Source organism: Cnephaeus nilssonii (assembly GCF_951640355.1).
Source record: "Cnephaeus nilssonii genome assembly, chromosome: X".
In the NCBI taxonomy this organism is placed as follows: domain Eukaryota; kingdom Metazoa; phylum Chordata; class Mammalia; order Chiroptera; family Vespertilionidae; genus Cnephaeus; species Cnephaeus nilssonii.
Window position 1 is genome coordinate 12,069,999 of NC_137071.1, and position 118,758 is coordinate 12,188,756.

Sequence of the window (118,758 nt, forward strand, 5' to 3'; positions counted from 1 at the left end):
GCTGGCCACGCCCCCGGCATTGTCAGGAAGGAGGTCCAGAATGACGTTCAGAAGACATCTGGTCTATCCGGTCTAATTAGCATATTACCTTTTTATTAGTATAAATATTATATATACCATATTTTCTGGCGTATAAGATGACTTTTTAACCCAGGAAAATCTTCTCAAAAGTCGGGGGTCGTCTTATAGGGCGGGTATATCCCAAACTCTATATTTTAACTGGAAAAGTTGGGGGTCGTCTTATACGCCCAGTCGTCTTATATGCCGGAAAATACGGTATTTTAATTCATGCCTTCTTACAAATTACATAAATCAGGCAATAACCAAAATAAATAAACAAATTATATGGCCTGCTATAATGTGACAAATGCTATGGGAAATAATAGAGCTGGATGGTAAAAGAGATTAGGAATGTTGATGGGGGAGGGTGTTCCAATTGTAACTGGGAGGATTTGGGTAGGAGGTATCCTTTGAGCCTTGACTGGAAGGAGACGGACCAGATTATGTAAAACCTTGTAGGTTATTTTAAAGTCTTTGGCTTTTTTTCCCCTTCATTTTATTTTATTTTTTCCCATTCACCATTTATTCCTCCTATACCCTCTTCCACCTCCACCTCCCCCCCACCAAGTGTTTGGCCTTTGAGAAATTGGAACCATTGGAAGGTTTTGAAAAGAGAGGCAATATGATTAATACTCAGGCTGCTGTATAAATAATAGAATTCAGGCATAATGTAATGTACAAATGTACAACATGATGACTGTAGTTAACACTGCTGTATTGTATATTTGAAGGTTGCTAAGATAGTAGATCCCAGAAATTCTCATCACAAGGAATAAAAACCTTTTTTCCCCCTTGTATCTGTATGAGATGATAGATGTTAACTATACTTAACTGTGGTAATCATTTCACAGTATATGTAAGTCAAATTATGCTGTATACCTCAAACTTATACAGTGCTGTATGTCAATTACATCTCAATAAAACTAAAAGAAAAAAAACTAAAAGAAAAAACCCTGAAAAGATTACACAAAAAAATATAGGCTGTTAAAAAAAAAGAATGTAGGCAGACATGGGGAAGCAGGGTGCTATTCCATCAATGGAGTGGAATGGAGGCTACAGTGGAGACAGACGGGAGAAGTGACCAGACTCTGCAAATATTTTAAAGGAAGAGCCAACAGGATTTCCTGAATGTAGGGAGGAAGGAAAGAGAGGTGTCAAGGATGTCGCCCAGGTTTCTGGCCTGAGGACTGGAAGGATGGAATTGTCACTTCCTGTGATCTGGGAGACTTCCAGAGGAACAGGTTTGCAGCGGGGGGAGAGAGGGGAAAAGGAGAAGATACAAGGACTGGATCCTGGTCTAGTCATCCAGGAGAACATAGGGGACTGCTCTCGGAGACCAGAGTGCCATATGCTGTACCCTGGAGAGGCAGGGACTAAATATTCACCATCAATAAAAGATGCACTGCCGGGCTGGTGTGGCTCAGTGGTTGAGCGTTGACCTATGAACCAGGAGGTCACAGATTGATTCCTGGTCAGGGCACATGCCCGGCATAGCGGGCTCGATCCCCAGTGTGGGGCGTGCAGAAGACAGCCAATCAATGATTTTCTCTCATCGTTGATGTTTCTCTCTCCCCGTCTCCCTTCCTCTCTGAAATCAATAAAAATAAAAACATTATGAAGAACAATTTTTTTAAATTTGTGTTGAATTTATTGGGGTAACATTGGTTAATAAAATGATATAGGTTCAGGTGTACAATTCTATAATACATCATTTGTATATTGTATAGTGTGTTCACCACCCAAGGTCGAGTCTCCTTCCATCACCATTTATCCCTCTTTACTCTCTGCTACTTACCCCCACCCCCCTTTCCCTCTGGTAATCCCCATACTGTTATCTGTGTCTGTGAGGTGTTTTTTTGGTTTTGGTTTTGGTTTTTTTATTTTTGCTTAATCCCTTCACCTGTTTAACCCAGACCAACCCGTCCCCTCTGACAGCTGTCAGTCTGTTCTCTGTATCTATGAACAAATTTTTTAAAAGTTAATCATTTTTTGCCGAAACCAGTTTGGCTCAGTGGATAGAGCGTCGGCCTGCGGACTCAAGGGTCCCAGGTTAGATTCCGGTCAAGGGCATGTACCTTGGTTGTGGGCACATCCCCAGTAGGAGGTGTGCAGGAGGCAGCTGATCGATGATTCTCTCTCATCGATGTTTCTAACTCTCTATCCCTCTCTCTTCCTCTCTGTAAAAAATCAATAAAATATATTTGAAAAAAAAAGTTCATCATTTTTGTGTTCCTTATGAACCAATTGAAAATAATACTATGCAAAAAAAAAGAAAGAAAGAAAATAATACTATGCGCCCTGGCCGGTTTGGCTCAATGGATAGAGTGTCAGCCTGCAGACTGAAGGGTCCCAGGTTCTATTCCGGTCGGGGGCATGTGCCCGGGTTGCGGGCTCGATCTTCAGTAGGGGGCGTGCAGGAGGCAGCCGATCAATGATTCGCTCTCATTATTGATGTCTCTATCTCTCTCTCCCTCTCTGAAATCAATAAAACTATGTATTTTTTTAAAAAGAAAATAATACTATGCTTCTGAAGCCTCAATATGCAAGCCACATGTTCATGAGGTGTTGAGGAGACTTTCAAGGAGCTGAGTGTAAGTACAGGAAGGACTGGCAACACCAAAGGCAGGGAGTCATCCGGGAGAAGATAGAGGACTGCCAAGGAGACAGAAGGAGTAGCCTGTGAGATAGAGTAAAACAAAGAGTGTGGTATGCTATGCCAGATAGAAAAGTACACAAAGTTGTTCAACACCCATCATCATTCAAAGATGAAATTAATATCACTATTGTAATGAAATATATTTACTTTGAAACACGTTGTAGACAATGACCCCTTATAATAAATGGAAAGGTTGCCTGGCTGGCGTGGCTCAGTGGTTGAGCGTAGACCTATAAACCAGGGGGTCATGGTTCAATTCCCTGTCAGGGCACATGCCCAGGTTGCGGGCTCCATCCCCAGTGTGGGATGTGCAGGAGGCAGCAGATCAATGATTCTCTTATTAATGTTTCTATCCCTCCCTCTCCCTTCCTATCTGAAATCAATGAAAATATTTTTTAAAAGATAAATGAAGCCGAAACCGGTTTGGCTCAGTGGATAGAACGTCGGCCTGCGGACTGAAGGGTCCCAGGTTCGATTCCGGTCAAGGGCATGTACCTTGGTTTCGGGCACATCCCTGGTGGGGGGTGTACAGGAGGCAGCTGATTGATGTTTCTCTCTCATCAATGTTTCTAACTCTCTATCCCTCTCCCTTCCTCTCTGAAAAAAATCAATAAAATATATTTTAAAAATAAATAAATAAATGAAGATGCTAAACAGAACACTTTCTCACAGAGTTAATAATTTTTATGTTCTTTCTGAACCAGTACAAAGCAACACTATACTTTAGAAGCCTCAAGATACAAACCACATATTCATAAGTACTGCATTTCAGTAGATGTGCATGCAAACACACACATTCTAAGTGTGAGCCCCAGAGTTGAGGTGAGTGGGAGCAGTGAAGAGCTAATATATGGTGTTTGCACCATGAAGGAAGTGAGAAAAAAAAGTGATATTAATAGTGATATTGCTGAAACCGGTTTGGCTCAGTGGATAGAGCATCGGCCTGCGGACTCAAGGGTCCCAGGTTCGATTCCGGTCAAGGGCATGTACATTGGTTGCGGGCACATCCCCGGTAGGGGGTGTGCAAGAGGCAGCTGATCAATGTTTCTCTCTCATCGATGTTTCTGGCTCTCTATCCCTCTCTCTTCCTCTCTGTAAAAAATCAATAAAATATAGATTTTAAAAAAAATAGTGATATTAATTTCATCTTTTCAATAATTAGCGTTGCCAGAGCACAGCTTTAGGACTTGGGAGACTGTGGTTAAGGATAGAGGCGGGATTGAATATAGGGTCTGAAGTTATTTATTAGTTCTAAAACTAAGTTCTTCAAAAAACAGTGATCACATAGCTCTCAGGACAAAATGTCTTTGTCCTGACACAGGGCAGAGAGGGACTTCAGATAAGTCAGCTCTGGCAGGCTCAGCTTGGGGCGGGTAGCTTTAGTGGAAGCAGGGGAAGTGCATGCAAGTGAATAGCGGCGGGGGTGGAGGGGGGGGGGGTGCTTGCCTGGCTTCAAGGATGGCTGAACTTCACCCTGTCCAGAGACCTAGGAGAAAAGCAGCACTGTCATGGTGGGGGGTGTTGAAATGCTAAGCATAGGTGAGGCAGAATGGCCTTCATAACCAGAAGTCTCAATATTGTCAAGATGGTGATTCTCCTCAAATTGATCTATAGATTCAAAACAATCCCTAGAAATCCCTAACAGGCTTATATGTAGAAATTCACAGGCTGATCCTAAAATTTATATTGAAATGCAAAGGCTCTAGAAAAGCCAAAACAACTTTTAAAAAGAATATGGTAAAAAAAAAGAAAAAGAATATGGTTAAAAGGACTTACACTTGCCAACTTCAGAATGGACTATCTAAAACTACAGAAATCAAGACAGTGTGGTACTGGCGTAAGGATAGAAATAATAGATCAATGGAACAGAGAGCCCCGAAATAAACCCTTTTATGGTCAAATTATTTTCAAGAAAGTTCCAAGGCAATTCAAAAGGGAAACAATTATCTTTTCAGCAAATAGTGTTGAGACAATTGGATAACCACATGCAAAAAGATGGAGTTAAACTCCTACCTCATGCTACATAAAAATTAACTCAAAATAGATCATAGACCTAAATGTAAGAGCTAAAACTAGAAACATTTCCGAAGAAAACACAGGAGTAAATCTTTATGTTCTTAAATATGATACCAGAAGCATGATTTGTAGCCCTGGCTGGTGTGGCTCAGTTGGTTGAGCATTGTCCCATGCACTGAAAGGTTACTGGTTTGATTCCCAGTCAAAGCACATACCTCGGTTGTGGGTTTGATCTACAGTCGGGTGGTCCAATTGATGTTTCCCCTTCTTTTTCTCTTTCTTCCTTCCTCTCTCTCTCTCAAATCAATAATATATTTTTTTAAAGCACGATTCATAAAAGCAGAAATAACTTGGACTTCAAAGTTTAAAACCTTTGCTGTTTCTTCAAAGACACCATTAAGAAAATGAATAGCCCTAACCAGTTTGGCTCAGTGGATAGAGTGTCGGCCTGCTGACTGAAAGGTCCCAGGTTCCATTCTGGTCAAGGGCATGTACCTTGGTTGCGGGCACATCCCCAATAGGAGGTGTGCAGGAGGCAGCTGATTGATGTTTCTCTCTCATCAATGTTTCTAACTCTCTATCCTTCTCCCTTCCTCTCTGTAAAAAATCAATAAAATATAAAAAAAAAAAAAAAAAGAAAATGAATGGAGCCCTAACCGGTTTGGCTCAGTGAATAGAGTGTTAGCCTGGGGACTGAAAGGTCCCAGGTTCGATTCCGGTCAAGGGCATGTACCTTGGTTGTGGGCACATCCCCAGTAGGAGGTGTGCAGGAGGCAGCTGATTGATGTTTCTCTCTCATCAATGTTTCTAACTCTCTATCCCTCTCCCTTCCTCTCTGTAAAAAATCAATAAAATATATTTTGAAAAAAAAGAAAATGAATAGACAAGCTACAGACTGGGAGAAAACATTTACAAATCATGTATCTGATAAACACTAGTTTCCAGAATATTTAAAAACTCTTACTCAATAAGATAAACTGCCCAATTTAAAAATGGCTTTGAATAGATATTTTACCAAAGAAGACATATGAATGACTAATAAGTACATGAAAAGATGCTCAACATCATTACTCATTAGAGAAATGCAAATTATAACCACATCTACTAGCCCTAGCCGTTTTGGCTCAATGGATAGAGTGTTGGCCTGTGGATTGTAGGGTCCCGGGTTTGATTCCGGTCAAGGGCACATGCCCGGGTTGTGAATCTCAAGGCAGCCGATCCATGATTCTCTCTCATCATTGATGTTTCTATTTCTCTCTCTCTCTCTCTCCCTTCCTCTCTGAAATTAATAAAAATACATAAATGAAATAAATAAAAATATTTTTTAAATGGGTAAAGGATCTGAATAGACATTTATTTTTTTATATTTTTATTTATTTCAGAGAGGAAGGAAGAGGGAGAGAGAGATAGAAACATTAATGATGAGAGAGAATCATTGATTGGCTGCCTCCTGTACGCCCCCCACTGCGGATCGAGCCTGCAACCCGGGCATATGCCCTTGACCGGAATCAAACCTGGGACCCCTCAGTCTGCAGGCTGACGCTCTATCCACCGAGCCGAACCGGCTAGGGCTGAATAGACATTAAAAAAAAACAAACACATCTACTAGAATGTCTATAATAAAAAGAAGAAACAATATCAAGCTGTGATAGTGTGATATCAAGTTGGTGAGGATGTGGAGCAGTAGCAGCTCTCATACATTACTGGTGGGAATGTAAAATAATGCAGCCACTTTAGAAAAGTGTGGCTATTCCTCAAAATGTGAATGGATCAGCAAATGTGGTATGTCCATAAAATTCAACAATAAAGAGGAATGAACTACTACTGATAGATGCTACAATGTGGATGAACCTCAAAACCATTATGCTGAGAGAAACCAGAAACAAAATACCACATATTGTATGATTCCATTTATATAAAACTAGAGGCCTGGTGCATGAAATTTGTGCACGGGGGAGGACTGTGTGTCCCTCAGTCCAGTCTGCACCCTCTCCAATCTGGGACCCCTCAAGGGATTGGGATGAGGCCAAAATGGGCAGTCAGATATCCCTCTCACAATCCAGGACTGCTGGTTCCCAACCGCTCGCCTGTCTGCCTGCCTGATTGCCCCTAACCACTTCTGCCTGCCAGCCTGATCACCCCCTAACCACTCCCCTGCCAGCCTGATTACTCCCTAAACACTCCCCTGCCAGCCTGATTGACACCTAACTGCTCCCCTGCCAGCCCAATTGCCCCTAACTGCCCTCCTTTGCTGACTTGGTCACCCCTAACTGCCCTCCCTTGCCGGCCATCTTGTGGCGGCCATCTTGTGTCCACATGGGGGCAGTCATCTTGTGTGTTGGAGTGATAGTCAATTTGCATATTACCTCTTTATTATATGGGACTAGGGGCCCAGTGCACAAATTCGTGCACCTTGAAAGGAACTATGGGCCATGAGGCTTTGGTGGGCACAGGGGTGGGTCTCAGCCCATCTTCCATGCCCCCGCTCAGGCCCTCCCACCGCAGTCCCTGGTCCCCTCTCTGCTGACAGCCCTGCTCCCATCACTGCTGCTGCTCCCATGGGCTGACGGTGCCAAGCAATCGGGACTGGCGCTGGGCACTGGCAGTGGGTGTGATCAGCGGCTGCTGCCCCAATCACCCCTCAGGATCAGGGGGAGGTGGAGAAGCCCTGAGAGGCGATCAGGGCCAGCAGCCGCTGCTCGCACCAGCTGACGGCACCAAGCAATTGGGGCCGGCGCTGGGCGCTGGCAGTGGGTGCAAGCAGTGACTCTGATGCCGGCAGCAGGTGCAAGTGGGGCCGGAGCCGGCGCCAGCAGCAGGTGTGAGCTCCAGGTGGGACCACAGCATGTGGGAGAAAAGAATTTTCAGTAACCACTAGAGGCTTGCCCTGATGACAGCGATCAGTGCCCCACCTTGGTCTGGCACCCTCACTCACCTGCTCCACTATCCCGCCATGGCCAATACCCACCATGTTCTGCACTCTGCCACCTGCTGCCGACACCTGCCATGTTCCATGCGTGTCCCCTGGTGGTAAGCACACGTCATAGTGACCAGTTGTTCGGTTGTTCTGCCGTTCAGTCTATTTGCATATTAACTTTCTATTATATAGGATGTCCAGATAAGGCAAATCTATAGAGACAGAAAGACCATTAATGGTTTCCTGGGGCCAGAGGTAGAAATGGGGAGTGACTGCAAATGGATACTCAGGATCTCTTTGGGAGTGATGGAGATGTTCAAAATCTGGATTGTGGTGATAGTTGCACAACTCTGTAAATTTACTAAAAATCACTTAATTGTGTACTTAAAATGGGTGAATTATATGGTATACAAAATTTACCTCAATAAAGCCCATTTTCTAAAAAGAGCATGCTTGTTATTAATTGCCTATGAATTCTAGCTATGCTACTTACTAGCTGTGGAATCATGGGCATGTTATCTAATCTTTTTAGGAATCAAGTTTCCTCACCTGTCAAATGGTAATAATAGTATATATCTTTAAAAAATTGTATATATCTCATCAGATTGTTGTAAGGATTAAATAAAGTTAATTCTTAAGTCAGTGCATTATTTGTTAACTACTATTATTCTTATTAATGACATTATTTCCTGTAACATTTCTACTTCCAAAAGTTTCAGACAATGAAGCATATGTTTTATTATCAATGATATGTATATATATTATATATTATACATTATACATTATATATTGTATGTTATAGGTTATACATTATACAACATATAGCATACAATCATATTATATCCTAGGGGCCCAGTGCACGAATTCATGCACCTTGAAAGGAACTGTGGGCCATGAGGCTGCAGTGGGCACAGGGGCAGGTCTCAGCCCATCCTCCGCGCCCCTCCCCAGCCCCTCCTGCTGCAGCTGCTGGTCCCCTGTCTGCCAGCAGCCCTGCTCCCACTGCTGCCCGCCGCTGCTGCTCCCACATGCTGACGGCACAGAGCGAGCAGAGCCGGCACCATCAGCAGGTGTGAGTGGCGGCTCCAGCGCCATCAGCAGGTGCAAGTGGGGCCAGCACTGGCAGCAGGTGTGAGCACTGGGTGGGACCACGGCATGTGGGAGCAAAGAATTTTCAGTAACCACCAGAGGCTCACCCCGATGATGGTGACTGGCACCCTGCTCATCTGCTCCACCATCCTGCTGCGGCCAATGCCCGCCATGTTCCACATGCGTCCCCTGGTGGTCAGCACACGTCATAGTGAGTGGTTAGTCAGTTGTTCAGTTGTTCCGCCGTTCAGTCTATTTGCATATTAGGGTGTTTTATATATATATATATATATATATATATATATATATATATATATACATATACATATATATATATATTTTATATTATCTCTCTATATAATAGAGGAATATGCAAATTAGCCGGGATGCCATAAGGTCACAACTGAACAGCAGGAATCTGAGGCTGCATGGTGCCTAGCTGAGGCAAGGGACCTCAGGCCATACTCCCCACCCAGCGGGGCTTGACGGGGACCTCAGGCCACACCCCCTATCCCAGCGCTGGGCAGGGACACCTCAGGCCATACCCTCTGCCCAGTGGGGCTTGACGGGGGACCTCAGATTGTGCCCCCCACCCTGGCACCGGGCCAGGGGACCTGAGGCTGTGCCCCCAACATGGAGGGGCTTGACAGAGGTGGGGCCATCAGGGACTGGGTCTCACCCAATGGGGGTGGGGCTGGCCAGGTCTGGGTCTCCTGCGTTTTCAAAGCATGTGCGGGTGGTGGGCGGGGACTTAACTCTAGGTCCTGTGGCATGCCCCAGACCCTGACAGGAGGGAGATTTTCAGATAAGTTTTACTAATTTTCTTTCATCTCTGACACTTCTATTATAGAGAAAGGGCAAATAGCAATATTAAAATATTTCCTCTAATTAATTCCCTTTTAACGTGCATGAATTTTGTGCAACGGGCCACTAGTGAACTATATATTGTATATTATATACTATCTATACTAATAAAAGCCTAGGTGACCCTTGTGCGCGATGTCATCACAAGATGGCCACCACAAGATGGTTGTGTGCACAGTGGAGGCGGGGCCTAGCACCCGCTCTGTGTGGTGAGGCCTGGGGGTCCCGTGGCTCCACACGGCGTGGAGGAGGCCGGTCCCAGCATCTCTGCTGCCTCGCACGGAGGAGGTGGGTCCCAGTGGAGGAGGCGGGTAGCAACAGGCGAGGGCAGTTGTGGGCAATCGGGCCTGCAGGGTAGCAGTTAGGCATCGATCAGGCCAGCAGGGGAGCGGTTGGGGGAGATCGGGCCGGCAGGAGAGCAGTTTGGGGGGCGATCAGGCTGGCAGGCAGGTGAGCAGTTAGGAGCCAGTGGTCCCGGATTGTGAGAGGGCCTAAACTGGCAGTCACACATCCCCTGAGGGGTCCCAAATTGGAGAGGGTGCAGGCCGGGCTGAGGGACACCCCCCCCCCATGCATGAATTTCGTGCACCGGGCCACTAGTATATTATATATTACATTCTATATTGTATATTATATATTATATATACATACATATATATATTGTCCCCAAAAATGTATACAAACTTTTTTGATAGCTCAATTGATGTCTCTTCCTTTTCAAATTTAAGCATTGGAATTAATAATTATTCAAAGTGTGCACACATTTTTTGAGACACGCTATATATATATATTTCTTTTATTGATTTCAGAGAGGAAGGAAGAGGGAGAGAGAGATAGAAACATCAATGATGAGAGAGAATCATTGCTTCGCTGCCTCCTGCACGCCCCCCACTGGGGCTTGAGCCTGCAACACGGGCATGTGCCCTTGGCTAGAATCGAACCCAGGACCCTTCAGTCCACAGGCCAATGCTCTATCCACTGAGCCAAACTAGCCAGGGCTATATATTTTTTTCTTTTCTTTTTTCTTTTTAAGGGAGAGTGGGATGGGGAGAGATAGAAAGAGAAACATCAATGTGAAAGAGACACATCAATTGGTTGCCTCCCGCACACTCTCTACCAGGGCCAGGGAATCAAACCTCAGACCCTTCAGTCCACAGGCTGATGCTCTATCCACTGAGCAAAACCGGCTAGGGCTATTTTTTTATGTTGTTATTGATTTTTAGGGAGAGAGGGAGGGAGGGGGAGAAAGCAAGAAATATTGATCAGTTGCCTCCTGCATGTACCCCAACCAGGGATGGAACTCGAAACCTTGCTATGTGCCTTGATGGGGAATCGAACCAGCGACCTTTCAGCTCAACCAACTGAGCCACAGTGAACAAGGTGTGAATTTTGTATTTTTTTATTGATATAATTTACACACTGTAAGATTCACCCTTTAAAACGTATGTTCACTGTCCTAGCCGGTTTGCTTCAGTGGATAGAGCGTCACCCTGCGGACTGAAGGGTCCTAGGTTCCATTCCCGCCAAGCACACATGCCCAGGTTGGGGGCTTGATCCCCAATGTGGGGCGTGCAGGAGGCAGCAGATCAATGGTTCTCTCTCATCATTGATGTTTCTACCTCTCTCTCCCTTTCTCTCTAAAATGAATAAAAATTAAATTAAATTTTAAAATAAATAAAATGTACAGTTCACTGATTTTTTAGTATATTCACAAAGTAGTGTAACCATCACCACTAATTCCACATTGTTATCACCTGGGTTTTCTGAATTGGCGGTACAACTATTTACAATGTCAGATAAATTTTAAATTTATCAACTTGTAAGTTCCTAAATTTAGAATTAATTGCCTCCACCTAAATACAAAATATTGTACAGTTTCTGCCATCATTTAACCAATGAATGTATTTATTGAAATATATCTTCCCATTTTAGGTAAACCGTTGTACCTAAAACTTATAAAAACATACACATTATCATCTTTCTTAAGCATTAAATGAACACAGATAACCTAAATTCTTATTCATCTCTCCTTACATTTTTTCTGACTAGAAATGAATACATGTTCATGATAGAAAATTTGTAAAGCATAGAAATACATGGGGGAGGAACAAAACTTGCATTCTTTTTAACACTGGATGAAAAAGGGTTAAATCTCAACAACCTTTAAATTTTTAAATATCAATTTATTGGTAATATTGCCATTAAAGAAGTGGGTTTTCTTGGATCAGCTTTTTTAAAAAAAAAAAAAAAGCCTTTTGGGGAGGTCTTACTGACAACCCAGCTTCTATTCTATGCTAACTCCATTCTAGCGCCACTACGGACCACCTCCCTAGCTCCAGAAACGTCTGCGAGTAAGTTAGACTTTGCTTTTCCCATCCGCCGGCCGCGGAACCTCCGCGCGAGGGCGCCCTGCCCGCCGTCTGCCAGTGACGCGAGGCGACGTGAACGTGGCCAGCTCAGCGCACGGCCTCCTCCCGCCTATAGCTCCGTCACAGGTGGGCGGGACCCGAGCCGACTTCGCCTTATTACACTGCGGAAGTCAGTAAAAAAATACGTTCCCACAGTCTGTCCTCACATCCTACCTAAGGTTCCCAGGTCCTGAGAAACCCTTCCGGCCACCCCCACGGGAAACCGGAAATGGTTTCTCCAGAGCCAGCGCGCGCGCCGTTAGTTTCACCCGCGTAGCAGGGGGCCTTTTTCGGAGCTGCCCTCAGCTTTGCCTGCACAAATAACCAACACGTCCGCTACGAATAGCTCCCGAAATTTTGCCTCGTGTTTTCTAGTCATCCTGCCAGCAAGTACTGTATGAACCCAAGCAGAAAGAAGTCCAAGTAATGAGGCCCTGCTGCACCGGTCGTCCTCCTCTCCCCGGCCCGGGCCCTAGCCTGCTTTCCTTTCTTCGCTCCGCCCCTCCTCCCCCGCCCTGCGTTTCGTCTGGCGGTTGCCGCGGCGACTTCCTTCCTCTCCCGACAAGATGGCGGGGGGTGAGGCTGGCGTGACTCTCGGCCAGCCGCATCTTTCTCGTCAAGATCTCGCCACTTTGGTAAGGTTTCGATTTGGGAGGATGCGGAGTGAACTCGGGAGTGGGAAAGACAGGGCCTCCCGAGTGGCGTTGAGACCAGGCAGTGCCGGGCTGCAGGAGCGTGGTTAGCTCTGGAGCCGGAGGTCCTGAGCCGCGCTGCCGCCACCTGCATCTCGGCAAGTCCGTGAGCTGGGCTGGCGGGGCGGGCAGGGGGGGCGGGGGGTAAGATCCTGAGACATAAATGTCATTAAGTTTTTCACTTTTGAAAGTTTGTCTTCAGTGCTAACGTCAAGGTTGGGCTGCCTCGGGCCTCCCCATCTTCTCTAGAGAACAGAGGGGTATATTGTTAGGTAGCGATGAGAAGGACTTTTAAAACTTGCCAGTCATCCGAGTACAAGATTGCTTATAGAAGAGAGCTGTTCGCATAGTGGTGAACTGTAGGTAAAGTGTAAAGTCAAGGGAAAAAGTTGTGATTTGCTTTATGTATAGTGATTAAAAGTAAAAGTAAAATGTTTGATTGCAGGATGTTACCAAACTGACTCCACTTTCACACGAAGTCATCAGCAGACAAGCCACAATTAATATAGGTAAGATAAGAATAACTTCTTGGAGACCTGAGTTGCTCGATCTCCAGCAAGTGATTTTCTCTCCCTTTGGGAATTTCTGTCTCTTTGTGTGATTATCTGAATTATATAAGTTTGCAGATATTCAAATAGACGTTGAGCACTTGTGAGCAAAGCACCTCCTTGTTTTCTTTGGGAAGCACATGTTACCCATGCTTATCTTACAGACTAGGTGAGAAAAAAAAATACAGACATATGAGAAGTTTAATAGCATAAGGCAGTATGTACTCATGTAGCACTTTAAGAAATAAAAATGTGGCTGTACTTGTCACACAGGGTTATTGCAAGGGCAGAGTGTTTTTGAAAGTTTTATTTGATATATAGGCTATTATTATGTAGAGTATTTTTTTTTCCTTAATTGACACCTACAACTGTAGAGGAGAAGTTATGTCGACTGAGTGTAAATTTGGGCTATTTGAGAGTCTGGACAAACAGCACAGTAAAACCTAGTTAAAAAGTAAGGCTCTACCCATCAGGCTATTAAAGAGTTGTAAGATATATGCTATCCTTGACATTACTGGAATTAAACCTGGGTTTTCTTATTTTCATGGATTCCTTTTGGTTAGGCTCATCATACCTATTTATTTTACTCTGGGAATACTGGAAAATTTCTGAATATACACGATATGTATTTTTATTGCATTTTTATTTTTAAATTTTTATTTATTGATTTGAGAGAGAGAAACATCGATTTGTTGTTCCACTTATTTATGCATTCATTGGTGCTTCTTGTATGTACCCTGACCAAGATGGAACCCACAACCTTGGTGTATTACGATGATGCTCCAACCAACTGAGCTACCCAGCCAGGGCCTTGAGTGTCTATTTTAAATGAAGGCAATTTTTCCTGTGATTAAAAACATGAGGTGAATAATTTTTAGTATGCTAAGTATGGCTTTTTTTGTTGTTGTTAATCCTTACCCAAGGATATTTTTTCCATTGATGTTTTAGAGAGAGTGGAAGGGAGAGGGGGAGGCTCTCATCATTGATGTTTCTGTCTCCCTCTCCCTTCCTCTCTGAAATCAATAAAAATATATATTTTTAAAAAAGACTATGTAGGAGCAAAAATGGAAGCCACTGTTGGTTTTACATTGATATTTTATAATGAGTTATGGCTTTGTTTTTCTAGTCCATTGTTATTTGCAAAAAATATTTGGTGCAATTGAGTGCATGTGAATTAATTTTTTGAATTTTGTCTGTAGGTACAATTGGCCACGTAGCTCATGGGAAATCCACAGTTGTAAAAGCTATTTCTGGAGTTCACACTGTCAGGTTCAAAAATGAGCTAGAAAGAAATATTACAATCAAGCTTGGATATGCTAATGCTAAGGTGAGCCCTGTACTGTGGAACTAGACATCAACTTTAATTGGAATGTGCAGATAACAAATCCAAATCTTCTTTTCATTGAAACTTTTAGATTTATAAACTTGATGACCCAAGTTGTCCTCGGCCAGAATGTTACAGATCCTGTGGAAGTAGCACACCTGATGAGTTTCCTACAGACATTCCAGGGACCAAAGGAAACTTCAAATTAGTCAGGTGACCTCTTTGGTGCTAAAAACACTTTATACTTTATATTTTATTGTCTTGTGGTTGGAGCTCTTTGAAATATATTAACCGGGATATTAAACAGAGAGCCTAACCGCTGAATGGTTTTGTTATTTTAACATATTATGTTTTTAAGTAGTTGTTTCTATTCTTAGGGGAAGAACAAAGCCATTCTTTTTTTAAAAAACATTTGTATTGATTTTAAGAGAAGAAGGGAGAGATAGGAACATCAATGATGAGAGAGAATCATTGATCGGCTGCCTTCTGCATGCCCCACAACCCAGGCATGTGCCCTGACCAGGAATCGAACTGTGACTTCCTGGTTCATAGATCTACACTCGAGGCATACCAGCCGGGCAGAGAATTTATTCTTTTATCAAAAGCCGGGCCAATTCCAGCTTTTGAAAGTGCTAGAGAAATTTTTGGCAAATTATTTTTTCAGATGGCAATGTCCATTCTGTTAACACTGTTAGCTTTCAAATAGGTGACATTCCCTATATACATTTCATACTGTATTTATTTTCATTGGATTTGGGAATTTCTGTCTCCGGTTATTTCTAGTTATTACATAGCTAATTTCATTTGCTTTGTAATGATCTATAGTGATTTGACTCTAGCGAGTAGGTAATCTTATTTCCAAGGTCTAGAAACACCAAGTCCTGTAACCACTTGACTTTATAGCAGTAATAAATATTTATATTTTTTCCATATTCATATGTAGTATTTATATTCTGCATTAAAGTGGTTTAAATTTGTGAAATCTATAACTTGCATCTTGAAGCATTGATTGATCTTAGGACTGATTGTCATTTCTCCATTGGTAGACATGTTTCCTTTGTTGACTGTCCTGGCCACGATATTTTGATGGCTACTATGCTGAACGGTGCCGCAGTGATGGATGCAGCTCTTCTGTTAATAGGTAAGTAATATCAGAATTGGTTTGGACAAATCAATGTGGAGCAAATCCAAGATGAAATATTTAAAGGGGAACTAAGGCCTTTAAAGGCCATATCCATTACCTAAGGGTGACATGAATGGAAACTAATATAAAGTCAATAGTTCATTTTCCACACATTACATGATATAACTTATTATTTTTATTTTTAAAAGTATGCCAAGGTGGGTGTGAAGAGAGCAGAGCGCCTGAAGAATGGCTCCTCTGTGAATAACACATCCAACAGCAACTTGGGCTTATTCTTCACAGGTGGCTGGATACTATGACTTTCCTGTGACATTATGCCCTATACATGAGAAAATAAATAAAAATAAAAAAAAGTATGCCAAGGGATATAGTATAGGACACCTGAACATTACTGCATAAAGAGGATGACTGTTGGAGTACCCAACAAAACATGCCTATTTCTTTATAATACACTGTTGTTATCTTTACTATTAGTGTTCTTCCCTTTCTTTGTTAGGGAATAACCTCTATTAGTTGAAATTCATAGCCTGTATTAAGTGTCTTTTCCCTCGCCCTGACCGGTTTGGCTCAGTGGATAGAGCCTCGGCCTGCGGACTGAAGGGTCCGGGGTTTGATTCCAGTCAAGGGCATGTGCCTTGGTTGCGGGCGCATCCCCAGTGGGGGGTGTGCAAGAGGCAGCTGATTGATGTTTCTCTCTCATTGATGTTTCTAACTCTATCCCTCTCCCTTCCTCTCTGTAAAAAATCAGTAAAATATATTTTAAAAAAAAAAACTTAACAAAAAAAAAAGTGTCTTTTTCCCTCTTAATTACTCTCTGCCTCTCGGGAGCTTGACTAGGCCGGAACATTTCTAATACTAGATAGAGCTTTATGCCTAAGCAAAAGTTAAGGGCAGACCCTGAGATGCCAAACTTGTTGATTCCAAACTCCTTGCTTAGGACCAGCAGTGGGAGCCAAACATTCAAATGTTTCCTTTATCACATGCCAGCTAACAAAATATACATAACATAAAACTTACCATTTTAGCCATTTAAAGTGTACAATTTGGTGACATTAAGTACACTGACAATGTTGTACAAGCATCATCACTATCTAGATCCAGAACATCTCTATTACCCCAAAAGAAAGCCCTATGCCTATTAAACAGTCACTTTATTCTCCCCCAGTCCAGCTCCTGGCAACCACTAATCTGCTTTCTTTCTCATGAATTTGCCTCTTCTGACAAATATTTCTAGCTAATTCTCATGCATCTATTTTATTCTTTGTCATTTAGCTGGTAATGAGTCTTGCCCTCAGCCTCAGACTTCTGAGCACCTGGCTGCTATAGAAATCATGAAACTGAAGCATATTTTGATTTTACAAAATAAAATTGATTTGGTGAAAGAAAGCCAGGCTAAAGAACAATATGAACAGATTCTTGCATTTGTACAAGGTAAGAAGCCGTAATATCTAATACATCTATACATCACTTGGAGAGCTAGTTAATCCAGGTACCAGATGTTAGCTTAATAGATGATATAAAACAGGGTAAGCTTAGGGGTATTAAGCCTTATTTTTCTCTACCTACCACTGGTGAAATCGATGTTTCTGAATGAATAGACTAAAATATATTTTTGCTGGTTGAAAGTTAGAAGTGAAGTTGTATTCTGGAAACTACCAGTTTAATAAAAATCCTCAGTGAGCCCTAGCTGGTTTGGCTTAGTGGATAGAGCATCAGCCTGGGGATTGAAGAGTCCTGGGTTCAATTCCGGTCAAGGGCACATGCCAGGATTGTGGGCTCGACCCCCAGTATGGGGCATGGAGGAGGCAGCCGATCAATGATTCTCATCATTGATGTTTCTATCTCTTCCCTCTCCCTTCTTCTCTGAAATCAATAAAAATATATTTTAAAAAATAAATATAAAAATCCTCAGTGATAATAAAATGAACAAAGCACTTAAAAAATAGGTCTTAAACTATTCTTACTCAGTAGCTACTTGGAGAATTGGAACTGACGATCATTTATTTAAACTTCATCATCCCTTTCTCTACCAGCTAGTGTTCTTCATATTAGGGAAGACATGATACATCTTATTGTTGACATTCAATTCTCTCTCAGCCTTGTTTTTCTTGTTATAAAGGTTGACTTTGCACAGAACCCAGTTCTATCATAATGTAAAAGAATAAGTCATATTGATTAAAATTAATTCTGTTTGTTCCATTTCTTTGAACAGCCTGTTTGACATATAATTAATAAGGAGCAAATATTAATATGTGCAGTAGTCTTTGATTAGCAAAGAGTCTATAATTTTGACATTTATTGGAAAGCTAATTACATGTTACTAGAAATCTTTCAACTAGTAAAATGTTCTTTCCCAGGAGTGTTAGTATTTTATTCCTTTAAACAGTTTTATCATCTTAGTATATTAAATATATGTTAACATTTTTCTCTTAAAGGGAATAGTATCTATTTTCAGGAGTAAAAGTAAACAGAATACTGCCACCTTTCTAAACAAAATTATCACTTTCTACTGGTTGCTGGCACTTGTGTGGGAATGTGTAGGCATCTGTTTCTTAACAGTTTCCTGTAACATGTATAGAACAAATTTTGTAAAATTGAATTCTGATTTTTCTGAATTTTGTCATATAGGTACAGTAGCAGAAGGTGCTCCTATTATTCCAATTTCTGCTCAGCTGAAATACAATATTGAAGTTGTCTGTGAGTACATAGTAAAGAAAATCCCAGTACCGCCGAGAGATTTTACTTCAGAACCCCGACTTATTGGTAAGTGATAGGATTTGTCTTTAACTCTTAATTGGATCTTTTCTACATTGGTGATTCCACCTTAAGAGTATTTATTACTATTTCCTATTTCTGCAGAGGTAATAATAAATTAAAATCTCCATTGAAAAAATTTTTTTTAAATTGTTGAGTTTTGAGAGCATATTGGCAATGCTAGATTGCATTACTGGATCAGGGCCAGAGTCCTGAATGCAGAAGAAATGTAACCTTTTTGTATATATGTTACGTGATTGAGATGGAATAACACCGTATTCTCTATGGAATTATGTTGTAATAAAGAACAGAATATTAGAACTCTCACACAGATTATTTCATTGTACCATTAAGATTTTCATGTCCCTTTCACTTTTATTTAAGTTTAAAATATCAGTATTGCTATAATTTGATCATCAAAGCTTGTGATTTCTTTCTTTTATTGATTTCAGAGAGGAAGGGAGAGAGATATATCAATGATGAGAGAAAATCATCATTGCACGCCCCCTACTGGGGATCGAGCCCACAGTCCAGCCATGTGCCCTTGACCGAAATTGAACCCAGGACCCTTCAGTTTGCTGGTCTATGCTCTTATCTATTGAGCCAAACCAGCTAGGGCTAAGCTTGTGATTTTTACAGAGATGTAGGAGCCTTTTCAAAACACATTTGAGCCCTTTTGGGCCTTCACCCAGGGCCCACCTGTGTGTTGTGGGAAGTGTTCTCTTCCCTTGGGTGATTGTGATGCGTACCCATTGTTAAGAAACACTGCTCTCAGGACCTAAGTGCAGGTTATATAGTCCTAGAATTGTTTTATAGTTTTAAAACTCAATTTTTATTTCAGAAGTTGTATAGAGGTATATAAAGAAAAGAAAAAAGTCCGTAATCTCCCTGCCTCCCACTTCTAGCCCCTTAGCCCTGAAGTAACCAAAGTGAAACAGTTGGCATATATTATTCCCATACCTCTCTTTGCTCATATCATCATGTATTTAGTTTTAGTTTTTCTTTGTAGAAGTGGGATCATACTGTGTGTGTGATTTTAGTAACCAGTTTTTTTCCCCTTAATAGTGTCCTTCCAGATCAGTAGATTTGGTTCTACATTCTTTAATGGCTGCATGGCAATCCCTAGTATTGATGGACCATAAAACGCCTCCTGTCAGTGAACTTTTACGTTATTTCCACTTTTTCATAAGACTGCAATAAACTTAGTTGGAGTAATAATGTCAGATTTTGTCACAAACTCACCCCTATGGTGTAAATCTTATGTGTGTACTATTTTAGGAAAGTTAACTTAGAAAATATTTCATGTAAAATTAAAGTGTACAGACTCGGCTTTAATTTGTTTTCTTTTTAGTTATTAGGTCCTTTGATGTCAACAAACCTGGCTGTGAAGTTGATGACCTTAAAGGGGGTGTAGCTGGTGGTAGTATTCTCAAAGGGGTGTTAAAGGTAAGTTGGGTTTTGGTGGTTGTGTGTTTGTTTAATTGGGGTAAATTGGTTAATAACATTATTTAAATTTCAGGTATTTACAACTTTATAATACAACATCTGTATACTCCATTGTGTGCTCACCACCAAAAGTCTACTGGTTATGATTTTGCTTTGTTTGTTTTCCCCTGGTCTTTTTAGGTGTTTTTTTTTTCAATTACAGTTTACATTCAGTATTTTTTTTTTTTTACATTCAGTATTATTCTGTATTTGTTTCAGATGTACAGCAAAGTGGTTAGAAAATCATGTACTTCCCTGGTCTTAATCAGGAAAACAGTATATGGATATTTTAAATTGAAAAAAAATATTTTTTTCTAAAGACATGAAACTCTTTTTAAAAGAATTTATTGATTTGAGAGAGAGATCAATTTTTTCTACTTATTTATGTATTGGTTGCTTCTTGTATGTGTTCTTATTGGGGATCAAACCCGCAACCTTGGCATATTGGGACAACACTAACCAACTGTGCTACCCGTCCGTCCAGGACAAAAATGTTTTTCTTGGTGCCTAGTACTTGATATAGATGTCTTTTAGTACTCCACATTTTTTGTGGAGATAGGCTTATGTGGTAGCTGGTTAGAAACAGTTGGATGGTTCTGGTTTGGGAGATCTTTTTTACTTTTTTTTTGTTGTGATCTTTGAAATAGAAAAAGGATTGCCTTTTCAGTTTTGTGGTCTTTCTGTTAGGACTTTTTATGTGTAAATGGGAATTGTGTTGTCCCTAATTCTAAATGCAGTAATTCTAATTATTTATTTTTTTTACAGGTGGGACAGGAGATAGAAGTCAGACCTGGTATTGTTTCCAAAGATAGTGAAGGAAAACTCATGTGTAAACCAATCTTTTCCAAAATTGTATCACTGTTTGCGGAACATAATGATCTTCAGTACGCTGCTCCAGGGGGTCTCATTGGTAAGGATTTTCCTCTCATCCCTATGTTATTTTTGAGAGGCAGGAAGGGAGAGGGAGAGAGAGAGAAAAAAATATCAATGTGAGAGAGGGAAACATCGATTGGCTGCCTCCTGCATGCCCCCCATTGGGGATCGAGCCCACAACCTGGGCATGTGCCCCAACTGACTGAGAATTGAACTGAGGACTTTCAAGTATATGGGATGACACCCAACCAACTAAGCCACACCAGCCAGGACACATCCCTACGTTTTCATTTGTGGATATTCATGTCACTTTTCATGGGAAATGGTTACTCAAAAAGATATTTTATAGATACTCCTTTTTTTAATTCTCACCCCTTTTTTTAATTTCATATCTCAGGATATGTTCGTTAATTCTAGAGAGGAGGAAAGGGAGAGGGAGGGGGAGAGAGATAACTCATGTAGCCACCACCCAGCTTCAACAAATTACCAATACTCTCCCAATCTTGCTTCCTCTTTATATCTCTGTTCCTCTCCTACTCAAAAGATACACTGCTAAAACATTTTGAAGTGGATCCTAGGAATCATATGAAATCTTCAAGCTATCTTTTTGACCCGCCTAGGGGAGAAATGGCAGGCAGATATTCTTCACACTACCCATGAATTTTGTATCTTTTTAGCCTTCATTAAGGATAGATTCATTATTTATTTATTTATTATTTTAAAAAATATATATATTTTATTGATTTTTTTACAGAGAGGAAGGGAGAGAGATAGAGAGTTAGAAACATCGATGGGAGAGAAACATCGATCAGCTGCCTCCTGCACACCCCCTACTGGGGATGTGCCCTTGACCGGAATCGAACCTGGGACCTTTCAGTCCGCAGGCTGATGCTCTATCCACTGAGCCAAACCGGTTTCGGCAGGATAGATTCATTTTTTAGTTAGTCTATTATCTCTTTGTCTTTTGTTTAGAATTTAAGTAAAGAGAGTCTTTCTGATTTCAAATACACAACTAACCTGGGAGTTTACAATTCTATTTCTTCAGAAAAAAATGGTTTTTTTTTGTCAAACCTATGTGGCTGTTAGGTGACTATGAAAATCCAAGTATTAAAATGTATAGGTGTGTGCTGTACTTGTTTGAGTACGTTTTGGGATAAACAGCTTTGTAGGGAAAAAAGTTGGAACGTACATGTACACACACACACACACACACACACACACACACACACACACATACACATATACTCTAGAGGCCCAATGCATGAAATTCGTGCAAGGGCTCGGCCCTCGCAGACCCAACTTCGTCTGGAAGGTTGTTTGGCTGTTTGGTCTAATTAGCATATTAGCTTTTGATTATATAGGATATATCTTATTTCCTATCAGGAGTTGGAACCAAAATTGACCCCACTTTGTGCCGGGCTGACAGAATGGTGGGGCAGGTACTTGGTGCAGTTGGAGCTTTACCTGAGATCTTCACAGAATTGGAAATCTCCTATTTCCTGCTTAGACGCCTTCTAGGTGTACGCACTGAAGGAGACAAAAAAGCTGCAAAAGTAAGTGCTTTCCATAATTCCTGTTCAAAAAAGTGACAGTGATGTAAAGACCAGTTTTACAGTTAACATGGGATTTAAAAAAAAAAAAAAGTAAATTTGACTTCTTGAAAATGGAGAATTTTAATATAGCAGTTTGTTTAAAGTGAAACCAAACAAAACGGAAAAGTATGTCGTGACAATGATATAGTCCTGTTACCCATTTTCCTTATTTTCTTGTTAATCTTCACCTGAGGATATTTTTCCATCGATTTTTAGAGAGAGTGGAAGGGAGGGGGGGAGAGACAGAGAGAAGAAAACATCGGTGTGTCCTCCAGTGGATTCGTTGCCTCCCGCACGTGTCTCAACCAGGGCTAGAGATTGAGCCTGCAACTGAGGCATGTGCCCTTGACTGGAATCATAGGCTGACACTCTATCCACTGAGCCAAACCAGCCAGGGCATCCTTGACTGGAATCAAACCCGGGCCCACTCTCTATCCACTGAGCCAAACTGGCTAGGGCATCATTTGATTTTTTCTTTTTAAGTTTCAAGATTATGCTGGTAGAGATGGAAAGTTGCTAACATCTGTTGTTGGCAAGGATGTCAGAAAATAAGTTTTAGAACACATTTTCTTGATATTGGGGTTTATTTTTATTTTCCTAGGTGCAAAAGTTGTCTAAGAATGAAGTGCTCATGGTGAACATAGGATCCCTGTCAACTGGAGGAAGAGTTAGTGCAGTCAAGGCCGATTTGGGCAAAATTGTTTTGACTAATCCTGTGTGCACAGAAGTAGGAGAAAAAATTGCCCTTAGCCGAAGGGTTGAGAAACACTGGCGGTAAGTGTCTTAGCCTTTGTCACTATCTAATAAAGAAGACACAGTTAATTTTCTTAAATCCTTGGTGGTGCGCGCGCGCACACACACATACTCTTTCACGCACACTTTTCCTAGAATACAACAGTTATTGTGGCTTTAGCTCTAAACTGTATTTATTTGGATGACTTTGTAATCTGTATTTCCTGCCCTGATTTGTGATGGCCACATATCAAAAACCAATGAATTTAGTTCAGTATTTCCCTTGTCTTTGGCTTTTTAAAACTTTCATTTGGAAATAAATTCAGACTTAACAGGAAAATTACAAGAGTTGCACACACAACTGTATTCCCTTTTCCCAAATGCACAATTTACTTGTGTGTGTGCATATATATTTATATATATGAATAAACTTTTTTTCTGAACCATTTGAGGATTGGGTTGTTTATAACCATGCCCCTTGATCTCATAATACTTTGTATATTTCCTAAAAACAAAGATATTCTCTTATATAACCATGTAAAGTTTAAAATTAAAAAGAAAAAAAGTTTAACATTGATAAAATAATAAAATCTACAGTCCATATTCCAGTTTTATTGCTTGTCCCAATATTGTCCTCTTTGTCCTTTCAGTCTGTGTCATGCATTGCATTTAGTTTTCATGTCTTTTTGATCTCTAATCTGGAACTTCCTTAACCTTTCATTGTCTTAGCATTGACAGCTTTGAAGAATACAAGCTAATTACTTTATAGACTCTTCCTCAATTTGGGTTTATCTGATGTTTCCTAAGATTAGATTCAGGTTTTATATTCTTGGCTGGAATACTTATAGGTGGTGTGTCTCCTTAGAGAATCACTAAAATTGTTCAAAGAAATGAGAGCATCTGAATGATTCTTAACATTTTTTTTCTTAACATTTTTTAATATTTTTTTATTGAGTTCAGAGAGGAAAGGAAAGGGAGAGATAGAAACATCAATGATGAGAATCATTGATTGGCTGCCTCCTGCACGCCCCCTACTGGGGATTGAGCCCATAACCTAGGCATGTGTCCTGATTGGGAATCAAACCAGTAACCTCTTGATTCCTGGGTTGATGCTCAACCACTGAGCCACGCTGGCTGGGTGATTCTTACATTCTTTAGAATTGTGGTTTTAACCCATGTGGAGGTGGATTTTGTTCTAGAAGCTACAGTTGAGTTAGCAATCCAGCTTAGTCACTTAATAGAGCAGACATTGGAAGAGGGAGCAGAGGTCCCTCTGCTGTTGAGAGTAATCTGCCAATAATAGACTATGTAGTCCTTTAGTTTAATTTCCTTTACCATCTAAGGTAATGCTAAAGCCATTGTGATATGCTGAGGTGCTGTGAATGGAGAAAAGGATAGAGAATGGGATTTTAAAATAATATCAGAGTGAGGGGTTTTGTAACAGCATGGTTCCTTAGGTGGATGGGAAGGCTCTTGGCAGTTCTGAAGGAGTAGGTGTGTTTTGATAGAGTGAAGATGAGCATATTTATAGTAGCAATTTTTTTTTCTTCTGTCATTCATTCTGACTAGAGTCCATCTGTCTGGGTCTAAGAATCTAAGATGATAGTGTGAGCTTTATGGAGGAGCAGGTTTTGGAGACATTCTGATTGAGCAGATAGGCAGGTAAAACCAGTTATGTCAAATGAGTGTGTGGTAATAATGAAATAGCCCAAAACTCACAGTTTCTTTTATTTTCCTTTTGCAGTTTAATTGGTTGGGGTCAAATAAGAAGAGGAGTGACAATCAAGCCAACAGTAGATGATGACTGAAGAATTTGGATCAAATCAGATTTTCTATTACCAAATTAGCGATATATTTTCAAAGTAGTGCTGGGGAGTGAATTTCACCTTAGTAGCAATTATTCTCATTTTTTTGGTGATGCAAATGTAACCTCTCTAGTACTGAAATTAGGGTCTACAATAAATGTAAAAATTATTGGATTGATTCTCTTAGAAACTACTCATTCCCAAATAATGTCTAAATTACATATCACTGCTGGTTTGAAATGAAACTGCTACAATTAGGTTTTGCTGTAGCACATGTACCACCGAACCTATTTGAAATAAATTTTTTCTTCTTATTTTCATGATTCATCTTTGAGTAGCTTCGGGCTTGAAAGGATTATTACATCAGTAAAAACTTGGAGATACAAATTTTTGAAGACTAGCTTCCCTTTGCCTCATACTTTATGTTGCTTTATCTTCACAATTTTGAGTAAAAGAAATGAATAAGTTCAAATAAAATTATCCTTTAGAGCAAGCATGTCAAACTCAAAGGCTGACACGGGCCAAATAAACAAGGTTTAAGTTTATGTGGGCCGCAAAAAAACAAAAGCTTCAATTTTCAATACAAAGGGCTGAAATAAATGAGTCATCGTTAACATAAAATAATAGAACATTTTAATAAAAATTAATATTTTTTCTTGAACATTAACTTACCAGACACTGAATTAGGACGAATTAATAAGCGTAACACAGCTAAACCTATTTTTTTTAAAAAAATATTTTATTGATTTTTTACAGAGAGGAAGAGAGGGATAGAGAGTTAGAAACATCGATCAGCTGCCTCCTGCACACCCCCCCAATGGGGATGTGCCCGCAACCAAGGTACATGCCCTTGACCGGAATCGAACCTGGGACCCTTTAGTCTGCAGGCCGACGCTCTATCCACTCAGCCAAACTGGTTAGGGCTGTTGTTCTTTACTATTAGTAATCTTTGGAGCTTTCAAGAGAAAAGATGTTAGAAAGCAAGGGGTGTGGCCTTTGATTTTTTAAAAAATATATTTTATTGATTTTCTATAGAGAGGAAGAGAGAGGGATAGAGAGTCAGAAACATTGATGAGAGGGAAACATCAATCAGCTGCCTCCTGCACACCCCCCACCGGGGATGTGCCCGCAACCAAGGAATATGCCCTTGACCGGAATCGAACCTGGGACCCTTGAGTCCTCAGGCCGACGCTCTATCCACTGAGCCAAACCGGCCAGGGCATGCCCTTTGATTTTTAACTTACTCTCCATGTTCCTGTACTTTTCATGTGCTGTGCTTTTTAATTTTTACTTATTTTTTGTTTCATAAGATTCTGTTAGAGCAGTCGTTCTCAACTCTGACTGACATTAAAATAGCTGGAAAAACCTGAAAAAAATAAAGAAAGCTGGTTTGGCTCAATGGAGAGAGCATGGGCCTGTGGACTGAAGTCCCAGGTTCAGTTCCTGATCAAGGCACATGCCCGGGTTGCAGGCTCATCCCCAGTAGGGGGCATGCAGGAGGCAGCCAATCCATGATGCTCTCTTACCATTGAGGTTTCTATCTCTCCCTCTCCCTCTCTGAAATCAATAAAAATATGTACTTTTTAATAAAAGATAGATGCCCCACAGAGATTCTGATTTAATTGGCTTGGGGTGGAGCTGAGGCGTTGATGTTTTTTAAAAACTCCCCAGTGTTGAGAAACAAGTTTAGAGTTGAGAAGTAGGTGTATCAGATAACACAGAATCTTAATTGAGTTTTGGTAGTCTGATAATACTCTAGTTTGCTTTTCTTCAATTTGTGTTTTTTTAAAATATATATATATATTTTATTGATTTTTTACAGAGAGGGATAGAGAGCTAGAAACATCGATGAGAGAGAAACATCGATCAGCTGCCTCTTGCACACCTCCTACTGGGGATGTGCCCGCAACCAAGGTGCGTGCCCTTGACCGGAATCGAACCTGGGACCCTTGAGTCCACAGGCCGACACTCTATCCACTGAGCCAAACCGGTTTTAGCTTTAATTTGTGTTTAATGTGGGATTGGATGCCATAGTCATAATAGTATGCTCTTTTTGGCATTGAAGCTGGTGTGTCGTAGAAGTTTAGAATCTATGCCTATGAGTTATTTAAGTATAAGTTTTGAGGAACCATATTAATGTTACATACTTGGTTGACTTTGAAGGGTTATGTTATAGCGTCTGGAACACATTGAAATAAAACAAGGTTCTAATCCAAACATTAACTTTATATCTAATATATAAAGTGTTTTCTAAGTATTTACCAGAAATTCTGGAATGACATAAGATGCAGAGCTTTGCAAGAGTTGACTAATTTATTATTTTAAAAAATATTCTTACTACTTTTTAGAGAGAAAGGGAGAGAGGGAGAAACACTGATATGAGAGCAAAATATTGATTGGCTGCCTCTGCACACCCCATATCAGAGATCCTGCCCACAACTTGGGCATGTGCCCTGACCGGGAATCGAATCGGCAACCTTTAGGTGCACAGGATGATGCCCAACCAACTGCGCCACACTGGCCCGTGCAACTAATTTAATTAGTCTCATGTCAGAATTGAAACCAGAAGTCTCTTGCATGAATTTCAACAAATCTGCAAAGCACTGTGCTTAGTGTAAATGGGAATATACAAATAAAACAATGGGCCTTATTTCCATAGAACTTAAAGTCGGTACAGTAATTCTCAGCAAAAGACATACCTAGTTGAGAATCTGCTTGTAATGTGATGTTGCTGATGAAAGCTCATTGCATCTAAATTCTATTGGCTCTCGTCAGCAAGATCTTTTCAGAATCTGATCAGTTCTCACCACCCCCGCTGCTACCATCCTAGTCGGAGTCACCAGTGACAATAACCCTGTAACTCCTTCCTGCTTCCACACTTTCACCACTGCAGTCTGTTCTCAACATAAGCAGGTACCCTTTTTGCAAGCGAATGCTATGTACAACTCTGATAAATGATAAAGTTAGTCTCACAGAAGTGTGTGTGTGGGGGGAGGCATAAGGACAGTGAAGCTGTGACATCCAAATGACATCCAGGCTGACCTAGAAAGCTCTATCCCAGGGGTCCTCAAACTTTTTAAACGGGGGGCCAGTTCACTGGCCCTCAGACCGTTGGAGGGCCGGACTATAGTTTAAAAAAAAAACTATCAACAAATTCCTATGCACACTGCACATATCTTATTTTGAAGTAAAAAAACAAAACGGCAAAAACACCCGCATGTGGCCCGCGGGCCGTAGTTTGAGGACGCCTGCTCTATCCACTATTTCACTCTTTGTGTGTAACCTCCCAAGATGTGTGTGTTTACATTTGGCCTTTGCAGAGGAAAAAGAACTTTCCTTCTAATAAGAGTGCGCAAAAAGCTGTACTCATAAAATTGCTGAAATCCCATTTTTAGAAAAAAAAAATATGGTAAAGCTTCCAGTGAAATGGATACCTTTCTAGAAATGCATAAAAACATTTTTAAAATACCAAAAATGAAGCAGGCACCCTTAAAATATTGATAACAAGAAACTGAGACTGTTAAAAAAAGTAGCTTTGCAAAAATTTTCACATTCTGCCAAATTTTAAGGAATAGATAATTCTGATATTTAAATTGTTCCAGAAAATAGGAAATGAAGAGGGGGCTACAAAAGGAGACATCCTTCAGTGGTCGGCAAACTGCGGCTCGAGAGCCACATGCGGCTCTTTGGCCCCTTGAGTGTGGCTCTTCCACAAAATACCACAGCCTGGGAGAGTCTGTTTTGAAGAAGTGGCGTTAGAAGAAGTTGAAGTTTAAAAAATTTGGCTCTCAAAAGAAATGTCAATCGTTGTACTGTTGATATTTGGCTCTGTTGACTAATGAGTTGCCGACCACTGTCCTAACTCATTGTTCAAAATTATTCTATCCCTGCTGTCCAAACCTGGAAAGAATACTACCAAAAGCAACAAAACCATTAGAGACTTTATAAAGTTCTAAAATTCATACTAAAATATTAGTAAATTAAGTCCAGCAATATATTAAAAAATAATGCTTTCTTGTGTACACCTGAGTGTTTTTATCGGTTGGGGAAAAAAAAGTGTACCTTGAAGATGCATTTGGTACAATTCAAAAATTTAAAAACGTAGGTGATGTAGAGAAGAAAACTATTAACTTGTGTACTTAGAGAACTATCAGAATTACCATTTTTAATGATGAAAAAATTTTCATCTTGGTAAAAAGTTTCACTTGGATAGAAAGGGGGATTGTGGGGTTAATAAAATAACTAGGATGAAATTTGGAGGGTGGGAAGCAGTCATCAATTTCATTCCACCAGAATTCATGTTATTGTTTTGTTTCTGAATTCTCAAGTCTTGGTACAAGTCAAGAATGTCAGCTGCCGCTTCAATTCTACAACACGATTCTCTGGGGCTTAGCACATGAGATATAAATATTGGGAATGGAAGTGACAGAACATTATTTACTAGGTCTAAGGTTGTCTACCTAAAAAGACAACCCAGAAACTGAAAAACTTGAACTGCTAAGAGGATTCAGTAAGGTGACAGAGTTCAAGATAAACATGCCAAAATTATTAGTTTACTAAATATTTACTCATTTACAACACACAAATACACAAATCAGAAAATGCAATGGTTATAAACTATCCAGGTATAAATTTGGCAAGAATATGCAAGGTATATATGAATACAACCAACATTTGCTGGAAGACAAAAAAGGAGATATGAATAATAAGAAAATACGCAATATTCTTGGATGGGAATACTCAACATTGTACAGATGACTGCCATATTTTCCCATAAACTCAGTACAATCAATAAAAATATCAAGACTTTAAAGAACTTGTTCAGCTAAACATAAAGATTTGGAAAAGTAAATTCATGATAGTAAATGAACTTTGAAAAGGAATTATGATGGGAGAGTTGACATACCACATTTTAGAACATATAAAGCCACAATATAAGAAGCATGGTATTAATACAGAAATAGAGCAATCATTGGAACAAACTATAACCAGATCTAAAATTTTAATAATATATACTATAGGTAGCATTTTATGTCAGTGAGGAAAAAGATAGACTGTGTTTTATTTATTTATTTATTTTTAATATATTTTATTGATTTTTTACAGAAAGGAAGGGAAAGGGATAGAGAGTTAGGAACATCGATGAGAGAGAAACATCGATCAGCTGCCTCTTGCACACCCCCTACTGGGGATGTGCCCGCAACCAAGGTACATGCCCTTGACCGGAATCGAACCCGGGACCCTTGAGTCCACAGGCTGACGCTCTATCCACTGAGCCAAACCAGCTAGGGCAAGATAGACTGTGTTTTAGTCCAAATGGCTAGCTATTTGCCGATAGAGATATTTTTATTGAAAATCTTATATAAAATTTCATCGAGATAAAATTATGAACAAAGAATATATGAGATTATTTTAGCAATTTGGACGAGGAAGTCAAAACAAACCCAAAAGTTATAAAGGAAAAGTTGACAGATCCAATAAATAAAAGTTCAAAACTTATGGCCAAAGATATTGCAGATTTAAAAGATGATAGGTTGAGAAAAAATTCTTAAAACTTACATGATATATAAAAAATTAATATTCCCAGTATCAATCAGTAATATAAAAATAGAATAGAAGTGGGACAAAATACATATTGCATTGCTTTAGGTGGCTAAAAACTAGCAGGAAGAGAACTCGTATAGACTCATGAGCACACTGATTTGGTTTGGGCATATGTAGAAGTTAGTGACAGCGAAATGGTCCCACAGGCAGGAGCATATGCAGCATCTCATCTCCATGGAGTTTTCTTAGTGCCTCAGACTCCACAACAGGAAAGGACTGTTGTGACTTATAAGATAGTGTCTTTATTGGATCATGAAAATGAGTTTTGTGCTGAACCATTGTACTTTTATATCAGAGATCATATCATTGTTCAGGAAGAACTTAGACAAATATTCCTCTTACTATGCTTGCATTTAAGGGGACGTTTACAAACATTTGGCATCAGGGTAATAATCACACTGTATTCTGGAGGATAAGGCACCATTAGTGAATAATGTGTCTGACTTCAGCTTTTTGGCAACAGAGAAAATCCATCTCACAAATATGTATAGGCTATTTATAGAAGAAATACAAATATCCAATACACATTTGTGAAGTGCTCAGCCTATCTAGTAATAAGGAATGTGAAAACTAACAGTGTGATTCATTTTCACTCTTTAAAATTGGCAAAAATTAAAACGATTTATAGCAGTCAGTGTTGGTGAGGATATAGACGGGTACATTCTTTAAAGAAGACAGTTTGATTATAACAAGATTTAAAATATTTCACCCTTTAACCCAGAATCCCACATGGGGGAATGTATCATAAAGAAATATTTGCTCATCATGTTTATTTAACAATCAGCATTGTTTCTTTTTTTCTTTCTTTTTTTTTTTTTTTGGTTAATCCTTGCCAGAGGATATTTTTCAATTGACTTTTAGAGAGAGTGGAAGAGAGAGGGAAAGACAGAGAGAAACATCGATGTGAGCATGAGCCCTGACCAGGGCCCAGTGCCGGGGAGGTGCCCAGAATCGAACCCGGGACACTTTGGTCTGCAGGCCGACGCTCTATCCACTGAGCCAAACCAGCTAGGGCAGTTTGTCTCTTTTTATTGCTGAATAGTATTTCACTGTGAAGATATACCGAGTTTACCTATTCACCAATTGATGGACATTAGAATTGTTTCCACTTTTTTGGCTATTAAGAATAATGCTGCTATGAACATTAGCGTTCAAGTTTGTGTAGACATGTTTTCATTTTTCTTTGAGTAGATTCCTGGGAGTGGAATGTTAGGTTGTATGGTAAGTCTGTGTTCTACTTTTTAAGAAACTGCTAACCTGTTTTTCAAAGTGGCTGTACCATTTTACATCCCCTTCAGTAATGTATAAGAGTTCCAGTTTCTTCACATCCTTTCCAAAACTTGGTATTATTGTCTGTTTTCTTTTATTATACTAATTTTGGAGGATATGTAGTGGTATCTCCTTGTGGTTTTAATTTACATTTTCCTAATGTCTACTGATGAGCCCATCATAGTACCAAAATATCCCCCAAAATGGAGTTCAAGTTTGATCAAAACATAAAGCATTGACCCTTTGCAATGATAAAGGACAGGCAGAAGGAAAAGTCACCCTAAACCACGATCTGCTCGGGTCTCGCCTATGCGAATGGGAACAGGGAAGGAGAGAAATCTACATGCCTAGCTGAACTTGAGAACGCTGCTTGGGGCCCCGGGGCGATTTCTGTTTCCTGGCTTCCCCCCCACTTCCCAGACAGCTGCTCACAGAGCTTGGGCACGTATCATCCTATTCCGCCTGGTAGCCCGTGCCAGCCACTGGGGACTGAGCTCATACTTTCTGTGGAAAGATGCCACCTTGAATTTGCCAGGGTGGCCTCCAGGTCGGTTGCTGAGAATGGGCTCGTCCCACTCCAGCGGCCAGGGAAGTCCTGTGCCCTGTGGAAGCCCAGAGCCCACATAATCAGAGAGGACGGTGCCCTTGCTGATGTCACTGCCCTTCATGTTGACCACCAGAAAATGGTGCCATTCCCTACGTTTTGGGTCCTTTCTGCTGGGAGCATCCGGGGCTGTCAAGACCAAGGGGTACAGTTTACTTAGATCAAGGCCATCCCTTGCAAATACTAGTGGGTCGGTTCTCAGCCTGGGTGGGCGTCAGCACTTTGCCCAGCTCGTCTACCTCCACCCCGGCGTATGCGACCTGCAGCGGGTGCTGCGGAGTCTCATCCACCCCCTGCAGGCTCCAGGGCCGGGACCACTTCCCGAGGTCCGCCGGCACACGGGGCGGAGCAGGCGGACAGCCGGGAGAGCCGGAGCCGGAGCCGAGAGCCACGGGAGACCAGGCGCTGTAAAGTAAGATTTTTCAATCGGGTAATAGAAAATCCTCCAACTTTTCTGCTTTCGAAATTGTTTTTAACCATTCGAAATGCTTTGAATTTCCGTAGAAATGTTAGGCTCAGCTTGTCGATTTCTCTCCCCCCCCCCCCACCAAAAGGGCCTGCTGGAATTTGGATAGGGATCGCGTTCAATTTATAGATCCAGGCGGCGGCCTGGGCCCGGGCGCGGCGGTGGCGGAGCCGGAGCGGGAGCCGGAGCCGGAGCCACATCTAAGATGGCAGCGGCGGCGGCGGCGGGGCGGGCGTTGTGGGGGGTGGCGGGCCGGGGCGTCTCGGGGCCCTGCGCGGCCGATTCGGGGCTCCCTGGCGCCCACCTTCTCGCCATCGGCGACGCGATCGGCGGGATCAGGGGCGCGCGGAGCCGCAGGCGATGCGCTCTGGCCCCGCCGAGGCAGGCATCGCCCTCTACAGCCGTGAAGATGTGTGTGTGTGTGTGTGTGTGTGTGTGTGTGTGTGTGTGTGTGTGTGGGCTCGGTGTCCCGCGAGACGGAGTGCAGCCGCGTGGGCAAGCAAGTCCTTCATCATCATCATTACCCGGGGCTGCAGCAGCGTCCTCATCCAGTTCGCCGCACCCCAAATCTATTCCTTCTGCACTATCCTAAAGACCTGCCGGGGCCATAGCCTGGAGCGGTCGGTGTTCTGCGAGCGAGGGAGGAGTCGTCCTCCATCTCCGTGCAGTATTTCCAGTTTTATGGCCACCTGCCCCAGCGGCAGAACAGGATGCAGGGCTACGTGCCGGTGAGCACCTAGCAGCGTGCCATACTGCAGAGCCACAGGGACTTCAAGGACAAGGTCGTTCTTGATGTTGGCTGTGGCTCTGGGGTCCTGTCGCTTTAAAATAAAATAATATATATATGATTTCAGAGAGGAAGGGCGAGGGAGAGAGAGAGAGACATCAGTGATGAGAGAAAAATCATTGATCAGTTGCCTCCTGCACCCCCCACCCTGGGGATCGAGCCTGTAACCTGGGCCTGTGCCCTGACCGATTGGCAATCAAACGGTGACCTCCTGGTTCATAGGTCGAGGCTCAACCTCTGAGTCACACTAGATGGGCTCCTGTTGCTTTTTGCTGCTATCCTGTCCCCGAGCCCCTGTCCCTGGAGCAAGGAAGACATAGGCAGTGGAGGGCAGCACTGTGGCCCAGCACCCGTAGGTCTTGGTGAAGAATAACAACCTCACCTACTGTGTTCAGCCACTGTATCATGGTCATCTGCGGGAAGGTAGAAGAGGTCTCGCTCCCTCGCTCCCTGAGCCGGTGTCCATCACCATCTCAGAGCCTATGGGCTACATGCTGTTCAATGAGTGCATGTTCGAGAGCTACCAACATGCCGAGTACCTGAGGCCTAGTGGAAACATGTTCTCTATCATTGGTGATGGCCACCCCGTGCCCTTCATGGATGAACTGCTCTACATGGAGCAATTCACTAAGGCCAGATTCTGGTACCAGCCATCTGTTGGCCCTCCCTGATGCCGTTGTGGACGAATATTTCTGGAAGCTTGTAGTGGACACATTTGACACCCCGATACTGATGGCCATGCCTGTCAAGTACACGGTGAACTCCTTAGAAGCCAAAGATGGAGACTTGCACAGGATAGAAATCCCATTCAAATTCCACATGCTGCGGGAGAGGGGCGGGTGGTAAGAGAAAAAAGAAAAAAAAAAATTCCACACGCTGCAATCCGGGCTGGTTCAGGGTCTGGCTTTCTGGTTTGACGTCATGTTCATGGGCTTATAATAACTGTGTGGCTTGTCCAGGCCCCGCTGGTACCAGGTCTGGTGCCTGTCGCAGTCATCACTGTTTGGCAAGGCTGGGGGCACACTCTCAGGGACATGCCTGCTTATTGCCTACAGAAGACAGAGCTACGACATCAGTATTGTGGCCCAGGTAGACCAGACGGGTTCCAAATCCAGTCACCTACTGGATTTGCAAAACCCCTTCTTCAGATACACAGGGGCGACACCCTCACCCCCGCCCGGGTCCCACCACACACCCACTTGGAGAGTGCGTGGAACATGGGCAGCACCTAAACCTCAGCAGTGGGATGGCCGCAGCTGGGATGCTGACTGCCTGGACCTGACCAATGTTATCATAGGCAGCTCCAGTGTGGGCCACAACAACCGGATTCCTTTAGGGCAGTGGTCGGCAAACTGCGGCTCTGTTGACTAATGAGTTTGCCGACCACTGACCTAGACTCTCGATTCCAATAATTACAGGCTGTTGTTGTTCCTTGTGATTAAGCCCCTATCCCAGTGGTCGGCAAACTCATTAGTCAACAGAGCGGCAAACCGCGGCTCGCGAGCCGCAGTTTGCCGACCACTGCTTTAGGGTCCTCCGGCACCCAGGGCAGCAGTGGTGGGGCTCCAGCACCCACCACCTGGTCAACAGCCAGCTTACCAGGGCATCCCTGCCATCTCCATGGCCTCAGGCATGTCCATCCCAACCAACACCGTGAACTAGGGGAGCTAGGCCCCTCCAGTGGGGAATGGACTGACAGCACCAAGAAATCAAATGAACACCCTGTCCACCCACCCCTCCACCTGGGCAGCTTTCACCCCAGTATTGAAGAAGCCCAAATACTGGCCATGGTCCTCTTTGCCTATAGAAACTTGGACACTTTTTAAAAAATATATATTTTTATTAGGGGCCCAGTGCACGAATTTGTGCACCTTGAAAGGAACTATGGCCGAAACTGGTTTAGCTTAGTGGATAGAGTGTCGGCCTTTGGACTGAAAGGTCCCAGGTTCAATTCCGGTCAAGGGCATGTGCCTTGGTTGTGGGCACATCCCCAGTGGGGAGTGTGCAGGAGGCAGTTGGTCGATGTTTCTCTCTCATCGATGTTTCTAACTCTCTATCCCTCTCCCTTCCTCTCTGTAAAAAATCAATAAAATATATTTAAAAAAAATAAGAAAAGAAAGGAACTATGGACTGCAAGGCTGCAGTGGGCACAGGGGTAGGTCTCAGTCCATCTTCCACATCCCCACCCGGCCCCTCTTGCCTTGGCCCCGGTCCCCTGTCTGCCCACAGCCTCACTCCCGCTGATGCTGTTTCCATGTGCTGACTGCGCCAGCACCACTCACACCCGCTGATGGCGCTGAGCAATTGGGAACGGGTGCGAGCAGGACTGGTGCTGTCAGTGGGTGTGAGCGGCGGCTGCTGCCCCGATCACCCCTCAGGAGCAGGGGGAGGTGGAGAAGCCCTCAGCGGTGATCGGGGCTGTCAGCCGCCACTTGCACCCGCTGACGCTGAAGGCACCGAGTGATGGGGGCACCGAGCGATCGAGCGATCGGGGCTGGCGCCAGGCAGGACCGTGGCACTGCAGCAAAGAATTTTCAGTAACCACCAGAGGCTCACCCCGATGACGGTAACCAGTGCCCCACCTTGGTTTGGTGTCCCTGCTCATCTGCTCCACCATCCTACGCGGCTGAAGGTGTGTTCAGATTTTCTATGTTCCACGCGTGCCCCCTGGCGGTCAGCGCACGTCAGAGTGACCGTTCTGTTCTGCTGTTTGGTCTATTTTCATATTAGCCTTTTATTACATAGGATTGATTTCAGAGAGGAAGGGAGAGGGTGAGAGAGATAGAAACATCAATGATGAGAAAGAATCATTGATTGGCTGCCTCCTGCACTGCATGCACCACACAGGGGATGGATCCCACGACCTGGGCATGTGCCCTTGACTGGAATTGAACCCAGGACCCTTCAGTCCACAGGCCGACGCTTTATCCACTGAGCCAAACCAGCTAGGGTGAACTTGGACACTTTTTACACAATGTTGCTGCAGCTACCCTTACTGCCCACTCATATTTTGGCCCTGAGCGTGGGTCATGGCCATATTTTACACAGGATCATACCATGGGATCCCTGTTTCCCTCTCCTGCACTCTCTACCCTGACCTGGGCTTGAAATCTAACGAAACAGACGTGCCCAGGCCTGACAGCTGCAGGCCCTGTGGGTGGGTGGCAGGGAGCAACTGTGGCCCTGCCCAGTTTCCCAGCGCCGGCCCCCCTTGCCTGTCTCCAGTGGGAAGGCAGTCTTAGCCAGACGGGGCCTCCCTACGCCTTGGTCACAATGGGCATGACATGCTGCTTTTTAAATTCTATTTTTTTATGAAAAGAACCAGTGTCAATCCACAGACCCTCTGAGAAACCAGGCCGGCCTGGCGGAGCCAGCAGCCTCCCTCCCCCAACTCAGAGGCTCAGTGGTGAGGGGTGGCCCTGCTAGGACTTCAGAACAGGGTGGGGCCAGGCCTGTACAGCTCCATATATGTGTCACAAAAGGGTTTACTTCACACTTGAATGTACAACCCACTCCAGCTGTCGGGAAGGCCCTGCCCCTTGCTGCTATCCTGTCCCTGAGCCCCTCTGGATCCGCCTCCTTAATCCCTGCCAAGAGCTAGAACAGGAGGCCCTGGGGCCTGGAGGGGAGGAGGGTCAGTTCAGCCACTAGACACAGAGAAACCTCAAGGATCGGTTATGGAAGGCGTTCTTTTTCCTTGTAGCTAACATTAGGCCTGTGTATTTCCCTCAGTATTTGTATTCCCAGCCTAAATCCCATTTGGTCACGGTGTGTGATTCTTTTTATATGTATGCTGCTTAATTCAGTTAGTTGATAGTTTGTTAAATATTCTTACATTTATGTTAATGAGGGATATTGATTTTTAGTTTTCTTATGATGGCTTTGTTTGGTATTGGTAAGGGGTAAAGCTAGCCTCACAGAATGAATTGGGCAGGATTCTGTCTTCCTCTGTTTTCTGAGAGTTTGTGAAGGACTGGTAATATTTCTTCTTTAAATATTTGATAGGATTCACCAGTTTGCCAGTGAAGCCACCTAGATTTGAACTATTCTTTCGGCGAAGATTTCAAATTAGTAATGCGATTTCTTGCTGTAGGTGTGTTCAGATTTTCTATTGCTTATTGGGTTAATTTTGATAATTTGTGTCTTTTCAGGAATTTGTCCATTTCATCTAAGATGTCTAATGTGTGGGCATAAACTTGTTCATACAAACCCTTTTTAATCCTGTTAATTTCTGTAGTGTGGGTAGTGTTGTATCCTCTTTCATTCCTGATTTTGGTAATTTGTGTCTTTTCTCTCTCTCTCTCTCTCTCTCTCTCTCTCTCTCTCTCTCTCTCTCTGTCTCTCTCTCCTCCCCCCTCCCCCGCCCCTTTTTTTTGTCAGTCTTTTCAAAGAACCAACTTTTAGTTTTTTTAATTTTCTCTATTGTTTTTCTGTTTTCTGTTTCATTGATTTCAGTTCTAATCTTTATTATGTTTTATCTTGCTTTGGGTGTAGTTTGCTCTTCTTTTTCTAGTTTCCTAAAATAGAAGCACAGGTTATTGATTTGATTTTTTGTGTGTGATATAAATATTTAAAGCTATAAATGTCCCTCTAAGCACCATTTTCTCTGTGTTCCATCTTATTTTAAAAAGTAAATTTTTTATTATGAGATAATTATGAGTTCACATGCTGTTTTAAGAAATCATACAGAGATATCCCATGTACCCTTTACAGAATATCCCCCAATGGTAACATCTTACAAAGCTATAATATCTCATTGTGGTTTTAATTTGCATTTCTAATGGCTAATGGTGTTCATGGGCTTTTTACCATCTGGATATCCTTTTTGGTGAAATGTCTGTTCATGTATTTTCCTCATTTTGTAATTGGATTATTTTCTTTTCTACAGTTGAGTTTTGAGGTATTAATCCTTTGTCAGATATGTGGTTTGCAAATATTTTCTCCCAGTTTGTAGCTTGCCTTTTCATCCTCTAAATAAGGTATTTCACAGCAAAAATTTACCCATTTTTCCTTTTATGGTGCTTTTGATGTTAAATTTAAGAACACTTTGCCTGGCCCTAACTGGTTTGGCTCAGTGGATAGAGCATCGGCCTGTGGACTGAAGGGTCCCGGGTTCAATTCCGGTCAAGGGCACATGCCCGGGTTGCAGGCTAGATCCCCAGTAGGGGGCGTGCAGGAGGCAGCCGATCAGTGATTCTCTCTCATCGTTGATGTTTCTGTCTTTCTCTCCCTCTCCCTTCCTCTCTGAAATAAGTAAAAAATAACAAGAACACTTCGCCTGGCCCTAGGTCCTGAAGGTTTTATCCTATGTTTTTTTCCCTAAATGTTTTATAATTTTATGTTTTACATTTAAATCCACAATCCATTTTGAGTTCATTTGTGTATCAGGTGTGAGGTTCAGGTTTAGGTATATTTATTTATTTATTTTTTGCCTTATGGCTGTTCAATTGATCCAGCACCATTTGATGAAAATACTCTCCTTCCTCCATTGAATTATTTTTTGCATCCATGTCAAAAATCAATTGGGTATCTTTGTGTGGGTTTGTTTCTGGATTTTCTTTTCTTTTCTTTTTTTTATAATTCTTTATTGATTTCAGAGAGGAAGGGAGAAGGAGAGAGAGAGAGAAACATCCATGATGAGAGAGAATCATGGATCGGCTGCCTCCTGCACGCCCCCGACCGGGGATCGAGCCCGCAACCCAGGCATGTGCCCTTGGCTGGAATCGAACCTGGGACCCTTCAGTCTGCAGGCCGACACTCTATCCACTGAGCCAAGCCGGCCAGGGCATGGATTTTCTATTCTGATCACTGACCTATGTCTATACGTCTACAATCTGGATTACTGTAGCTATATAATAAATCATGAAATCAGGTAGACTAATTTTTTTCTACTTTATTCTTTTTTCAAAATTAATTTAGCTATTCTAGTTCCTTTTCCTTTCTATGTAAATATTAGGATAAGCTTGTCTACATCTATAAAAATATTGTTGAACCCTAGCTGGTTTGGCTCAGTGGATAGAGCATTGGCCCACAGACTGAAGGGTCCTGGGTTCGATTCCAGGCAAGAGCACATACCTTGGTTACAGACGCATTCCCCAGCCCTGGGCAGGGCCCATATGGGAGGCAGCCAATCGATGTGTCTCTCTCACATCAATGTTTCTCTCTATCTCTCCTCCTCCCTTCCACTCTTTAAAAATCAATGGAAAAATATCCTTAGGTGAGGATTAACAACACAGTATTTCCTCTAATTAATTTTCAGATATATATATATATCTGAGATTTGGATAGGAATTGCATTAAACCAGTACAGGAATTTGGGGAGAACTAAAATCTTTTCTATGTTGACTCTCCTAATCCATGAACACAGAAAGTCTCTCCATTTATTTAGACCTTCTTGTATTTCTTGCATCACTGTTTTGTAGTTTTTAAGGATACAAGTCTTATACATGCTTTGTTAGATTTATACCTAAGTATTTTATTTTATTTTTTACTGATTGTAAAAGTATTGTATTTTAAATTTTGGTGTCCATGTTTTCATTGCTAATATATAGAAATACAGTTATTTTATACACTTATCTTGTATCCTGTGATGTTGTCAAAATTATTAGCTCTAGGAGTTATTTTATAGATTTAAAAATATTTTTTTTTATTGATTTCAGAGAGGAAGGAAGAGGGAGAGATAGATAGAAACATCAGTGATGAGAGAGAATCATTGATCAGCTGCCTCCTGCATGCCCCATACTGGGGATCAAGCCTACAACCCGGGCATGTGCCCTGACTGGGAATCGAACCATGACCTCCTGGTTCATAGGTCCACGCTCAACCACTGAGCCACACTGGTGGGGCATCCTATATAATAAAAGCCTAATATGCAAATCCACCGAATGGTGGAATAACCAGTAGAACAACTAGTCACTATGATGCGCACTGACCACCAGGGGGCAGACGCTCAACGCAGGAGCTGCCCCCAGTCTGCAGGCCCCAGGCCAGCCAAGACAGGTGCCAGGAGCCGCCCCCCCACCCCGATCACCCCGCTGGTTGCCCTACAGATTGGCCCTGATTGCCGGCCAGGTCTAGGGACCCTACCCGTGCACGAATTTCGTGCACTGGGCCTCTAGTTTTTACATAAACATTCATGTCATCTGCAAATAGGGACAACCTTATTTCTTTCTTTTCAATCAAGATTCCTTTTACTAGTATTTTATTTCAGTTTATTTCTTTGTCATGTTGCACTGGCTAGGACTTTCAGTACTATCCTATATAATAAAGAGGGAATATACAAATTGATCGACATGTCATAACAAGATGGCAGCGCCCACAGCAGAGGCAGGGATCCTGTAACACAAATGGCTGCACCCACAGCTGAGGCCGAGTTCTCATAATGAGCCTTAACAAGCAATCAGCAGGAACCTGAGGCTCTGTGGCGCTGGGCTGGGGCAGGGGACCTGAGGCTGTGCCCCCCGCCTGATGGGGCTTGACAGGGGACCTCAGGCCACGCCCCCCCACCCCAGCACCAGGCCAGGGGACCTCAGGGCGCACCCCCCACCTGGTGGGGCTTGACGGGGGTGGGGCCGGCCAGGTCTGGATCTAGCCCAATGGGGGTGGGGCTGACCGGTTTCGAGGCACATGTGGGTGGGCGGGGACTTGACTCTGGTTCCTGTGGTGTGCCCCAGACTCTGACAAGAGGAAGATTTTCATATACATTTTACTAATTTTCTTTCATCTCTGACACCTCTATTATAGAGAAAGGGCAAATAGTAATATTAAAGTATTTCCTCTAATTAATTCTCTTTTAATGTGCACGAATTTCATGCACCGGGACACTAGTGTTGAATAAGATGATGAGAGCAGACATCCTTGCTTTGTTCCTGTTCTTAGGGGGAAAACAGTCAGTTTTTCACCAATAAGTATAATGTAAGCTGTAAGTTTTTTTGTAGGTTTTATTTATCAAGTTGAAGTTACCTTTTATCCCTAGTTTTCTGAGAATTTTTATCGGGAATCAGTGTTGAATTTTGTCAAATGCTTTTCTGCATCAATTGATATGATTATGTGATTTTTTTCTTTTTTAGCTTGTTGAAGGGATTTTAAATATTGAACTAGATTTGCATCCAGGGAATAAACCTTCCTTGGCCATGGTGTATGACTCTTTAAAAAAATTTTTTTACTGTAATAAAATACACATAGCATACAACTTACTATTTTAGCCATTTAAAAGTGTACAATTGTCACTAAGTACATTCACGATGTTGTGCAATCATCACCACTATCTAATTCCAGAACATTTTCATCACTCCAAAAGGAAACCTCATACTCATTAAGCAATCACTCCTCATTCCCATTCTCCCAACCCCTGGCAACCACTAATCTGCTTTTTGTTTCTATGGATTTGCCAACTCTGCATATTTCATGTAAATGGAATTATACAGTGTGTGGCCTTTTGTGTCTGGTTTATTTCACGTAGCACAATGTTTCTGCGGTTCATCCATGTCATAGCATGTGTCAGTACTTCATTCCTTTCTATGACTGAATAATATAGCATATTTTGTTTATCTGTTCATCGGTTGATGAGCATTTGGGTTGTTTCCATCTTTTGGCTATTGTGAGTAGTGGTGCTATGAACATTCATGTGTAAGTTTTTGTTTGAACACCTGTTTTCAATTCTTTTGAGTATATACCTAGAAGTGGAATTATTGGGTCATATGGTAATTCAATGTTTTAGCTTTTTGAGGAACAGCTAAACTTTTTTCTAAAGTGGCCACACCATTTTGCATTCCCACCAGGAATGTATGAGGGTTCCAGTTTCTTCACATCCTCATCAATGCTTTTTATTTTATGTTTGTTGTTGGTGTTATGGCCATCCTAGTGGGTGTGAAGTGGTATCTCATTGTGATTTTTGTTTTCATTTCCCTAATAAGTAGTGATGTTGAGCAGCTTTTCATATGCTTGTTAGCCATGTGTATATCTTCTTTGGAGAAATGTCTATTCAAGTCCTTTGCTCATTTTTAAGTGAGTTGTCTGTCCTTTTGTTGTTGAGTTGTAAATGTATTTGAGATATTCTGAATACTAGAACCCATATAATTCTTTTAATATGTTGCTGAATTTTAATTGCTAAATACAGGGGTGGGCAAAAGTAGGTTTACAGTTATATGTGAAACAGAATTTATTCTGTGTGTGTGTGTGTGTATGTGAACAGCTACCTCTTCAATAAATTATTTCTTATTTATTTATGTATTTATTTATTTATTTTAAAATATGGACTGCTTCACGAATTTACATGTCATCCTTACGCAGGGGCCATGCTAATCTTCTCTGTATCATTCCAATTTTAGTATATGTGCTGCCGAAGCGAGCACCAGAGTTTATTCTTTTTAAAAAATATATTTTTTTTTATTGATTTCAGAAGGGACGGGAGAGGGAGAGAGAGAGATAGAAACATCACTGATGAGAGAGAATCATTGATTGGCTGCCTCCTGCATGCCCACTACTGGGGATTGAGCCCATAACCTGGGCATGTGCCCTTGACCGGAATCGAACCTGGGACCCTTCTGTCTGCAGGCCGATGCTCTATCCACTGAGCCAAACCAGCTAGGGCCCAGAGTTTATTCTTGTGTTATTTATTAATTATTGTATTATTTATTTGTATTACAACTGTATTCATGAGGGATATTGACTATACTTTTCTTTTTTGTGATTAATCCTTACCCAAGGATACTTTTCCATTGGTTTTTAGAGAGTGCGGGAGGCAACCAATCGATGTGTCTCTCTCACATAATTTTTTTAAATAATTTTTTTTTTGCCTCTCTGATTGGGTTTTTTAGCTACCTTGTCTTCTAAGTTGCTGACTCAATCCTCTGCTTCATCTAATCTGCTGTTGAATCCTTCATTTCAGATATTGTATTCTTAAATTTCGACTGATTCTTTTTCATTGTTTCTATGTCCTTTGTTTTATGTTTACTATCTCTTTGTTGAAGTTCTCACTAAGTTCCTTGTACATCCTTATAACCACTGTTTTGAACTCTATACCTCCATTTCATTTGGTTCTTTTTCTGGGGATATTTCCTGTTCTTTCATTTGGGGCATGTTTCTTTGTCTCCTCGTTTTGGCTGCCTCTCTTTATTTGTTTCTGTGCATTAGGTAGATCTGCTATGTCTTCTTGTCTTGGTATGGAGGCCTTATGTAGTAGCTATACTGTGGGGCTCAATGACACAGTCTCCCTGATCACCTGAGCTAGGTGCTCCAGGAATGTCCCTTGTGTGGGTTATGTGAGCCCTCCTATTGTAGTTGAGTCTTGATTGCTGTTGGTCCATCAGTGGGTGGGGTTGATTCTTAGGCTGGGTGAAGATATGAATTGACCCCAACCACAGTGTATGAACTGCTGGGTGGAGCTGACCCCACAAAGCGGAATTTGCCCCAACAGGGTTTGTGCCTGCTGAGATTTCCCTTTGGGTATGCTTCTTGAGGAACTCATTGGGTGGTGCTCTGCTGTGGTCTGAAGCCTGCCACCAGGTGTGTTGGGTCTGGGGCCTCTTGGGAGGGACTCCGTTGCAGCAGGTCAATATTAGGCACTGCCTGTGACTGGCTCTAGGCTACCTGTTTGGAGCTACAAAGGAATCCACAGTTTGTGCTACCTCTGCTGGGCCTGGGTGTGAGGAGAGGAGCCAAGCTGCATATCAAGGCCAGTTTCCACCAGCACCAAGCCTGGGAGCAGGTCAGCAAATAGCCCAAAGCACCCCCAAAATCCACCTCCGCCTGTGGCTTCCTGTTAGTCTCAGTGAAATAGCCTCTGGTGATATAAGAGTTGCATGAGGTAGGTTCTCAGTGAATCATCAGGTAGGGGGATGTGTTCTTCACTAGAATGATATAGATTCAAACTCAGCACCAGTGCTGGGACTGAAACCACTCAGCAAAAGTCCCAGAGTACACCAAGGTCAGCCGCCACCATCCGGGTGCCTGCAGACCTGTGTAGTGGGGCAGGGTCTCGTGGAGTTTTCAGGGTGAGACCAGCAGAGTTCATCAGACCCACAGAGACCAAGACTTGGCCGTGTGAAGGGAGGGCTATACACAAGAATGATGGTGCTGGTCAGGCATGTGAGGGAAAATTGGCACCCGCCCTAGAGGCACAGAATTCAGTCTCTTCCTGATTCTTCCCAGAGCTTTTCTAGAAACTCTGCACTGCAAGCCCAGGCTTGCCACAGCCAGGTGACAATTCTGCAGGACACCAGGTTGGCAGGGAGGGGCCACTGGGAGTTGGGAGGGTGGGGCTAGTGGATTTTCTCTGGGGATAAGCTCCAGTCAGGTTCGTGGTAGGAGGCGTGGTCTCTGCCCAGAGTCATATAACTCAGTCTCTGACACCCCCTGAGTTCATCCTCAAGAGGCCTTCAAGAAATTCTACACCACTGGCACAGGTATCTGACTCCTCTTCAGGGCTTGAGCTCGGCAGGGTGGGGCAACTGGGAGTCAGGAAGATGGGGCTATTACATTCCCCCAGGCTGTAACCACCGGAGTGGGTGCTTAACCCAGGAAAGATTGCATCTGTGGGAACGTGAGAGAGGGACTCCGAACAGGGCCCCTGACGGCTGTCCCTTCAGCTCTCTCCTCGGAGCCACACAACCCAGACTATCCAATCTTCTTTGAGCCTCCTTCCCTCCTTTGGAGCCCACGGTGAGTGGCTGTGAGTGAGATTTTGTGCTCTGATTCTTTAAGAGGGTGTCTGGGTTTCTAGCAGACTCCCATCTCCCTGGTGCAGTGGTCGGCAAACTGCGGCTCGAGAGCCACATGCAGCTCTTTGGCTCCTTGAGTGTAGCTCTTCCACAAAATACCACGGCCTGGGCGAGTCTATTTTGAAGAAGTGGCGTTAGAAGAAGTTTAAGTTTAAAAAATTTGGCTCTCAAAAGAAATTTCAATCGTTGTACGGTTGATATTTGGCTCTGTTGACGAATGAGTTGGCCGAACACTGCCCTGGTGGACAGAATTCGCACTGATTTTCACAGCCAGATGTTACGTGGGCTCCTCTTCCCGGCTCTAGTGTTCTGGGCTGGGAGCCCTGCTGGGGTTGAGACTCCATGCTCCTGGCAGGGGGAACCTCTGCAGCTGAGATATCCCTCTGGATTTTCAGCCACTGCACGTGGGTACGGGTCCAGTCCTTTTCACATCTCCACTCTTCCTACCAGTCTCGATATGGCTTCTTCTGTAAATCCTTGAATAATAAGACTTTTGTTCAGCTAGTCTTCAGTTGGTTATTTAGGTTGATTTTCCTTTATTTTAGTTGTACTTTCAGTTTGGTCCTAGGAGGAAGTGAGTGTGACTTCTACCTACTCTGCCACCACCTTGGATCATCTGTGAAGGTATTTCTTTTCATTGTGATTAACATTTAAGTCAATGGTAAAGCAGAATATCCTCAATAATGTGGGTGGGCCTTATCTAATCAGTTGAAGACCTTAAGTGAAAAAACTGACCTCCCCTGAGGAAGGAAAAATTCTGCCTTTGGACTTAACACTGCTGTTTTTCCTTGGGTCTCTAGCCCGCTGGCCTGCCCTGAAGATTTTGGATTTGCCAGCTCCACAATTGTGTGTGTGTGAGTGTGTGTGTGTGTGGCGGGGGGGGGGGGGCATTTTCTCCCCTCTTTGTCAGTGATATTTTGCAGTTTCAAAAAACTTACCCACAAACTTCCAGAATGCTCCTTAGAGCGCAGTATTGTCCCTGTTGAGCCTATAGCACTTTTGAGACAATTGCTGTGTCTCCTGAGGCTGCTTTTTGACCAAAGACGAGTGGGTTGTGAAATCGGGGCTGTAGAGCTCCAGTTTCTCATGGTCTCAAAGGCTGGACTAATCCCCTTTTATAGATAAAATGATATGGATTCCAAACTTTTAAAGTAGGGGTTGTACTCACAACCTACATAATCTTCACTTTTCTCTCTCTATAAAAATATATAATATATATTATATAAATATAATATATGTGATATTTCATGTTATATATAAAATAAGGGATATATATACTGAGTGGCCAGATTATTATGATCTCTGAACGCATAATAATCTGGCCACTCAGTATATATATATATTAGAGGCCCGGTGCATGAATTCGTGCATGGGTGGGGTCCGGCCAGCCTGGCCAGGGGGAGAGGACATGGGCAGTTGGCCGGCCTGCCTGCTGGTCGAACTCCTGGTTGAGGGGACAATTTGCATATTAGCCTTTTATTATATAGGATATACACTGAGTGGCCAGATTATTATGCATTCAGAGATCATAATAATCTGGCCACTCAGTGTATATACATATATATTAACACATCTACTTCTATTGAGCTCATCTAGTGAATTTTTTATTTTATATATTGTATTTTTACCTTCTAAAATTTCCATTTGGTAATTTTTAAAGTTTATTTTTACTCTGCTGAGAACTATATTTTCATTTATCTAAAGGGCGTGTTTACCTCATAGAGCATAATTATAACAGCTTTAAAGTCTGTCTGTTAATTTCAACATCTGAGTTATCTTGGATTTGGCATCTGTTGAATGTCTTTTCCCTTGGGAATTAGCCACGTTTTTCTCGATTTTTTGTATGTCAAATAATTTGGATTGTATACTGGATATTATGAATCTTATGTTGTAAGAATCTGGGTCCTGGCCGCGTGCCCCCGGGTCTGGGTGAGGCCATGCGCCCCTGGGTCCGGGTGAGGCTGGGTCCCGGGTCCGGGTGAGGCCGCGCCCCTGGGTCCAGGAGAGGCCACGCGCCCCTGGGTCCGCATGAGGCTGGGTCCCGGGCCCAGGTGAGGCCGCGCGCCCCTGGGTCTGGGAGAGGCCACGCGCCCCTGCGTCTGGGTGAGGCTGGATCCCGGGCCCGAGTGAGGCTGCACGCCCCCGGGTCCGGGTGAAACCGCGCACCGCTGGGTCCTGGGGAGGCCGCGCGCCCCTGCATCCGGGTGAGGCCATGCGCCCCTGGGACCGGGTGAGGCCATGCGCCACCGGGACTGGGTGAGGCCGTGCGCCCCTGGGTTCGGATGAGGCCACGCGCCCCTGGGTCCGGGTGAGGCTGGAGCACGGGTCCGGGTGAGGCCGCGCGCCCCTGAGTCCGGGTGAGGCTGTGCTCCCGGGTCCGGGCGAGACCAAACCAGAGGGAGTCGGACCTGCATTACCACCATTTGTCCACCATCCAGAGCTGAAAAGTTAGTGCCGACATGTACACATAAGGTACTGGTGGACATTGAAATTGGGTCTCAAAAGAACTGTTGGTCCAGAAAGAAACTTACTACAGACTGATTCATTTGCCTGTCATCATAACTATTATTGCTCGTCTCACATTCAGTTCTTATAAGTATATCTCTAGTGACACATGATTTCGCTCATCTAGGGGAAATGATGAACAACATAGACTGATGAACAAGAACAGACCCAGAAACAAGGAGGCATCGATCGGACTGTCGGGCCTCAGAGGGAGGATAGGGGAGGGTGGGGGGAGGGGGGAGAGATCAACCAAGGGACTTGTGTGCATGCATACGAGCCTAACCAATGGTTAAGGACAACAGGGGGGTGGGGGCATCTGTGGGGAGGGGTGTGGGATGGGAATGGGGGGATGAGGACAGATATGTGACACCTTAATAAATAAAGAAATTAAAAAAAAAAAGAATCTGGGTCCTGTTAAAGTCCTCTGGTGGGTGAGATTTTTTTTTTAAAGCAGGCAGTCAACCTGGTTAGGTTCAGACTACAAGCTTTGTGTGCAGTGGTCCCAATGTCAGTTCAAAAGCCTCTGCTCGGGTACTTTGGTCTTACCCGCATGTGCTCTACTCAGGAGTTAGGTTGAGGGGTGTTTTAGATAATAGTTTCGTTCTCAAAGTCTTTGCTTTGTTACTTTGGGTCTGTCCCATGCATTCTCAGCTCAGAGTTGAGTCTGGGATTTGTGCTAGTTCGTGAACAGAATTAACTCCTTCTCCAGCAATCTCCTTTTTGTGATTCCTTCCATACTTCCAGCTTTCAGGGGCACCTTTTCTCAGTTGTCTGGCCAGAGTATAGCGTTCCTTGGCGGTATTCTCATTGTACTGTATAAGCAAGCTCTGCTGGAGATTTCTTCTCTGATCAATGTTGGGAGAGAAAGTAGCTAAAATATATGGGTAACTCACCCCTCACCTCTTCAAATTTTTACTTCCCTTCTTAATGCACCTGATTTTGCTGACATTTCAGAGTTCTCAGGTAGTTGTTTTTGTGTGTTTCCCCCCAGAGGTTATAGTTGTTTAAGTGGGAGAGAGAGACTATAGTGGGCTTATTCCATTTTGGCTGGTACCATAAATCAGCACATCCACAGTATTTCTATTAGTGGTAAACTACTTTTTATGTCTGTAAATGTCTGTATTTTTGCCTTTATAATGGTAATTTATCTAGGTATAAAATGCTATGTTGGTAATAATTGCCCCTTTTCACTTTGAAAATATCATTTCACTGTCTTCTGGCAGCAGTTGGTGACTTATACAAAGTCTGTCGGTTATCTAATTTTCATTTCTTAGTGATAATACCTCTTTTCTCTTGTGGCTTTTAAGATTCCCTTTATCATTAATGTTTTGTAGTTTCACTCTGTGTCAAAAAAAAAAAAAGTATCAACAACCATCCATAATGCTCCCTAGAGTGCAGTATTTTTCCTGTTGAGCCCAATAGCACCCCAGTGACAATTGCTGTCTCTCCTGACTGAAGTTGCTGCTTGGTCAAAGAGTGGATAAGTTGTGAGATCTGAGTGTAGATCTCCTGTTTCTCACAATCTCAAAGGTTAGACTAGTCCTTTTATAAACAAAATGACATGGATTCCAAAATCTTAAAGTAGAGGTTGTACCCACAGTCTACGTAAGCTTCATTTTTGTGTTTATAACCTATTTCTTTCATTGATTCATGGAAATCAGTCTTCACTAAGGTTTTGGCTAACTTCCTTCAGTCCTTCATTGCTTTGTATTTCTTTTTTTTTTTTTTGCTTTGTATTTCTTTATTACCTTAAATATATTTCAGAGTAACTTAAAGCCACTTAAGGTCATTCATTAGACCCTTTGCACTCCTTCCTATGTTCCTTCCAGTAATTGTCAACTTATTTATTTACCATTAATTGGATTGATATGCCAGGTTCTATACTAGACCTAGACCTTTTTCTCAATGTTCCCTCAACCTCTTTAATGCACTAATAATCTAGAAAAAAACAGTTTCATGACAGAACAGAGTTTTAAGGAACATATGAAGTTGTGCCAGAAAATGCTTTGACTTACATAACTTAATCTCTTCCTTAGTGGGTATATTTTTGGTCAGGAGAACTTAACCATTGTTTCTTAAGCTTTTATAAAACGTGTCCTGCTACTTTCTATGAAATATATTACAGTAATATTTATTGACCCATATGCAGGGTGGTTGTGAGATATTTTACAATATTTATTGTCAAGTCTCAGTCAATAGAGAAAAATTGTTACTGAAAATAGTACTTTTGGGAAATGTTATTTGTCAGGTTGAATTATTTGTTCTATAACGTCGTGTGCTAAACCTGAAAGTGATAAATAAGTATTAAAAATGAATGAGTATTTTTCTTTTATTAGTATTAATAACATCATTTCAAGTGGATGTTTGAAGACATTTAATTTTTGAGCAGAAATAATACAAATATTAATGTACTTGTATAATTTAAAGATAAAATAAATATTCCTTACTAAATATTTAAAAAAAAGTGGTTGGTTTAAATTAGGCACATCTTTGTTCATCATAAATGGTTGTCCAGAGCTTGGACTTTGAATTTCTATTTCATATATTTATTAAAAATACAAAAAAAAATACAAAGTCTCAAACTATGTATTTAACTGTTTGTTTTTTTTTTTAAAAAATACATTTTAAAAGCATTAGTGTGCCTTGTTTGGGGAAATAAACACTGTTAGAGAGAAGCAAATAATTTGTATTCTAATTTTGCCTAAATAAAATTTCTATTAATTGAATGTTGTTCCAAAATTTACTAGAGAAACTTATACATGCAAAATTCACTTTAAACCATGAAGTACTACATTAATAAGAAATATTACAGTAATAATTTAAAGGAATCCTAGGGCTAAAATTATTTTGATGTTATTTCATAGACTTAGTTTACTTAAATGAGCAAGGCCATAGGAGAAAAAATATTAATGAATAAATGTCCCCCTTCAAAGAGAGGAAGAATGAAAAAATAGAAAGGAGAGGAGATCCCTTATTTTCAGCTTTTATTCACAATTTGGTGTGCAGTCCTCCAGGGGATAGGGCCAGAAGATCCATTATTTGTAAAATAAATATTAGGATAAAATCCAAGAAATTAAAGAAACCACTATAATATTAAAATTGAATTGGAAATATTCACATAAACCCATTATTAAATAGTACATTAGTTATCTACTGCTACTTAACAATATTAACACAAACTTAGAGGCTTAACACAAGACACATTTATTCTCTCTCTTTTTCTGCGGGTCAGGAGTCTGGGCATGGCATGGCTTAGCTGGATGCTTTGCTTCAGGGACTCACAAAGCTTCAGTTAAGGTGCCCGCCCAGGCTCCAGTTGCGTCTGCTTCCCTGCTCACGTGGTTGTGGGCAGCTTTTCATTCCTTGCGGGCTGCTGGACTGAGGTGAGGGTCTCAGTTTCTTGCTGGCTGTCAGCTGGAGTCTGCCCTGAGTTCCTTGCCCAGTGGCCCTCTCCACAGGCAACCCTCAGCATGGCGGGGAGCTTCTTTAAAGGCAGCAAGGGACATAGTCTCTTTGTAAGGCTGGCAACAGTCATACATACTACAATCATCTATACTAATAAAAGAGAAACTTGCAAATTGACCATCACTCCGCTACACCCACCAGCCAATCAGGAGCGAGTATGCAAATTAACCCAACAAAGATGGTGGTGGCCACAAAGCTGGAGTGAGCAGGAGGCTTGGGGTGCCCTTGGTGATGGAGGGAGCCAAGCTTCCTGCCTGCCCTGGCCGGCCATGGCCTCCACTCAAGGCTACAAAGTTTCAATTATAGAAGATAAATAAATCCCAGATATCTGCTTCCAGCCGGCCCTGGCCTCCGGTCAAGGAGGCGCTGAAAAAAGAAAAAAGAAAAAAAGGAGGGGCTGGGACCTTGGGTCACCGGGGGTGTGGCCAGCCTGCAAACAACCATCAGCCCCTCACCCAGGCTGGCCAGGCACCCCAGCAGGACCCCCTACCCTGAAGGGGCTGTGGCTAGCCTGCAAACAGCCATCAGCCCCTCACCCAGGCTGGCCACACCCCCATGGCCCAATCCCTGTAAACGGGCAGTCGAACATCCCTCGAGGGGTCCCAAATTGGAGAGGGTGCAGGCTGGGCTGAGGGACACCCTCCCCGTGCATGAATTTCATGCACCGGGCCTCTAGTATACTATATGCAACCTGTCACCTTTGTCATACACTAACGACTAGGAGCGAGTCATGGTTCCTCCCACTTTCATGAGGAGGGGAGCACACAGAAGCACGAACACCAGGAGGCAGGGATCATGGGGGCCACCCTACAGGCTGTCAGCCACAATATGTGAATTTTCTAGTTCTGTCTATTGAAATGGTCTAAAAGCATTGCCACCATTCATTGTCATGTTCGAATAATGAACCCCCCTAGTGCTCAGGTTGTGGTATCTGAAAACCATTCCCCAGTTAAAGGAAGCTGGGCCTTTTGGAGAAATAGCTTATTCCAGGGCTGGGACAGGAAAAGTACAAGGAAAGCCAGGGATATTTTGTTCTGCTAGAAATCAGTAGTTCTCAAAGATTAGTGGGGTCCCGTTGCACTGGCCGGAGTCAGGGCATTTAGAGAATTATGAAGACTCATGGTGGCAATGAATTGAAACAGGTGGAATCTATGAAAATCCGTGGTTTAATAATGATGTTCAAAAGTCTGAAAATGTTTACTTGTCACCATTTGAGGCAGCGATCATTCAACTCTTACTATGTAATTTGGCTATTAATAGTAAAGAGTGAAGCATTTTTTTTTTTTTGCCTTTCCAGTAGAATCTGTATTTCAATAACCAAATATCCCCAATGGATAAGGGGAGCTCTACTTCAAAGATGAATGCCAATTAATAAATGTAGAGAGATGATAGATTTTAAAACACCACAGACTTTAATGGAGGCTCCAGGGGAGAACCCATTCCTTGCCTTTTCCAGCCCCTAGAGCAGGGGTCCTCAAACTTTTTAAACGGGGGGCCAGTTCACTGTCCCTCAGACCGTTGGAGGGCCGGACTATAGTTTAAAAAAAAAACTATGAACAAATTCCTATGCACACGGCACATATCTTATTTTGAAGTAAAAAAACAAAACGGCAAAAACACCCGCATGTGGCCTGCGGGCCGTAGTTTGAGGACGCCTGACCTAGAGGCGGCTAACATTCCTTGGCTCTGCCCGCATCACTCCGGTATTTGCTCCTATCTTCATATCACCTTCTCTGTCTTCTGACCATCTTGCTTTTTCTTATAATGACCCTGTGATTACATGGGGTCCACGAGGATAATCCAGGATAATCTCCTTATCTCAAGATCCTAACCCTGGCTGGATAGCTCAGTTGGTTAGGTCATTGTGCTGATAGGTTGTGGGTTCAATCCCTGGTCAGGTCACATATAAGAATCAACCAGTGAGCCCTAACCTGTCTGGCTCAGTGGATAGAGCATCGGCCTGCAGACTGAAAGGTCCCAGGTTCGATTCCGGTCAAGGGCATGTACCTTGGTTGCGGGCACATCCCCAGTAGGGGGTGTGCAGGAGGCAGCTGATCGATGTTTCTCTCTCATCGATGTTTCTAACTCTCTATTCCTCTCCCTTCCTCTCTGTAAAAAATCAATAAAATATATTTTTAAAGAAAGAATCAACCAATGAATGCATAAATAAATGGAACAACAAATTGATCTCTCCCTCCACTCCTCTCCTCTCTTCTCCTCTCCTTCTCTCTCTCTTTCTCTCTCTCAAATCAATAATAATAAAAAAAAAGATCCTTAACTTAGTCACACCTGCAGAGTTCCTTTTGCCATGAAAAAGATTCAAGGGATTAAGTCATGGACATCTTAGAGGGGAGGCCATTTTCCTGTCTACCACAGTATGTGATGTTTTTACTTTTGTGTCTATATTTCGTAATTTTATATAATGTGTATTTATTACTTAAAATGTATAAGTTAAACGTAGAAAAATGTTACAGGTTAATACCAAGTGACATGAAATACGGTTCTTTGAAAACTTTTATCGGGCTCCATATGAAGCGTGAGCTTCACATCCAGTTATTTTCTTGGTTTTTATTGATACTAAATCAGAAAATTCAAATTCACAAGTATGTGTCGCCAGAAATGGCAGTCAATGTTCGGTAACTGGGCCAGAGACTTTAGTGTGTTGGATTGAACAAGGACCCATAAATTGAGAAGTCATTTCTTCCATTTTGTGCTGTCCCCAGACACTAAGAGGATGAAATATCGAGCTCAAATTCTGCAAGGAAGAATGTTTCACTTAGGAGAGTGGGTCTCACTGAGGGTAGCGCCACCCAAGGGTGTGCTTTGAACACATGTGGGGTTGGTACAGTGATTGACAGGACTCCCCTGGCAGGGATTTCCTGGCAGTTAATGGGAAGGAGCCAAGAATGTCATATGTTCTTCAATGCATGTGACATTCTTACAAGGACAGATTTTCCTACCTCTTATGTAATTTTCAAATGTCCCCCTTAGAAAGTCACATATATGAAAAACCTATTTGTAATTGTCTGAACCTAAACCCAATCTCATTTTGCATCTAAACTCCAAGTACTTTCTTCTTTTTTTTCTGAAATTGAATTTTAAAAAATATGGAATGCTTTCACAAAGCTGCATGTCATTCTAGCACCAGGGCCATGCTTATCTTCTCTGTATAATTCCAATTTTAGTATATTGCTGCTGAAGCGAGCATAACTCACAGTCTTTTATGCACAGTTTTAATATCCTGGAATTTTCCAGGAACGGAACCACTATACAAACTGAAAGGAGTGTGTGCTGTTTTGTTTGGAACTTTACCAAGAATGGTTTAATGGTTTAGAAAATCACACCAGTGACATCAATGCCATTTATGGGCTGTGCTGGCTATCTCCCATTTGCCCTTCCAGATCCACTCCACTCCTCTCTGTCTGCTCTGTGCCCCTGGGAAGGGACTGTATCTACAGATTTCTTTGCCTTCCAGTTTCTGGGCGGGTTCACTCAGAAAGCGAAGGCAGGAAATGTGGAACGTGGAAGGAGAGGGGTGTATGCCGCTTGAAATGACTACCAGGTAATAGGTGTTTTCTGATCCGTGGCAAAAGAAAATTGGATGTGACAATTTTATATTCCATTAGGAAATGATAACGTTGTACATGTGATGGAGTCCCAGCTAGTCAGGAAGCACAAGTAATGCGTATGAAGAAGTGCTTTAAACTCCCATGGGCTTAATGGTGGCAAGCTAAAGTTTGGATATCCTTCAAACGTTTGTCATTTTTTGTGTGTGTGAGATTTATTTTGCTTATGTGAGGCTAATATTATTAAAACTCTATGAAGCCCGGCCGGTGTGGCTCAGTGGTTGAGTATCTACCCATGGACCAGGAGGTCACTGGTTCGATTCCTGGTCAGGGCCCATGCCTGGGTTTCAAGCTCCATCCCTTGTCCCCAGCAGCGGGTGTGCAGGAGGCAGCCAATCGATGTTACTGTTTCTCATTGGTGTTTCTGTCTCTCTCTTCCTCTCTCTCTCAAAAACAAAACAAAACAAAACAAAAAACCCCAACCCTATGAAAAGATAGACATATTAATCGAAAGGGAACCACCATCTTAGGAAATACATAGAAGACAATACTATTAATAACTTTCTATAGAATTTTCATTTAAAAATAAAACCCTTTCTCATGTAATATTTCCATTGATAATGGGAAAATAAAGATGAATATATATTGAAAAAAACACACACAAAAACAAACAACCCTGCTATGGTACTTGCTCCCTCTGATATACTTCTTCCTTAACTCACATTTATGGCTTCCAGAAAGTTCTCTATGATTGTACAACAGCAAAACACAGGCTTGGTATATGCACAGTTTGCTGTCACTGGGTAAAAATGGATGGCTGCATTCTAGCCCCTGAAAGCAGTGGTGAAGGGAAATATTGCTAGGGGTAAAACTTTGAGCATTATGTCTTATTGTTCACTTCATGTGGAAGGAGAGATGGCCTATTTTCTCTCGAGGCATAATATTGTTGGGAGATACAATCTGTCAGAGCCCAGAGTGTCCCTGATGTTCTTGTTTTGTATGCCAAGAATGCGAGGCCCTGATCCTCTTTACCTGGGCTTTCATCTCTCAAGGCCATATTTGCAGGGAGTTGCCTGGAGAGATGAGATGCTATCTCCTCGGACAGAGAGCAGGTTTGCCATAAAAGATGTGAGTTCAGCCCTGGCCAGTGTGGCTCAGTTGGTTAGGCATTGTCCCATGCACCGAAAGGTTTTGGGTTCTATTCCGTCAGGGCACCTACCTGGGTTTTAGGCTCAATCCTGGATAGGGGGTGTGAAGGAGGCAGCTGATTGATGTTGCACTCTCACATCAATGTTTCTCTCTCCCTCTCCCTCTCCAAAAATCACTAAATATTCAGTGCCTGCTATCTGTTAAGTAGGCAGTGGGGACAGAGTAGTTAGGGAGATCCTATCTAATAAAAGAGTAATATGCAAATTAACTGTCACTCCAAGACAAAATGGTGGCGCCCATAGCCACAAGATGGCGGCGTCCAGTCCTCTCAGCCCGCCGGAGTCACCCAGTCTCAAGGAGAGCTGCTACTGAGAGCCGGCAGCGTAAGCGGCCTGGCGGAATGCTGTCCAGAGATCCTCCTGACCCTTTATAAAAATAAAATAAAAATTCACTCCCCATGGAGTGATCCCACACACACAAACCTGCAGTCTCGGGTCTTAGCCTTGGAGGTGCCCGTACCCCCACGGCTGTGATGCAAACTCTCATTGGGTACAGAGTGTGTCCATCTGGGCCCCTCCACATCCCCCCTGTGGGACTTGAGGAAGTGGGGAACCCATGCAAGTATATGCTGATGATGCTCAAACTTACTATGCTTCCAGGGAATAGAAACAGGCTAACTTGTTAGCTTGTAAGTAAGAGAGAGTCCCATATACCAACAAATATTTGTTATACACTTTGTAGGTGGTTTTACAAGCCTTTTGGGTATTATGTGACTCATACCTGAGTTTGCATTGGGGGTTGTGACTTGGAATTCTTCCTCTGTAGTTTTGGCCCTTATGGAAAAATTTTTGTCATTTTTATGTTTGAATGACTTCTTTTTTTCTTTGTTCAGGCAAAACTCCACTGGCATAGGTGTAATTTGCACATCTGTTGGAAAAAGCAGATAAGTTTTACTGAGTTTATGAAACGATTTGACAAGTTTCATAGCAGACAATACTAAGGACCAGGGGTGAATGTATTGCCAATATAATAAATCAGAAATTCAAATATTCATTGTCAGGTTTTTAAATTTTTTTTTATTTTATTGATTTTTTTTACAGAGAGGAAGGGAGAGGGACAGAGAGTTAGAAACATCGATGAGAAACATTGATCAGTTGCCTCCTGCACACTCCCCACAGGGGATGTGCCCGCAACCAAGGCACATGCCCCTGACCGGAATCGAACCCGGGACCCTTCAGTCCGCAGGCCGATGCTCTATCCACTGAACCAAACCGGTCAGGGCTCATTGTCAGGTTTTTTTAATTCACACTATAGATGGATAACACTACATGGTCATTTTTCATTGTTTATAATTCTATTTTGCTCCTTTCTTTCCCATATTAAGTTTTATTTATTTTTTAAAAAATATATTTTTATTGATTTCAGAGAGGAAGGAAGAGGGAGAGATAGAAACATCCATGATGAGAGAGAATCATGGATCGACTGCCTCCTGCAAGTTCTCCACTGGGGATCGAGCCCACAGCCCAGTCATGTGCCCTTGACTGGAATCAAACCTGGGCCCTTTCAGTTCACAGGCCGACGCTCTATCCACTGAGCCAAACCGGCTAGGGCTCCATATTAAGTTTTAATCTTCTTAGAGCTGTCTTTATTTCCAGCATTTGAACTGGAAACCCACAGGCCCTCCTAACTGCTGGGGTAAGAAATCTCAGCAACAGCCTCGGCCAGTGCGGCTCAGTTGGTTGGAGCACTGTTCTTTTGACCAAAAGGTGGCGGGTTCGATCCCTGGTCAGGGCACATATGGGAGATAACTGGTCGGTGTTTCTCTCTCTATCTCTTCCTCTCTCTTAAAAAAAAGAGAGAAAGAAAGAAAGGAAGGAAGAAAGAAATTCCAGAAACAGAATAAGATGATTTTCTTGTTTCTTAAAATGTCCTTGAAAATGTTATGTCTAACCATATAATACTTTTGGGTCTTGTAAGACATCTGGAAATCAGAACTTATGGCTTGTTCTGTGAATGTAACCTTGGCCTTAAAAGGCCGGTGATTCTTTTTGTTTGTACTACTTAATAATGTGTTTCCTGGGTAATGGTATTTAAATTTACATCTCCATGTCCTAAAAGCTATGAATACCTATGAGTTTTAGTAGCTAAGTTAATTGAGAATTTATGTGCACACAAAAATTTATGTGCAAATGTTTATAGCAGCTTTCTTCATCAAAAACTGGAAACGACCAGATGTCCTTCAGCAAGTGGATGATAAACTGGTAGATGACTACAATGGAACACTAGTCAGTGAGGGAAAGAAATACCTATTGATTCACTCAACATGAATGAATCTCTTTTGAGTGGTAAAATATACATAACATAAGCATGGATGAATCTTAAATGCATTTTGTTAAATGAAATAAGCCAGACTCCAAAGACCCAAACGTATTGTATGATTCCGCTCAGGTGACATTTGGGAAAAGGCAAAGCCATAGGGATGTGTATAGCGATAGGAATATCGCTGCTGTAAAAAACGACCACAAACTTGGTGGCTGACAGCAACACAAATGTATTCCCTTACAGTTCTGGAGGCCAGGGGTCTGAAATCAGCCTCACTAGGCTAAAGTTAAGGGTGTGGTAGGGCTGGTTCCTTCTGGAGCCTTAGGGGAAAACTTGTTTCCTTGATATTTCTAGCTTCTGGAAGCCTCCTGTATTCCTTAGCTGACTCCTTCCTCATATCATTCCAACCTCTTTCGGCCATTCTCATGACTCCTCCTACCTCCTTTGACTTTCTTACAGCTCTCTCTTAAGGACCCTTGTGATGACATTTAAGACCAACTGGATAATCCAGGATAATCTCCATCATCAGATCCTTAACTTAATCACATCTGCAAAGTCCCTTTTGCCATATGATGTAACATTCATCGATTGCAGGGATTAAGACATGGATGTCTTTTTTTTTTTAAGATTTTAAAAAACTGATTTCAGAGAGGAAGAGGGAGAGAGAGAGGGAGAGAGAGAGAGAGAGAGAGAGAGAGAGAGAGAGAGAGAGAGACATCAATGATGAGAGAGAATCACTGATCAGCTACCTCCTGCACTCTCCCTACTGGGGATCAAGCCCATAACCCGGGTATGTGCCCTGACTGGGAATCAAACCTCGACCTCCTGGTTCATAGGTCGGTGCTCAACCACTGAGCCACATTGGCTGGGCTACATTAAAAAATTTTTTTAAAATATATTTTATTGATTTTTCACAGAGAGGAAGGGAGAGGGACAGAGAGCTAGAAACATCAAGCAGCTGCCTCCTGCACACACCTACTGGGGATGTGCCTACAACCAAGGTACATGCCCTTGACCAGAATCGAACCTGGGACCTTCCAGTCCGCAGACCGACGCTCTATCCACTGAGCCAAACCGGTTTCGGCTAAAATTTTTTTTTAATAAAATAGTTCTGGCCCCAACCCATTTGGCTCAGTGGATAGAGCGTTGGCCTGCAGACTCAAGGGTCCCAGGTTCGATTCCGGTCAAGAGCATGTACCTTGGTTGCAGACACATCCCCAGTAGGTGTGTGCAGGAGGCAGCTGATCGATGTTTCTCTCTCACCGATGTTTCTAATTCTCTATCCCTCTCCCTTCCTCTCTGTAAAAAAATCAATAAAATAAATTTTTAAAAAATTCTGTAACTATGTACAGTGACGGGTGTTAAATAGACTTATTGTGGTGATCAACTATTGAACCATTATTTTTGTACACCTGACACCCATTATGGGTCAATTATACCTAAAAATAAAGAAAGATGGTGCTTTGACTACATAATGTAAAACTAATGACAAAAAGAACTGTACACAAATACTGTACTCTAGTTGGCAGATACAGAAATATAGATATGTAAGTATACGTGAGGTAGTATAGATGGCCTAGAAGCAGTGGCACTCAGCAGCAATGAGAACACATCCAGACCTTTGTTTCTAAACACCATTCTCCAATAAATGGAACCAGGACTCCTTGAAGAAATGGCTGATTCTAGGCCTGGGGCAGGGAAGAGATAAGGAGCCTGCACTTGGCCTCTCCAGACTGCTGCTGGGAGTCCCATGCTGTGATGTTTATTCTGATTTTCAGGCTCTTGCTATAGTGTGTCCTTTCCCTGTACATTTGAAAGCTTTGTCCTTTTGGGTCCCTTCTTCAGCAATTAAACCCTGTTCAAGTGCCATTGTGAGTGCAGCTATATATTCTATTCTTGTAAATGTTGCATGGGCACTAGGGGGGAAAAACGGGGTATCGTCTAGTATGCATATTTGTTTTCAGATTTATTAGTCATATTATTAAATGATTTTCTATCCTTCATATTTTGGCTTTATAAACTACAGTGTCACTTTTGTTGTTGTTGCTAATCCTCACCGGAGGATGTTTTTCCACTGATTTTTAGGAGTGGAAGGGAGGGGAGAGACAGAGAGGGAGAAACATTGATGTGAGAGAGACACATCGGTTGGTTGCCTCCTGCCCGTGTCCCAACCAGGGCCAGGGATCGAGCCTGCAACCTAGGTACATGCTCTTGACCAGAACCGAACCTGGGACCCTTCAGTCTGCAGGCCAACACTCTATCCACTGAGCCAAACTGGCTAGGGCTCAGTGTCACTTTTTAATGTCAGATTCTACTAATATATAAATATTTCCATCTTTGATTTCTCTTTTTAAAAAAAATATATTTTATTGATTTTTCACAGAGAGGAAGAGAGAGGGATAGAGAGTTAGAAACATGGATGAGAGAGAAACATCCATCAGCTGCCTCTTGCACACTCCCTACTGGGGATGTGCCCGCAACCAAGGTACATGCCCTTGACCGGAATCGAACCTGGGACCCTTGAGTCCGCAGGCCGAGGCTCTATCCACTGAGCCAAACCGGTTTCGGCATCTTTGATTTCTCTTAATTTGCATTTGTTTTATATGTTTCCCCTTTTCTTTACGTTAATTTTTTGTTTCATTTTGTGATTCATTTAAATAATATGAAATTCAAATTTTATTTTTAAAATTTATTTTTAATTATAGTTGATATACAATATTATATTAGTTCCAGGTGTACAACTCAGTGATCCAACATTTATATACCTTACAAAGTGATCACCACAGCAAGTCTAGTAATCATCTGTCCCTGTACATAGTTATTAAATGTTATTGACTCTATTCCCTATGCTGTATATTACATCCCCATGACTTATTTTATAACTGGAAGTTTGTACTTCTTAATCCCTTTCCTCTTTTCTACACAAACCCCCATCTTCCCTCCCCTCTGGCAACCATCAGTTTGTTCTCTGTATCTATGAGTTTGTTTCTGTTTTGTTTGTTCATTTATTTTTTTGGATTCCAGATATAAGTGAAAGCATATGGTATTTGCCTTTCTCTGTCCAACTTATTTCACTTAACATAATACTCTTTAGGTCCATCCATGTCCCAAATAGCAAGATTGAATTCTTAATCCAATTTGTGAATCTTAATCTTTAATAGGGGAGTAGATTCCATTTATATTTATCATGATCACGACTACATTTGTTTAATTATTTATGCCATATTTTCTATGCTATTTTTAATGATTCTTTATCATTTTTATTTGTTTTATGATTTAACATTTTTGTGGTTTATTTATTTATGTTTGTGTCCATGAGTTTCTGTTTTATATCCCACACATGAGTGAAAGTATAGAGTTCTTAGCTTTTTTCTGACTGACTTAATTCACTTATCCAGTCCTCTATTGCAGGGACACTTCGGTTGTTTCCATGTCTTATCCGTGGTGATTTAAAAAATTTGTTTGTTTTCCCTTTTGACTGTTTGCTTTTATCGAATTCATTTCTTTGGAAGACATATATACTCTTTGTGATACTGCTAAGCGTGACTTTTAAGTTTTTCAAAAGCATCCTCTGGGTCTGGGGGAGGGAATGTACACAAGTATTTTAATAGCAAGAAAGCTGTGAACAACTGTCAGGGTCATGTCAGAAGGACTCAGGAACCAACTTAAAGAAGTTCCCATTAGCCACAGTTGGTATAATTTGAGCACCAAAAAAAGTAATTGCAGTGGATTGAAACACATGGAATATGTTTGAATCATGAGTTTAAAACGCTACCAAATGTATTTTAAAAAATATTTTATTGATTTTTTTACAGAGAGGAAGGGAGAGGGATAGAGAGTTAGAAACATCCATGAGAGAGAAACATCGATCAGCTGCCTCCTGCACACCCCCCACTGGGGATATGCCCGCAACCAAGGTACACGCCCTTGTCCGGAATCAAACCTGGGACCCTTTAGTCTGCAGGCCGAAGCTCTATCCACTGAGCCAAACCAGTCAGGGCGCAAATGTATTTTTCACTTTAAAAAGAAAACACCTGATTGAGGCAGCCGATTTCCAAAACATTGAGGTGACTATGGAAATTGTTGAGGTGACAAGTCTCTACTAACACTCTCCCCAGTAAAAGAACCATTTAGCTGGTGAAAATTATTTTTTAAAAAAAACCCAACCATTTAAACTCTCTGGAATTTGTCCCAAGGACACACAGCAAATAGAAACATTCATTCAAGAAAATCTCCTGCGTAAACCTTAGAACAGTGGGAGTCTGTAGCATTTGAGCCGTGAACTGCTTCCCACTCCCCAACTCAGTGTGATGAAAGCTCTATTGGAAAATTCAGCCTAGCCGAAACCGGTTTGGCTCAGTGGATAGAGCGTCGGCCTGCGGACTCAAGGGTCCCAGGTTCGATTCCAGTCAGGGGCATGTGCCTTGGTTGCGGGCACATCCCCAGTGGGGGGGGGTGCAGGAGGCAGCTGATTGATGTTTCTCTCTCATCGATGTTTCTAACTCTCTATCCCTCTCTCTTCCTCTCTGTAAAAAATCAATAAAAAATATTTAAAAAAAAGAAAAGAAAATTCAGCCCAGAAGATGGGGCTCCCTCTTCTTCCCGCTGCCAGTCTTAGACCATGGTTTCACTCCAGGAAGGGCAAGCCGGCAGGCAGAATCTCTCATCTCTCATCAGCTCTTGAAGCTTCATCCAGGCAGATGCAGGGGAGAGGACTGGAGCTCCCTCCCCTGCCCAGCCTCCCCAGGAGGGCAACAGTTCTACTAAGCGTGGTACTGGGTCCCACCTGATCCCCCCTGCTTCAGCTTGCTCACAGGGCAGAGGTTCTAAATCAGGAGGAGGAGCAAGAGAAGACCCAGGCCGATGACCCCTGCCCGGTTCCCCTCTTGTAAAACGGATGTGTCACTCTAGAAGTGGGACGCCATCCTCCCCTCCCCCAGCTCAGGTGTAGTAGTGCCGAGGTCCTCTTAGAACTGACCGTCACACGGTGTGTGTGTGTGTGTGTGTAATATTTGTTAGCTATTATTGTGAAAGACAGTTTGGCAGAGTGTACGGATCTTTGGTTACAACCTTTTTCTCGAAAAATGTCTAGCTGTTGCTCCGTTTTCTTCTGAAAGCTGATATTGCAGAGAGGTCTGAAACCAAATTGCCTTTGTTGCCTTGGAGCATAGCGGTGAAGAACGCTGGTCGGCCTGCCTTGGTTTGTATTCTGGCCTCCTCAGTTTATACTGGATGCATGACCTTGGGCAAGTGTCTTGACCTCTAATCCTTACTGCCATCATCTGTACAGTGGGGCAAGTCCTAGACCTCCCCATCGTGTACCCTTAGCATTTGTTGGCCAAGCGTCTCTTTGATTCGCTTATTTTTCTCACTCCGCCCTTTTCATTCCGGTGGGATTTCGAATCCCAGTGCCCGCAGCCCCTGGCCAGTTCTCTTACTCCATTCTCTTGGCCACTGTGATGGATCCAAGGGCGAGCGCGTGGCAGAAAGACAACTGGAGACCTTCTCTGGTGAAACCAGGAGAGAGACTCCATCTCTCTCTTCTGGTGTCACTGAGCTCTGATAATGGGAGCCAGGAGCTGCGGGTGCCACGTCTGGAGGAAGCCTGTGGGCCCCCCGGAGGAATGAGAGCCGAGGCAGCTGGAGAGCAAAGGGATCCCGACAACATAGTTGGAGTTCCTGAATCTGGTCACCTTAGAGGCCAGCACCACCCTGTTTTGGAATGCTATGAAGTCTGAAAGGGAGAAGTCACGCAGAGCATCAAGTAGTGTGCAGAGCAAATGATGTTTTCTCCTGTCTTGATGATCCCGGGCTGTTTTCTTTTGTAGCGAAAACGTATCGCCATGTGTGTGTCATTAGATAATCCTCCCTGAAATGGGGTAAGTTCCTTCCTTCAGTCTACACATGGAGATCTCCCTTAAACTCAGAAAAACCTTTTTTCTAGAAGATCTTTCATGCCCTGGCCGGCTATCTCAGTTGGTTAGAGCATCGTCCCAATATGCCAAGGTTGCTGGTTTGATTCCTGGTCAGGGCACACACAAGGATCAACCAGTGAATGCATAAATAAGTGGAACAACAACTCTCTCTCTCTCTCTCCCTCCCTCCCTCCCTTCCTCCCTCCCTCCCTCCCTCCCTCCCTCCGTCCCTCCCTCCCTCCTTCCTTCCCTCCCTCCCTCCCTCCTTCCCTCCCTCCTTCCCTCCCTCCCTCCTTCCTTCCCTCCCTCCCTCCCTCCCTCCCTCCCTCCCTCCCTCCCTCCCTCCCTCCCTCCCTCCAATAAATGAACATTAAAAAAAATAAAAGAAAACATCTTTCCTCATGTATTTCTTGGCCAGGAACGTCACGCACCTGTAATTTGTTGATCATTGTCCCTGTGTCAACGCTCTCTTCATTCTCCTCCACATCTGAACACCAGTTCCCAGGGGCATGGACGTGGGTGATGCAGCATCAATGCCAAGAGCTGTTGCTCCTGGGCCATACCGTGCCCACGGGAGGACTCTAAGCCACGGGCTGCCACAAGCCCAGCCCCAAATGGGTTTCTGCCTTGTCCTTGTCCCACTGTCTTTCTAGTAGCAGGGATTTGCGCTACAGGATTTCTCAGTAACAGACTTCATGCAACGTCAGAGTGAGGAGCAACAGCTCTGCAGGATCCCAGAAAGCCCTGCTCCCTCGGCAGTGCCCTGGAGCTCGTGGGAAATGCAGGCTCTCGGGCCCCGTCCTGCATCAGGAGCATTTTCACAACATCCCCAGGGGCTCTGTGTGCCCATTAAAGTTTGAGAAGCTCTGCTCCAGAGCACAGGTTCAGTTTGAACCTTTTGTTCATAATCCATTTTTTGGGGGTCTTCTCACAAAGTCTTTTTTTTTCCCCCAGTAAAAACCTTTCCAGACCTAAACGGTTTGGCTCAATGGATGGAGCGTTGGCCTGTGGACTCAAGGGTCCCAGGTTCGATTCCGGTCAGGGGCATGTAACTTGGTTGCGGGCACGTCCCCAGTGGGGAGTATGCAGGAGGCAGCTGAATCGATGTTTCTCTCTCATCGATGTTTCTGACTCTCTATCCCTCTCCCTTCCTCTCTGTAAAAAATCAATAAAATATATATATTTAAAAACAAAACCAAAAAAAAAAACAACCCAACAAAAACCTTCCCAAACTGACCAGACCAGATCATGTAATGCTCTGACACTTGATTTTCATGTGAATTTTCCCTGAATATAATGACCATAAAGTGGGGGTACCATTGCTGGATCACTTAGAAGTCATATGCGCAATTCACACTTTATAGAAATCTTAATTTGACTCAGTCAGATTACTACTGTGTCCTTGGCTTGCCTCACCTTTTTGAGAATTACGAAACTTTCCACATTTTTGCCAGCTGCTTCTTCCTGTTTTGCTCTCAATTTGGGTTGTTTCTATTTGCTTGATGCCTGAATGCAAAAACAAGTAAAAATCATTTGTGGTTCATGTAAACACAGAGCACAATTCAAATTTATTCCATATGAGATTCTCTGACGAGGAATTATGTCCGATTACTGGTGAGAACATTTTTTGCCTTAAAATGTAATGTTTAGTTGTCACTCCTTTGAGCATATTTATTTAAGCATTTTGGGGTGAAAAGTCATTTGAATTAGAATAATGAAAATAATTACAATAATGAAACGTCGTTAAAAAGGAGTCTTTGTTCAAAATGTGGGAGAATTTTCAAGAGCTGCTTTAACAAATGTTGCTAACTGAAAGGTCATTCTGTAAGATACTTATGTTCTTGGCAAAAAGTAAAAAGTATGAGCACATCAAGTATTGGCCACGGAATGGGGAGTTGGGAATTCTCTTCTGCTGGAGGGAATGTATATTAGTATAGTCGTTTTGGAGAGTAATATTGAAAATGTGCCATATCCAGCAATTTTACTTCTTTATACTGCAAGCGAAACTTATAAATATGAGCAAAGAGGCGTTTACCAGGGTGTACTAATATTTCTTATAGTATCATTGGTGTGTGCCCACCGGTCTGTGTATTCACCTGAAATGCTGGTTAAATTGCAGGTTCCTGAGCTTTATCACAGATCTACTAAAAATCAGAATTTCTGGGAATTGAGGCCCAGGAGTCTGCATCTTTAGTAAGGTGTGCCCTTGCAAGTTTGAAAACCACTGCAGTTTTCTTAATCATAAGTGGTCTAGTTTTATTGATTTAGAAAGTAAGTGCAACTAATATCTGCAATGCTTGCCCCACTCCAAAGATTCTTTGATATTTGAAGGATTTTTGTCTCTGTATTGTTGTTTGTTTTTTAGACTTGCGGTGGAAAATTTCAAATATACAACCAGAAGGAAAGCGGGGCGGCGGGGGCGGGGCGGGGGGGGGAGGGAGAGGGATTAAGAGAGGGTATGGGGGGATAAATGGTGATGGAAGGAGACTTGACTTAGGTTGGTCAACACAATATAATATATAGATGATGTACTATAGAATTGTACACCTAAACCTATATAATTTTATTAACCAATGTCACCCCATTAAATTCAATAAAATGTAAAAAATAAAAGAAAAATTAAAATATACACACAAAGAGGATAATACATCAAACCCTCATGTGCCCATCATCCAGCTTCAACAATTGTGTGCTCATGGCCAGTCTTATTTTAATTCTATCCCCCACCCACTGCACCCTCAACCCCTGTTCTGTCCTCACCCATATTATTTTCAAGGCTATCTCTGATAGCTGTTTTATCTGTAAATAGTTTGATAATGTATCTCTAAAACATCAGTACTCTTTTAAAGATATAATCACACTATCATTACACCTAAACCAAATTAACAATAATTGGTTTATATCAACATGTATCTTGTCATTGTTGACAACAATCCACTCAGTGTTCACATTTCTTCAATTGTCTCATCTTTTTTTTTACACTTGCTTGAATCAAGATTGAAATAGGTTGCATATACAGCAATTGATCGCTCTGCCTTTTAAGTCTTTTCTTATCTATTGGTTTCTCCTCCAATTTTTTTCTCTGAATTTAGTTGTTGAAGAAAGCAGGTCCCAGAGTTTCCCCACCATCTTGATTTAGTCGATTGCATCCCTGTGGTTTCATTGATACGGTTCCATGTCCCCTGTATTTCCTGTAAATTGGCAGTTAGAGCTAGAGGCTTGATCAAGTTCAGGTTTGACTTTTTTGGCTAGTGGTGCTAATGGATAGGAGGGGGTCTCCTCTTCCCTGGTTGCTAGTGGGGTTGGAATTCTTGTGCCATCCAGAGAAAAGGAGTTTTCTGAGGCTCACAGGGGAGGATGAGATATAGTAGAAAGCTTTATTTCTGTGTAATTTCATCCCTCGGTTTCCAGAGTCCCATTTCCCTTAATCCAGTCAGAGACGTGTAGCAGGAGCTTCAGCAGAACTAAAATCAGGGCCAGTGTCCAGAGTTTCCATGTTGGAGCCGGGGCCAGGCCAGCATCAGGCTAGCTTAGCTTGTGTTTCCCGCTGCAGTCCATCAGTCCGTTGCGTGTGGGGTCCGCATGGCCATGGGTCGTCTGAGTGAATGCAAGGAAACAGCAGCAAAAAAAAAAAGCGCCCCGCAAGCCGAGAGTCAAGCATGACAAGAGAGCAACCAGAGAGAGAGCTCCTTTTAGGGTATTATGTATTCCCGAATGTTCGCCTGTTTGCAGTCCTCAAGCCCATTCTGGCCAACCATCTCTGTCCCCAGGTGTGATTGACAGGCAAGTACCTCCTCTAGGTCACCCCAGCTTTACGGGGTATGCATCTATTTTCCTTTTGTTAGATCCCTTCCCCCAATGTTTTGCAGGGAATTGGCTTGTGGTTCCCTGGGGAGTGCAAAGTTGCAGCTTCCTGCTAAAGCTGCCCAAATGACATGCTTCTAACGCCTGGCCTTTCTCCGTTGCACCTTTCCTATTATGAATAACCAGCTAATTACAACGGTATCAGTGGTGTTGTGTACTTCCATCATGAGGCATATGTCTGGTTGTCGCTCTGCTTAGCAGCCACTGATGACTGTCGCCTAGGTCCATTGATGCATTAGGGGTTGCAAAATGGTGATATCTAACTCTAGCAAGTCTTCATGTATTCGTTGAAATACTTCTACGAAAAGAAAATGCCCTTCATCAACTATGTGTTTAACCTGAGGAACAGTTCAGACAGTATAAGTGCCTCCTCTTTCCCTTTACTAGTTTTCAAAATAATGAGTTGGTTCTGTAGCATTCTCCAAAGGTGATCATTAAAAAACACACACCACAAGATATAATTCACGTGCCATAAAATTCACTAGTTTCTAGTATATTCACGAAGCTGTGCAACCATCACCACTAGTTGATCATTCTAAAAAATATTTTTATTATTATTATTATTTTATTTTTTTTTAGAGAGAAAAGAAGGGCGAGGGAGAGAGAAACATTGATATGAGAGCGAAACATCAGTCAGCTACCTCCTGCACACCCCCTAATGGAGACTGAGCCTGCAACCTGGGCATGTGCCCTAATGGGGAGTCAAAGAAGCACCCTTTTAAGTGCACAGGAGGATGTCCAGCTAACTGAGCCACGCGAGCCAGGGCTAGTTGATCATTTTTAAGAATGCCATTACAAACGCATCCACCTACTTGGTGCATTTCAATTCATAGCAATTATTCTTTTGACATTCAAATTTTTAAATCTTTAGCAAACCGGCACCTCTTTAAACTGGTTCCTGACACCTTTTGACACCTAGTAAGCTTTCTGTTAGGAGGAGATATTCCTGGTTCATCTTGTACTTTTCCACTCCAGCCCAGGAACCAGTCATGTCTCTCAGAACTGTGGTTCCCCTAGTCGAAAATTGTACATAGAGGCAGCAATCTGGACACCCAGCATGCTCATTATTTTCTCACTTATATTCAGGAATTAAACAATGTCTTATTCAACTAATGACTCGTGTATAAAATACTGTTTGAAAATCACCTAATTGTCAGTCATTGTTCATTTTAAAATTATTTCCCTTGGGGAGGGTGTGTGGCTTAAAAACTCAAATTAAAAATTCTTACTTGGCATTAATTATAGCCTGCTGAATTCCAACGTGATGCAACTTGCTCATGTTAAGATAAGTACATATAAGATGACTTGAGTATCAAGTATCAGATAGATGGTTAATTGTTATAGGGTGTGCTTAGTTCAATAAAACTAGAGCCTTCCTAGGGGAAAGCAAGTATTTTTTAACCTTTGGGACATAAAATAATTACCACAACATTATTTGAGCTCTATATTTTCTCATAAACCAATAACTTATTGTTTTCTATTTGGATTTCCAGCAGTTAGTGATGTGAAGTGAAAATCAATAGTATTTTTCCTTTTTTTTTTTTTTAAGAGCTTCTTTTCTGACTAATCTTTCTCTGGAAAAATGATTGAAAGGCCTTGTATTATTTCTGGCTCAAGGACCTATAAACATGTCAGGAATTTTTAGTTAAGTTATTAAAACATTGTCAAAACCTTGAGTAGATGCTTTTAACTATCTGATATACATTAACAGCTCTGAAGGAACAAATAAATTTTAGCACATAACCAAAATCCCTCGACTGCTTTGTAATCATCTATTTTGTATTCACAGCATATACCTTTGAAATGTTCTGCTCTCAATGTCCCTAAGTCAAATTTTATTTGAGAAAATGGAAGGACTTAAGAATGTTTTTATTCTGCCATAAGTAACCTCCTTATTCAGACTTCTCCAAGTACCACATCTTTTTATTCCCTGTGCCCAGAATTCTATAGGTCCTTAATACTAAAACAATCAAGGCTAGTAGGCTGTAGTAGGTCCTTTAAGTGCAAGGTGTCAGGTTAATCACCCAGTGATTAATTACCAAATGCATTCAGTGATCTTAGGTGTCCTCAAGGTTCTATTGTGAATATTCTCATAAACTGTGTTTTGATTTTATTATAACATCGAATGATTTCTAAATATTTTTTTATTGATTTGAGAGAGAGAGAGAGAGAAAGACATCAATTTGTTGTTCCACTTATTTATTCATTCATTGGTTGATGCTTGCATGTACCCTGACTGGGGATTGAACCTGCAACCTTGGCATATTGGGACAACTGGGCTATCCAGCCAGGGCAACATGGAATGATTTCTGATCTCTGCTGTTCACACTTCCTTTGCGCCTTCACTTTATCATAAGTATTTCATGTAAAATGCTTTTTATCATACACTGTTCTTTACAGCCTTCCAGAAATGGATTTGAAGTAGAAGTTACTTTCCCTTTTTTGAAAAATAAAAGTATAGTTGATTTCACCTGCATAATCATCTATGGGCTAATTTTTGTTGGACTTCAATAAAAGTCTATTTAATGTAATTAATAGAAATAGGCTTTCCTTTTCTCGTTTCCCATCAAAGCCTTTATGCATGAAAAGTAATGGCAAAGGGCTCTTTTATTATAAAAGTATCAATACGTAAACTACTTCTGGTCTTTTAAGTTGAGGAAACCTTTTTTTCACTTGTGCTCCTTGACACTCTTAAGTGCTTTGTACTGGTGGGCTCAGAAGTATTTGATGGTAATTATGGAAGAACTAATAGGAAGGCTGACATTAGGTTTTTGTGTTCATGCTGCTTACAGTTGCATGGATGAGACCCCATTCTTGACATACCATAGCATTAAACAGAGGCACTTGGAAGGAAAGTACCTACATGCCGGTAATCAATTTTTTTGAAATTATATTAGTGTGAGTATACAAGATATTTCTCTTTTCTCACTTATATTTACCTTTCTGTGAACAGAGTCTATATCATAGCCCGATGGGGTTTTCTACAAAGGATGAAGACATGTTGTCATTTATCATTTTTAAAATAAACGGAACCGCTTGAAAAAAAATCAAAGCTGAAGTCTTGAAAGGAAAATGACCATCCAGCACATTCTCAGAGATTTCTTCTTATTGTACCTTTGGTTTGTAAGATGTCTGAGGGAAAGGACGACTTGCATTCTGGGAGTTTTAAAAAGTTATGACAGGAAATTAAAAATATATGGCTTCTGTATTTAAAATGAGATTTCACAACATAGGCTATTTATGTTAAAACTTTTGTGTTCTGTACCGCTTAAAATGTTTTTATCTAACATTTAGTGAAGAAATAAAGCACGTCAGATATCCTGATTAAAAACCAAACTGTTTACCACTTAAGTGTAACTTTTAAACATAATTTGGGTCCCACGTTTAGTATGGAAAGAGCTTAAACATTTAAACGAATGAAAAAGCAAAATACGCATTTTGGGGGTTGATAAATGCTTTGTTTAATCAAATACATATTACCCCTTCTCTCCGGTCCGTTTTCTTTTTAAACTTGAAGAGGCTGTTTAAGGAAGTTTGTAAAAAAACACCCATACCCAATTCTGCTCCCTTTCCGTATTTATTGGAGAATGTGAAAAATTGGATCTTATGAAACAATTACACAAGACTTGCATTTCATAGGCTCCCAAACTCTGAAACACCGATATATATATAGAAAATATACATTAAAAATCTCTGTTCATTGCAACGTGCGAAACCCGTTTCAAATGTAACCAACCCTCTTCCTTGTTTTTCTTCCCCACTCCCGCAAACGAATAGTCAGTTAGGCTTTCTGGCTGAATGCTTATTTTTAAAAAATTAAATTAAATGGTTTCGTAGTTGCTTTCGGATCACCTTTCTACCCCTCCTCTTTCCCACATACCCACTTAGACTGGCAAGCCTATTTTCATTTTATTTCAAAGATTTTTTTTTTTTTTTTTTTTTAAAGCGAAAGCAGGGGACGGCGGGGGTTGCTAAATTTATCTTCTCCAGCCACGGGGATGAAAACACATTTACTGCGGGCGGGGGTCTGAGGGCCTGCAAACAACTCGAGCAGGCGCCTCGGCCAGGACGGGTGAGGACAGGCAGTATGTCTCCGGGGAGGGCCCGGGGGGCGGCCGCGGCCCACAGGAGATGGTGGGGGGCGGCCGGGCCCCACGCAGGCTTTCCAGCCGAGGCGGCGGCAGCGGCGCGTGTGTAGCGGTGGCGGGCGGGAGCGCGGAGGAGGTGGAAAGAAGGGGGGCGCTGTCACGGAGACCCCGTCGCAGCGAGGCCCACTAGGCTTCCCGGCCGCGGGGCGTATGCTTCGCCGACCCGGGGCTCCAGGGGGACCCACCGGGCGGAGGAGGGGGCCTCTCTACCCTTCCGCATTTTCCTGGGTCTCTCTCCCGGGCGGTGACGTGACGTGCTGACGGCGGGCCCGTGCCGGGGAGCTGGGCCGCTTTTTGTCAGCTCCGAGCTCGGCCCCTCCTCCCTCCCTCCGCCCGCCCCACCAGCCGGAGCCCGGCCCAGTGCTCCAGAGAAAGGCCGGCCTGCAGTACCCGCCACCGTCGCCGCCCGCCCGCACGCCCGTCCGGTGAGTTCCGGGCGCCGCCGCGGCCGCGGGGCCTAGCGCGCGTGCAGCGGCCTGGTCCCGGCCTGGTCGGCGGCCCTCAAGGCGCCCTTCCGCGCTAGGCCGGGCGGCGTGGCGCGCGGCGCCGACCAGGCCCCGAGGAGGCCGCAGTTAGGCCCGGGGAGGAGCCCGGCTGCCCCGAGCCGCGGCGGAGGCGCGCTCAGTGAACGGGCGCGGGTTGGGGGAGGGTCGCCCGGTGGCCTGGGAGTCGGTTGAGGGGCCGCGGGTCGACGCCGCGGCCGGCGTGGGGCATCGCGCGAGGGTGAGGCCTGGCCAGGAGGCGAAGGCTGCAGGCGTGAGGTGAAGGCCGCAGGCCGACCGGGCCGATTTTCGCTATGTAAATATCGGCGAGGGGGGGAGGGACGGGGGACAAGATGGCGGCGGCTCGGCGCCTGCTGCAGGGGACGATTGAAGGGGTTGCCGGGAGGGGGAGCCGCCATCTTGAAGGCGGTGTCGGAAGAGAAAATTCCGCTACAGCTCGGGAGCGGGGGGGGGGGCGGGGGGGGGCGGAGGGCGGGCTGCGGCTGCGGCGGCTCCGGTGACGGGCCCTGGAGGCCAGGCGCGGCTGCGTGTGCTCGCTCCCCACCGCGGCCATTGCCCTCGCCGCCATGATGGGCTCCTGGCGCTCGGCGGCAGCGCCACCTTCCTGCCCTGCCTCGCGCAGCCCCTGGAGGGGCTGTTGCTTCCGCTGCATTTTAACTGAGCTGCGCAGGCGGCCATCGCCGCCGCTCTGACGCTTGGGACGTCTCCTCCCTCAGCGTCCCCAGCCCCGCGTCTTTTCCGCGCTTTCTTAGCCGCCCAAGGGCGATCGGGGCGGATGGCAGCCCAGATATCTGGGCTCACTACGGCAAGTGGCACCCCAAGACATTTTATTGTAAGTCGAACAAAGTCCGACATGGCTGTTAGGGTGCCCTCGATGCGGTTTTCCGACAATCATTGCCTTCTCCAGTGTCTAAATAAAGCAGTAGCAATCCAATTGGCTAAGAAGAAGTTCTCACCACTCTCTTATCCAATAGGAGAAAAAGTGAAAATTACCCAGGACGAAAACGGAGGAATAGCATTTGAAGGAGGCTTTTGAGCTCATTTATTTGGAAAGAACTTTTTTTTTGGAAATGACTGTCTTGAAAAAGGTGCATTTAAGCTATTAGTGATCTGTCGGTAGTATGTGCTTTTTTTTTTTTTTAAGGAGTAAGGGAAAAGGGCAGAAAGTTTTTATTTTCTTACTGAAGGGCAACATAATGCGATGCGGTATTTTTTGTTCCTGTACGTATCATGGTATTGAGGAGTCTTTGATGGGAAAAATTCGAAGGTGTAATTCCATCCTTTAAAGCGCCTTTGATGGTGCACTGTACAAACTCTCCAGGAAACTCGGAGCCCAGTGTTAGCGATGCATTGTGCAGGGGGCTGAGAACGATTTAAAACGGCTCTTGTAATGCAAGCGTGGCGGCGAGAAGTTCGTTGTTTAGTGGTAGAGGAGACGAGGTGAAGTGCACGCAAGTGCTGCGAGAGAAAGGTCCAATTAATGACTGAGGTTTCAGGGGGAAGGCAAGGTTTCCTTCTGGAACATCGGGGAAGTGTTCCTGACATTTTGAGGTTACCGAATGATGGGTAGGACTTGATTTAGGCAGTGGCGGAGGTGGGGAAAGGACATTTCAAGGGTGAATGTTCTTCGGAAAACAGTAAGTATTTACAGTTTGGTTGGAGTAGAGAGTGTAGGTATGGGAGTGGTGGGAATTCTGGCCAGAAAAGGTAGGTGGTCGAAGGGCTTGCGAGCCCTCAAGTTTCTGGGCTTTATATTCGCTTCGTGGTTCCATTAGACTAGGAAAAGTTTCAAAGTTGAGAAATAGTGAAAGTAGGAAGTTCATCAGTGTTTTCACTACTGGAATGATTGTGAAGAATATTCAGAAGTTAAGCCAATTTAACTACCTTTTCGATGATCCATCTATTAGATAGCTGCTCCTTTTTTTTTTTTCTATCCTAACTTCTCATTTCAAATAACCTTTTTGCTCAGTTATTATAATTTCTCTAGTAAACACATGGGAAGGGGTTCCTAACTTTTTATTTACCAGCTGAAAAATACAGGACTAGTGCCGTAGATTGCTTTACTAAAATGAGGAATGAATTTGTAAGCATTCCCGTGGTGATTTGGAAAGAAGTCCATGTCGAGAAGTAGGTTAGAAGAGCCGGTCACTAAGAAGGCAGCAGCCTTCAGATGGCCCTTTGCAATCCCTGTTCTCCCTTGTGAGAGGAACCAAGGCTGTTTGCTACGCGGAGCCTTCTCACGTTGTGATGAATGCTTGACTGTTATAGATGCCCCTGTGGGGAATGTGCGCCCTAGAATTTTATGATCGAAAACATAAATATTCACCAGAAACTTGTTGTAGTTTTTCCATGCCTAGACTGTGGCAGGTCAGAGTATTGATGCTCCAGGAGAGGACGGGAGGGAACGGGAGATTGTCATGGTTGTGGTAAAGGGCTATGGCTTACAGACGATTAAGAAAGTGCATTGTAGGAGGCCCAGTGGAAGCAAGTTGCTAAGGGGCTGGCTGGGTTGTCGCGGTGGTAAGAGTAAACGTACACTTAGAAGAACCAGTTGCTTTCCTTGCCAGCTGGGAAAGGCATAGAAAATTGCTGCACGTACAGCAGCAGTAGATGTTTTACTACAGCAAGAGTGGATGTTCGAGATAAAGATTGTTCAACTCAAGTTGTATAACGAAGAAGACAGATTAAGTGCATCGTTTAGGAAGATTTCTATCTCAAACGGTCACGTAGAAAATGCTTTTTGCCTGAAAGGGTAGACTTTGATCTGGAAAACTGGTGGAAAACCTTATTACCCTACCATATTGGATAACTGAAGTGTTAATTTTTAAGTTATGTAGATGTTTCCGATAGGTGCAAGTTTCCTTTTTTTTTTTTTTAAAAAAAAAACCAACATGCTCACAGTACATTAAAACAATTTTTCCCCACATTACTTTTTGTAAATACTTTCTCTCTAACCCCATCTGTATTTGTGTTGTCAATGATGAGACCTTGTATTTGTTCTGTGTGCACGTCCTAGCAATTCTAGAGTTTTTCACTCTTAAATTCCTCAACCCGCCCTTGAAACCGCTCAGCATTAGCAGAGATTACCTAATCTTTTACTTAAATCGGGATAGATGATCACCTAATCTGAGCATTTGCGCTTCCTTCCTTCCATATCATGCTCTTCTTTAGTCTCCAAGGCTTCCCTCCCTCCTGTTCTTTCCCTGCAGGAAGAATTGGCCTCCTTCAGGCCCAGCTGCTCTGCCTGCGCACCCCACCCGTCCTCTGGGACGGACCTGTTAGCGAATCTGAATCTGCCGATTGCATCATTGCCTTCTAACTCCACTGGTGCCTTTCCCTCCCCTGAGAAACATTCCTAGGTTTCTCCTGGTGCAGAAAACCTCACCTGCCTTCTTTTCTTTCACCAGTACTTTTTCTTTTCATCCCACTTATTCCTAAATTGGGTAACTGTTCCTCAGCATGTCACTGGGTGTGTCACATCAAAGTATTCTGTGTTTCAGAAACTCTGTCTTATATCCTGAAATTTTCCGTCAAGGTCAATCTTCTGTCCTTTTTTTCCCTCAATCTCCCCGGGTTTCAGTGTTTCCCACCATGCCCACCTTCTCTTTTAGTTTCTCATCTATCATTTTCAGTTGCTTACTGACCATCTTCACCCAGGTGCCCGGCTGTCTCAACACGGCTGAAATAAGATTTATCTGGCACATAGTAAATTGATGTCCAATACTATATATTGGAAAAATAATCTTTTTTTAAAATCCAGAGCCCCTAAAACAACACCTACTTCTGGTTTTCTTTCTCTTAATGGCATCATTATTTTCCCAGGCTCATTTTTCTTTGTCTCATACAGCAATGTGGACATCTTTATTAGCATTTAATCTTCACCCGAGGAGATGTTTTTTAAAAAAATTGAGTTTAGAAAGTGAGGAAGGGAGAGGGGTAGAGAGAAAGAAATATCGATGTGAGAAAGAAACATCAATCAGTTGCCTCCTGTACTCACCCCAAATGGGGATTGAACTTGCACCCTAGGTATCTGCCCTGACTGGGAATCGAACCCAAGACCCTTCTGTGCAAGGGATGACGCTCCAACCAACTGAGCCACATTGGTCAGGGCTAATTTATTATATTTTAACTGTGTTTATATTTTTGTCATCTTTTCTAAACTCTCAGTGTAGAAATAGTTTTATTCTTGTCCCCAAGCAGTACCTGGCACATGGTCATTATCTAAAAACAATTAATTGTTGGGTGCAGAGAGTTTTATGTAGTTGAATAGTTTTCAACTATTCAAGCATCTAGTCAGTGTGTCCTTTGACCAAGGGGTATACATACTAAGGTACACCACATAAGTTGAGTAACCCCCACCCCATCCCCACTGCTTAACTATTTGGGGTTAATATAGCCAGTGTATTCTTATTCCTGTGAAATTACTTTTCTAAACAATGTTTTATAAAATCCAGGTATCTTACAACTATATTTACTCAAAGGGAGGTCCACTTTAAATTATGAAATATTTCAGAATTACAAGTGTCAATTTACAAATATTTCAGAGAAGCAAGTAACAGATCTTAATATTGAATTATATATTTGCTTCATAACATTTTTTTGTTTGTGTCAAGAAATCTCATAGATCCAGTTAAAGAGTGCCCCTCATTCCATTCCTGTCTTTTCTTTGCCAGAAATAACCACTGTCCCAGTTTGTATGTACCAAAAACAAGTATGTATTGCTTTGTGTGTTTTTACTTTACATAAACAGTATCATACTGTTTGTCATTTTCTTCACTTAGCATTGTGTGTTTGAGTTTTTCCCATGTTGTATGTGGATCTCGTTTAGTGATTCTCAAAGTGTGTTCCAGAAGTTCCCAGGGATCTCTTAAGATTCTTCCAGCTGCATTCTTCTGTACACTGCATGGGTGCTGTACAAAGGCTATATGACACATGATGTCTTAAATTGAACACAAGCAGTTAAGGGGATCTAGCTGGCCTCTAGTAAGCTTGATTTTTGAAGAGGCTTGCAAAAATGTAAAATAATGCTATTCTTTTCACTGTTTTTTTTTTAAATAGTAATAAGTGTTACTTATGTTGACATAAAGTGGGTTTATTATTTTTTATCAATTTATAAATTATTTTTAAAATGCCTCAGATTTAATCTCTAATATAAACATAGATAGAACCCACATAAGCAAAAACGTTTTGGAGGTCTCAATTTTTAAGGCTGTGAAAGGGGTCTTGAGACCAAGAAGTTTGAAAACTATTGATCTAGTGCATTCATTTTATTTGTATTTCAATGTATAAATATATTGTGATCATTTATTATGGAGGGAACATTTGGTTTGCAATTTCCTATAATTCCAGACAGTGCTGCGGTGAACATCCTTATACTGTACAGGGTTCTTCTCTCTTGGGATTATAGTAGTAGAATTGCTACATTCAGGAATCTGCATTTGTCACGTTTACTGGGAATTGTCAAATTATGTTCTGTTTGACACTCCCACCAGCTGTGTATGAACCTCTGTTTCTCCAGACCAATGCCAAAAGATTACACTACATATTGTTTTCCAATCTGTTGGGTGTTAAGAATATCTCATAGCTGATTTCATTTTGCATTTCTTAAATTTCTAGTGAGGTTGAGCTCCCCCCCCACACACACATATTTATTTACCATTTGACTTTTCTATGACTTGCTTGTGCCTATCCTTCTTGGTCCATTTTTCAATTGGGTTGTTGTCTTTTTCTCATTGGCTTATGGATGGTTTTATATTCTGAATACTAATTGTAATTATACACACTGAAAATACCATTTCCTAGGCTGTGGCTTATCTTTATGGAATATTTTGGGGTTTTTTTTGGTATAAGACTTCTTGATGAGAAGGTAGTTCCCCCCCCCCCCCCCATTTATGGCTTATGTCTCCCCCTCCACCCCCCTTTAGCCTCCAAGGTTATAATAGTGCTATGCCTTTTCATATTTAGGTCATTAATTCATCTGGAACTTTTTTTCTCTATTGTATGATCTAATTTTTAAAAATTATTTTTATTTTTTTGTTAATCCTCACCTGAGGATATTTTTTTTCCATTGATTTTTAGAGAGAGTAGTAGAAGGAAGGGAGGGAGGGAAAAGAAGAGAGAGAGAGAGAACATTGATGTGAGAGAGACACATAGATTGGTTGCCTCCCACACGTACCCCAACTGGGCCAGGGAACGAATCTGCAACCCAGGTACATGCCCTTGACTGGGAATCGAACCCATGACCCTTCGGTGAGCACACCGGCCAGGGCTAATTTAAATTTTTAATTTATTTTTTATAGGTTTTAGAGGGAGGGGGAGAGAGAGAGAGATACATCAATCAGTTACCTCCTACATGCACCCTGACCTTATATTGAACCCGCAACCTGGGTATGTGCCCTGACTGGGAATCAAACCTGCCACCTTTTGGTGTTCGGGAGGACGCTCCAACCAACTGAGCCACACTGGCCAGGGCTAATTTTATCTTTTTAATATGGATTTGCCAAGTAGGTTAGCTTTTCTCCCCACTGATTTATAGTGCAACTCCTGAGATTTATCATATTCTCACAATATGCATATCTGTTTCTAGTTTCTTTCTTCTGGTTTCATTTGTTGACTAAACATACTATACCACTCTGATTTAATAATGATTGCTTTATAATTAAATCTTAATATATGTTCTTTTTCTTCAGGTAAAAGCTATTTTCCTTCTTTTGTTTATTTTTGGGTCAATTTGTCAATTTCTATGAAAAACTGTTGGATTTTTATTGTATTTGCATCAAATTTATAGAATCAATATATGGATACAGATAAATATATGCTAAGTAGTGCAGCTGGGATTTGAATCTGGGTGTGCTCTATTGTTTTTCATAAAGTCTTGCTCAACTTGCATCAGATTTTTTTCTAGATACTGTGTAATTTTTGTTATGAATAAGGTTTTTTTTTTTTTTTTTTAGTTATTTCTATTTAGTATCTAAGCTGATGTATAGGGAACACTATGGACTTATATGTATTGACATATAACCCCGCTGAACTCTCATATTACCATATTTCATAGATTTTGAGATCCAGTTTCCTCCCTTAAATTTTAACATCTCTGAAATCAAAATAGATCTTGAATTGATGGTGTCCTATAATCAGTGTTGTCCTGGTAGCAGTTATGATATAGTTATTGTTGCCTGCACATGCACAAACTTGATCAAGACTTCATTTTGTCATCACTTAAATGAGTATGTGCATTGTTATGTAGTTATTTCATGCCAAACAATACAACCAAAGGGAATGGCGAAGTAGGTGTCTTGACTGGAAAGAAAGTCCCAAAGATAATAATGGAGCATTTTAAGAAATGCTGCCTCACTAACACTCTTGGCAGAGGGCAATATTATTAGGAAAGTTTGAATAGTTTTGAGTAGAAAAGTAATTCATAGGACGCTGAATGTGAAGTTTTAGGAGTACCCTACCAATTTCTTTTGCTTCTATTTTTCTTTTTTTATATGCACAAAATACAAAAATATGTCTAAGTCTAAAAGAATTTTCTCTTAAGTCTAAAATGAAAATTCTAGATAATAAAGTATGGCATTCCTTTAATTGGCAGTGTTTTTTTCTTAGTTGTATATAAAATAAGGATGCAACTTAAAATTGGTGGTATCTTTAGAATCAATGAAATGTGGGAGCAATAACACTTTATAATTCTTCTGTATTTTCTAGGTAGTTGTGTGTGAATGAGGTTTTATTTTCCATTCATTTTGTCTCCTGTTTTTCCTTCTTTCTTTTTTTGTTTTGTTAATCCTTACCTGAGGATATTTTTTCCATTGATTTTTAGAGAGAATGGAAGATAAGGAGAGGTGTATGTAGAGAGAGAGAATAGAAAGAGAAACATTGTGAGAGAGACACATGGGTTGGTTGCCTCTGGCATGCATCCCGACCTGGGTGGGGATCGAACCTGCAACCCAGGTATGTGCCCTTGACTGGGAATGGAACCCACATCTCTTGGGTGTGCGCGCCGATGCTCTAACCATTTAATCACACCGGCCAAGGCTCTTTTTTTTTTTTTTTTAAATGCATTGACTACTGTCTGTAGCACAGTGTTGAATAAAAGCATTGATAACAGGCATTCTTGTCTAGATACTTGAATGGAGTGCTTCTAATATTTTATCATTAAGCATGATATTGTAGTGGGTTGTTGTTGTTTTTTGGATGGGGTAGGTGTTATTTATTACATTCTCTTATGCTTATTTTAGAGTTTCATTGTGAACAGAAGTTGGTTTTTCTAATGTGTTTGCTGGATATATTGGTTTGATGGATTGCATAGATTTTCTTTCTTTAAATTAAACATTTTTTTAATTACAGTTGACATTCAATATTGTATTAGTTTCAGTTTGCTATCTTGAAAGGAGGATGTAGATTTTCTATTTTAAATTATCTTTGGATTTCCTGGATTATTGCTATGTACTTTTCCTTTTTCATGTAGGCTTTGTATTATTTTGATAACAAATAAGGTTATGCTAACTTCATAAGGTGAGTTTGGCAGTATTTTTTTCTTTTTGAAATAAGTTTTACTTAATACTCTGTTCTTGAAAGTTAGAATTCATCTGTGAAACTGCTGGTGTCTTTTCTGTGAATTGATTTGATTTAAGTTTCTTTCGTGGTGGTAAGTCTTTTTTTTTTTTTTAATTGATTTGAGAGAGAGAGAAACAAGAAATTTGTTGTTTCACTTATTTACGCATTTATTGGTTGATTCTTGCATGTGCCTTGACTGGGTGTTGAACTCGAAACCTTAGCATATCAGGATGGTGATGTCTAACCAACTGAGCTACCAGTCCAGAACTCGACTTTTCAGAAAAATGTAACTTTTCAGTTATATTGGTGTAAGATATAGGTTTCTCTGCCTTTAAAATATCTAATTTGATTAATTTGTCCCTCTTTTTTTCAGCACTGCCAGTAACTTGCCTATGTTATTAAGATTTTCAAATAGTTCATTTCTTTTAAAAATATATTTTTTGTTGATTTCAGAGAGAGGAAGGGAGAGAGAGAGAGAAACATCAATGATGAGAGAGTCTCTTTGATCGGCTGCCTTCAGCATTACCCTCACCCCCATTGGGGATCGAGCCTGCAACCCAGGCATGTGTCCTGACGAGAATCGAACCCTGACTTCCTGGTTCGTGGGTTGACAGCCACACCGGCCGGGCTCAAATAGTTCTTATTGACCCTTTGTGTTTCTGCTCATTTGGTAAGATTTCTTTCCTTCTACTTTATTTGCATTTATTCTAACATTTAAAAAATTTAAGTTGGAGGTTTGGCTCATTAGTATTTAATTTGTACTCTTATAAATATGTGCCTTTAAAACTATAAATTTTCCTTGAACTATTAACTGGTTGTGATGATTTTGATATGAATTGATTTTTATTATTTAGTCCTAAATATATTGTGATTTTCATGATTTTCCTGTTGCCCATTGAATTATTTAGAACTTTGTTTTAAAATTTATGGGATATTTTTTTCTTTGGTCTCTGACATTTATTTCTAGTTTTATTGCATTATAGTTGGGGAACATTGATATGAAAAATCAATTGTATTTCTCTATATTAACAACAATTTAAAAATCAAGTTTTTTATTTTTTAGAAGCCTTTCTTTAATGTACAAAATGTATGAGTAGAAACAAAAGCAAATTAAACATTATCATATTTGTTTATACCACTATCTAGTTCTTCATATCAACTTTACTATTCAAACAAAAGAAAGCAGGTGGCAATTTAGGGGTTGGGAAAGATACAACAAAGAAAACTTTTCTACCATGTTTATTTTATACTGTGCTCACAGAAATGGCTTCTTTTACTGATCCACTGTGCAGGAATTTATTTGTATATAAAACTGAATCTGCACAAAAGCTGAGGAGGCTAGAAATGATGGGCTGGTATCTTGGTGCATTGTCCATCCATACAATTCAAACAATAGTCCATCTACCCGCTTACAGTTTTTAGCGACTGCTAACAAGGTTTTCTCTTGAAGTTGAACCCAAAACAACTTAAGTTCCTTTGACTTTGTAATATATGCTGGAATATGTGGATACTGAGGACGTTCAAAATTTGGTCTCTACCAGTGACCAAAGCAGTCATCAATGGCCCAGTCTTGCAGGACTCCATCTTGGTGACCTAGTATCTCTGTCATTAAGCGTTTTAGTCCTTCAGCTTCGTCTTCTCCTGGGTTAAGTTCACCATCAGGTAATTTGAAGAAATTTGTTCCCCGTTGTAGTAGTAAAACATGGGGTAGCCAGCGCTCGTGTACAATTGGAACCCTTTCTACAGTCCTCATTCCAATTTTATCAGATATCACCCTCATGTGTTGAAATCTGGCTGCAACAGAGCTGTCCTTCTCAGAGAGGTGCTGTTTTATAGCAGAAGTATAATTGATAAGAGGATACAGGTTGATGGTGTGCTCCAAGGTGAGGGGCTTGGTCTCCTGGATGTGCTTGTTGCCCAACTGGTCAAAACCCTAACAGGATTTTATTAACCAGTCACCCCAATAAATTCAATTAAAAAAAAAAACAGAATTTTTTTTTTGTTCTCAAATTTATATGGAATTAATGCCGCTGATGTTCAGTGGAGCTGATATTCAATGGAGCATGCCCATTATTGGTCATGTAAGAAGCAGGTGTACTGTAAACCAGCCCCTTGCATTGTCCAGCCTGTTATTTAAAAAAAAAAAATGGTTAAAGGATTGCCCTGGCCGGTGTGGCTCAATGGTAGAGCATGGGCCCACTCACCGAGGCGTCGTGGGTTCGATTCCTGGTCAGGGGCACGGACCTGGGTTGCAGGTTTGATCCCTGACCCCAGTGGAGGGCCATGTGGGAGGCAACCAATTGATATGTCTCTCTCCCTCCCCTCTTCCACTCTCTAAAAATATCCTTGTGTAAGGATTAACAACAACAACAAAAAAAAATTTAAGGATTTATTAAGTTATAGGTACAAAACATACTGCTTAACTGCATTAGCAAAAGATCTATGTATAAGCACTCCATAATTCTGCAGTTTTCAATTTAAAATTTTTATAGTTGTTGAAAAGCTTGAAATTACATTCTTGCCAGTATTTATGATGTACAGAAAACATTGTTAGTGTCAGCACTGAGTTTATAGAACCTTACAGACCCAAAGTAATATATTTAGGAAAAACAATAATAGGAAGCATGTGTTCATGTAGGTGAGGGAAAGACTAGGGATCAGTATTAGTCAAGTTACTATGTTGGTGATCTGGCAAGAGAGTAATTTAAAGAAGTTTTATAGTTTAAGGATATTTAAAAGTTTAAAAACTGTAAATGGTGCATTACATGAATTTTACAAGTAGTGCTAGAAAACTAAAGAAAGCGCTTATTAGCTTGAATAAAATAACATAAAAGCGAGAATGCTTTAATTTAAAAAAACAACCCACCCATAATTCTGCATTATCAGGAAGGTTTTTTAATACAAGGAGACACATTGCTCATTACGGAGTTCAATAAGATACCGACCTTTCTTCATCATGTACTGCATTTGCCAGAAATTACCCTTTTAAAAAGTTTTCCCCTGGCAGTTTTATTTAGTTTATATCGGGTACAATGTAGTCTAAATTAATCTCCACTTCATATTATGTCAAAACACTGTCTTCATCCTTTGATCACACCAAGTGCTTCAAACACTCCACTCCATTACACCTGCAACTAAAGGCGAATATTTCATTAGAGGAAACATATAAATAGGATTTCTGTCCATAATCTCAACAAAAGTTACTAAACTATTTTTTAAAATTTCACTACAAAATCAAAGTGTGATCCAAAGAGTTGAGTTATACATTATGATGTACAGAATGTTATATAATGAACATGGGTTGGTAAATTATTGAGTGCATTAAATAGCAGCATTTCATTAAGGAGGCTATACTGCTTTACTTAAGAAAAACTAGTTAGTGCATGCAGTTCCTAATATCCAGCTACAATCTTAAGCAAAGGCATTGAAAGGTTTAGTGTTCATAGAATATTAATGCAGCTAAATTCAGAGGGTGTTTTGGCAACTTTTAATCTGAGCACGAATAGGGGCTTTGGAAAAATAAGGCTTTAAGAAGGCTTGTCATTTTAGGACCAAATTTTAATGTGTTCACCCAAATTGTTAGATTTTTTTTTCTACTTGTTTGTCTTCAGATTCAACTGGTCTCTGACCTCGGATCCTGCAGCAAAGTCAGGAGCACCCTTACTTTGATCACAATCCTTAGAATCTTCTGAGTAGATGCCATTCTAAGAACATTGGTTTCATTCTGATTGTCAGAGGAATTACTTCTAACCCCACTGGGGTTTCAAAGTTAAGTATAGTCATCACTGCTTGGAAGTACAGAACATGTTTTTTTCTGATTTGAGTTTTTATGGTGACAAAACAGAAGGAAAAATAACGGGTCAAAACTGTTTTGTTGAATACTTACTGATCACCTAAGTCAAAATAAGGTAAGGGCTCTGGCCGGTGTGGCTCAGTTGGCTGAGTGTCCTCCCATGTACTGAGAGGTCACCATTTAGATTCCTGGTCAGGGCACATGCTCAGGTTTTGGGCTGGATCCCCAGTAGGGGGCTTGCAGGAGGCAGCTAATCGGTGCCCTCCCCCTTCCTTTCTCTCTCTAAAATCAATAAAAATATATTAAAAAATAAGGTGAGGAGACAGCCTCTATTTGGGCTATAATATCTGTTAGGAAATGGGTATGATGTTCAATGATGGGAATATAGCAAATAGGTCTATCGCGGTGCTTGGGTGAATTTTTTAGAGCACACTGAATATTGGGGAACTGCTGAAGCTTTCTGAGTAGGGGACTGCCGTGATCAAAGCAGTGCTTTGAAGGGTTAGTCTGCCTCAGTACTTGGCACCAGCCCTTATTTGTAGTAAGGTTCCTAGTCATTTGTTGTGGGAGTGGCAGAAAAATGAAAGGCCAGTTGAGAGGTTATTTTTGTCCCCTGGGATAAGGAAATATGAAGCTGAGAGTAAACGGTGACAGTGGGAATAAAAAAAAGGGGGGGGGTGGGGGATAGATTCCTGAGAAGTTGTGGATAAGGAATGGATAAGGTCTGACAACCTGACTGAATATAAGCAGAGAAGAAGGAAAAGTCCGTAGTGGTCATGGCAGGAGAAGCAGGGCTTTATCCCGATGAAAATATTCAGCAGACAGTCTGGTGGAAGTGTCAGGTGCTAGCCTGAGTATGTGTGTTTGGGGAATCACCTTGGTGTAAATGGTAGTTGAAACCTTGGGATGAAGAGGAAGCGGAAAACAAAAGGGCTGAGTCCACCACCCTGGGCAAGGCTACCGTAATGGGTGAGGGGAGGCAGAGTAAATAGCAGCTGGGAAGGTGGGAAGAGAATTAGAACTCAGTTTAAAGAAACTGAGGAAGGAGAGAATTTTAAAATTGAGGGGATTAATTATCTGTCCAACCCCAATAGAGAAAAGCTAAGGAGGATTGTGCAGGAGGTATTGTGCAGGTTGAGAATTCTTAGAGCTGATGGGGTTGGGTTTATGAAGGGGAATTGGGGAGAGGGGCATTTAATACATTAATGAATTGCATTTATTGCCTCCTTAATTGGCTTAATTTCATTTTAGTAGTTAATCATTATGCTTAGAAGCTTAATTCACGTTTATCATTTTGTAATTACATTTTTTAAAGGTGAAAAAGAATTATGGCCAAAGGTGATTTTGGTGGGGAGAGAGTAGTGACAACTTACTTAGCATATACCCTTTCCATTTTTCATAGTTGAAAATGTTTTTATTGGTCCTTTTAATTTGAAGCAGTTTGAATAAATAACATGAAACATGCTCTTTCTTGAAAATAAATAGAATATGTCTCAGTTGACATGTCGAAAATCCAATTATTAATTGAGTTTCTCATGGATATTTCTTTAAGGAATATGTACACAAACACACACATTTTTTTTTAAATTATAGCATGTCATTGTTTAATATTTTCTTTTGCAAAAAAGAATTTCACTAATTAACTGATTTAGAAATTAAAGATCGCATTTTTTTTAAAGATCGCATTTTAAAAGAAACATACACATTTATAAATATTCATGTCTTAAAATATTTAAAATACTATTAATATCCACTTCAAACAAGGGGCATAAACACACACATATGTTTTAGCATTTGAAAAGCATATATAAATAACCATGGTTTATAGCAAACAAGTACAATCAGAAAAAAAGGAAAAAGGATAAATTGCTGTGGAAATTCAGAGGAGAGAGAGATTTTCGGCTTTTTCTTTTTTGGTGGGGAAGGGGAATTTGGGGAAAGGCTCAAGCAAGATGATAGGGGAAAGGTGTTCCATCTAGGTAGAAGAAACCCTGAGTCAAATATAGAGTTTGGGGTCTTATGGGGACATTGGGCATTTTTGTTTAGCCGAAATGTGTGTGTGTGTGTGTGTGTGTCATGGTGCGGGGAGGTGCTTGAAAGAAAGGGAAGATGATGGAAAGATAGCTTAGTCCCCAGACTTAGAAGATGGCAGGAGCCATTAAACATTTTTTTAAAAAACAGGAATGACATCACCTAGCTGATGCATTATAAAAATGACTCCTGTCATTTGAAATTTTAATAAGCGTGCAGAGCTTATGTTATCAACAAAAAATGATAAAGGTAACAGAAAGATGTGTCTAATAGTACCATTTAGGTTGGATTAGAAAGTGAAAATGCAGATAGAGATAAGGAAACCAATGAAGGGAAGGAGGTTTATGCAATACTTACAATATGAGTAAACCACAATCTTTGATGTCTGCTCTTTTGAAACAGTCATTAGTATTAAGTAGTATATTATTTTATGGACTAAGTTCTTTTTGTTATGAGTTTAGGCTTAAGTAGAAAAGGGAGCATTGAGGCCATTGGGATGTCTTGCACAAACTCAAGGCAGACAAGGTTCTATAGCTGGACCTCAGAAAGTTCTAGAGCCAGGAGCTAAAAAAATACTGGTAAGCCTCCCTTCCCTGTTCTCTCTACTCTGTTTCTGAGGGCATTCACTGGGTTCTTTTTCATTTGTAAACTTGATCTCACTAGTCTAAGCCGAAGTTGGAAAAGGGCCTTTCTCAGCTCCTATATAATAGCTACCAGGAAAGAGACTGAGTGACCCTTGCTCATGGTTTTAGTTCTCAGGGACAGGACTTTGATTTTATTGTGCTCAAAGATGAACTTATTTTTATCATTTTATAGCCAGTGCTAATCAACTACATGGCCAGGAGAGTATAAGTACACTGTGGGAATTTACTTCTCTAGATCAGAAGGTTAGTTAAGAGATGTCATTATAAGTTAGGCAGAAATCCCAAATGGTGTTTACTATAATTATGCACTTTGAGTTTTTACTGATCTTTTATGTATTGGTTGAAAGCAGACTACATTAAATTTAGAGAAGTAATATGAAAATCGTGCAGAAATTTCCCCCAGTAAGGTACAGAGTGTGTTTAAGTTGAACCTTAATGAAACCAGTTACCCTTGTGGGAGTGTGGGGTGTATGGACTGAGAGGAGACAAGTGCTGGGGTGCTGGAAATGTTCTATATCTTGATCTGGGTAGTATAGTGATTACACAGGTTTAAAAGCATGTGTCACAATTAATCAAAATGTGTGCACTTGATGTATGCAAGCAGTATCTCAAGCAGAAAGTCTAGGCAAAGTTGACTTGTTTGATTTCTCTGCCTTGCCTTGTCTTATAGATGCCTATTATCATTGGAAATCAATTAAGTTCCCTTTTATTTTAGATAGATGTGTGTTTTGTTTGGTTTTTTAAATCCTTCCCGAGGAGAGAGTGGACGGGAGGGGGAGATGTGAGAGGGAGGGGAGGGAAACATTGATGTGAGAGAGACTCATCGATTGGTTGCCTCCTATGTGCCCCTGACCAGGAGCTAGGGATTGAACCTTCAACTCAGGTATGTTCCTTTGACCAGGAATCAAACCCACAACCCTTTGGTCCAAGGGCCAACACTCTGACCACTGTGCAAAACCATCCAGGGCTAAGTAGATATGTTTTTGATAGATGTTCATCTGTGACATACTTTTGAGTGTTTCAGAAATGTAAATATCATGGTGCATTTTAAATACATGATATAATAAAAGTAATACTTGGTTTACTTTTTTCCCTAATTTAGGAGCTGTGACTGATGAAAATTAAAGGCCATGGATGAAGATGGACTTGAATTACAACCACAAGAGCCAAATTCATTTTTTGCTGCAACAGGTATAACTACTTGGGTTGCTCTATTTTTCAACCACCAGATTTGGAGTTGGTTATCGAGTGGACAAATTGCTAGACTCTCGCATTCATATTCACACTTAGGTATCTTGTGTCAAGTCTACAAATATTAAAGTGAGCACATTATTCTCCTCCTTAAAAATTTGGCTCCCTTACAACCAACTCTTATATTTTTGTCAGTAACAGCAGTAGTATCAAAACCTCAGTGTTATCCTCAGTTACTCTCATCTTGCCCAGTTAGAGCACTAAGTCCTGTTGGTTCTCTCTTTGAAAATGTTGCTAGTATTTACTTCCCACCACATAGACAGGCTCTGTCATCTCATTCCTAGTCTGTAATAACTTTGAAGTTATTCTTTTTCTTGCCCTTCGTCTCTCTTTTTTAAAAAAGAAATATTTTTATTGATTTTAAAGAGGGAGGGAGGGAGAGTGAGACATCAATGTGAGAGAGCCACATCGACTGGTTGCCTCTCACACATGGCCCAACCAGGGAGTAAACCTGCAACTCAGGTATGTGCCTTTGACTGGGAATCGAACCTGAGACCCTTTGACACTCTTAACTACTAAGCAACACAGACCAGAGTGAACTAGCAACCTTTTGGTGCACAGGATGACGCTCAACCAACTGAGCCACATACCGGCTAGGGCCTTAGTCTCTTTTATATAGTCCCCCAGCCAGAGTACTCATCATAAAATAACACATGGATCATGTAATTTCTTTGTTTTCCATTACCCAGCAGTTAAATTATAAACCTCAGGCCCTCCACATTCTGACCCCATCCTACTTTTACAACCCTGTCTTTCACAGGTTGAGAAGAGGAGCCTTTTGCTTCAGGGAGACAGTCTTACCCCACTCTCCAAACTGTACAAGGAAAATTAAATTCATGACGTTTTAAAAATAGAAAAAAAAATTCATAATTTTAGGTTATCCATCGTTCCAATTATATGACATCGTAAAGTGATTACACTAGGTTTTATGATATAAGGTGGTTTTATATCACAGTAGCTAGCTACCCTTATAAATAAAATATTAATGAAGTAGCAATTAACTATATCAGGAAATTCAATATTAATTTTAATTTTAACTTCTTTAATCTCCATATCCAGTGTGTGTATGTGTTGGAGGGGTATGTTTCTTTTTCTTAACAATTTAGAATAGTCTTTGACTAAAGTTTGGTAATTTTAGTTTGATAGTAATAAATGCAGTTATAATTCTTCTTTTATTAGAACATGTATAATTAATGTGCTTGAAAGAGAAAGAAGCTCTTTGAGGAAAAATGTACGGTATTTGCTAGCTTAATCTTGTCATGAGCAATCCTGGGTCATGGGCTAAGTGGTAGATTGAAGGGCTACTTCATTTTAGCCCTGGTTCTTAACACTTATGGTGTTTGTTTATCTTTGAGCAAGTCACTTAATCTGCCAGGGCCTCCATTTTCATTTGTCCTAATAATAATGAAACCTCTCATTACAGTTTTTCAGAATACTTCCCATACATTTCCCATTTGATCATCACAACAGTCCTGTGAGGTATGCATGGCAGATACTACTATCCTCATTTTACTGATGAGGAAACCGAAACTCAGAGGTTAAATGACTTGCCCAAGGTCACAAAACTAATAAGTGTCCAAACCCTGTTCTCTGGTTTAGATTTTTTAACTATTGCTCTTGCCACTAAATGCTTTCATCTTTATATCTGCAAAATGGAGATTATAGTGATCTATTGCTTGATGTTAATATTAGAATATTGAAAACAAAGGAGTATAAAAGCACTTAGTAGAAGTTCTATAGAAAATAAAGCAAACATTTTTTATTATTTATAGATATAATTAAAATAGCTATTAATTGGCTTCAAGATTTCCTACATTTTTAAAGGTTCTTTGGCCTTTGTTGATCATTTGTGTTTGTTAAACAAAATCATGCGTCTCTCTGAGGGCCTGGCCAGTGATACACAGTCATTGAGTTAGGCAGCTGCTTGGATTCAGCCTGATCTGAGTCACATCCAGAATCACTAATTAAATTAATTGCTTTTTAACTAAGATTTTTATAAAACCTCATTTGCTTTTCTCTGGACCAGGAGCCAAGACACCAGATTTGTTTTATTTTGTGTTATGTGTTTTGACAAGGATATCTGATTTGGAGTCCCATTTGTGGCATTTATTCAGAGTAATATTTACTGAGCACCATAATCTGTACAAACGGTGTGATCTTGGTGAAGTCATTTAATCTCACTGGGCTTTAATTGATTCATCCCTGTACCTTTATTCTTAACTGCAGAGTGGACTAGCGTAGTGTTTCTTATACTCTGAGGAACTGCCTGGGGCATTAGGGTATGGGGCGATGCAAGGAGGCTGGATGGAGGCAGAGTACCCTGGTGAAGTTGGGGCAGGCCCCGCTCCAACTAACCTCACTCTCTGCTGCTCCAGTGCAGTTGCACTTTTATTCATCTTATCTATTCACAGAGGCTCCTTAACTAGTTGCCTTTCCTCTAGCTGTGGCCTTGTAGCTGTCTTTCCCCCCGCCCCGTTGTTGACACTATTACAGATATCCCCCATTTTACCCACTTTGCCCCCCTCCACCCAGCCCCCGCCCTAGCCCTCTTTTATTTATGCCCCAGTCCTCTCATATCTTAGATTCAGAGGATAATTTCTAAGTTTTCATAGTAATAATGTAGGATATTGATGAGATATTATATCAGAACAAAGGGGGAAAGGAGAAAAATGGAAGGGAAATAAAAGAAATACATGGGAGAGATGGAAAGAAGATAAAGTATTAGTTGAGGGAGAGATGGAGCAAGATGAAAGATGAGAAACACACATAATAAAGGAAAATGGTATATTTGCCACCTGAAGTTGCTTTACTTATTAATTTTGATAATCATCCCTTAAGTACCTATGCATATGGATTTAATTTTAGTGAGCCTAGAATTTTACTTTCATGAACATTTTTATTTTGTGACTGCCTCAATTGCTTGATTTTTCTATTTTCTTATCTATTAATTGATTTGGGATGAGTACAAAAGTTCTTATATTAAAATTTTTCATTTCTGATATTCAAAAATAGATTCCCTTTTAATTTTTTAAATCTATCTGAATGTTTGAAAAAACTGAGGAGCTAGTCTGTTTGCCTGGTAGGAATTAAATAACATTTACATTAGCTGAGGTAGTCATACATGCCTACCTGAAATTGTGCTTTTAAATTTATTTTTTTTTTAAGGAACTGATGCTGCACACATGGATGGTGATCAAATTGTTGTGGAAGTTCAAGAAACCGTTTTTGTTTCAGATGTTGTGGATTCAGACATAACTGTGCATAACTTTGTTCCTGATGACCCAGACTCAGTTGTAATCCAAGATGTTATCGAGGACGTTGTCATAGAAGATGTTCAGTGCCCAGATATCATGGAAGAAGCAGATGTATCTGAAACGGTCATCATTCCTGAGCAAGTGCTGGACTCAGATGTAACTGAAGAAGTTTCTTTAGAACATTGCACAGTCCCAGATGATGTTTTAGCTTCCGATATTACTTCATCAATGTCTATACCAGAACACGTCTTGACAAGTGAATCTATACATGTGTCTGACGTTGGACACGTTGAACATGTGGTTCATGATAGTGTAGTTGAGGCAGAAATTGTCACTGATCCTCTGACAACAGATGTAGTTTCAGAAGAAGTATTGGTAGCAGATTGTGCCTCGGAAGCAGTCATAGATGCCAATGGGATCCCTGTGGACCAGCAAGATGATGACAAGAACAACTGTGAGGACTACCTTATGATTTCCTGTAAGTCTTGGGGTACAGTGATTCTCAAAGGTATTTTTGAAGGCTGTCTTTCCTAACTTACATCAGAGATGAAAATTTCTAAAAGTAAATTTCATAGACCTTCCTGCATTGTTGTTTCAGTTTGGAGCCTGTAAGATAACTCAAAATTAAGAAAAGTAAAATTGTACAGATTAAAGCATCATTTCTCTCTTATAAGGACACAATAGAAAGATGAAATTTCTTCAGTCTAGAAAGACAAAGACGGAAAGGAATAGAACTGAACTTTGTGAAATCATGAAGGATGTGATTAGGCTGTTACCAGCCTTTATTAGAATTAGGAACCCTATTGAAACGTAAAAGGAGTTTAAATTGGAAAAAAATGTATAATCAAACTACTTATATTCTTGTATATGCATGTATGTTAGTACTTATGTAATACTTATATGTTTATGTAAAATACTAATTATATAACAGCATGGGAAAAGGCTCTGGTATAGCATTGAAACAAATGATTCTAAAACATGATTTCAAGTACGATGGACTCAGATTATTGAAGAAAAGTAAGGTGTTTTAGAGCACACCTCTAAATGTTTAACTACATCTGGGAGGATAACTGTGTCTTCTTACACATATTTCTTGGTACTGCTTTCAGAGATCAAGTCCTCAGTTGGCTAGACCACAGCTCTGACCCAGTATGGAAATTAGTATGCCTTTAGGAACTAAACGTCATATAAATAAAGACCCACTATTTTTAAAATATATTTTTATTGATTTCAGAGAGGAAGGGGGGGTGAGAGAGAGAGAGAGAGAGAGAGAGAGAGGGAGGGAGGGAGGGAGGGCGGGGGAGGGAGGAGAGAGAGAAACATCAGTGATGAGAGAATCATGGATCGGCTACCTCCTGCACGCCCCCCTACTGGGGACTGAGCCTGCAACCTGGGCATATGCCCTGACCAGGGGATCGAACCTCGACCTCCTGATTCATAGGTCAATGCTGAACCACTGAGCCATGCTGGCTGGGCTAACTCTTACATTTAGACCTTTGATCCATTTTGAGTTTATTTTTATATATAGTGTGAGGTCAGGAGCTAACTTTACTCTCTCTGGCACATAAATATTCAGTTGTCACAGCACCATTTGTTGAAATGGTGTTTTTTACTCATCCTATCTAATAAAATTATTATTAGTAGTAATATGTGTAATATGCAAATTGACCATCACTCCAACACACAAGATGGCCACCCCCAGGTGGTCAAAGATGGCTGCCTCCATGTGTACACAAGATGGACACCACAGAATGGCCTACAGGGGAGGGCAGTTATGGGCAATCAGGCCATCAGGGGAGGGCAGTTAGGGGTGACCGGGCCAGCAGAGGAGAGCAATTGGGGGAAACCAGGCCAGCAGGGGAGGGCAGTTGGGAGGGACCAGGCCTGCAAGGGAGGACAGTTTGGGGGGACCCAGGCCTGCAGGGGAGGGCAGTTAGGGGTGACCGGGCTGGCAGAGGAGGGGAGTTGGGTGAGACCAGGCCTGCAGGGGAGGACAGTTAGGGGCGACCAGGCTGGCAGGGGAGGGCAGTTAGGGGTGATTGGGCCAGCAGGGGAAGGCAGTTAGGGGCAATCGGGCTGGCAAGGGAGCAGTTAGGCGTCGATCAGGCTGGCAGGGGAGTGGTTAGGGGGTGATCAGGTTGGCAGGCAGAAGCGGTTAGGGGCAATCAGGCAGGCAGGCAGGCGAGTGGTTGGGAGCCAGCAGTTCGGGATTGGGCCTAAACGAGCAGTCGGACATCCCTTGAGGGGTCTCAGATTGGAGAGGGTGCAGGCTGGGCTGAAGGGACCCCCCCCTCCCCCCCGTGCACCGGGCCTCTAGTTATTGAATATTCTTGGTACTCTTATTGAAACACATGCATTAAAATTTTATCTACTGATTTTTTTAGGGAGAGAGGAAGGGAGACAGAGACATCAATTTGTTGTTCTACTTATGCATTCAGTGGTTGGTTCTTATATGTGCCCTAACCAGGGATGGAACCTTTAACCTTGGTGTATCAGGATGACACTCTAACCAGCTGAGCTACCCAGCAAGGGTCTTATTGAAAATAATTGATAGTAAATGTGAGGGGATAATTTCTGGACTCTTAATTCTATTCCATGGATCTGCCCACCCTTATACTAGTTTTATGCTGTCAGGAGTGGGTAGTGAATTTGCAAAATTTATTACTCTAAATATTAAAGTCTAAAACTTAAAGTCCAGGAAAAACTGCATAGTTCAGTTTTAAAAGGATTAGCAGAATTAATAAGCAGTGGCAACATAATGCATTCTTATGGAAGACTAGGGTACTTGGATATGTGTGCCTACCTTTTATAGTAACATCAAAGGAAACAACTAATATGCCTCTGGAGCATGGGATTCCCTTCTGCCAAAAACCTTGGCCAGAGAGCCTCTATTCTAATATAAACCAATATGATGCTTCATTTCTAATACACATTTTAATAAAATATTGCTTTGTTATCTTAAAAAGACATTAAAAATTATAAATAAATATTTTTTTGTTGTTAATCTTCACCTGAGGTTATTTTTTCCCATTGATTTTTTTAGAGAGAGAGGAATGGAGGGGGAGGGAGGGTGGAAGAGAGAGAGAGAGAAACATTGATGTGAGAGAGAGCGAGACATCGATTGGTTGCCTCCTGAATGCGCCCCAAGTGGGGTGGGGATCAAACCTGCAACCCAGGTACATGTTCTTGACCGGAATCGAACCCATGATCCTTCGGTGTGTGGCTGACGCTCTAACCACTATCATGCCAGCCAGGGCTATAGCGAATAATTTAAGCTTAGAACCCTTTAAACTAGTTTGGTTAAATGAAAGTATGTCATGACATGTTGATTAATTGGAAAGTACTTCATGACATGTTGATTAATTGGAAAGTTTTCTTTGTACAGACCATAACTTGAATAAAAGTTTTGATGACAGTATAGTATCTGTGATCTCTCCATTTAGTTTTTATATTCTAAGGCCAATGACTTTTATTAGGATAAAATTGTATTCAAAACACTGTTTTCTACAATATGCAACTGCTTTTATAAAAGCTGAATGTTAATAAATCATTAGATTGTTTAGTTCTTAATGCTTATTAAAACTTTTGGTCTGGTGGCATATATATAATTTAAGTCCATTTGAATTAACATATCAAAGGAAGAGCTCAGGTGGTAATGTGTGCTGAATGCTTTCAGACTCATCAGATCCATCTTCTAATGACCCTTGAGTCAATTGACATTTTTATCAGAAGATGTAATTAAGTTTATTTGGTGAGGTTTGTTGTTAATAAAGCTCTCTTTTCAGGGGAGAAATGTTTAGGATTGTTGTCAGTATGGCCAATTTTTAAATTTTTTGAAACAAGATTTTTTATCCCAAGAAAGATTATTCAATTGGAGATTTGTAACAAGTTGGTAATAATAAAAATAGGTAATAGTAAACCTTTAATAAATAGTATCTGTGTTCCAAAACGAGATATATATATATATATATATATATATATATATATATATATATATATATATATATATAATTTTTTTATTTTTTTTTCCTTACAACAACCCTATAATGTTGGTGTTAATCACCATTTTACAGCTTGGGTAACTGAGGCTCAGTTTATGTAACTTGTCCAAGGTTACACAGCCAGTTAGCATTAGGGTGAAGATTTGAAATCAGATGTTTTATTCCAGCCCTGGCTGGTTTGGTTCAGTGGTAAGAGCGACTGCCTGCAGACTGAAGGGTCATGGGTTCGATTCTCGTCAAGGGCAGGTACCTCAGTTGCAGGCTTGATCCCTGCGCATGGGGGAGGCAACCAGTCGGTGTTGTGTCTCTCACATCGATGTTTCTCTCTCTATATCCCTCCCCTCCCCTCCACTTTCTCTAAAAAAAATCAATGGGAAAAGTTTTATTCTAGTGTTTACTAAAAAAAAAAAGAAGAAAAAGAAGAAAACAAAAGCAAGGAAAAAAACTAAAATAAATAAAACAAAATAAAGGAAAAAACAAAGTATCTACTCCACTCTCATATTGTCTTTTTTTGGTCTGTGTATGTGTTTATATGTATGTGTGTGTAAAGTTTATACTATAACGCAGTAGAGTTTGGGATAAATAGTGATTATTGGTGAATGGAGGAGGCAAATTGAATTTCAGTGATTATTAAAATTTACAATATTCATGAATACCCAATTTTAGCAATGTTAGGAAATAATTTGGGGAGGAGGCTTAAACATTTTCTTACTCCTTAATAGCAGAAGCCACCCGGACAACCTCCACACCCTATTCCCTTGTTCTACCTAAAAGAATTATTTTATTTTTCAAATTTATGTATAAGAAAAAGGAATCATATCTAAACGATTATTTTTACTCTTGCCTATGTTTACTTTTCTTATGTCTTCATTCAGTAACATTTATTAATCAGCCATGATAAGCTAGGAATCTTGTTATCTATTAGAGATAAACAGTGAAAGTTTCTGGCTTTTTAAGAGTTCACAGTCTTGGAGAGCAGACAGACAGAAACTTGTAGTTATATAGTTGAGTGTGAAAAGATATATCACTGGATATACAAAGTATTTTGGAAGCACCAAGGGAGAAAATGTTGAGAATTTTGGTACACTTGAATGAGCTAAATGCTGTGAAAGCATAAACCAAAAGTTCTGTGGGAGCTTGGTTGAAGATATGACTAAATTTATTTCATATCTCCTCCTATTCATTTTCCTCCCTCTATTTTGAAGCAAGCCCCACATATTTCTTTCATAAGTATTTATATAAGACAGGGGTTATTGTATTTTTTAAACATAATTTGGGATGAATTCAATTTGAAGGATGAGTAAAATGTTCAGTGGGTACCTGAGGAGGGAGGAATGGCAGAGAACATATTTAAAGGCATGGAAATGTGGAAGCTCTTTGAGTGTTCAGAGACTTTTTCTTTGGAGTGCAAATGTCTTTAATGAAGAGAATGGAGGAAATGATGAGAAGTAAGAGTGGCAAAATTGGGCACAAATCATAAAGGCCTTGGAATACAATAAGCCTGCTTTACCTTTCTGATGTGGGGAGCTATTAGCGTTGTAAGCCGATTAATAATAATATGCTTAGGGTTATAGTTTACAAAAGTAATCTTAGTGGCAATATTGAGAGCAGACAAGGGAAGAGTAAAATTAGAAACAAAACGTACACTATGAGAGATGGTTGTAGTAGTCCAGGTAAGAAACAGACGATGATAGTCTGAAATGAGGTTCTATCAGTAGGGTTTGGCAGAAAGTACTTCATGACATATTTAGGAAGTGGAATTTGGATTAAAGTTAGGGTGGAGGAGGGAGGTGGAGGGTTTGAAGCTCCCTTCCTGGTTTCTGGCTTGTGCATCTGGGCAGATGGCAAACCACTTACTAGAGGAGGAATACATTTAGACACGCTAGAGATCTGTCTACAGCCGTGGTCGGCAAACTGCAGCTCACGAGCCACATGCGGCTCTTTGGCCCCTTGAGTGTGGCTCTCGCACAAAATACCACGGCCTGGGAGAGTCTATTTTGAAGAAGTGGCGTTAGAAGAAGTTTAAGTTTAAAAAATTTGGCTCTCAAAAGAAATTTCAATCGTTGTACTGTTGATATTTGGCTCTGTTGACTAATGAGTTTGCCGACCACTGGTCTACAGGATTGCTGCATGCAGCTGTCAGCTGTCCAGCTATAGTGTGAATGGCACCCTTGCAGATGTGGAACCTAATGGCCCTGGCCTTCTAGTTTAGGTGTTTTGACCATTTGGTCTGATATTAGCTCCTAATTAAGCACAACTTTGGTCATAGTCGACATCCAATAAAAAGTGGTTCAGGGAATGAATGAATGAAATAAGTAAATCCAAACCCCTATGTTCAGTGTATGAACTCTGAGGATCAATACAGTCTAATGGCTTAGAATTGAATTATTCTAGGGATATTAGCACAGGAGACATGGTAAAGTATTTGCTTATTTCTTTGTCCTACAGGCTGATTGTTGTAAAAATCTTACCATTATTTTTGTGTATGTACTCGATCAATTTCATTTGGTAAACCACAGAATAAAATTTTAGAATTTAAAAAATATATTTGCATGGGGATATTTCTGAAATGTGAGATAAGTCTAATTTAGTGAAACTAAGAATATTTTAGAGATGTGTTAAACAAGCTTTAAGCTTGTTCTGATAAAATTAAAAAATTTTCTGTTACTCTAAAGTTATTGTGTCTTTACTGTAGGCACTCAGATTTATTTAGAAATCAATACTAAAATTAATGAATTAAGAGTTTTCAGTTTAATGTTCAATCTGATTTCAATTAGATTTATACCAAGAATAAAGTGCTTAAATAAGGCAAAGATGTGTAGTCCTCCCCTCTCCTCACCATAAAAAAGGAGAGGTGTGGGGCAAGGGATTGGTAAGCCAGGGAATGGAATTAAAGTTTGAGTAAATTCTAATATATTTTTTGTTTAAAAATAGCATGTTACAGTATCCAATTTTCACTAAAAAAATCTCTGTCCAGTCTGTCTCCCGTTCTTTCAATGCCTAAATATGCACAGAAATGTCTGAATAATCTGTAAATTCTATTGATAGTTCCATGTGGTGGGCTTTTGAGCACATTTTAATTTCTTTTTATACTTTTCTTAATAAGCTGTACAATTTCTACAATAAATATGTATAGATTTTAAAGCAAAGTTGCAGAAGCATAAAGGAATGGAAATAACATACTAATAAGTTCAGGGTACGTGGGGTAGTCTGGGGGTGCTGGGGAGACAAAACTGAAGGCAGAAGGCAGTTTGGTCAGAGTTCGGTTGCTAGACTGCAATTTGTATTTTGGTAGGAAATGGGGCACCATTCCCTGCTAGAGAGTAAGGTGACTGGATCTTTGTTTTAAGAAAGCTGACGGAGGGCAGTGTCTAAGGGATTTTGGTGTGATGTCTCTTTTTACAATATTAATGTACACAAAATGCAATTCTATAGCAATCCGATACCATATATTTTTCTGTCTTGGCAAAAATTATAATGAAATCTGTTTTGAAGCTTTGAGAGGTGAGAATAACAAAACTATCACCTGTTTTATAAGGTTGTTGTGAGGAGTAAATGGTATATTTTAAGGGCTTAGTATCATGCTTGGCATGTGGTATGTGGTAGGTAAATATTTGGTGTTATCATTATCACAACCATCGTCATTTCTTATTATATAGATTCTCCATCAAATGCTCTCCAAATCAGCTTCGTTTTGCTGATTTTTAAATTAGATCAGTGTTCCTTTAACAAGCAGTTTTCTTGAAGTGGAGTATCCCTTACCCCCCAACCCCAAGTACTTTTTCTTTTCCAGGAACTACTGAGTTTTCTGAAGTCTTAACTATATTTTTAGACTCCGTAGCACCTCTTAGTATTGCAAATAAGCAACCCTTAATTTTTGGTCTTCCGGGATTTTACTGAAGCTCCCTTGAAGCAGTATAAAGTATGCCTGTATTTTGCCATAGTTTTGCTATTACTAATGAGATAGTTGCTAAGTCAATTTTTTCTTCAGTTTTACAGTTTAAAACTGCTGGATGAAATACAAAGATTATTATTCCATAAGGCTGGAGGAAAATGTGATGCCAATTTTACTTAAAAGAAAAAACTGGGAAGGAAATTTACTAAGATAATGATAGACTCTCTGGTTGGTGGGACTGTTGTTGATTTTTTAAAATACTAAATTATATACAGTGAACATAAATTTCTTAAAAAATTAAAAGATGAAAATAAAGATCTGGATTCTAAAGACAGGTACCTCCTCACTTGGTCTCCCACTTCTCACTTACTAGTTCACCTATTTGGGCAAGTCACATATAATCTCAGAGCCTTTATTTCTTTATCTGGAAAAGATGAGAATCAAGTTAGTAAAAGTACATAGAAATGCTAAGGAAATTGTGAAATGCCATGCAAATGATAGTTATTAGAAGTAGTCTTAATTTTCAGGAATTATGCTCTTCTATTTTGGAGAGGTCTATTCTAAAGCTCTAGTTCTTCATTTTACTGCATTAGAAGAAGGCACTTATGCAGAAATCATAGGTATGATGACTCAATTTTATCTAAGCCGCCTTTGTCTGTTTTGAATAGAAATTCATTTTTAATGGTAGCATTAAAATCAGAGTGAAATTTTGAGTAAGAGGACCAGCAAAGTATTTTTTAAAACAAATCACTTCTGTAATATTTCATATTTAGAATAACTTCATAGGTTGAGTTAGTGGGGCAAATTCTCAAGGTGAAAATCTAAAGTTGAATTCTGCTTTTGGTCAAATGATAGAATAGCTCTGCTTGGCTCCAGTAAGCCTGTATATTTGAAATGTGTTTCCCACACATTTATGAAAACAAACAGAAAAATCTTTTAGTTCAAGTTATCGGTAAATACATGGCATTTTGTAAGCTCAAAAATGATTAGATTTTCCAATCATCAAAGGTTTATCTTATGAGTACCGACAAACTAGTGTACGCAAAAACAGCTAGCCTGACCTTGTTCTTTGTAAACACAAGGGCATTTGATTTTCCAGTACTTGTTAGAATCGGTTTGGACAAACCTTGCCAAAAGAGGCCAAGCTTCATCAACAATGTCACCTGTCAGAGATGAGGTCTTTGAAGACATAAATTTATTCAGGACTTTCCTGCTAGTTCGGTGAGATCTTCATTTTTCTAATGTTATCTCGGCTTAAAATTCCAAAGCTACCTTTAAGAAAACAACATTGGCCCAATCAGCTTGGGTATATCGTAAAAATATTTAGCTTTGAAAAAGGGCAGGTACATATCAGGCCAGAAATTAGGACATAATGCTGATTCTTTCCCCCTACAAACCATTTTTATAAAACATAGTCCAGATACTTGAATATAGATAGTTACATTCAGCGTTCAGAGAACCTCTCCTTTTTTAAACTGGAGAGTTTAACCAACTGGTCTCTGACCCTTCATATCATCAAGCTTGTCCTGGATCAACTCATTTTCTCTAGCTTTTTAAGTTCTTAACTCAGTCTGCCATTTTCTCACTGGTAACCAAGTCCTTCCTTCCTATTTCATATCTACGGTTGAAGCCACCAGTCATGAACTCCTCCAATTTTCTGCATTACAACCTTCCCCCTTTCCCTAAACACAATGTAGCTATGTTCTCATCCATGTTTACTTTCTCATCTCAGAAGTACAGTATATTTTTTCTCCTATTTAAGGAAAATTCCTTTATCTTTTTAAAAAATATGTCTTATTTATTTATTATTTTATTTTTTTTAGAGAGGGAGGGAAGGAGAGGGAGAGAAACATCGATTGGCCCCCTCCTGCACGCCCCCTACCGGGGATCGAGCCTGCAACCCAGGCTGTGTCCTGACTGGGACTCAAACGAGACCTTTTGTTGCACAGGATGACATTCAGCCAACTGAGCCACACCGGCCAGGGCTTGTTTATCTTTGCACCTGGTTTCGTTTCCGTTTCCCTTTTCTTCTGAGATCTTGATCTATAAATTCCACACCATGTCTGGTTTTAGCCCCTCACTTTCTTTCTTTTTTTTTTTTTAATATTTCTTTATTGATTTCAGAGAGGAAGGGAGAGGGAGAGAGAGAGAGAGAAACATCAATGATGAGAGAGAATCATTGATTGGCTGCCTCCAGTACATCCCCTACTGGGGATTGAGCCCGCAACCCAGGCATGTGCCCTTGGCCGGAATCGAACCTGGGACCTTTCAGTCCGCAGGCCAATGCTCTATCCACTGAGCCAAACCAGCCAGGGCTAGCCCCTCACTTTCTATTATATTTTCTCCTACAGATTGAGCATGCGTAAGTATTTTTCTCAGTTAAACAGAAAAGTCCTTGGCCCTGCAACCCATTCCGGTCACTGCCTCTCTGTTCACTTTAAAATTAGACTTCATAAAGAAATTCACAGCTTCCATTGAATCCTCAGCCCACATCTGACCCCATATACCCGTCATTACACCACTTTTCACCAGGAACATCAATGACTTCCAGGTGACTCTGGTCAATGCAGACATTCCTCCTTGAATAGTGCATGTTGCATTATTGCCTTGGGTCTTAGTAGAATTCTTGGAACTTTTAGCTCCCTAGCTTCCTTTATGACTCTCCATCAACCTCTTCAGCTTTCCTTTCTTGAGTTCCTTTGTGAACTCTTCTTGTCCCTCCCTTAGACTATGACATTCCTAGGATTTTCTCAGCCCGCCGCCTCACACTGCAGGTTCTCATTGTATGATCTCAAGGCTTGGTTAGCATGGGCTCCCAAATCTGTGTGTCAGCCTTAAGCTTTCAGACTGGAATATCCAGCAACTGACTTCACACATCTCAGTCACCCATTAAATCATTGATTCATCAATATTCTGAGCATCTACTATCACTAGACTCTTATCTTAAAAAACTGAATAATGAAAATACTGGTTCTACTCTGTCAATGGGAAAGCTAGGTGGAAAACCCCAGATAGTAACAATATAGTGAATTGTACACTCAGAGAAACAATCAAAGGGTGCTATGAGTACAGAGGGATAGGGACAGAAACCAGCTCTGAGAGCTTTCAGAGTTGTTACCCTTTGGACCTTAATTAAATTAACATGCAGGAAGAGAGATCCTTTTCCTCATTTCTCTTCTTAACATTTCTTGCCCAGTTGCTTATCACCCAAGTCAGAAATCCCATAGTTATCCTTTGTCATGTTCAATTTTTTGTTGGGCATCAAGTACTGCCATTTTAATTCTAAGATAAGCCTCAAGTCCAGCCCTCTTCCCCATCTGTACTGCCTCTGCCTGATTCGAGGCCTTGGTATCTGTCGCCTGCATTATTGAAGTAGATTCACAAGTGGTATCCTGTTTCATGTCCTAACCCCTTTGGGTCCACCTTTCTCAAGGCCCGCATGGTATAGCAAAAATGGTGATCTCACTTCATCACTGCTTGGCGTAGAAGTGTCCCATCACCTATAGCAGAGGTTCTCAAAACTCTGATCAGAATCCCTAGGGCAGGGTACCTCTTAATCTGTCTATATATCAGGTCCCACCCCTGCAGATTCTGGTTCTGTAGAACTGCTGGGCGCTGGCCTGTGTTTTTAAGTTCCCAAAGAGATTTTGACACCTGATAAGATTGAGAAACCTCCAGCCAAGGATCAAGTCTGATCTTCTCTGCCAGGTTACACAAGACCCTTCGTGACCAGGCTTTAGCGTAGCCATTGGCCACATTTCCCATCATGCTCCACGTGTCTACTTGTCTAGGTAAAATCGTTCATTTTTATGTGAATCAAAGATTATATTTGTAAAAAAGACTTTGGAAAATGGTAACATTTAAATACCCACTAATGTTATTTGTAATGTGTTTCCTGCCTTTTTAGTGGATGATGCTGGCAAAATAGAACATGGTGGTTCCTCTGGAATGGCAGAGTCGGAAATTGATCCTTGTAAAGTGGATGGTTCTTGCCCTGAAGTCATCAAGGTGTACATTTTTAAAGCTGACCCTGGAGAGGATGACTTAGGTAAGAGGACACCTTCAGCATATCACTCATCCTGATCTGAACCCTTCAACCTGATGACTTTTGGGTGGATTAGATTGAGAACATTTGAAACCTTTTCTGAAGATAACTTTTAAGCAAGGTTTCCAGCCCGGCCAGCATGGCTCAGTGGTTAAGCATCCACCTATGAACAAGGAGGTTGGCGTTCGATTCCCGTTCAGGGCACCTGCCTGGTTGATCCCCAGTAGTGGGTGTGCAGGAGGCAGCTGATCAATATTCTTTCTCATCATTGATGTTTCTATCTCTCTCCCACTCTCCCTTCCTTTCTGAACAAATAAAGTTATGTTTAAGGAAGGTTTCCAATGTAGCAGTAGAAAAGTATGTAAAATGTGATATGTGAAATAGGTGGAAATGAAGTTCTCTCATAAATTCTTGGAGCTGTCATCTTCCCTAATAGGTGGCACCGTAGACATTGTGGAGAGTGAGCCTGAGAATGACCATGGAGTTGAACTACTTGATCAGAATAGCAGTATTCGTGTGCCAAGGGAAAAGATGGTTTATATGACTGTCAATGACTCTCAGCAAGAAGATGAAGATCTAAGTAAGTAGGTGGTCTTTTTGTGGGCAAAAATTTAATGTTCTCGTAGCTCTTTTTAAAAAAAAACTTTATGGCCCTAGCCTGTTTGGCTCAGTGGATAGAGTGTCAGCCTGTGGACTGAAGGGTCCCAGGTTTGATTCCAGTCAAGGGCATGTACCTCTGTTGCAGGCTACCAATCGATGTGTCTCTCTCACATCAATGTTTCTCTCTCTGTCTCTCCCTCTCCCTTCCACTCTCTCCAAAAATGAATGGAAAAAATATCCTCAGGTGAGGATTAACAAAAAGTAAAAAAATAAAAAAATCTTAAATATGGCCAATATTTCAAGGAAACAAGTAGCATTATTGTAGAGATTGTTATGCTGCCATATTCCAAGGGAAACACCAATAACTCATTATGTATTCTTAAGAACTTTAATGTAAAAACGAATAGTATCAACAATGAAAAAATGAATTATGGTGAAAACCAAGAAATGAATGATTCATTCAAATATTTGAGTGCTTATATGTGAAAATGGTTCTAGGTAAAGAACATTTGAACCTTCTTTCTACTTGTCTATTAATTGAATTCAAATGACAGTGTCTTTCCTATAATCTCTGTAAACCTGGTCACAAAAGTTTATATAATTTTCTACTTAGATGTTGCTGAAATTGCTGATGAAGTGTATATGGAAGTGATCGTAGGAGAAGAGGATGCCGCTGCAGCAGCCGCAGCAGCCGCCGCACACGAACAGCAAATCGATGACAATGAAATCAAAACCTTCATGCCAATAGCGTGGGCAGCAGCTTACGGTAAGTTGCATAGCAGCTCTTCCAATTGAGTTGGTTCTTGAATGTGAATTCATGCTTGAAAAACGGTTTCCGTGGTCTTAGGTTTCAGAAATCTGTAATGCCAGTACCCTATAACGGTTACTTGATTTGAACAGGAGTAGAGGAAGATTATAAAGTCTCCTTTTTGTCTTTATTTTTAACAAGGTTTTTCTCCTTTTCTATATGTGTATAGCATGTAGAATGAAGTATTGCAAGAAGCACACAGGCTTTCAAGCTGAAACTTGCATCGCGATTATATCTGTCCCATGCCTTTTCAATTGTGGGAGACAAGGGAGTCCATGGGGCAAAATGCTGACGTGTTTTTTAGATTTGGAAGCTAGGCCATTTCTTCCGGTCTTGTTATAATAAATATGGTCATGAAACCCATTATCTAGAATGGGGAATTTCTGTCATTCATGAGTATCATGGCTTACTTTTCGTTGTTGTAGTTAATAAAGAATCCCTAATTCTTTATAATTTATAATACAGTATAATTTTGTTTTTTAATGCGCATCGTTAGGTAATAATTCTGATGGAATTGAAAACCGGAATGGCACTGCCAGTGCCCTCTTGCACATAGATGAGTCTGCTGGGCTCGGCAGACTGGCTAAACAAAAACCAAAGAAAAGGAGAAGACCTGATTCCAGGCAGTACCAAACAGGTGAGGGCACACGAGTTCCACAGCGCAGCGTGCTTTGCGAGCTCTCAGATGAAACTAGTATGTATCCACAGAGGTGTTGTGATGGCATTTTAGCTGCTATAGACCACATGTAACTTTTGCATATCAAAGTTGAAAATATAATTTTAAGAATTCAGTGATATTCATGAATGATTTTCTTGGATAAAAAGAAACGGAATGGATCGAACACGGATGAAAATAATTAAAAACTCAGTGATTTTTTTTTTTGTGGAAATGAAAAGAAATCCCTCAAATACGTTACAAACATTAACTTTTTAAAAAGTAATATATTTAAAGAATCTGATTATGTCAGCGTAAGGAGGCATACAGAACAGGTACTTCAGTTCATGTATTCCTGTCTATTTTTGTATGCCCATTTAAGCTTTACTGTGAGTTGACATAAATTATGTTTTTGGAATAACCAAAGAAGAAATTGGGATTACAACACTTTATTTTTATGAATAATTTCCCACTGATTTCTAAATTGATAATAATAGCTTTAATCACTAGTTAATAGAAGTTACATATTCATTTATTGTTTTAAACTGGAGGGAGTGAGGTTGGTACAGTCATACCAAATAAAGTTTGCAGACCAGGTTCCTCTTTATGACAAGGTTGATATATCTCCTGTGTTGAAAAATGCTAAAAGGAATGTTAAGTAGCAAATAGCTTAACTTCGGAGTATTTGCCCAATAATGTCCAGAACACACCCTTTAAATTCTTGACGAAACCAAAATAGAACTTGGTTTGATCTCTCATGTACCTTTCTTTTCCTTTCTTAGCAATAATAATTGGCCCTGATGGACATCCCTTGACTGTCTATCCTTGCATGATTTGTGGGAAAAAGTTTAAGTCCAGAGGTTTTTTGAAAAGGCACATGAAAAACCATCCTGAACACCTTGCCAAGAAGAAGTACCGCTGTACTGACTGTGATTACACTACCAACAAGAAGATAAGTTTACACAACCACCTGGAGAGCCACAAGCTGACCAGCAAGACAGAGAAGGCCATCGAATGCGATGAATGTGGGAAGCATTTCTCTCATGCTGGGGCTTTGTTTACTCACAAAATGGTGCATAAGGAAAAAGGAGCCAACAAAATGTACAAGTGTAAATTTTGTGAATATGAAACAGCTGAACAAGGGTTATTGAATCGCCACCTTTTGGCGGTCCACAGCAAGAACTTTCCTCATATCTGCGTGGAATGCGGTAAAGGTTTTCGTCACCCCTCAGAGCTCAAAAAGCACATGCGAATCCATACCGGGGAGAAGCCGTACCAATGCCAGTACTGCGAATACAGGTCTGCAGACTCTTCTAACTTGAAAACGCACGTTAAAACTAAGCATAGTAAAGAGATGCCATTCAAGTGTGACATTTGTCTTCTGACTTTCTCAGATACCAAAGAGGTGCAGCAACATGCTCTTATTCACCAAGAAAGCAAAACACACCAGTGTTTGCATTGCGACCACAAGAGTTCAAACTCCAGTGATTTGAAACGACACATAATTTCAGTTCACACGAAGGACTACCCCCATAAGTGTGACATGTGTGATAAAGGCTTTCATAGGCCCTCAGAACTTAAGAAACACGTGGCTGCCCACAAGGGTAAAAAAATGCACCAGTGTAGACATTGTGACTTTAAGATTGCAGATCCATTTGTTCTAAGTCGCCATATTCTCTCGGTTCACACAAAAGATCTTCCGTTTAGGTGCAAGAGATGTAGAAAGGGATTTAGGCAGCAGAATGAGCTTAAAAAGCATATGAAGACACACAGTGGCAGGAAGGTGTATCAGTGTGAGTACTGTGAGTATAGCACTACAGATGCGTCAGGCTTTAAACGGCATGTTATTTCCATTCATACAAAAGACTACCCTCACCGTTGTGAGTACTGCAAGAAAGGGTTCCGGAGACCTTCGGAAAAGAACCAGCACATAATGCGGCATCATAAAGAAGTGGGCCTGCCCTAATAATACTTCTACGGACGTTTGTGGAGATGCTGGCCTTGAAGCAGAAAATTCATTTTAAAGCCAATCAGTCTTGTTCACATACAATACTGTATATTGATTTATTCTGTGTACAAATAGAATATTGCTTGTAGTTGACTTTTTTTTTTTTTTAACATTTTGTTCAGTAGTGTGTTCTGAATTCTATTCAGTTTGTTTAATTAATGGGGAAAAGCAGCAACAAGCAAGTTGCTTTTAATGAAGTAATCCTTGCTTCTATACTGAAATTTTCTATTAGTTTTATATTTATTTAAATATTTACCTTGCTTATTATCTTGATGGTACTCTTCTAAGACCATTTAACATAAAGCTAGGGTAACTTTAGATTGAGTCAACATGATTACTTTCAGAGTAACTATCCCCCCCCCCCCCCATAAATTTCTTACAGTAAAATTGTCAGAGACATCTAACATAAATGGGAGATTTAACAGTCACGTCCAATTAGGCTAACACGAAAGTCATGTACTTGTCTTGCTTAATCTTTTCTGACCACATGACAATGGAAGTTTCCATTTGAGCTTTGCATCCCTGGCATTGCTGAGTAAAGAACAGTGGGTGGGTTTGTGCTTACTTTTCATTTTGTTTAGTGGACAAAATATACCTTTGGGGGGCTTTCTTTGGAGTATTTACATCTTTTGTCTGCATAGCAAAGTCTTAGAAAACTTTATTGACAAATTTTGCTTGATCCTGTTGTATTTTGATTATTCTGTCTGTGCTGCTTTGTCTTGGAATGGTTGTGTGCTACAAATGAGACTTATTGAGGACTGCATTTTGGAATCTCCTAGAGGTAATTTGTGGCTCATAGGATCTTTTGCAACTTTATATATGTATATGTACCCTGAACTATGTATATGCACATATATATATAAAACATGTATCTGTGTGTATTGCTTATTTTACATATTTATACACACAACCCCAAGTAGTAGTTGTTTAAAATCTATAATGAAAAGTATTAAATTTACAATAACATGAAAGATGCAGGGATGTATGAGAGCATTTTTTAAATCATGCTCTTCAGAGAGACTACTCAGGTGAAGAATTAGAAGGAAAATAAGGACACTCGTATTTTTAAAGAGTAAAGGTATTTTCTTTTAAATATCTTTGGTAATTGAAAAATAGAAGTTAAGATGTTTCTAGATAGAATGTTTTCATACACCTTCAGCTCCATGCCTTTATATTTTTCTGAAAAGCTAACGAGTATCCAGACAGACCTTCCTCAGTTCTCTCTGAGAAGCCCCCGAGGGAACTCGGTGTTACCAAGCGAGGGAGACTCAAGAAGCTATGGCTTCACGTATCAGAGATCGGGTGCTAATTATGATTTACACTTGGCAAGTTCAGCCTACTCTGTTATTTCTTAGTTGTAGTTAGGAAACTTTCAAAAACTTAACGCTCAAGTTGGCTTTGATTAGAACATAACATTAAAGGTATGTTTTAAGTGCATGAGGAAAATAATCTGATGCCTTATTTGGAACATCACCATGTCTTTCACTGTTTTATTTTTCTTTGAGTTGATTTTTTTTTTAAAAACAAATAGTTCAGACTCAGATTTATAAATTCATAAAAGGAACACTAAAGTTAATTAGAATTTGGTTATGTTAGAATAAATTTTAGAGAACAGAAGACAGTTGGGGAGGGGGGGGGTCTTTAAATTGGCTGTCAGCACATACGAGTACCTGGCACGTCGTGGGAGATTTTGGACTTTGCTTCCCACTTGATAGCTGCCTTGCCACTTCATTATGGTGCTCCATCCTCTTTGTGCTTTTAGGTTTTTACCTTTCATCTTTCTCTTTGCCGTTGATCTGTATTCAAGAGTTTATAGGATTAGAACTCTAAATATCGTGTGTTTGGCAAGCATCTGAAGTATTGGATTGATTTACTTCAGTTCTAAGTCAAGTACTTTTAAGCTGGTATGAACTCCAACCTGAATGCCAGTCAAAACCAAGGCATGGGCCTGTCCCAGTGGGAGCTCCTGTGCCCTCTTGGCCTCTATAACGTGCTTTTTAAAAAAAAGTAACTTAAAATTGTGTGATTCATTGCCCTGCAGTACTATTCTTGAAAGCTCTGTCTTTTTTTGAGAACCTTTAAAATTTCCCTAATTTTTAATTTTTCCCAGAGGTAATGTAAAAACACTTCAGTGAAAGTGGAAATTTATTAATTTTAAAACATCCTATAAAATTAATACAGAAAATATAAATAATTGGTCATTATATTTTTTTAAATAAACTGAAAGATAAAGAACACAGCATTTTACACACTTTATATTTCTCTTACATAGTCTGGAATCATACACAGTTCTTTTCTTTTTAAAGCACAATATTGAAACCTTTAAAGGCTATTTAAGGGTTTGGTCAAGTGAATATGATAAAATGTATTTGTCTGTATAAAGAGAAAATGAAATTGTAGTCACTGTTATGTACTGACATTAGTTACAACCTAGTTTTACTTAAAACAATTTTGATTAGCAAAGCTAAAAAAAATGGATGTTTCAGTTAAATGTTTTAAAGAGGTACAGATTTTTACAAGGACATAATATAAGTTATTGTTCTGTAGAAATATCCTATTAAATATTGTATGTCCCTCCCTCTGTACACTTTGTAAAAAAAGTAAAATACATAAAAAGAAAATCATATAGGGATGTGTGACATTATTGTAATTGTGTACTTGAGAATAACGTGCAAAAATAAAAATCAGAATATTTTCCTGTTACTGAATGTTTAGTCTATTTGATACCAGTACTAAGTTAATGCTTTTTCTTAAGAAAAAAAAATGTACAGTTTTTGTAAACCTAATAAACATCAAAAGCAGTGGTTTATTTTCATTTCCCCATTTCTTAATTCCTTTTATGCAGCAGTGGAATTCAAAATGCTTGATTGCTTTGAGTTTTATGACTTGAATGCAAATACTGATAATATTTCAGCCCTGCGGATTTGCAAGTATTTCAGAGGAGTTAAGAGGTGATTGGTGAGTCCTTTGATGAGCATGTCCTTGAAATTTATTTTTTTCTTTTTATCTTCATAAAGGATTTGTTTTATTAGCATCTCAAATTCCCCGGAGATAAATTTCCCTTGCATAAAGTGGTTTTTGAGAGCACTTAAAGTTCATTTTAGTATCAATGCATAGCACATTGGGTTAGTGGGGGTTGTCCCCACCTCCACCACAGAAACCCTGCCCTAGAGTTTCCCCTTTGTGCCCAGTTTGGAGGGTTCTAGAAGACACTAACATACTAGAGAATGGTTATTGTCATAATAAGAGAAGTTAGGTAAAAGTTATCAGGAGTTAAAAGAGAACTAGATTTCAGTCATGGATTTTTAAAGATGAGATCCTGCTGATCTTCAACTATGTAGGAATAAGTATTTGCCTAATAGTTGAGACAGTAAATAATAAAAACTCGAGGTAAAGGATCAAGAGGACATGGTGAATGTCACTGTCCAGAGCCGTAAATCGGACAAAAATCGTAGCATGCTGAGAAACTGAGTTGTGATAAAATACCTGATAACATCATACCAGTCTACGATCCCAGGCAGTGTATCGCTCTGTTCTCTGGGAATCCTAGTATTGACAATTTCCTTGATCTCCCACAAATTCTAGAATTCATGTAAAGAAAAGCATGACCAGTCAAACTCTTAAAGGGTTGCTGTTTCAGGGCAGTGGTTTTCAAGTGCTGCCAAATTCTCAGCCCTACCCAAGTCCCACTGAATCAGAAAACTGGGTGTGGGATCCAGTGATCTTGTGTCTTAACATGTCCTCCAAGTAATTCTGCTGCATGCTCAAGTTTGGGAAACGCTGTTTTAGAGCACTTGAGGAACTTCAAAGATTAGAAACACACACATACACACAAGCCAGAGATAAGCAGTTAAAGGTGACATGGGACTCAGTTTATATCTTGGATTTACCCCTTTTAAAGTGTGAGCCTGCTGGTCAGTAAGTAAATCCTTTAGTCCACATGTAAATAGCCTGCACTTAATCTTGTATGGCTTCCCCTAAGTTACACTCCTCAAAGGTGGATAAGAATTCAGAGGAAGAGTCAGCAAGTAAAAGAGAAGGACTGGAAAGTGTGTATGTGTTTAATTAATTGGCCCGACGTTACTTAAGTAATTCATATCTGAAAACCCATATCGGTAGCTGTTTAGGTAAAGTAAAAATTAACTTTGCCCATTTGGGTTTTGTTTTGTCTTTTGTGTATATATTGTTTGCCTTTTTCATAAAATAATTCTTGGATTTGTTATATATTGTTCCTGTTATTTTTGACATCTGCTATTGTTGTAAATAAATTCCTATTTTGTTTTAAGTTACCCTAGTGGAGTGTTGGCTATAGACAGGGTGTGTGCGTGCATGCGCGCGCACGCACACACACACACACACACACACACACATACACACAAACACACACATGGAAATGAAGAAACATAAATCACAGGGTTAATAAATTCTTGACACAGTATAAGCTGGAAGTGATGTGACCCCTTTAGTAGTTGAGCACTTATAGCACCAATGAAAGTATCAGTGTTGCATATAGGTATAACACCTGTACCGGCTCGGACTTCATTTTTTTATTAAAAAAATTGTTTTGATTTCAGAGAGGAAGGGAGAGAGAAAAACATCAATAATGAGAGAGAATCATTGATCAGCTGCCTCCTGCACACCCCACACCGGGGATCAAGCCCACAACCCGGGCATGTGCCCTTGACCAGAATTGAACCTGGGACCTTACAGTCTGCAGGCCGACTATCCACTGAGCCAAACCAGCTAGGGCACCTGCTTAGACTTTAAAATCACTTTTGTGACCTCTGAGATGGCAATTCTTGTAGTTATTAAGTTTGAGGTAAAACTCAAGACTGATTCTCCTTGTTTTTTTTCTTTTTCTATTCACTTGATTCCAAGTTACTTGTATTGTTGGTATCAGCGAACACAAGGGATTTGGCATTGTAGTGACCTGCTGATACCGTAAAGCCATTAGGATACTTGGCTACAGAAAACTTGCTTAGGAATTGTAGATGGCATTTCTTCATGATGTGAATCACCACAGAAATATCCAAATGTATTGACGAAAACAGAATAGTTCACTAGAACTATATTATTTTGCTTTTATCTAAGAGAGGCCAGTTTCTGCTTCATGCTATGTTTGGCTTTAAAACCGAACCCGTTTCCTTTTGCCTGGGCTTTTTTGAAGTAAGGGGAGGGATTGCAAAGCGTCTGTTGGGGGTTTGAAGGTTCTAATTATACCCATCCTCTCTGGGTTCTAACTATATTGAAAATAGACACAAGAAACCACCAGTTGAGTGTGTGACTTCATTTTGTAAAGCTGGGTTGGGAGGTCTGGAGGCCACATCTGTTTCCCCCCCAGTATAGGCCTTGAGTGATGCAGCCAATTACTCGAAGGTGTGGGGCCCACCCTCCCCTTTGTGAGCTAGAGGGAGACTGCTTAGCTTCCCACCAGAGAAATGGAGCACGTGGGTGAGAATGGCTGCAGTATTCTCCCCAGCCCTCCCAGGCCCGGATTCAGAGAAGTGTTCCCTTATGCCATCCTCATCTCTCTATATAAAAGGCTAATATGCAAAGTGTCCCCTGGGAGACCGGGAGTTCGATCGCTTACTATGACGTGCACTGACCACCATGGGGCGGGGCGGAACATGGGCGACCAGCAGCGCACTGAGGGTGTGAGGGAAGCAGGAGGTGGGGAACTGTGGTGGTGGTGCGGGTGGCAGGGAAGGAGGAGGCGGGTAGGCGGGGAACCTGATCGGCCCTGATCGCCAGCCAGGCCTAAGGACCCTACCCGTGCACGAATTTCATGCATTGGGCCTCTAGCGAAGTAATAAGGGTTAGTCCAATTCTGGTGGTCGGTCCTGGGGCATTAGCCCACTAGCAAAGTGTGAGGTTATTTACCGTTAGCAGGTCCACACTCCCACAGCAATATATGGGAGGGCCTATTCTCCCTCTTACAAACAGTGGGTGTTAGAGTCAATAGCCTGGGTAAGAAAAGCTCGCTCTCCCATCATTGTTTCAATCTATTTTGACCTGGCTCCTAGTGGAGTTAAGTAATACGGTACTTTCATATGTCTAATAGCCCTCTGAGTTTTCTCTATCATGAATCACCTGTTCAAATCCTATGGTCCATTTTCTCTTTAGAGCCTTTTGTACATTTGGCCTATTAGCTTTCTTTTTTCCCCTTTTGATTGAATTTATTGGGGTGACACTGGTTAACAAAATTATACAGGTTTCAGGTGTACAGTTCTACAACACATCATCTGTATGTACACGGTACTGTGTGTTCACCACCCCAAGTCAAGTCTCCTTCCATCACCACTGTTAGCTTTCTAATGTTGGTTGCATATTTTTCTAGTCTGTGATTTATCTTGTTATTGTTTGTTGCCTTTTGATACCCCAAAATCTTTAATATTTGTTTAATCAAATATATGTCTTCCCCCCCCCCCCCCTTTATGATTCCTGGGGTTTCTTGTCCTACTTAAAAAGGTTGCCAAAACCAGTTTGGCTCAGTGGATAGAGCGTCGGCCTGCGGACTCAAGGGTCCCAGGTTCGATTCCGGTCAAGGGCATGTACCTTGGTTGCGGGCACATCCCCAGTAGGGGGTGTGCAGGAGGCAGCTGATCGATGTTTCTCTCTCATCGATGTTTCTAACTCTCTCTCCCTCTCTCTTCCTCTCTGTAAAAAATCAATAAAATGTATTTTTTTAAAAAAGTCTTTTCTACCCCAAGGATCTTTATAAATATGTGCCTAGATTTTCTTCTGGTATTTGTATTATTTTAATTTGAATTTTTATACAATTAAAATTATTTTGATATATGATGGTTTGTTTGTTTTTTGAGAGAGAGAGAGAGAGAGAGAGAGAGAGAGAGAGAGAGAGAGAGAGACTTCGATTGGTTGCCCTCCCATATGTGCCCCGGTGGGGGATCAAACCCACATTTCCATGTACAGGACAACGCTCCAACCAACTGAGGCATCCAGCCAGGGCTGATGTATTATATTATAGACACATAATTTTTCTTTTTTTCTTTATTTTAATAGATCTCTATTGATTTCAGAGGGGAAGGGAGGAGAGATAGAAACATCAATGATCGATGGCGTCCTGTACACCCCCCACTGGGGATTGAGCCCACAGCCCAGGCATGTGTCCTTGACCGGAATCGAACCTGGGACCCTTCAGTCCACAGGCTGATGCTCTATCCACTGAGCCAAACCAGCTAGGGTAGTTATTTTTTTTTTTTTTAAGTCTTCAGCAGAGGCTCCTGTCACTAAGGTTCTTGGCATAGGAAATAATGCTGGGACCCTTACATTCCTCACCCATTAGATTTTTATCCTATCGCTGGGTACACTAAGATTCACCAGTCCTGCAACATGGGCAATGAACCCCTGGCCCTGTTTAGACTGGGTAATAGCTTCAAGCTCCTGAGAGCTGCAAAAGAGCTGGGCCCAAGACCTGAGCACAGTGGTATGCTCTTTCCTTAACATGAGCACAGTCCCTCATGTGGGGGAGGGGTGGGGGAGTAGTAGAAGAGGAAGCCTAATTCCAATGGAAAAATAGGAGGCTGCCCACAAACTGTGACTAAGTACTTGTAAGACTACAGCAAGTCCTCGGTTAACATCGTCTATAGGTTATTGGAACTGGGGCAAAATGACATATAATGAAACCAATTTTACCACAGGCTAATCGATATAAACAAGAGTTAAGTTCCTAGGACATCTCATCAATGTTTTATAATGAAAGGAGACATTTGTTAAAGAAACATTCACACCTGTAAAGAATTTTTGTGAGTTTATTTGAGCCAAACTGTCGACAATTCACTGGATTGAGATAATTTCACCTTGTCTTATACATTACAATAAAAAGAGGAGACTTAAGTGGGTTACAAGAAATCCATTGATGGTAGATTAGGGAGGCGGTAGAAAGCAAATGGGGGGTAGGGGGGACCTCTAGGATTGGGTAAAAAGTAAAATGATAGGCACACACTTCCTTTACACAGATGGGTACAGGATACTTAACAGTCAACAATGACCTCAATAACAATAACAATGGTTGTGCCCTGGGGGGTCCGGAAAAAGGGAAGTTACAAATTACCCTGACATTCCACAGGTAAGTTATCTTAGATGCAAAAAGTCAATAAGCTCAGTAAAGATCGAAGCTGATCTTTGTCGGGGAAGATACTGGCCTAGGACATGACTACCCACTGTAAACTGCTTTTTCATGAAAAGGTTTTAATGTCAGACCGTCCTTTGTGGTGTAGATCTTTGAATTTGCAAGGCCGCTACGCAGGCCTTGGCTGACTTAGCCAGGTTAGCATGCGGCCCCTTTTCGCCCACACATTGAACAAAACAATGTTATTTGAGGACCTGCTGGATCTCAAACTTTCACTTCTCCCAGGGGGCCTCTCTGGATAAGAATCCTTCCTTGAAATAATCATCCCCTCCATCCCTTCAGCAATGTTATATGTTGGTTTCTGTTGACAACATATGATAGTCTATACTTTGCAGTTTTTGTAATTCATTTTTTTTTTAATCCTCACCCGAAGATATTTTTTTCCATTGATTTTTTTAGAGAGAGTGGCAGGGAGAGGGGGAGACAGAAAGAGACACCAATGTGAGAGAGACACATTGACTGATTGCCTCCCACATGCCCCCAACCAGGGCTGGGGATAGAGCCTGCAACTGAGGTATGTTCCCTTGACAGGAATCAAACCCGGGACCCTTCAGTCCACAGGCCGACGCTCTAGCCACTGAGCCAAACGGTTAGGGCTTGAATTCTTTCTTATTCACCTTCTCTATATTGTGTCTAGTACAATTCATCAATGAAGTGCTTACACCAAGCATGTCAAACTCAAAGGCTGACACGGGCCAAATAAACAAGTTTAAGTTTCTGTGGGCCACAAAAAAACAAAAGCTTCAATTTTCTTTTTTTTTTCTTTTTAAAACAGTAACAGCTAACATTTATTTTTATTTTTTAAAAATATATTTTATTGATTTTTTACAGAGAGGAAGAGAGAGGGATAGAGAGTTAGAAACATCAATGAGAGAGAAACATCGACCAGCTGCCTCCTGCAACCCCCCCCCCCCCCCCGGGGATGTGCCTGCAACCAAGGTACATGCCTTTGACCAGAATCGAACCTGGGACCCTTGAGTCCGCAGGCCGATGCTCTATCCACTGAGCCAAACCGGTTTTGGCAAAGCTTCAATTTTCATAGAAATGTAGGTTTATTTCAATAGAGACATGCTGAATACAAAGGGCTGAAATAAATGACTAATAATGGACATAAAATAATACAACATTTTAATAAAAATTAATATTTTTTCTTGAACATTAACTTACCAGACACTGAATAACTGCACAAATTAATAAGTGTAACGCAAATAAACTATTTTTCTTGTTCTCCGAAAGCGAAATATTTCCTGTTGCGCACACCAAACAAGTCAGTCCAAGACTAATGGTATGGCCATCGGCTGCTAAAATATTCGCTGCTGGTATTAGTGGAGAGAAATGGTGCGCCTGCGTGTAAGGCACGTAAGGGAAATGAATGCAACACGATGATAGTCATCAGTCATTAGCGAACATTGTAGTTTGTTATTAATAATTATGTATAACAGGATATTGTACAAATTAAGTTATGAAATTTTTATTAAAATGTTTCTTACCGTTATATTGGCTGGACTGCAAAAATATTCATTGTGGGCCGCATGCGGCCCTTGGGCCGCGAGTTTGACATGCTTGGCTTACACTGCTAGATGCCACTGAGAAGCAAAGAGAAGGCTGTGTGTAACAGAAAAAGCTTTGGATCAGACAAAGCAGTCCTTGGTTCTTTTTAGTTTTGATTCTATCTCATTTGGCCAGGTTACTTACCCTCTCTAGGCCTCAGTTTCCTTATCTGTACATTGAGAAGAACTAACATACCTCCTTCCTAGGGTTGCTGAAAGGATTAAATGAAACATTTACTCTTCTTATACCTAGATTTTTGTCATCATGACACTGTAATTGGCATTAAATGAGAAAATATTAATAAAAGCATCTGGAAACGAATAGCATATAAGTGAGCTTTACTGCTTTGTCCTTAAGCAGCTTACAATCCAGTTAGAAAAATAACAGTGATATAGGTGGGACGATTAGGAGACAAGAGGTTGATGATCATCAGGATCCTATGAAAAGCAAAAGGAAAACACATTGCTTGAATACCCACTATGGGCCAAGTTCTTTCTAAGTAATCTCCTCTAATAAGAACAGCAACCCTGCAAAATCATTTAGTATCTCCCAAAGCCCAGGTTAGACCATTAGTAAGGGTCAGAGCCAAGATTTTAATACAAAGAGACAGGTCTCAGACTCCTTTACTTCAATATTCCCAGGAGACCTGCTCAAAATCAGTCTTTTCTGGA

General features: G+C 41.1%; 2 protein-coding genes and 3 pseudogenes across 20 annotated transcripts; 3 read left to right on the plus strand and 2 right to left on the minus strand.

The window, feature by feature from the left end:
• The first annotated feature begins 12,531 nt into the window (after positions 1-12,531).
• Positions 12,532-25,273, plus strand: EIF2S3 (eukaryotic translation initiation factor 2 subunit gamma). The gene is made up of 12 exons (XM_079764510.1): positions 12,532-12,645; positions 13,148-13,211; positions 14,450-14,577; positions 14,666-14,787; positions 15,621-15,715; positions 16,991-17,149; positions 18,347-18,481; positions 19,824-19,918; positions 20,723-20,867; positions 22,214-22,383; positions 23,024-23,196; positions 24,899-25,273. Exons 1-12 carry the CDS (start codon positions 12,577-12,579, stop codon positions 24,960-24,962), a joined length of 1,419 nt encoding a protein of 472 aa, XP_079620636.1. The 5' UTR covers positions 12,532-12,576; the 3' UTR covers positions 24,963-25,273.
• Positions 25,274-32,139: 6,866 nt separating this feature from the next.
• Positions 32,140-32,846, minus strand: LOC307096096 (phosphatidylethanolamine-binding protein 1-like; annotated as a pseudogene). The gene has a single exon. The product of its transcript is annotated as a phosphatidylethanolamine-binding protein 1-like (transcript).
• ZFX (zinc finger protein X-linked) lies at positions 32,725-112,676 on the plus strand. 16 transcript variants are annotated; one of them, XM_079764845.1, is made up of 9 exons: positions 72,334-72,768; positions 81,776-82,072; positions 85,014-89,061; positions 92,287-92,853; positions 104,179-104,319; positions 104,753-104,896; positions 105,530-105,682; positions 106,221-106,361; positions 107,162-112,676. In XM_079764845.1, exons 3-9 carry the CDS (start codon positions 89,001-89,003, stop codon positions 108,343-108,345), a joined length of 2,391 nt encoding a protein of 796 aa, XP_079620971.1. In that variant the 5' UTR covers positions 72,334-72,768; positions 81,776-82,072; positions 85,014-89,000; the 3' UTR covers positions 108,346-112,676. The 16 variants fall into 16 exon arrangements, with proteins under 16 accessions (XP_079620984.1, XP_079620986.1, XP_079620976.1 ...); XM_079764857.1 differs by having other exon boundaries at positions 81,856-82,072; XM_079764852.1 differs by lacking the exon at positions 81,776-82,072 and adding an exon at positions 90,545-90,600 and having other exon boundaries at positions 88,973-89,061.
• On the plus strand, positions 33,108-34,991 carry LOC307096097 (histone-arginine methyltransferase CARM1-like; annotated as a pseudogene). Its single transcript has 2 exons — positions 33,108-33,714; positions 33,941-34,991. The product of its transcript is annotated as a histone-arginine methyltransferase CARM1-like (transcript).
• On the minus strand, positions 82,086-85,105 carry LOC307096098 (cleavage and polyadenylation specificity factor subunit 5-like; annotated as a pseudogene). Its single transcript has 2 exons — positions 85,067-85,105; positions 82,086-83,335 (listed from the first exon to the last, which is right to left on the minus strand). The product of its transcript is annotated as a cleavage and polyadenylation specificity factor subunit 5-like (transcript).
• Positions 112,677-118,758: the final 6,082 nt, after the last annotated feature.

Excerpts from the sequence above, each read along its gene's own strand:
- ZFX (XM_079764858.1), top strand. The coding sequence starts at position 89,001 with ATGGATGAAGATGGACTTGAATTACAACCACAAGAGCCAAATTCATTT. Across the intron at positions 92,854-104,178 it reads GGACTACCTTATGATTTCCT|TGGATGATGCTGGCAAAATA; the intron begins GTAAGTCTTGGG and ends CTGCCTTTTTAG. Across the intron at positions 104,320-104,752 it reads CCCTGGAGAGGATGACTTAG|GTGGCACCGTAGACATTGTG; the intron begins GTAAGAGGACAC and ends CTTCCCTAATAG.
- EIF2S3 (XM_079764510.1), top strand. The coding sequence starts at position 12,577 with ATGGCGGGGGGTGAGGCTGGCGTGACTCTCGGCCAGCCGCATCTTTCT. Across the intron at positions 18,482-19,823 it reads TTCAGAACCCCGACTTATTG|TTATTAGGTCCTTTGATGTC; the intron begins GTAAGTGATAGG and ends TTTTCTTTTTAG. Across the intron at positions 23,197-24,898 it reads AGGGTTGAGAAACACTGGCG|TTTAATTGGTTGGGGTCAAA; the intron begins GTAAGTGTCTTA and ends TTCCTTTTGCAG.